This window comes from Ammospiza caudacuta, chromosome 4, assembly GCF_027887145.1.
Source record: "Ammospiza caudacuta isolate bAmmCau1 chromosome 4, bAmmCau1.pri, whole genome shotgun sequence".
Lineage (NCBI taxonomy): Eukaryota > Metazoa > Chordata > Aves > Passeriformes > Passerellidae > Ammospiza > Ammospiza caudacuta.
In genome coordinates, this window is record NC_080596.1 from 7,579,125 (window position 1) to 7,723,303 (window position 144,179).

General features: G+C 40.6%; 1 protein-coding gene across 5 annotated transcripts; it reads right to left on the reverse strand.

The window, feature by feature from the left end:
* Positions 1–4,299: 4,299 nt before the first annotated feature.
* On the reverse strand, positions 4,300–91,806 carry TRIM2 (tripartite motif containing 2). 5 transcript variants are annotated; one of them, XM_058803448.1, is made up of 13 exons: positions 46,840–46,880; positions 43,061–43,118; positions 42,072–42,250; positions 39,696–39,933; positions 33,339–33,490; positions 32,481–32,661; positions 28,732–29,455; positions 22,160–22,263; positions 20,851–21,018; positions 13,931–14,111; positions 12,218–12,288; positions 9,665–9,805; positions 4,300–8,658 (listed from the first exon to the last, which is right to left on the reverse strand). In XM_058803448.1, exons 3-13 carry the CDS (start codon positions 42,203–42,205, stop codon positions 8,506–8,508), a joined length of 2,247 nt encoding a protein of 748 aa, XP_058659431.1. In that variant the 5' UTR covers positions 42,206–42,250; positions 43,061–43,118; positions 46,840–46,880; the 3' UTR covers positions 4,300–8,505. The 5 variants fall into 5 exon arrangements, with proteins under 5 accessions (XP_058659431.1, XP_058659429.1, XP_058659430.1 ...); XM_058803446.1 differs by lacking the exons at positions 43,061–43,118; positions 46,840–46,880 and adding an exon at positions 91,651–91,806 and having other exon boundaries at positions 42,072–42,253; XM_058803447.1 differs by lacking the exon at positions 43,061–43,118 and having other exon boundaries at positions 46,840–47,174.
* Between the last annotated feature and the right edge of the window lie 52,373 nt (positions 91,807–144,179).

A 144,179-nucleotide genomic window follows, 5' to 3' on the forward strand; every position in this document is an offset into this window, starting at 1 on the left:
GAGAGCAGCCTGGGAGGATGGGACTTCATAACCTGAAGCTGTAATTGGACAATTAACCCCAATATGTGAATGGACCAAAACTTATAAAAGTGTGAAAACTCGTGAGTTGGTGTTCACCTTGGGAGGAGCCATGGCCGGGCTCTTGTAGTGCCCAAGGTGTATCCTTTGAAGGCCTTTTAATAAATATCTACTTTATTCCTTTAACACTGTCTAGCCTCTGCTCTAGGTATCCTCTCTAGGCATCATGGGGACAGCCAGGCTCAGCTGCCCCAAGTGCCCTGGCAGCCCTGAAGCCTTTAAAAGTATCAGGAAAATCCATAAACACCAGAGGTTTATGTCCAAAAAGGAGACAGAGAAGTCCTGCAACTTCATTCAAATAAAGGGAGAGAGTCCCCTGGGGCACACACCTGCAGGGTTTTCTCTCTGGAGGTTTCAGAGGGCACAGCCTCCTTTTATCCCCAACTCCCGGCCTCATGTTGCCTCTTCCTTTCCCCACTGGCTGATGTACTTGGAAGGTAGAGCCTTCCTGAACTGCCTATCACATATTCCCCCTCGTACCTACTATTTTACGCCAAAGCTCAGAAACTCTGGCTTGGGCAGACCCGCTTGTTTGTTTCAGGAGCCAAGCTGTCTGGGCTCTGCAACAAACCTGCTGCCCGAAGTTAGTACAGACATTAAGACCCATTTCAAACATGTTAACCCCATACCTTCACCCAGCAAATTTGTTGTAAAGACATGAGCTTTCCTCTCAATGGCCACATCACCAGGTTCAATTGGCTCTGTAATAGGAGGTTCCCTAAAACCTCCCACATTTTGTAGCACCTGGTCAAAACTAGTTGAAAGACCACTGGGTGGGTGAAAGAGGTCCCAAACAAAAGTGTGTATCTCAATGCTTTGTCATTTGAGGGGTGGTTTTCCTTTACTGCAACAAGTGGAATGAATTACTCCTAAAATACATAAAGGCCTGGCATTTTTAATGGGCTTCAGAATGTCTAAAGGTGGTATTTCACAAAACTGCTAGTCTTATGATTCTAGAAACAAGACAATGGATGGAAATACAGTGTAATGGAGACTTATAACTGTGTCTTTCTGTTAGAATATTGTTCTTGTTTTCCTGTGATTTTCTTAAGCTTTAACAATCTGGGCTACATTTTCTATTCTAGGAGTCTGACTGAGATCTTTAAGTACTGGTCAAAATAGTTTTCCACTGTTCCTGAGTTAGAGAAAATACAGTGCTTTGCCACTGTAATTATGCTTGGATGAGACAAAATTTCTACTCTCCTTAATTTTGCTCTTACAATTGACTGTAGCTGAATTACAATCAGAAATTCTGTTTTGAAGGGACAATAAAGCAACGATGGCAGAAAGCTTAGCCAATAGAGAATGAAAATTGTCCTGGTTTAATTTTGTTCCTTTCATACATATGTGCCATAGCACAGTCTTAATTACATGAGCTATTTTTTCAGATGGGAAGAGGTCAAGTTGAATATGTCAGGAAATGTAATCCACAAATACCTGAGGTTTAAGACCAAAAAGGAGACAGAGGAGTCCTGCAACTTAATTCAAATAAAGGGAGAGGCCATGGGACATTTCTCATGGGTTCTCTCAAATTCTTAGGGGATGCAGCCTTCTTTTTATCCTAATTTCCCAGACATGTTTCCCTCTCTCTTTCCCCACTGGCTGAGGAACTTGAGAGGTACAGACTCCCTGAAACACCTAATACCTAATACCCCTTCTAATGTATAACCCCCCTCCCATTTTTCTTTTTCGTTGTGTCTCTGTTTTTTTTTTCTCTAAATCCAGAGATATAGCAGAGTCTTGAGTGAGTAACAGTTTGTGTCAATTAGTGGAATTCCTATGGAATTTATGGTTTTTCCCATTGCTTCTTTCACCTTGCTGTATCTGGCCTTATTTATGTATCAGGCCCACAGTTTGTCAGGACACCTTCTTCTCATTCCTTTCCAATAGCAGATCAGTTTATTTCTAGAAGGGTAAGAGCAAGCCTTTTGAGTCCTGTGGCTGCCTTCCACAGCACCTGTATGGCTGAGAGCAGTAGAGCTTGCAGGACAAGGAGATGCTCACCCCTGGGGGGTGATACCAACCTCTCTGGGGTCCAAGCAGTCTGTCATGGGCCATGGCCACACATCCGGAAGCAATATGATCCATGAGTATCCCATACCGGCCAGTCTGCAGCATCTGCTGCCTCATTTCATCCTTGAATGAGCTTTTGGACTGTAAGCAGATGTTCTCCCTACAAACATTTAACCCTTGAGTGAAAAACCCTTGGTGAGAAATGCTAGCTGGCCCTCCCCCAAAAGTTCCTGCTCCCACAACTTTGCCAGGCAGAAGTGAGCGTTACGGATATCCTCGAGGCGAGTAGCTCAAACAATAGGATTTTGGTCACGAGGCATTTCTCTGAAGGAACAAGGCATTCATGTGCCTAGCTCAGAACAAACCTGAGGGCAGCAGCCTTCAACTGCATGTAGCAATGAGCAGCAAGTGCTGGGTATCTCCTCTACCAGCACATCCTCCCTAGGGTCTGCCTAGGGAGAACATCTGTCCACAGAAATGACATTGACTGTTCCACTCCACTGAGATAGTTCACTTTGGTCCAAATTAGGGAGCATTCACATGAACTATCAGTAAAACTGTGGGGAGAGTTAAATGCAGAGCAGCACAGCTGGAGGTGAGAGAATGTCAGGCTAAGGAACAAGGAAACGTTTTTGAATGTGCAGTGGTATGTTAAGGGGTACCACTCTAAAGAGAGAAAGCCTGACTTAGGGTGGCTGCCCAAAGTACCTGCTCCTTTAGCTACTTTGGCCCTGTTCTCCCTGACATTGTTACTCGTTGGTGAGACTGGATTCTCTAGTCCTATTTACAGAACTCCTGAAAGATTCTCCTGCCTCATGTAGGTATTTTAATAAGTACCACAAGAGGGTCAAAGAGGAAGTTGGTCATTTACTGCAGATATTTTCTGGTAAACAAAAGTGTTCTCTGGTATTAGTGTTCAACCTGTCTGTCTGATTTTGCTCAGTGATGAAGAGCCTCTGCTTAGTAATCCAGGGAACAGAAAACATTTCTAGCCTATCAATAAGAAAAGATTTGGAATGTAACAAGCATCTTACCTACTAAGCCCACTGGTTTCAGGAAATCCTGTGCTATTGCTTCTCTTCTTCATAGTATTTTTTTACATGGGAAGGAACAAGTGCTCTGCAACTCTGAATGTCAATCCAACACTGCTCGGCTTCAAGATGTGATGTTCTTTTAGCTGGCAAACAAATAAAGCCTTTGGTAATCATCTGAATTTCAGGGCAGATAGACAAGTACATTCAGCACCAAGAGTCTATGAGCGTGTTTTCATCTGGAGACTGACAGAAAACCAAAACTGATCCATTACATTGTACTAAGTTTGTCTTTAGGAGAAAAATGAGGCCTCGAAACATGGCTGCTGACACTCCCTGTGACTTGCAAGAAAATAAAACACATATTCCTCTAGAGGGTTTGGGGGAAAGAGCCACAAAAATGGACAGCTGCTCAGTATTTCAGCTGTCTCATTTCTGACTGTCCTGCCACTGAGCAAACACTCATCACTGGGGGTTTCACCGACCCTGCTAGTCCCCTCCATTGAGGCTGCATCCAAGCCAAATGATGAATCTGAAGATTCTGTCTTACTTCGTGAGCAAGTTCCCAGTCACACTGAGTTCTCAAATTATTCCAGTTTGGAGAGTTCACCAGTGACCAAGAAGACATAGGTATTATGTGAAATTGAAGTTAATACAAGCTGGAAATTTGTTCTTACAGGAACAGAGTAAAACTGAACTCCTAAGGCAAATTTTCTGTTCTCCACAATAATTTATTTTGGTTTTCTGCAACAGACTGTTGAAAGATTATATCACACCTCAGCTAAAAGATACTGTGTACTTCTGTGATGCAAGCAGAAAAGCTTACAGCTCTTAATCTTACTGCCACCAATGAAAATCTTAATTTTTATTTCTGTAGTGAGGAAGGAAGAGAGGAACAAGGAAGTTCCAACTCTGCACCTTCTTCTCAAGAACAATTCAAGTCCGTCTTTCCTCTGTGTCATAAAAAATTTAACACCCATGAAAAAATCAGTTTCCTTAGTTTGTGACCTGTGGTGTCAGGGAAGAAAACTGGAAAAAATTACCTGTCTTCCTGCATTATGGGGTTACTTTTAGGGACAAGTGAGCATGAGACATATGAAAAATAAATCCTCAACCATGAAAATAACAGAGGAAACAAGCTTTATTTTTATTATTTGAAATTTTTGTGCGTGGTAAAGGTACACATTTGACTCTGGTTTTCCTACATTTTCAAGACAGAGTAATTTTTTTTGTCAGCTAAAGCATTATGAATACCATGGCACACAGGAAGCTAAAACTACACACACACACACACACACACACACACACACGCACGCACGCACACACAAACACTTTGATGTGCATCTTTCGTCCTTGACCTTAAGGAGAAAAAGTCTGTATTTAGCGTCATAGGGATTAAAAAAAAAAAAAACACAAACAAAAACATCATCATTGACAACAAAAAAACATGTGAGAAGAATATTTCATTATGAGTGTCAAGAGAGTACAAGGCTTATATATACACAAAACATATATTACAAAGATGGAAGGTACAAAAACGTTTTAAAAAAACATGGAAAAAAGAACTGGAAAAACTCCTAGAACTGGAAAGCTGCAGCATATCAGCTGGTAGACATTTCTATCAGGGGCTGCTGCCACACACCACACAACTTAGGGAACATTCCCGTGTCATAAAGCCAAAGAAAAAGTGTCAGGGTTAAGGCTGTGTTGCTCACAAACATCGACTGAAGTGCTGTACATTCGTCAGAAATACAATGACCTGTTAGGAACCTTGCCACTCCATAGTACAAATGCCTTTTGTACACTTTCTACAAACAGGTCAGACAATCGCGGCTTGAATTCTTGAAGAAAAGTTTGACTTTACATCATGATTTCATAACAAGCTGTCTCCCACAACTGAAGGTCATTTCTTTATAACAAACACAACTTATTGGGCACTTATAGTTCTCATTATGGCAACACTAGATCCTTATTATAAAAAATATTGACATAAAATCAAAAACCCTCTAGCTTTTACAGAACAGATGAGCATTTACTAATAAGTAGCACTCCATCTTCATGAGGCAATTGCTTGCCTAAACCATTTTCCTTTTATTTTTCAGTACATTGGTGCTGGTTTAGCCTATGCAAAACTCTCCTATTGTTTATGTTGGATTTATCTGAACAGATCTTTTTATTCTATTCACTGAACAATGAAAATACAGTTGGCTAGTTTGTCCTAAAATGCTCTATATGACACAAAATCTAATAACCTTTTGAGATTACTTTTGAGTTGAAGATTTATTAAATGAAGCACATACTTTCACCATTCATGCTGTGCTGCTACTTAATTAGCATTCCAGGGAAGTCAAGGGGACATTTGGTTATACCTGAAATCTGGCAGCAGCATGCCTGTAAAGCCTTTAATAAATGCTAACAACTCAGCAAATCACGTAGTGCAATTCTGACCTTCCCTTAATTGGATAAGAAAAAAAGTCTGCCAGCTTTTAAGTGCAGAATTTCTGCATTGGTTGGTCTTTGTAAGCTTTGTAAGTCAAGCATTGTAGCGAAATTGGCTTAGAAGCACCGTAAAAGCAATGTGTTTCTCAGTTTCCCAGTGCCAGGCAGATAAGGTCAGACCTTGGAAGGGAATGTCCTATGCCACTAAATTTGAAGTTGACAGCATTTGCTATCAGAAATAACTTCAAATTCATGACATTCTTTAGGTGCTGCTCTGCTAAAAATGTCTGAAAATCCAAAAAACTACTCAATTTTAAGAAAAAATCCACAAAACTCCTAATAGCTTTGAGCTGGGTTGTGAGGAGGGTTATGTGCAGAATTCACTTATTTCATCAGGATGCACTGGGTTCACAAGGGTTATCTAAAATCCTGCTTAGCAATGCTGGACCAAAGGACTGAAAAGCTTTTGAAGGAAAGTGTATACATGAAATAGCACAGTCTTAAGTATCTATTTTGCTATATGGGTTAGGATCTGATTGTCATGCTTCTCAAAGTACCTGACAACAGAGGATTTGGCAATGTTTTCTGAGGGGTAAACATGTAAGCTTAGTAAAATTGTATTCTAAAAATCCATGTGCGGAACTAAGTGTGATAACTGACAACCACAGCACATTTTTAAAAGTTTTTACCTCAATCTCTTTATCGCAACCCCTTCTCTTTATTACTAAATACAGTACAAATGCCTTTTCTTCACTGATGTGCTATTTAAGGGTCTTCCAATGTCAGAAAGTGTTATAAGGACACTTAGAATAAAATTTTGATCTACAGCTTTGTTAAATTTTGATAGGACAGTTTATTTGTAATGACCGAGATACCATCTTCAGAATTTTAGGACAAACTCAGTTCAAGCAGAGGATATTTTGTTCTCTTAGTAATAACAAATGTGAGTTTTAATATTCATAAATGTTACCACCAGTTTCTTAGCTTCGTTATACAGTCCTTAAGCTTCATGCACAAAATATTTATTCCAATGAAATAAAGAAACTTGTATTTGCACGAGAAATTTTAAATTGATTCTATGTGCAAAAAAAAAAACAAAGGAAAGAAGAGGAAATATCTTCAGGAAACAGTAATTAAAAACCAGACAAACCCCCCATTTAAGAACCTTGGGGTCTGCATTTTTACAAGTCAAATGCATGTTTATAAAAAAAACCATTTGTTTTTCTCAAATTTATCGAAACAACCACCTTACGTTTTAGAAATAAGACAAATACTTATAACAAGAAATTTTATCAAAGATTTCTTTCCATTTTGCAAACATGCTTAAAATACTCCCTTGTTTCTGACCCAATGCTCTTTTGTTTCAAGGCCCTAAAAAAGAGAAAGGAAAGACAGCACTTCCCAGGCTATTGTAGGCATTGGCAGCAAGCTCACAGCTCCTCAGGCAACACCTGAAAGGGAGCACCACTCTATCTATATCAGGCTACAGTAGCAATTCAACCTTTGACCACTGGATATAGAAATAAGAATAAAGCCAATGCTACTTTAGAAAGGACAAGGTCATACTTTAAAAACCCCCAACAAACCAAACATTAAAAACAGAACCATGCCTGTAAGCATTTCCAGTTAAATTAATACTTCAACAAAGAACACAGTAGAGAGATCTGGCAGAGGAAGAAAGGTCATTTTTCGGAGTACTGCCATTGTCAAATATCATACATACGTTCCAGTTTGCTGAAATAACCCACATTTACTTTTTTTTAATTTTTACGTCAATCAGTCATACATACATACATACATACAAACAAATTGGAACATATCTCACAGTCCTTGTTTTGTCCTCTAACAAAATTCCCTTTGATGAAGGACTTCAGGAATTGGTTCAAATTCATTTTTATTTGTAACGTATTTTTTCTCACATAAAAACAAATAACTTTGGTAACCCTTGGCTTTCCTATACAACCTCTGTTTACCACAGTTCCTTTGGTTGTATAACGTAGGTCCTCCACAGGGTACTTCTCTGGCTTTCTGTCCTGTGTGAAGCTGCATCTTATTTTAGAGCTTAATACAATGACTTGCCGTAAGGAAACATGGCAATGAACACGTACGAAAGAGTGGCACACATTAGGTTAATTGACTTGACATTGTAATAACCCTGATCCTAATGAACTAGTTTGGTGTCAGAAGGTCTGTGGCTATACAGAAAATTCCTCTCCCACTAATGTATCGCTACAATTAAGTTTTTCCAGAGCTTTAGAAATGTCAGGTCTCTGCAAAGTCCTTCCTGCACATTGAGCAAGAGGAAGAGTGAACAACGGCTGCACGAAACAATCCTTCATTAATTCCACATGAGTAGGGAATTTGCATTGATTCTCATAGTGCTAAACACTGAGCTGTGTTGACGGTTAGAGCTAGACGGATTTTGTGAGACTTAACCTTATACTAAAAGGACCTACTTGTTCTACACAGTAAGAATGAAGAATGTTAGAAGTGTAATACCTACCATGATAATGAGATCTAGAAGATTCCCAGAGTCACCCCCGGGTTAAATAACGTGTAAGAATGATACTTTAAATTTGGAAGCTCTGAGCAGGAGCTATCCTTCGCAGTCATCAAAAAGCTTTGGGGACTTTTCCCAGACTTCTCATTTTTGCCTTATTAGTTAATTCCAGTTTCATAGGATGCAGTTTGTGTTTAATTTCACATTGTCTTTATGAATTCAGTTACAGAGGATTTTTTTTATTAACACAAGAAAAAGTTCAATGAGAAACGTAAGAGGTGCAAGTCCTATGTAAACAAGGTAAGATTGGAAATAATCACAAGAAGTCCGTAAGAGACTCCTTTGTTATTAAAAATAAACACAAAATAGGAGATATCCGGCACTGGATCTCTAGGACAAGTCTTTTCTTAAGGGTGGGTGATTATCCAGCTCCAGAGCTCGTTGCTACTGTAAGTATCGGTAGACCTTGAAGCAGTGATTTCCAGAGTCTGCAACTACAACGTGACCATCCGAAGTAAGAGCCAGACCTTGGGGACCATAAAGGGGGTCAGCAGAGGTGTTAATGTAGGATAAAAATGATCCACTTCCATCAAAAACCTTTGAGGGTGAGAAAGCACAGAATAAATGTTATGAATAAAAAAGGAAAGTAGCGGACACAAAGTAGTCTGCTCTCTTTTAAGTCTCTCTTATACTGTTATACTTCTAATTTCTGAAACAGTGGACATACAATAGAATAAACAAGGGCAAAATCTGTTCTGTTATCTCATAATATGCAAGTTTATATACAAATGTATGTTCTTATTAAAAAGAACTAATTATAGCCATCAGGATCTTTGGCAAGATTTAACACACAATAAAAGAATAGTAATAAAAAATAAGAACCTCAGCTGTTCCTGTTCTAAAAATAGTCAACTACAATAAATCAAACTTAATTGGGAACTCAACCAACACCTTGTTTTCCTAACATATATCACTATTGCGGCTAGCCTGGTTCTTAGGTTCCCACACAGAGAAAACCAGGAATTTGTTTACCCTGTTGACAGTGCTTCCTGAGAACAACTCATAAGCAGCTCCCTCAGTTTTATATTCAGTGGAAATAATATATACACTCATTTATTGGGTATTCTTTGGCAAACAGGAAGACCTTATGATTAGCACTTAAAAGATAAAAAGACTGCAACTCTCATAACTTGAAAGCAGAATAATTTCTCAGTGTTTAAAAAAGATGATAAAGATCTGCTGCATTCAGCTCATTTGCTTTTTCATATTTTCCACTATGTCTCTGATCTTCTGTTATAGTGATTATAAATTACTATAATCTCAGCAATGCTTGCAAGTCTCCTAAGTCATCAAGAAACTTTTGGGGAACTACTTGGCACCAAAATCCTTGGTCACCATGGCCATCAGAGCTGCCAGCAACCACACTGAAAAGCTCACAATGTAACACCACCAGGTCTGAAAGTGGAGAATGAGGCATATAAAGGATGGTGTGAGAAACCACACCACTTCTAATGCTGATGGTGTTTCTTGGGCAGTCTGAAGGCCAGAGTTAGCAACCCATTAGTTTTTTTAATCAAGCACCTTTGAAATACAGAAATTTTACCTGTATTCGGCTGTTTCCCCAATCTGCTACGATAATATTGCCATTAGAATCTACTGCTACTCCAGTTGGTGCATTAAATTGCCCATTTCCTTCTCCATTTGATCCAAACTTCAGCATGAACTCTCCCTCCTGGTTAAAGACCTGTATGGGTTAAAACAACAACCTAAATATGGCACGGTATCAAGAATTATAAGATCTGATTCATCTCAGACATGGAGGCAAAGGGCCCCAGAATTCTTCTGCAGCTTGTGCATCTTGAACTGAAAAGAGCTGAATGCAGATGCAGCACTGGGTGCTTTGTTTCTTTGGAACTAAAACACAATGGAGCAGATGCTCTCTTCTCTGCTTCCATAATCTAACACACATTGCAAATGATGGCATGCTGCTCTCTGCAGACAGGTCAGCAACTGAATTCTCTGTGATGGTAACAGGTTTAGACAGCAGAAAGATGGAGCTGATCAATGACTATTCTGTCAGTGACCTGGATGCACCAATGGGACCAAACAAGATACAAAATGTGTCATTTATACCATCCACAGCCATCTCTAAAATATTTTCATCCATTTTGGATCCAGGCCCAGCTACAGCACAAGGCCCAGCTGAGTTCTCAGAGACTGACTGTGGCTTGCACAAGAAAATGCAAAGACCTGACAAGTGCCAAGCGCACACTGAAGTGCTGATAAGGTGGAAGATGTCAGGGAATTATTGTGTTCTCAAACACCCACAGTGAACAGAGAAAAAAACATTTTGGGGGAGGAAATTAATGAAGTACCAAGTTAGTGCCTCAGAGGATTAAAGAAAATAATAATAATAAAAAGCCAACTAATGAAAAAATAGACAAAGATATATTGCTCTCTCTCTGGGCTAAAGTGACCAAATGAGAGAGAAGCCTACATTGCACAGGATTTTCCATAAAAGATGCCTGAGGGAAGGAACATCCTTGAAGGTTAATGGGGACAAGAGAAAAATGTTGCTGAGTGAGCTTGTTTAATTCAATACACTGGTGGCAGAAAGCAGCTTTTGGGACTCATAAGAGTGAAATTAATTTATTTAGTTATTTATAATTTATTATTTAAAAGAAGATGTACTCTCTGCTCTCAGCTTATAAACTCTCCAGAGTGTCAACAGTTATATGTACCAATTTAGAGAACACTACAGAAATAAGAATCTTTTCTGGTTAGTACCAAATTGTAACAAGTAACATTTGTATCCCATTGAGTCACACCAGAGACAGATGGGACACTCTGTTCTCATTAGAAATGTAATAATTATAAATCCTCTAGGATGCCACACTTCTTACATTTCTTCACTTTCTTTTTTTCATTTCAGTTTTTCCCTTGCTGTTAAGCCTCTCCAGGCATTCTTGTTACCAGGCAAACCTTGCTTGTGGAGAGGTAATTTATGAAGTCACAGGCCTCCTGCTGCTTTAGGGCTCCTGCAGCAGTCTTGGTTTTTGTGTTGTAATCCAAACCACGAGCTGCTGCTTCCTCACCAATTGCAAAAGGATGCGCAAACAAAGCTGCTCTTCCAGACCTCGGTGATTCAGCACTGCTCAGGACACAAAGGTGTCTATGCTCAGGCAGCAACCTCCAATTTCAGGTGAATACATAACATTTATTTTTTCAATTAGAAATAGTGAAGAACTAGACTGAGGGTTCAACTTTATGTTCAGTCAAAATAGGCATTAGATGAAATGCGAGGGACTTTATTTTGTTGGTGTGTGGGACTGACACACATGTCCTGAGAGCCCAGGTAGAACAGCATCCTGCCTCTGTCCTCCTGCTGCTCTCTCCTGTCGAGGGAGGGCACAAGAGCACACGCAGGAAGTGAGGGAAAGGGAATGCCTGAGAACAATCACACACAGGTGAGGCATTTCTGAAGTGGCCTGTCTCCCCTTCATAGACATTTGCCAACACAACTCAGCATGTTTCCTTGGTCTGGTTTACTACTTGGACAAACAAATAAACTTCCTATCATACCATGACTTCAACAGGCTGAGAGTCAGGCATTGCCATGGGTGTACAGACTAGTGGCCAGTATTGCCCAGTGCAGGAGGCACTGAATGAAGACCAATAGGAACATGGGTTTTAAGAGAATCAGGTTGTAAAATGGGCCCAGTAATCTTAAAGCTTGTAGGTATGAAATTTAAAGACTGTAATGTATCTTTACTTTGCTATAATTTTACAACTAGAACTGTGGAAAGCTTTTACTGGGAAATTCAAAAGCCAGACTTTCAAAAGACAGAACACAGGGTCATTAACACGTTTGGCAGAGGGCTACTAAAATTAAGTTAAAATTATTCATTTCAGATACAACCTATGTTTAAGCAATTGTGTTAGACACCATTATAGTGACACCAAAGGCAATGGACTACATCTTCACTAAGTGATGCACTGCATGCAGAGTTCTCTGAAAATGCTGTCCCTGTAGCAGAGCTATATCACACTCCTTATATGGAATGTGATCTCTTTGGTTTTAACAATACGTTCTTTCCCCCAAAAAATATCATAATAAAATTAAAGTGGCAACTTTCCAAGTTGCCATTGACAGTACCTTGACAGAATGGTTATGAAAATCTGTAATGATAATTTCATTGTTGCTGTTTACAGCTGCAAAATGAGGACCTGCAATGCAGAAAAAGAAGAAAAAAATAGTAATACCATTAAAATAAAAAGTATGGGCAAATTAAAAAAAAAATCAGCCTGCCAGCATATTATGTTTGGCCTCTGAGCAACAGTAGTACAAGTGGGAATACCAATTTCAAATTAAGAGTAATTTTACTTCATGGTTTCTTTAAAAGCTCAGCATGCTTTTTGTAAACAGAAATAATTTCTTTTTCAACCAGTTGTCAGTTGTTATTGTTCCCAATAAGCATTGTTGATTTCTCCCTCTCTTGTATACATATGACTATGCAGAGATTTATGGGCTTATTAACAAGACAAAACATGAAGTGCTTAAGCGTAAAGTTGTGCATACACTGAAAATTGTTATCAGAAACGTTCCTTTAAATTCTTAATTGAAGTATTTTATGCTCTGTGTGCTCACATCTTACAAGCATTTGAGCTAACAAGTTTTAGGATAAATAAAAAAGTTACTTAGAAGACCACTGTCAGGGAAAAAGGGGCATTTTTTGCTTTAGATTGTGTATTGAAATATGTGTGCAAATTTGAGTAAAAAACAAATGGTAGTTTGAAAACAGGCAAGTACCCAAATTAAAACACTTGTCACTATTTTGAGTTATTAAAGAGAACAAAACTCAGTTTCAGTTTTCACAGTATATCAGGGTAAACTATAACAAAAGTGAAAAATTTTGCAATGAAAACATTAAATTATTGACAACTTACCTGTTTTCTGTAGCCTATCAGCAAGAAGAGGTGATATATTTCTCAAATGCACTGTTAGAAAGTATTTGCCTACTTATTTTCAGGACATGTTTTTGCAAATTTTCGAATGAAAAGAAATTGAGATACCCAGAAAATTTAGCTGTGTTAGAGCACAAGCTCTCATAAATTATACATATTATGCCATAACACATTGCAAGAGATCTTAGGATAAAAACACATTGATGTTATTCCTGCCTTTCACTGTGAACCAGTCAAAACATCAGACCAATGAACCTACATACTAAAAATGACCCAACACCTGTAAAACGACCTGCATACTTAATTTGGCACCTTCATTTCAAATTTTGAAAGAATGCCTATTCACTTAAAATATATCAATGGGGTTGTTCTGTTTTTTAAACTTAAATGCATGTTCTACTTGAAAGACAGCATGTGCAAGCAGTCAGTTGAGTATAAATGGCAATTTCCCCAAACTTAAACTGGCTGTTCCATAACTCTGCCTTCCTGATCTCAATCTTAACACTACCCCATTACACTCATTTTCTAAGAGATACCACTTAGGGCATTGGGGTTTGTGTGTCTGATGATTGGAAACACAAAGCACAGCATCTGAGTTGATTGTGCTGAACAGCTTAGTGTGGCAATTACAAAGCACTTATAAAATGCTAGTTAAGATCAGTCTTTCTTGGGTCACTGATCTGAAATGTTTCCAGGCAGAGGGAGGTAGATGAAACAATCTGGTTACAGTTGCATTAGCAGAACAGATGTTGCAGTCTGCCTGAGCAATCAAGCAAATAGGAGCTGTATGTCTAGCAGAACCTCTCCCCTGGAGGATAAAGGGGTAGGATACAGCATCTTCAACATGCTCAAACATCATGCAAATGTGAGCAGAAGAGGCAAGAAAAGGGGATTTACATATTACCATCAAGTGTACCTGCAAACTGCTTGTCACCATTTCCTCGACTTCCAAACCTGGTGACTATTTTGCCATTTGGCTGGAAGATGAAGACACAGCATGCTTTATTGTCCACTACAATGATGTGTCCATTACGATCCACCGAAACACCTTTGGGGCCCATGAGCTTTCCAGACCCAATTTTGGCCTAAATGGGAAAACACAAAACAGGAAAATATGTTGGCACAATAGAAATTAGTTAGTACTGTTTAAAGCTTGTATTACAGGCACAGAGCAGAACAGAGAGGCTTTTCTTCATCAGAAGTTGGAAGCAATAGTTATTATCAGCTCTTACCATGTACTTCATGATTTTTTTCTTCAGTTGAAAATAGTGTGCTTTCTGTATGTCTTTTCTGGACTGAAAAATCTGCCACCTCAGCAACTGAGTCCAAATATATAACTCATAAGAAATACAGTCATCAGATTTGTGTGACTTGATAAACCTGTCAGAAATGTCTGTATATCCAGCATTAGAGTAGCAGCAGGATAGGCAGACAAGCAGAAAGGACTTCTGTCTCCCATTGTGCGCTGTTTCTGAGTCCAACAACCGCCTTGATGGACAGGAGACATCTTTATCACTGCCTGCATCAAAGAAGTCAGAGTTCTTGGAGCATCAGGGCTGGGTTGGATGTAGGCTATGATGTCCTCTGTTGCCTTTCTTGGGTTAGTAAGACAACAGCACCTTATGAGTGCTCTCAGAAAGAATCTGAGCAGAGCTAAAGCTCAGGCTAACCTCTCTATCTTCCACCAGATTCCACATGAGATTGCTTCACATGCTGCTTAGACTCATGAAGTGTCAGCTGAAAACTGCAAAGGGGAGAGGATCATGTTGCCAAACAGCAAATGAAGCAATCTTTGAAACACTAAACAAATCAAAGCTTATTCCTGTCCTGTCTTAGGTAAATAAAATGATTTCCATAATTTTAAATAGGCCTTGTGACTACCAAAACCATCTGCCGGCATAATCAGCAACAGGAGGGGAATTGTATACAGTATTTCACTGGAAAAACGTTCAGTGGAGATGAGATGGATCTCATAACAGTAAATTACTTGGAAAGGCTAGAGAGCTGTCAAATCCAAAAATGCCAGAAGCATGCTTTGGTAGGTTTAAAATGAAGGGATTCTTAAAACAGGATCTAAGCAACAGAGCAAGCAGAAATTGAGACCAAGCCTTCAAAGAATCCATGAACTACCTGGGCATATACAAGAAGACTTAGGATTACCTCACAATCCATTCTGCATTCTTCACCATTCAGCTTTTTCTTAGGCTGGGATTCTAGAAACTGTTTTAATTTACATAAAATCAGTTGGGTTTTGACCTTTCAGTTTAAAAAGGTTGTAAATACTCAATTGTTTGTGTTGGAATGGAGAAACTTGCATCCTGCTTATACACTTTTTTTTAATTGATGGACAGATTTGAAAGCACTTATTCAGGCTGGTTTCAAAAGTCTGTACTGGACAGAGAGTCCACCAGAGAGGCTTTGTTGAAATGATGAGTTCCAGAACTTTCAGATTCTATAGTAATTTGTGACAGACACATCCTGCAAACTGAAATTCATATATTGGTGAAGAACATACTTTTCTGTTTGCATTGGAATTTAAATGAAATATATACTAAGATGTTCATCTTATTTATGAAACAAGGCCATCTTTCACCTCACTGCCTTTGCAGAGTAAGACAGATCATCCCCTAGAACCAGCAATGCTGGGAGTCATAGAATCATTTCGGTTGGAAAAGACTTCTAGGCTTGAGTCCAAGCATTAACCTAACACTGTCATATTTACCATTAAACCATGTTCACAACTACCACATCTACTTCTGACTTCTCTGCTGCTCTCCCCTCCCTCCTGCAATTGGTGAGTAGCTGTGGGACAGATCACAAGGCATTGAGAAAATCCATTGCCTAACTCATTTTTCTCATGTCCCTGATGTTTTCAAAGCAAACAGAAGGAGCTCTCCTATCCTTAGTAAGTCTCATGCTCCTATTGCATGGTACATTCTTAGGTAGGATTGGGGTTGCAGGTAAAAAATAGGAATGATCCTAAAATAAAGCCACCTGGGGACCCTGAGGATGGCTGCTACTAAGCCACTACACAATTTTTTTCAGTCTCCAGTGAAGAAAATTCCAGGGAGCAAATCTTGCAGCTGCAAGACTATGCTTAGCCAACATGCAATAATCTTGTGTCAGTTTTATGTTCATGTACATATACTGTTAGAAACTGCAAAATATTTAGGCAAAATCTATCTAATTGAATCATGCTAAAATATCCCCAGGAAAAACTATTAAAATTTATTTTGTGTTCACCAGGGGAAAGATATCAGCAGACCTACAAATTGTATTTAGTTTGCATAACAACAAAGCAGCAAAATCATAAATCAAATGCAAATGTGTAGAAGTATTTCCTTTGGGGTGATTAAATCATATTCCCCTCCCTCCTTTGGGATGGCCATGTGGTTGTCCGCTTGAGCATTGCACCACTCCTTACCATCTTTCCAGGATTCCTAGGAAAATGACTCAGACTCATAAGTACAGTGTCCTAATGCCCATATAAACACATATGGAAAAAATATAACAAACAAATCACATACTACATTAATGGGCACTCAGTGCTGAGAAGAGTAATAAAAATCACTACTCTTGGGCCTGGTTTAAAATATAATTTGCAAGCAGCAATAAAGTATGCCCAGCTAGAGTTTGCAATGCTTTTTACTAAAAATCTGTTCCCAGTTTAGATCAAAATATGCTGATGACACATTATTGGATCTGGCTGAACATATTCTTTGCATATTTTTATTTCAGAAAATTTCTTAGAATTATAGGTTTGATTATTTAGAGCAGAACATTATGAAACTCAGTCACTCTCATTAAGTGTATGAATGGAAATACTTTCAGGCTTTTTTTTCATTAGAAATGAATACAGTATAATGAATCATGTAAACCCTTAATACAAATAATGTGTTTAATTTAATTCAGTCAGGGACATTATGTCCCTTATTTTATAGGCTCTAAGGAATTAAGGAATTTAGACTGGTTTTCAAACATGTGTTTATAAAGTCACCCGACCAGGTTGGAAAATATTCTACTGGGGGATATTCCTAGAGGTAAAAAAAAAAACAAACCAAAAAACCAAACCCAAAAAAACCTGATTAGCCTACATAAAACTTTATGAATACTTTTCCACTGTAGAAGTAAGCGTGTTAGGGCTAAGTTTAACTTTACCATGCTTGTTGCTGTCTGAAAGGTTCAAGATTGTCAGGGATTAATTAAAAACTTTCAACAAACCATCTTTTGCTGTTTGAGAACTTCTCTATTAAGGAGATACAACTTTGTCACACTTTGCAATATCACACAATAAGTGGATTTATCATTCATCTGACTGTCAAAATTCAACTGTGACCATTTAACCATACTACCCATTCCCATCAGTACATGGAACCAGCTTCAGACAGCTCTTTCCTTAATTCTACTGGTGAGACAAGGAAGAAGTCTGACATATCAAATACTTCCTATAATATTTTCCCATTTATCTAAACTTGATCTTAACTTGACTTGCAGAGCCCTGTTTGGTTGATAACAAGCTTGTCATCATATATACAGCTCTTCAAGACTAGAAAGAAAACAATCCTCAGAGGAACAGGAATCATTGTCTTGGCTCTGTTGTCCAGTTCCTTCATTAGGTTTGAACATCACTTGGGGAGGAGCTGGTACAGCTGCTTCACCATGCTTTTTCTCCTCAGCCTAGTGCTGTATCTGCTGCAACAGCTTTCTTAGCAATTTGAGAGTACTTGACAGAGGAAGCCAGCACTGTTATCCACCTCTTACAGATGAAGAAAATAAAGCACTGGGAAGTGAAATGGCAGATCACTAGTCACCCATGAGATCTGTGGCATAGCCGGAAATAGAAACCCCAAATCCTAAGACCCGGTCTGAGTCTTTATCACATCCAGGATAGTACAGTTCTTCATGTGAAGAAGCTCATATTTTGGTGCAACCTTAGATTAGAGTTTGCCCACCTCTGCATTTATGTAAGTTACAGCCTTGAGAAAACAGAACTCTGTCTTTGTTGCTGCCAGAACTAAGGAAGGTGACACTTTTCTGCCTGGCAGTGGAGGTTGCCAAGGGGAGTCAGTCCAGTGCTGTAATCAGGGACATGCCTGGGCCTGGCTCCAGGGAAATTTGCCTTATGGCTCACATGACTATTAAAATTCTGCTAAGGGAGAGTGAGGGCAAGTAAACACAGAAGGAAGGGGACAACATCAAAAATAGTTATATTAAGCTCAAAACAGCCCCCTGAGAGTGCTGAGTTAACAGCTAGCAGGCCACCTGCATCAGAGGAATTACACAATGACTTGCAGGCACAGTCCTTTGAAGGCAAATGCTGTTATCCCTTTCTCTCTCTCTGTTATTTTAGCAAGTGCTGCCCAATTTAATCTGACAAGGCCCCTGTAAGAATTACCACTGCCAACACACAAAAAATTACAAGGCTTTGCCCAGATTCCCACAGGCTAGATCTGTTACATCTATGTTCTGTGCTTCCATTATATTTTATTTTTCTGTGCTTCCGTTATATTTTATTTAACCCCATCACAGAATAATATCCAGAGTTGGAAGGATCATCAAGTCCAACTCCCAGTCCTACACCATCATGCCCAATACAAGTTCCATCCCTTCATGGCACTGACCGTCCCCATATCACAGCCTCACCCTCGGTGGGCATGACCTCCCAACCCCGTGTGTGTCCCCCCACAGTTCCCCCAGGCCCTGTGCTCACCCCACCTGCACTCCTCCTCCCAGCCCAGCTCTCCAGCTACACTGTGCAGTACAGGATCCCCTGAAGCAGTGCTGCACCAATACAGGACCCCCTACTCCCATTAGAGCTCCTCAGTGTGGCCCTGTGCCCAGTGCCCATCCATGTCTCCATCCCAGTGTTCCCACTGCCTCGCTCCTGCTGTCCCCATGCACGTGCTCTGCCACCTGCCCTCCACCCAGTTCCTGCACTTATGTGCTTATGCCTACCCTCTGTATAAAAAAATACTTCTACAAACATTTATTTTTCCTCTCATAAATATGGCTTATTGCATTCAATCTAAAAATAGTATTTTATACAATTGATGTTGCATCTCTCATTTAATCATTCTAGCCCCAAGAGCTATGCATCTGATGCATTAATTTGTATTAACCACACAAACACTGCCAACATCACACAGTTTTTGCATTTTTTGCAATCCAATGAAAACATTGACAGAAAACAAATCTAGGCTTTGCATCAGAGGAACTACATTAATAATTATTTTTTTCCAATACCTGCCTCCCTGCTGGTAGTATATCACATAGAGCATTCTGGCATCTCCAGAGCTTTTTCCTCCAGAGCTGGCACCATCCAAAATGCTGGACTTACATAATATCTTAAGAAGGCAGGAAAACAAGCCCTCCATGTTCTTTGTCCAGTTCACATTAAGGATATTAATAATTATTTAAAACATACCTAGGATGATCAGAATATTTGGATTCTTAACTAAATTACATTTTTCTTTGGCTTTGTTTTGGTGCTTTCATTTAATTTAAGAACTTCAGCCAAAAGTAAGGTTTTCCTGTGTAGCTATACATTTTCAAAATTACTTGACAACTAAAATCACATCCTCTCTGCAAGTGCAAACAATTTGTATTTTTTTTTTAACACTTGCATTATATTTTAGTATTGTTTTACTTTAGCTTGAAGTCTATACATGATCTGGATACTTCTAGAAGCATACACACTGGTTTCTCAGATGGAGGTCACTGAGGACTATGCAAGTACAATTACCTATTTGCATTTGCCACTTTGCAAAGACTATTTGGAGGAAGGCCATTTCTTGCTGCACACATGAGCGGCTCAGAACCTAAGCTTTTTGGCCACTAGGCTGCCAGAAGATTAGCCAAACAGGCCATATCTACCCAGTGCAGGACTCCAGAACTAAGTAAGTATGGTAGAAATTTCCCTCCAGGTCTATTATCCCTATGACCAGTGAGTACAGCTAACCTCTGCCAGAGGTGGCTCTCTCTAATGCATCACCAGACTTGGTATCATGCATTCAGAGAACAGCACCAAATCAAGGAAATCTTTAATTCTCTCTAGAACTGCTCCTGAACCCAAGTGAAATAAATGTTGTAGGTTGGAAATCATCAATGTAGCGTAGTAGCTGCTGTCTTATTTTATTCCCATTAAAGGGATCAGAGTTGCTATGAAAATATGAAGTTGTTTCCTTAGAATTTCTGATTTCTGAAACCTACAACATCATTACTATCTTTCAGTTTTTTCAGTACACAACACACCAGGTAGAACACTCCTGTTTATGCTGTAGCACTGAAACAACATCCTGGGTTACTCTTCCTTGCTTATATTACCAACAGGATCAAATATAAATTATACACTATATTTGCTGATAAGTATGGAATAAAAGAGAAAGTCATCATCAGTCTGCTACCTTCTTTTTCTCCTCCATATGTCACTGAAGAGCTTCATGTACTCCTTGTAAGATTTTGTGTTTGTCTGTGTGCACACATGTATCTGCACACACCCTTCTGTACAATCAGAGTACTAATGATATGAAGGTTGTTGAGCTAGTCCAACTAGCCGTGCTGGCACTTGCTGTGCTCGACCATAAGTTACAGAAAGACATCTAGGCACGCAGTATGGAACATGCTGTCTCTGCTTGGTCTAACATTAGCATTGCTGCTGTGATCTCCTCCTATTAATTATACCATGCGGCTGGGTCAGGTCACATCACAACAATGGAATTTAGACTAAGCTACAGCCAAACTATGTAGTTTCTTGAAAAATAATGTTACTTTGCATTCCTTTGAAAGACAGAGAAAGCTCAGGAGAGTTCACATAGTAACTCGTACCTTAAATTTTCCATCTGATGAGAATATGCTAACCCATTTGTTATCATAGTCTGCAATAATGATGTCACCACTGGGATGCACAGCCACTCCTGTTGGCCGCTGCAGCTGGCCAGGAGACCTTCCTCGTATGCCAAAACGGCTTTTGAACTGACCATCATTGGAAAATATCTGTAATAGAAAACAGGGATTTTAAAATTATGTCCACATATGACCATCACCTATTTCTTGGAGCTTAGATTTTAGCAAGTCACTAATCAACACTATAATCAGGAAGAGAGCTGGGAACGTGAACCACTTTTACACAGTCCATATTTGAAAGTAATATATCTAATTTTAGAAGACCCTAATTTCAAAAAAAAGAAATTCTCATTGCACTGTTTTTTCAGTGAACTCAAAGTACTTCACAAACATTAATTAGCTTCACAATATCTCTCTCAGAAGGGAGGGAATGGTATTATTTCCTTACTAGAAATGAGGAAACTGAGGCACCGAGTGCTAAGTCTGTAGAAAACATAGGAATATGTCCTTGTGTCCCCAAGCCAGGTAACTAAACACTGAAGTTCCTCTGAAGAGGCTGCATATTACAAAGCATGAGGGTGCTGATGAATATTTGATTCTGTCTCTTTGAAAAAGCCTGGAAATGAGTTCTTATGGCATGTGGCTTGCTGGTGCTCCCACACAAGAACAAGCGACACACTGCTGCTGCTGCTGCCGTGTTCATTGCTACCACATGGGCAGCCTGGGGAGTGATGACAAATTGGTAATGGTAAAAAGGACACATGGCAAGCAAAAGAAAAAATATAGCTTGATTTTCGCAATTCTTTACAGAACGATGGGCATCAGGGTGCTACCACAGAAAAGATTTGATTATATCAGAAAGAGAAATCAGTTAAATAGACTAAAAGCCACTTGAAAATGATATCTATATGCTCTTTTTCTATTTGTACTTCCTAAAAATTATATTTGTGGCACCATGCTCTAGATTTACATTTGAAAACATGAGAGTGATAAAATTTACAATGTAAAGTTATATTTACAGAAGGGCATTTTTCCAGATTATTGCACAACCTTTTTTTTCATTCATTGCCAAACATCATAAGGAAGGGAAATAAACTCTGATGATATACTAGATATAGTATAGATCTGAAAAAGATAGCTGCAGGTCAAGAAGATGGAAAGTAAATGGATAATAAATTACATTTCCCTTGTATTTTCTACATCAACTGAATTGTACAAAATGTGTCTTTCTGAGGCTACAAAATAGGGAGAGGTGTGGGGCAAGGAGAAAAACACTGAAATATTCTCATACCTGCACACACTGGTTGTTACTGTCTGCTATTAATATTTTTCCATTTGTAGATGCAGCTACACCTTGAAGATTTGTAAATTCCCCTTTGTTTCTTCCTTTGGTGCCTAAAATTGAACACAAAGCACATAAGAAATCAGGTTAGACAGGACTAATCAGTTAGGACCCAAATGTCAACACATGCAATTATTACATTTCTGATCAAAGGATTTCTATTTTGAAGAGTTCTTCTCACTTCTACAACTTCAAAGAACCCTCTCAGTAACAGACAGACAATTCTACTGACAAGACAAGATTGTTTAAGGGACTGTTCTCACTCTTCATCATGTGTCACCCAAGCCCCCATCAACATTAATTGCCTCTTCAGCCTTCCTAAATCAGTGCTCACAAATTGCCTCTTGCATGAGGGAAGCAGTAAAAGGTTTTTATACAAGTAATGGACTTTTTTAAACTGCAGATTTTTATTCTACTGAAAGGGTGAGTACGTGGGAACACAGAGAGAGGGGCTAAGAAAAGAACCTGGACAGATGACATGGTTTTAGTTAAGTCTCCTCAGTGATATCATGAAGGTGGGATAGAACATATCACTTTGGATGGAGCTGTTTCAAGACAGGGAAGTTTCCTATTCCCTTATATATAGTTTGTAGTCATAGGCTTCAAAGATTCCCTTAGCAGGGAGATTCAGATGAAGAACTAGCTTTGAATGAATTGGACTTGTGAGCCAATGAAGACCAACACCTGGAGACTGAATGCTTCTGGAAAGACCTTGGATTGTTCTAATAAAGCAGTGTCCTCACACACACAAGTCTCATTTTAACCCATAAATGCACTTGTGTGTTACATAGAACTGTAAGTCTTTTGCCCAGTGGCTTAAGGAGATAAGGAGTTGTAAAATGTCAATTTTTCCACTAAAGTTCATTAAGTTTAGGTGGTTCATTAGATGTTTGTTCTGAGACATTCCAAGGGGAATCACAGAGCAAATTGTGATTTCTGACACCTACAACATCATTACTGTCTTTCAGTAAAGATCAGCTCCAAAGTGGCTGGTCCAAATTACACCTGGAACACAGGAACAGGAAGCAAATTCCTGATTTGTTTGTAAAGGAGGCTCAGGGGTCCTTAGAAAATACTTCAGCTATGATCTTGGACTCCAAGGTTATTAATAATAAAAGAAGCAAAAAAAAAAAAAAAAAGCCCAGCAAACAACTACCAACTCTATAAGCTGTCCTTTCCAAGACATGGATGCAGTGCTCTTTTTCCTGGTGAAATACTTTTACAAGCATTCACTGGCTGTGTATCTGGCATTAATTGGTTCCAATATATGGTTTTAACTGAAAAACTTGTATTTAATTTTAGTCAGTCCAAAATATTCTGGAGCACAGTGATTAAACTGTTCTGACTGTGACGCTTAATTTAAGACATATATATCAGCTCTAATTTGTATTTAGCTTTCATCAGGGATGTGAATGCTTGTAACAACCCTTCTTTCTTCTGTGGTGATGGCTGTGGGATGCATATTTCCTGTCACTAGCTAACAAGTAACATTTAATTTCTCGGCACTCAGTGCTGCAGGAATGTTCCTTTGTTTCAAGACTTATTTTCTTCAACTCCACCCGCTTCATCCTCTAAACAAGGCAAATGCTTCTCAGTTTTTGTACTGCAAGGGAAAAGTACATACTCAGGGAATAGTGAGTTACATACCAATTACATTACCCATACTTCAGCCATTTCTGTTTATTCTTTTAATAAGCAGTGCCTGAGGGATGCATGCAGCAATTTTTTTCCACCATATGCTAATGATAAGTTTCCTTCTTGCTTTTTAGCCAAAGAGAATGGATGAAAAGAGAGAAACATTCCCTTTACTACTGAGAGTAAAGGGAAAACATTTGTTAGAAAAGAGGAGGCATAAGCTAGAACATCTGGAACTAACTAACATGAACTTTATGGAATGTATGCTCTTTAGCCATAGAAAAATGTTCTTGAAAGTTGAGGAATTTTGTTTTTAAAGAGAAGAGACACCTATATAAAAAGTTATTCAGAGTGTTCTTCAGTGGAACTTTGTAAATATACATCAAAGGAAAAACTGAAAAAATTACCCAGGAATGTCATAGTCACGTTTCACAGTAAGTATAAGAAATAGCAATGTATTAGCATGCAGCTCCATGCAATGTCCTTGTAACTAGCACTTTGCAGCTATTAAACCTATTACCTAGCTCCTAATCTGCATACAGGCCCTTAGACAGTCCCCTCTGCAATGGCAGAAATTCCCCTGCAGAAGAAAGCTTACTTCCTCATATATGTTCAAGAGGAAATCAGATAGCTTTGAACTTTCCATTTTGAATAATTCACTATGCCAGCAGAGATCTGACGCCAAGCACAAGCATTTCAGATGATGAGAGGAAAGCCTGTAGGAAAGCATGTCAGCCTCTGGAAAAGCAGGCTTTTGCTACTGACTCTGCAATACCAAAGGATGATAGCTCCCCTCTGTAAGCAGAAATTCCTTCCTTATGAACGGACCTGCCTAAGAGAGAGTCTTCAGCAAATCTCTTACTGCAAGATACCACCCTGAGATTTTACTGCAAGCTGCTGGGGACTGGGAAAAACAGGAGAGCTTTCAAAAGGAGACAACCCAGTTATTGGGAAGGAGATCTGTGGCCTGTGCAATATCTCCTGTTATACCATTTTTGTATACAGGTAATGATCAGATTTGTTTTAACCCTATCTAATTCCTTCTGGAATTACTGAGCATAGACTGCACAAACCAATTAATTTAGCTTTCAACAAAGAAAGTGTGCATTTTCTGCTCAAGATGATTCTAGTACACATAAAATGCTTCATAACTCCAATCTTTTACTCTTGAGCAATACATGTTATACTGAGTCTCACCAAAAAGAAGAAAAAAATAATCTAAAAGCCCATCAACACTGACAGGAGATGTTAAAATAACATCATGTAACTGTAATAAGAATCTGCTCTTTAAGTCCTGGGAATCTGAACAAACTTGTATAATGTATATTTTTGATGCTCATAGTAAGAGAAGGAGTGTTTTTTGCTTTCCAAGTTTTACTAATATGAACAACAACCTCCCTGCTTGCTAACCTAGATTCCCCAGCTTCCTAAAACACAAAGAAAAACATGTCAGTGCCTCCAGCAGGAAGGGAACAGATTCAGAGAGACAAAATCAAACTGCAGAAATATTACAGATTATTGGGAAGACTTAAGAGGTTGTGAGTGGCCATAACCTGTTGTGTAGGTACCATTTCTTTCCTGCCTACAGCACTTCAAGTAATTCTTCTGGTATTCCTTCCTATGTGGTACAGGAAAAAAAAGGGGCAAAACTAAACTGCATGGAAAGGTCTACATACATACTGCATAGACAAGTATCAAGGAGCTTTCTTTTTTCCCAGCTTCCTTTCTTTTTTTCCTCAGAGTGCCAAAAGAAATTTAGTCAAATCTTACACATTATGAGGCTGTGATGTCTCCTCTCATAATAGATGCAGCTGAAGCACAAAAGTCTCTGTAGTAAAACTGCACTGAATTGTTAACCCTATGTGTTTGCTGTACAATGAATGTCAGTCTTTCTAATTCAAGTTCCCAAATAACCTTAAGGTTTAAAATCAGTCAGTCTGTTGTTGAAGGCACATTGTTTATAACCTTTAAAGAGGAATGAGTAATTCAGTAGGAACTCTGGCAGATACGCCCACACGCTGTTGGTAGTGAAGATGGACTGGTTTGTGTTAATTTGCTTTACACAGCATCTGCCCTAAAAGCTTGGCCAAGACCCCCTCCAAGCCCTGCTCAGGCAGCAGAGACTCTGTCACCACAGACAGGTGTGCACAAACCTAGGGGTAAGCACAAATCAGAAATTCTTTGCTGCCAGAGCAGCCAAACCTCAAATAACAAGAGCCAAATCCAGGCCAGGTGTCTGTTGTCAGCACATCAGAACTACACTGGGGGCTTTGCCAGCAATGTGGTACCGAGAGCTCTGCCCTCCCTGTCCAGTACAGGTATGACTGCAGTGCAATGCAATGGAGGCCTGGCAAAATTCCACACTGACCATCACACCCCCATAGAGCTCACAATGAGCATCAGAGGGATTGAAGCTAATAAATGGGAAAAGGAAAGTCTACTTTCCCATTACTAGGTATTCCTATTTCTACAGCAGGAAGGCTGGACCAGGTGACCCAATGTGGGCCCTTCCAACCTTATTTCTTTGGTGATTCTGTGAAATGCCCGATCAAGAATCCCTTTGCTACCTCTAAGCCTGCTTTTAAACTGCACTAAAGCTATGATTACATAGAGCTTGTTTGTGATTTTTTTAATGTGGAATAAATTCACAGTAAGGCTTCTATTTGCTTTCAGCATTTATAACAGACCAGAAGATGACATTCACACCTAGTAAGGATGCTGACAGAAGTTCTGTTAAAGGAAATTTTTTTACACGCTAATGTACCAGCTAAACTTAGATGCTCAGTTACATGACTGAACAGACAACTAAACAGTCTGAGGATAAGGAAAATTGGAAAATTGAACTTTCTAGCAGAGGGCCAACTCTCCATCTGGCTGTATCTGATGCCAATTCCAAATATAAGTAAATGAAGAGGAAAAAGCAGTTAAAGTGGGAAATAGCACCATTACTGCTAAATGGTGTCAAAGAACCCAATCATGAAAAGTGCCAGAAGGGAAAAAATACTAAGGCACACAGCACAGCATGGCAGAGCTAGAACACAAGATGGGGTCCTGGACAGAGCAGCTGATGACAACCATGCCTCTCAACCCTTCTTTGAAGGACATGGAAGAGATTTACCAGGGAAGGTGGAAGTGGCACTGGTGGAATGACACTGTGAACATCCCTCACCTCTGCTCAGCATGAGTGTAAGGCACAAAAGCAGGGTAATGAAAGAAAGACTTCCCTCTCACTTTAGTGCTTCCTACCAGTTGTAGTTGTAGAGGTAGCAAAACCATTGGGCAGCAATTATTTTCTAGATTATCATAAGAACATCATTCTTGTTTGCATTTGTATAGACTAAGGACATCCTATGCAGATCTGCATGGACACACTCTTAGAGATTACACCTGTTTAAAAAGAATAGTAAGTTCAGGATATAAATTATTGAGAGAGAAAAAGAGAATGCAGAAAATACTCTGCTCTTGTAAATAATAAATTACATGAATGTATGAATGTGTAGTCAGTAATTTGACCTTGGAAAGTCTGAAGAGATCCACATGCCATTTTAAAAGCCACAACTAACACAGCATTGGCAGATGATACAGTGCACACATCCCCACGAACAAAATGCACTAATGTTGCATTAATGCTGTCTCTTGTTAGTACTAGCAGGAGAACAATCCCCTGCTAGAAGCTGATCAATTTACTTGTGCATAAAAGCCCGCACATCAGCATACATACAACAGCACACTGCACAGACCTGGATGCCCAGAGGAATATTACAGTGTGATTCTCCAACACAGCTGTACGAGCTTCTGGCAGGCCAAACAGAAGATTTATCTTAGCCAGCTAGAAATTCAGATCCAGATTTGGCAAGAGCCATTGGAGGAATTCAACAATGGGTTCAAAACAGAGATACACAGTAGTGTTGGAGAACAGTGATAAGCTCTTTACATTACCTCATCAACAAATGAACCAAACCTTAACTTTTTAAAGTGAGCTGAAACTGGAAGTAAATTAACTCCATGAAAGCAATCCTTGTGAAAACATCAGAAGTTTTACCTGTCTCAATAATTTTGCATAACTTGGAAGAATGTAAAACCCTAGAGCATTACACCTGTGACCTTTCGACAAAGCATACAGGAGCCTAGAGGAACATATCTATGTAGGGTCATTCTGTGAAATGAGTGGCTGAAAACTGAACACAAAATATTACTCTCAGCTCTGTTTTGTCTATAAAATAGTGATCCATATATCCCAAATGTGGACATTCCAAGAGATTTCATGGAAAAAAAGCCATGCATAGCTGAGCCATGCATAGCTCTTGTTCTAATGAAATACATCTTCCTGTTTTGAGTGGTGAAGAAGGGGAGAAGGTAGAATTCAAAAATAAAGCACATGGTCATGGTTGCATCACAACAGAACTAAAAGGCTCTGCACTTCTGGGAAAACATTTAAGACTTCTAGAGTTTATGGTGTGTTAGAGAGAGTAGTTTAAAAAAAAGCAAAAAGCACCTAACAAACAGCACCACTACCAACAAAACTATACCACTATTTGGTAGTCAAGCCAGAAATGCTCACTAGAAGCAAGGGATACAGAAGCTGAAATTACAAGCTGAAATTACTTTATTCCATACGAAAAGCTTTGCAATATGAATATTAACAATTTTTAAAATATCCCAAATCAAATGTATGCATTTCTCAACTGATAACCCAATTAAATATTTCCTGCAAACTATTTTTGGAAGTGTGTACTTCCAAAATGTACATATAAACAAAAGTCAGGAGGTCTAATGGTATTATCAGGTTGCTCTACTCACAGCTTTAGTTTTACAATAACTAAACTTTTTCATTCAGTTTCCCTGAACTATTTTTAAGTATGTCAACAGGCAGCCGAGTCACCTACCTATTCTGAAGATCAAATCATCTTCAATGGGATTCTCTTTTCTTTTGCCAGTGCTGTACATGCTCGCAGGTCTTTTCACAGCTTTCTGCTTCACATGACCACTGCCTGGAGATTTAACACGTCTCTTAACCCCTTCAGTGGTAGGAGACACATCTGCTGACCTGACCACTTTAAGTTTGAACGGGCTGCCCTTGATATGTTGATCGTAAAGTCTCAGTGACAAAGTGAAGTCCCCTTCCTTCTGAACAGTATACAAAAATTCATAAGTGCCGTTTTTGTTGTCAAGTATTTCTCCATCGGCTACGCTCCCATCAGGTGTGCTCAGTTCAGCAGTGAGGTAAGCATTCCCAGATTTACAGAGCTCCCCATCCTTGTCCTTGGTTGTGATGGTAACGGACATGGGCTGTCCGATCACTGTCTGCCTCAGTCCCTCACCAGTGGCAACTGTTTCAGAGGCAACAGCGTTGGTGGTTAAAATAGTGCCCAGGTTGTGAATGGACTTCTTCAGGCCTTCTGTTTCCACTATGAAGTCCAACTGATCGTTTTCTCGGGGCTGCAGTGGGAAGTCCCTCTCGGCCAGTTCGTTCAGCTTGTCACTCATCTGCTTCTTCACCAACAGGACTTCGGTTTCAGTGCCATGGTTGAGGGCTTGGGCTGTAAAGTTGCTGCAGCTTTTAATGCTTTCCTGTCCTTCTAGTAAGGTATCCAGCTGTGCCTGGAGGACCTGTGTGCATTACCAAACACCAGATTAGCATCATGTTACTAGCTATCCCAGGAAGAGCTATCCCAGGAAGATGTAGCATCTAAAGGTCATTGTAGACACCAAATTTATAATGTCTTATTTTACAGTTTAATTTAAACATTCATTTTAGAAGAAGTAGCACACTGATTGCCAACCTGTATTTGGAATACAATGCTGCAACACAAAACAATACCCTGGTTTGGGGATTCAAGACTTTACAGACCCACTCTCACACTAGATTGAATTATTGCCCCACATATCTTGTCTTGTTTGGTTTTGGGTTTTTTGGTTTTGTTCAGTTTTTTTTTTTTTTTTTCTGTCTTGTTTTGGGTTTTTTGTTGTTGTTGTTCAGTTTTGGTATTTTTTGAGCAAAAACCCAGCAACAAATGTAGAAGTTTGAACCCTGCCCCATCTAACTCTCAGCAGTCACAGTTAATGAGATAATTACTGGAACTGAGTTATGTTCACAGAAGCAGAGATATTTTGGAGTCATGAGGTCCATTAATAAGAGAGGCTGCAAGAAACTTCTTGATACTGTTTCTTCAGAGACAAGGGAATTTGGGGGTTAATTCTCTATGGAGATGGACAAGAAGGCCTCAAGACCTGGATGCTCATCCATCCTGAGGAAAAGTGGGATTCCTGAACTAAATGAGTGAGGAAAGGAAAAATCTCCCCAGCAGAAGGTAAATTGATTCCTCACTTTCAGCAGGCAGGAAAGCAAAATCAACAGAATGGGTTGCGGATAGTGGAAAGAGTTGGATTGAGTAGCCAGAAATATTGGTGGGCAGCAAGTGGCCACTCAGTATTTAAGACTATGAAAGAGCTTCTATTATAGGGTCAGTTCTGGCCCTCAGCCTAAAATCCTTAAAACAGTATTGGCCTCAAAATTGCTAGGTGTGGGCTGGGAACAGGGCTAACAATTAAAAAAAAAAAACAATTTTGCAATTAATTGGAAATGGATCCCTGAATTATGACAACCTAGCAGAGACATTCATGATAGTTAAGATAACATTGCAGCTGCCCATCACAATCTACACTGATAAAATCCCTAAATGAAGGTATCCAGTCACACAGTTGCTATGTTTTTCCTACATAGAAGAACTATGGCACAGACATGACTGTGAATTAGAGAAGTTATTTTGTTGACCATCATTGTAAAGTAAATATTTTTGAAACATTTCAATTGATGTAAAGTAAACTTTAAGACCGGATGCTACGAAATAGTCTTCCCTTGCTGAGACATTCTATGTAATGACACTGAATTCTAAAGGTATTTTTTTCTGAATTTTCCAAAGCTTTGAACTTTGGAAAGTTCACTGGAGAAAATCCAGGTTCATGTGTTACTGATATAGGAAAGTAATAGCAACACAAAATCTTTTAGAATGAACAAATTTCAAGACTACTCTGAAATTTCAAGTCATCTGCTTTTCTAGGCACATAGAAACTTCTCAGGATGCAATACAAGGCATTTCTAATCTGTTTGGTCTTCATTCAAAGACATAAGAAGTTAAAAGAGAGCATAGCCAACAAGGTCCCAGGATGACGAAACCCCATGTCCTTCAGCTAACAGATCACAAACTAAAAGAAAGACCATTTCCAGCTATTTTTTAAAATACTTTCTCAAGACAGTTTTCTTTCATTACAAAAATGAAAGATATTAAATCCTAACATAAATACTATTTTAAACGCACATAGAGTATTTTACATTTTACACTCTTTCAGTCCATTGGACAACAAACTGAACTGCCAACTTTTTCTTTGTAAAATGTAGCCACTGCATTTTTTTCATTTTTTAAAAGTATATGATCAGAATGGTTGTATTTTGCAGGACTACTAGTCATTCAAAAGTAAAATCCAATTTCAGTTGGGTTTTTTTATACAAACAGGGTAGATGCCTCTTTTACTGCTTATGTACAATTTCATAAAAATTTGATTATCTAATGCTCACAGTTATTAAATTATTTTAAATCTCTTTGAACAATAATAAGATAATTTAACATAATATTCTGTTTTGTGTAGACTCTGTACACATACAGAATATATTTGCTTGCCATGGAAGTAAGTGTGACATCTTGAATACATTTAGATGAACCTGGGATCTAAGTTAACATTAGTGATGCTCAAACTTCTGTGAGCTGCTGCTTAGCTCTGGAGATGACTAAAGTCTGTGCCCCAATGGTTTTGGGCTCCCCATGTTTCTAAAAGTATGTATCTTGTGCATATGTTAGCAGTCCTCCATTTCTACAGGCTCAGCAGTTTGGCACCTTTCTAATGATGTTTTCAAGCCAATTCTACATTCAGAAACACAGCATTCCTCCACTTCAGACATCTGGAGATGCTCAAGCTGCTCATTAATGGCACTCTTGAAACTCCAGTTATTGATGATATTTTCTCTTAACAGTAATTTTCAGGGAGAAATCTTTCTTTATAAAGCAGAGAACTGATGCACAGGAAAATAAGGACTAAATTCTTTAATTATCCTGATTCAGACCTAATAATCCTCAACAAAATCTCTACCCACCATGTTACAGGCTTTGCTTTGTAAAAGTACAGTTTTCTGTTTTCTTCCTCTGAAGCTTGGTCTACAATATAGGGGGAAAACCCCCAGAATCAATCATCCAGATAGGAAGTAAAAGAATGAATGCAGCTCTGCAACCTGTTACTCTCCTCATTCCCCTAAGAAAGTGAGATGTTGCTCTAATCTTTTTGCATTCCAACAGGTGGTATCTGACATGAAATAGGTTACCAAGCACTGGAAAGGAAAACAGTGCTTTGAGGCAATACAGGCAGCCTTAATCAGTTCTTCAGAATAAATTGTTTGGCCTGTATCTTCATGGTCATCTTATAAGGCTGAGCACCCTCAAGCAAGGCTCTGCAGCATCTGATTTTGGGAAAACAAAGTTCTCTGGATCTCAGACACAATTTGTCAAACTGGCATCCTGCATAATTTGTAAAAACTGGCTGATTAAAGTAACAGCTTTTCACTGAAACAAAAAATACCTCTTACTTTGTGTTTAAGGCCATAATTCACTTCCAGCTCCATGAGCAGCACGCTCTTTCGCACATTTAAAGTCTTCTGGAGTTCATCAAAAGTGGAATGAATGTCATCTACGATGCTAGCCTTTTGGTTGGTTAACTGGTGTATGATTTCAGATATAAAATGAAGTGCTGAGTCAATCTCCGGAAGCCTGAGGGAAAAATTAAATTACAAAGATTGCTGTTTCAAAAGTCATTAAACATTGGCCCTTGCCCTGGTATCTTTTGATTAAACCCTCTCATCAGCAGGCTGTCTTTAAATTTGGTCATTTCCCAGAATTAAGTTCATTCCTTTTATAACCACACAGTAGGTCTGGTCTGATAAAATAAGGCTAAGCCACAGTCGTCCCCTGTGCAAATCCATTAGACTTTAAGCATTGCCAACAATGAGGCCTTGGATCCTGTCCTTTATGCTGTATATCTACTCAAGAAGATATAACTAGATTTATCCCACTTTTTTTTTTTTAAGCCATTTTGCCACCGTAGTGTTTGTACCTGTCTTTTTAACAACCAGCATTATTTACTTAGCTATCATTAAATTCATGACTGGACAGCAGTTTCCTCCTTAGCATTTTATGCCCCTTCTTTGCACGACACTTGCATTTCTAATGGCCTCTGTTATGTAAAAGACAAACAGGAATCTTTTGCTCTTTTTGCTAACCCCTCAGTACATCCCACTCAATGGATTTTTTGTCCTTATGCTAGACTCACTATCCCCATTTCCTAGGTAAATACCCATGGAACCAGCACATTAAGACATCTACTTCAGTCAGCACAGGAAGCCAATGATAAAACTGAAAATGGAAAACAGTCAGTGGAGTCTCCATACCTTTTGTTGACAGCATCCAACTGGACCTGGAGGGAAGCCTTGTGTTGCTCCACCACATCCTTGAGTGGTACCGTGGGATGCTCTGCATGCTCTCCCTCGGTGCACTCCCGGCACATGGCTGTCTCACAGGACTGGCAGTAAAACTCCATCACCTGGAAAAGTGCACAACTCTGCACTCAAACATGGCAGCAGGAACATAACTCAAAGCACATCTTACTGAGTCTTGAACTTGTTTATTAGCCAAGCTCTGAGACAAAGCTTCTGTTTTCTTATGCACAAATAATTTACTGCCTAAAAGATGGCTGTTATTCTTACATATTTTATATCAAAATGCTAATTTAAAACCACTTAATTCTATCATAAAGTGTCAGAACAGCAGCCTGTGAACAACACTGAACATCATTGCTGGTCCTAACATCATCTTTGTACTATGTAACAGTAAGTTTTGGGGTTTCTCTTACGGACTCCATGAAACAACTCAAAAAAAAAACAGGCATTCAACCGCCCTCATTAACTCAATCCTTAGTCTTCTCATAGGGTTTGCTAAAGAAAGTGCAAACTTAGGCTGTTTTTCATAACAGGGTCACCCTTGAAACACAAACTCAGTGGAAATCACCAAACAACAAGTTTATTTGCTGGAGGAAAGCACCCTAAATGAATCTACATGCTGCAAGGAAAAATCTCCATATCCCATTACTAATCCCTTAAAACCATTAAAACCTCATATCTGAGATTGTAATTGGAATGCTGATCTACACTTGAAAGAGGAGGAGATTGTTTCAACCTCTTAAGTACCCAGCAAGATGCTCTTTAGAGATAAAAATAGATCTTTACATGTAATAGATAACCCAAATTCTGAATATATTCATGAAGGAAAAGAAACAGAGAAGTCCTGTGCCCAAAATCACATGTTAGTCAAAATAATGCACATATATGCAAATTTGGCATGAGACTTTCTTTCACAGCTAGTAAGTCCTTGGGCACAAAGCCTTTTAGGCTTATTAAAAAGGATATGAGGAAGTTTGTAGTATATGCTTCAAAGCAAGACATTGGCAGCTCCTTTGCATTCAGAGCATATCATCAGAATCTTGAATAATTCAGCTGATGCTTCTGGCACTCACACATCTTGCACAAAAATGGTTGTGCTAGATTTGTTGGTTGATGAGATGGTTGTGTAGAACCAGCTGTTTTCAGGTGAGCAGAGGGATTTGTAACAGCACCGTGCAAAATACCAGGCTGCTCCAAGGCATCTTGAGAATTAAGGAGGGGGATGCAATGACCATGTTTTGCATGTGGCTGTTAGCATTAACAGGATTTTCCTCTGATAAGCTCCTTTCTGTCCTATTCCCATTCTTCCCTCTTATCTCAATTCACAAGATATGGGATTCACATGCAGTGAGGGTTTAGTCATTTGTCAGCCACTCATGTAAGCTCAGAAAATTTAAAAGTTGATCCAAATAACCTGTGTAACATCAAATAGATCAGCAACAGGAAAAAAAAGTAGACCTTCAAAACAATGTCAACCCCCATGAATAATACTCCAGTCACTGTGAATTTAGCAGTCTCATTGTAGTAGATCTCCGAGGCCTGATAGTTACTTTGGTAGGCACTGTGATGTGATGCATTCTTACAGTGCATAGAGGAAATCAGTTAAACAGAGTTTAGGATTTAAGTTCTTTTCAAAGGCTTCAAAAGTCTGCAATCAGAAGCAGTCAAAAGGAATAATATTTTACTAGGAAACTCTGAAATCTTCTTATATGGCCAAAAAAATTAATTCATTTCTTTTGCATGAGTGTCCTAAATTCAACTTTCTGCCTCTCAAAAATTTAATGCTTAGGTTCAAGATATTTCAACACGTCCTTTATTTATTCAGTATTTTAATCTTTGGGTACAGTGATTAGAATAATTTAGTATTTCTGTTTTCTACTAACCACCCCATAATAAACATCATTATATTTGCAGCCACATATAGAAGAAAGGAAGCATCTCATTGGCATTAAGGTTGTTCAGCCTAAACAACTTTCCTCCTCTTTATTTAAGCATCAGGGAAACACAGAAGTTCAAATAACAAACAAATCACAAAGACCTAATGTGTATCTCTATATAGAAGAAGGTGTCTTTGACTCAAATTCAAAATGTCTCGAGAGAAGCAGCTTTCATTTCCCACTATAATTTTTGTATTGTGCATAGATGAAGGAGAAGGAAAACCTCATAATACAATTCAACCTTCAACTGTCTAGATAAGCTAATTTCCTAATTTTTTCTTAGCATCTCTTAATCAGGCAAGACTGAATTCTAACTACAGACAGACAAGTATCACTGAGTTTTCATTTCTCCCCTCCATGCCCAATGTGAGCATCACATTTTGTGAATCTCCAAAAAAAAATTTTCATTATGACAGGTTTGCCCTACAAAATATCTCAGAAAAGGACATTTGCCTCTACTTTCCAAATTCTAGAGAACTCTAGGACAGGATATACTGTAGCATGCAGCACTGGCTTCAGCTGTATTTCCACAAATTCAATGAGAACATTCCCATTAGCTGTAATGAAATGTGAATTAATACCCACCAGTTCTGAAATCCCATCCAGTAATTCCTACCTTAAACCAGACCAGCATATTTCAGCACAATGATGTAACTAGAGACCCATGCACATCTTCACTACTATACTTCAACTGAATTTACAGAAACTTAAAATTGCATAATCAAGGATCCAAGTACTGAACTAGATTTCACAAAGCCAAGACACACTAATTCCAGCCCTTCAAAGGTCAGGTCTTGAGGAAAAAGCTCTCACCAATCACAAGCCCCTCTTCTCTAAAATCACATTTGTAAAATCACATTGCTCAGCCTCTGCTTTCTATATGTTTGAATTAAAAGAGCAGTCTACAGCAAAAGGATGAGTCAGCTCTTTGCCACCCACCTTCCTCATGTCACACACACATGCTTAATTCCTCTGTCCCAAGGCTAAAGTGCACCTTAGCTTTGTGTGCTTTGGCTTTCTAAAGAATGTAAGTTTGAATTACCTGAGGGCACCTCTGAGCTAGCTGATAAAATTTAGAATGTGTGTTTCTCTCCCTCTCTAGTCACAGCTTTTGCCCTACCCACAGATTACACTTTAATGGGATACATGAGTGAGTGACATGGTGGGAAGTACAGAGGTGAGGAGAAAAAGCAAGGGTTTAAAAGGTAAGATATGAAGTCACTTCATCAGAATATCAAGGATAGGTGATTTTTTATTTTTCTAAGAGAAGCATACAGGCAGTAAGCAACAGCTCCACAAGTTCAGGAAGTGTTTTTGAAGGAAAGATCTTATGCCTGTCAAGTTGCCAAGCTATGCTATGATCTTTTGAGAAAAAGCTAGTCAGAGATAAGGCATTCTCTCTTGTTAAAAGTGTTTAATTTAATACTGTGTATTCTCTCTTGTTACACTCTAGAGGCAGAAAATACATTGCCCCACCTTCTACATTGTAAAAACATGGATCCTTCACTCTGAGCTGGTTTTCAGTTCAAATTCAAACAAAACCCAAGTATAGACATTTCAGAGGCTACATAACTCATTACATACAATGGAGTTAGAATTTCACAGCTTGCCCGGCCCTGGCTTTTCTACTGCCCCTAAATGATTGTAGATCAAGGTTTCAAATCCAGAATGCTTTCATACACAAGAGCTGCAGGTGTTTCACACCTGAGAATAAAGCCAATCTTATTTCAATGTGTAGGCAGAAGATAAGAATCTTCTACTGGTTCAAAAGTTCCATATGTGCCCTATAACCTTGATTTAACAGGAACATACACTTGTGCTCCATGGTGGGTCAAAATGAGGAAGCGTTTTTTATAGTTCAGGCACAGGTAATACAAAAGATCTTAATACAAAAGTTGATTAAGATACTACAAACTAAGTTTCATTCTTCATAAGAAGACAGAGAACAAAGCTGCCACAAGAGAGGATGGGAGAATGTGCGCAGAAGGTATAAAGTAAACATACACATATGGAAAATATGAGTGATGGGAATAGGGGACCAACTGGGAAGGGAAAGTATCTAATCTGCATGGCCTGAGGAAGGCTAAGTTCCAAGCAGACAGGCAAGCAAATGAGAAAGTATCTCTGCATCAGTTTCTATCTTAATCAGAGAGGTTTAAGTCCAGGATGGCTGAAATGATAGAAAAAAAAAAACTTGTTTAATCAGAAACTTATTTCCAAGCTAATATGAAGAAAAACTGGTAATATTTAAAAAAAAATATATTTGATGCAAATAGTAAAAATACAATGGGTCTGACCCTACCCGAAACAATATGTAAAAATTAATGGTGACTGGATTTAGTGCAGAATGACTGCTGGTTCTGTAAAGGCATTCTCCTCCAGCTGCCAGTTCAATCTTTTTTCACTTCCTGAAGCCGCCAGTAAAGTTACTAGCAGCCAGGCACTTAGAATCATAGAATACCCCGAGCTGGAAGGGACCTACAAGGGTCACCGAAATCAAACTCCTGGCCCTGCCAAGGACCACCCCAAGAGTCATACCACGGGCCTGAGAGCATTGTCCAAATGCTTCTTGAACTCTGGCAGGCTTGGTGCTGTGACCACTGCCCAGGAATCACATTCCAGGGAAGACATTCTGGATGAAGACGTTTTACATATTTCCTAATATCTAACCTATTTGCCACACAGTGCTCTTGTGTCCTGAACCTACAAAGCCAGCAGAATCCCATTTCCTCAGTGAGGCTTAAGGTGCCCAGCACCTTGCCCTGTGCACCCTTGCAGCCCAACCCACATGGCCAGCCTCAAGCAGCTCTCCCCATCTCAAGGACTAATGCGTGCACTTAGCTTTTCATTTCTTAGCTTCACAAAGCTTTAAATTGGAGTCACCCTCAGGCTATCCCCAACCCTCCCAGATGCCTACTGAAGTGAGAGGATGTTCCCATCACACACTACTCAGCATCCTAAATGGCATGCTGTGTTTCAAGGCAAGCCAAGTTGGTTTAGAGGACTTACAAATGCACCTTTCCTTATAAAGGAGTTCTCAGAGAGGTATAAGGTGGCATGTTTTTGATTGTAGACAAGCCAGGCTTTTTTAAACTTACCCAAAGAATAATCAGCTGATAATTTAAAACACAAAACAAATAATACCTTAATTTTGACCTTTTTCTGCATTTCTCAATCAAATGGCTCCTATCAAAATGGCTATGTCAGAAAACAGCTATGATTCATTCTAAAGAGGGCAAATAAAATGCAAACAGAAACTAGGAATATATTAATCAGTAACCACTACACACACATTAGTATAATACACATTTTAAAAAGTTTCACCAGTTATTCATTAATCAGAGAGTCCAACATCAGTTCTACAAGTCCACCTAATTCCAAGAGAGAAGGAACTGAGCTATTCCTCTATTACAGTAATCATTACCTATCAGCTGAATTACTCCTACACAACCAATGTACCTACACTGAGTATCAAATAAAACAGCCCCCAGAAAGTTGTCTTAAACTACTGGCATGTTTCTTAGCTTGCATAGAAGCACAACATTCAGTTTACAATACAGCATTGCTGAGTTTTGCAGTCTCTATTTACATATTTGCATAAGTTCACCTATGAGTCAGGAGCTCATATGCCTATCATGAAGTTACACAGGTTAACACTGAAAATTGTGAAGTAAGCAGAGTTAACTCAGTTGAGGGCACTTGCTAATGAATATACTGATGTGATTTGAGGATGTGGGTGAGGACATGCTAGGTAAAAAGAGTAGGCAAAGGGAAAAAACAAAGCAGTGTCCAAGAACTGATATGAGAGATCCACAAAACACTGCAGATAAACAGAAGTGCTCTGTTTCTAGCCTGTGCTGATGCAAAGCATCCTAAGCTAGGAATCGCTTTTATTTGAGCTAGGAATCACTTTTATTTGGTTCTATGTTAACATGTTCACATATCTTTTGGTACTGCCCTAGCGTGCAGATCAGTAAAACTCATAAGGTCCTTGTCACATATTGCCAGACAAACACACAGCTACCCACAGCAACAGCTGATGCTACAAGGGCTAAGGAAAGCCAGCCCAAAGAAGTAAAGGCACAAGGTTCAGTACTTGCAGGACAATAATTCTGACCAAATGTGCCAAAAGACATCATCATCCCAGATGATTGGCAAGATAAAATAACATCCTGACTACTTCAAGATGCTCCACTGAAAACATTTGAGTTAATTTGAAGAATCAATTGTGTTTTGCTGATATATTATAAAATCAAAGAAATAGTATGATTCCACTTCCCCTGCTTTCTCTTTAGAAAAAGACACCCATGAAACCCAGACAAGTCAGCACATATCAATACCTGCACACAGCACAGGTGGCTGTCTCACTTACATTTCCATCATGATTGGGGCAGGAGAGTGGTTTGCCTGCAGCAACAGCAGTGACAGTCTCCAAGATGGAGGACTCCTCAATGCTGTTGTCCGGCGTTCGCTGCAGGACATCCATCAGGTTGGTGATAAAGAAGTTGTTCTGGAGTGCAGAAACCCCTTTCTCTGGCAGAATGGACGTCTGGCGGCACACGGGGCAGGAAAGGGTTAAGCTATGGGCTGGAATGTAATTCTGTAAACACCTATGGGGAAGGAAGGTGGAAGGAGAAAGAAAGGGAAAGTATCATCAAAGAAGGAAAAAAGCCCTTTCATCAGTTAAAGAGCTGGTTTGAAATAGTGCTACCCCTACTTATAAAAGTACATCAAACAGGCTTCTGAAGCAAAAGTGATTATGGGGAATAATTTTTCATTTAAACCTTTTTTTACTCTGCCACATGAAAAAAAAAGGTTCAATAAGCAGACATCATTAAAAGAGCTACATGCCTTTTTTGGGATATTCATGCAGTTGATCATGCTTTCAGATGCCTACTGCATGCTGCTCACAGGATGTTTTATGCAGTAAAAATTTTGAATTTATCTGATAAAGTCTCACAGACATGAAGTTGCACCAAGTATTTGAGCCTGTGCCTTTAACTGACTAATTGGTGCTTGACCCTTGTCTTTCCAACAGAATCTCCTTTAATAACTTGTGTTTGTGGGTTTAGTGTTTCAGAGGTAAAACATGGTCCCAATAAAATCAAAGGAAATTTTTTCATGTATTTCAATTTGGAAAGTTATTTGGCAGCTACCCAAAATCAACAGAGCTTTCTTTATGACATGGGGAACTACCTGCTATGTTATCACAGTTTATGTTAAGGGGCGTTTTGGAGGAAATTTTTGTGTTTGATTGGGAGGGCAGTGTTGGTGTTTTTCAGAAAAAATAAATTTCACAGAGTATAAACCTGACACAAAAGTTCAGCAATCAACAATATGCACAATATGCACCAGGCTGACCCAGGTGAGACTTAAGGCCACTTTTGGCCTTGGAAATGAAGTTAACACCTGCCTGGGCATGCAATATACAGTTGCATGCAATATCCTATATTCAGTATGGTCCTGTAAGCAGAAGAAGCTTTGCAGAAAGCAGTTCTTAAGGGGAGCAGTGCTACACCAAATTTCTCATGGGATGCCAACTGAGAAAGTGTGACCTCACACAGCTCCACAAGCCTTTTACAAGGGTTTTGGTTGCACCACTCTTCATTTTCCCCTGGCAGCCCTCCTCCTGACCCTCCAGTAAGGGCTCCATGAAAGGAGAGCTTAGACTTTGCACATCAGCACTTCACTGGAAGAGTTCTTCCAGCATCTCTCCATAGCCAGATCAGCCTAAGAGGATTACAGTGAAAACCAGAAGCTAACCTTGGGTTTTACACATGAACAGAAGTCAGGAAACTTAACACATGATGGTGAAAATCTTGTCTCAGTGACTTCAATAAGAGTTTCAGTGCAGCCTTTTTTAATGCTGGGATTTCCTATTGTTCTACAAAAGATCGGTTCATCTGACACAGGCAGAGATCCACAATTTTTCTTTCACCCTGTGCAAAATTAGGGATTCACACCACAATTCTTCCTAAAAGGTGGAAATCTCCTAAATTAAATATGTTCACACCGCTATATACCGTTTATAAACATTCTACTGCCATTCAATATACAATCCAGAGTTGCATCTCATCATCAGATTAAGAACTAACCATTAATTCTTCACCTAACTTTTCTGCAGGCCTGTATTTTTCACAATTTGATGGATAATGCAACATTAAAGTATCATTATGCATATGCAGTTTATTCAGCCAAAGACAGTAAAAGGCAGGTTGGTTTATCACATCTCTTCCCAGAGAGTTTTCCCACTTCAGTCAACCAAACTGCAGAATAATGAAGACATTTATTCTCAGGTTATTAATAATGTATATATCATGTAAAACTCTTGGACATTAAAAGGATGGGATAATTACTTATTGACTTAGTAAATCAACAAATATTTTTTTCTTGCTTCTAATTACACGATAATCACAATAAATTTGAGACCATTAACTTGAGGTCCAAATTCTGGCTATCATCACCTTTCACACTGTAGTAACCATATTCATTAGTTTAATTGGATTTACTTTTTGTTTACTCTTGCATAAAGGGAATGCATTCCAAATATGCCACTGCTGTCTCTTCTTCCTGCATGACACAAATATGTTTTCCTACATCTCTGCCTCTCCAGCCTTCCCAGACTTTATCATGCCTTAACAGGACATTTACAAGTAAAGGGGAAAGTCCCGTTCCACTAAAGGATGCCTTGTCCTGTGCTTGCAGCATGACACAAATCCTGAGTTACCAGCCTGAGGAAAGGACTTACCTCTCACAGAAAGTGTGCAGGCAGGGAAGTACTTTGGGGTTCTTGTAACGGTCCAGGCATATGCTGCAAATCAGAAACTGCTTGTCAATCTGACGGACCACAGGACTTGGGATGTTGGAGCCTTCACTGGCCATCCTAGACCACTGACATATGGGTCCTGTTCCCTTCTACCCTGCACACTGCTGGAGCAGGGTGGGAAAAAGAAGAAAAGAAAAAAAAGAAGAAAAATGGCTTATAAACTAAATGAAATAAAATCATTGACAATTCCACTCATGTTTTATCCTTATGCAGGAATTCATACTTCCAAAACCAAAACAAGAAAGAATTAAACTTCTAAAATGGTTTATCACTGATGACAGCCAGGGAAACAGTCAGCAACATCTACAACACCTCTGCCTCAGCATTCTGGAAAGGCATGCTGCCTCTGGACTGAAAGAGTTACAGGGCTGTCTGGTTTTAAAGAAAACCCATGATGAAAACATTCTTGTGCCAATAGGTTCAGCCAGTGCTAACAAACATCAGATTTCTTACATCTACAGTACTGCTGGCAAAATGCTCAAACTGGAACTGCACCAGCCAGTCAAATGGCTGCATCACAGACAGAGTTTGAAAATTGTTCACCTAACAATTTTTTTCCCCTGTCGGTGCTGGTATTGCCAAAAATATCGTAGATTTTGACTTCAGGAAGCCCCCGAACCAGACAGCCCCTGGGAAGGAATGCTCAAATTCTGCATCACCAGTAGGGATGAGGTAGACACAATGAAAATCCTCATGATAAAAGAAACAGAGCAAAGAAGAGGCAACTGATAGCCACTGAGAATCAGCAATGGCAGGGTGAAGGATATGTGAAGCACATTCAAATAATAAATGCAATAAAAATGTAATTCTAGGCAGAACTAGTAGTAAGAATCATGTTTCTAGGACTGAGGATTCTTCATAATCTGGCACACAAAGCATGAAATAAAAGGCTAAGAAAAAAGTCTACTAACTGTTAGAATTAAAATCGCAGGTTAAAGAGATGAGAGCAGGCTTGGAACGCCTCCTGTCCTGGAACAAGGCACAGGGAGAGAAAAACGTAGGTTCTTTTCAGCTGGAGATACAGATTATAGCCAATAATAGAATAAATTGTGAAAACAGAAGACAGGAGGAAAAGGATGGAAGCAACCACAGAAAAAAGTAAACTGCCTGCTAAAATAGTTTAGGGAAACCTGGCAAGCAGCGTCCCTGGCAGGGTGGCCCAGCAGGAACTCCTGTCCATCAGCATTTCTAGCAGGCTGAAGTGCCAGGAGGTGCAGGCGCGAGTGCCGCAGCACCGAGCTCTGCCAGACCTCCCGCACCCACAGCGGAACTGGCTCCTCTTCTCTCTGAGCTGCAGCCCAGCCGGCCTTCTTCTCTGCAGGTACACTCCTGAGGGGTCTAACTGCTTCCTGAACAATTTCTACCCCTTTTTACTCACCCATTTCAGACAATTTGAGATCTAGCTTGAGGGCAGTTCAGGCTTTCCAAGACAGAAACAACAAGCCCTCTGCTGATCATGCTCAAAGGTCATGCAAAGCAGAATGCTTTGCATGACCTGTGTAGCATTTTATTGTTAGTGTTACATTAGGTCTTCTTCCTGTGCTTGAACGAACAGCACACTAGACTGTCAGTTGAACCCATGCTGCTCTTCCTGAGCTGTGTACTTAGCCATACTGCTGTGTTTTACTTACTACACTGAGCAAGGGGCTATTTCTAGGATAATGACAATGATTATGGATCATAAGTCAGCTCTGCTGGCTTCCCTGATAACAGGTTCCTGGGGCATCGCCTCGGTGTTAGCAAATTCAGCAGCATAAAGTTATTCACAGTTCAAATACCCAACAGCAGTAACTGACATTTCATTCGATGGAAAACACTTATGGCAAGTCCTTTTGTTTCCTTTTATACCGGGGAAGGGGAAACTGCAATTATAAAAATTGCTCTAGTACTCATAAAATATCATGTTTGCTCATGACCCAAAAATGCATGATTTCAGGATTGATAATATTTGCATGTCTTTTTCATATTTTTTAATATTAAAAAAAATTCTTTCCCCATAGTAAGATAAAATGTATTACGTAAACACAAATTATTTTTTCCTATTTAAATGCCAAAAATCACAGAGAATTAACCTTAGGAGACCAATTAGCAAACCACATTACTTTTAAAAAGCTTGAGTTAAAGGTGGCTTTACAAGAAATGGAACCAAAATATCTGGCTTTTACAAAACAGAGTAGAAAGACCAGACAATCAAATTCCCATTAATGTATTCATACATTTGGCAGCTTAACATGCAGAACATCAGCAACATGTTTCAAAAGGAAAATTCATTCTACCACTCACACAGCTGTGTTTGCCTCCCACCCTCCCTCCCCAAATGTTAGAGGCAGGGACTCAAATAAAACAGGCAAGATAACAAGAAGCAGGAGGATTTCTTATCAAAATCATGGTTTCCAAATTGGAAACACCAACAGTATAATTTTTTTGTTATAGACTGAACATAAACTACTGGAAAAAGCTGTACTTAAGATATGAAAGAATAGGTCTCCAGTGAATGCTGCCTGTCATTTAACAGAAGAAAGTTCTCTAGCAGCCAGGTATTTTCTGTACTTCATCTTTCCCTTATCAAGTAAAGCTACAACAGCACATAGTGGTTACACAAGAAAATCTGCTGCTGGCTGAAAAAAAATAATATTGATTTAGCCTGTTTTTCATCTTAGTTTTTCACATTCCTCCAATGTCACCACAAAATCAAGTAATTCTTAGCATTTCATAGACAAATCTCATGCTAGCTACTTTATTTTTCAAATGCTCATCCTTTAAGCTTTGTCAACGAAAGAAACCATGATTCAGAAATAAGTGCTTTTAATACTCTGTATTTTATCTGAAATGCAGCAGGCTATGACTGTCATTTATCCCCTGTGTTCACATAAATCAGATTTAAAACATGCACCTGGAAATAGAATTTCACCTGTACATTTCAAGCTTCAGCCACTACCTGGTACAACTTCTCACACTAATAGTCCCTTTAAAAATGAGTATGGCATTTGAGTATGGCATTTGCAGGATTCTGCAAATGAGTATGGCATTTGCAGGATTCTGCAGCCTCTCTAAGGCAATTCCACCTTTGATGTAATCTTGATGAATGTGATGTAGCTATGAGAAGGATGATTTTGCTCATTCACTCAATGAAAGCAACTGTACAATCAAAGAGTCTTTGAAGAAAATCTGAAGATTTTAGACAACGTTTTTGAATTTCACCCAACAGTATTTTTTCTGATTTACTGCTATGCTTGCAGCAATGTAAGCTTTCAATGTATTAGCAGTGTGAGATTTTGCAAAGTAACCCTACTTTTACATGAAAAATGTTATTTTTTTAAAGTAGCATCTTCTGAGCTCAAAAAATGCCAGAGTGCTTTTCAGAGGTTCATTATGTCTTACAATCAAAACAGAGCAGCTAAAGCATGAGCTTCGAAAATGGGGCTCTTACTTCTCCATGTAGTTACACTTCGTAATTTAAATATGCAAAGCTAAAGCACTAGGAAACATTGCACCAAACAAGACATAAGCCCCCACCCATTTATCTGTCACACACACACACGCAAAACCAAATTCAGGTTCGCTAAACCAAGTGCAGTAAAGGGTTCTGAAATTTACTCCCTTTGTCGCCCTTTTGAGGCTCAAGGATCGCTATCTTCCCAGCACCCCCCAAAAACAGCATCACTCTTTTTCCTTCTGCTTGGAGATACGATTTTCATTTAAAATGTACTGAACAGCAAAGAAAGGAGAAAACAATGGCTCTCTAAGCTAGCAGAAAGCTTTGCCCCGCTATGCATGCATGCCTTCAGGAAAGCCAGGGTGCGGCCCCACCCATATAAAAGGAACTTCCTATAGCACTGGAAAAGGAGGAAAAGAAAAAAAAAATCACGGTCGGTATAGCAAATGACAGTTCCAGAAGAGTTGTTTCAGATAAATAGAGACATGTAACAGAAAAATGCATCCTTTCTACAGGTATCCTCAAATGAGCTCTGGAACTCCTGAAAATTCTCTATTAGTTTCCCAACCGAGAAAAGACATTGAGGAATCAAGTAACTGTTCACTTCACAGGATTTTATTCCTAAAAGAGCAGAATTTTGTGTTACAATACACTGCTGTCTCTGAAATCCACCCAGCCAGAGCTGCAACTAGCTTGAAAGTACAGCCTGAGGAGAACAAATTGGTTACAGCTTATTCATCCTCTTCTTATCAATGGTATTCACAACCTACAGGGTCTATTCATGTACTATGAATGAATAGGTTTCCAATGGCAACGTTTCCAAAGGAACAGTTAGGCCTCCAGAGCCATAAGAAAGGGTGGGGAACCTCAATAATGTTGCTTCAAGGACTGGGAGAGCGGAGGCTTTAAAGTCCTTAAAACAGATAGATCACCTGTCCACAGTCTGTAGGAATAAAGAAGAGATTCAAGCCATTTCTAGCAGCAGCCCCCAGATTAGCCAATACAGAACACACTGAGCAAATTAATAATCAGAACCGCCATACAGTCCACTTGTGTAAAAGTCTTGATAAGCTAAATTTGCATTCCTTTCTCTCCCACTCTTGCAATCAGCTTAGTGCCTTGTTTAAAACACAGCAACTCTCTTCATTCTTACAGCATGCAGAAATGTAATGAACAATCAGGGGCTAAAACAGGAGCAACCCAGCAGCAGCCACCAGGAATAACACTGAGCAAACTTGAGCATTTCAGACCTACCCATCTTTGTAGAAAAATAGCTTAATCAGTGCAGTGCTGAGGATAAAATCCTTGCAGGGACGGAGCTGCAGTTCCGCAGTAATCCAAACGAACAAACCATCATCTGTTAATATTTCAAGCCTCACGCTTAAGACTGCTAAGGAGTCCCTATCACAGCACAATCATTATTAGATGCACAAGAGATTTTGTGCTCTAAGGAATGACGCTCCATTCCATGAAGAGGACAGGTGGAAAGAAAAATGGAAGAATAAGAGGAGGCCCACTGAAGTCGTCATGAATTTTTTTTTCTCCCTGGGTCATTTACAAGTGGGAGACCCCTTCAGGATTCAAACCAATCAATCTTTATTTAGCACATCTTTTTCTCACTCAGCCTGTGTAGAAAGACTGCAGCAAATGGTGCAAGGCATTGTGGGATGGGGATGCAGCAGAGAGCTGCAACCAGATTCGCTGGGCTCTTTTTTTTCCTCCCTACTCAGCAATCAGCTGTTCCGAGGCTCCGCGCACGGCCATTGAATTTGGTCACCAGAATGTTATTACAGGATTAGCAGGCGGAGACAGCTACCACTGTGCATCTGGCATGTCAATGCAGCTAAGAAATACATATGCAAATACTACTCACAAATCGGAAAAAGGATTTAACTCCGAAGGAGAGAGCAAGTATTACATAACACCCATTACCAGGACAGCTGCCAGAGATAAAACGAAAGCACTTTCGTTTATAAAGAAGATAAAGTTTAACATTTAATGATTCCACTCAGATTTTTCCAGGATTCTGGGTATTTCTTGGAACGTAATTCTTCCCTGCTCCAACTTTAAGAAGCAACAAAAGACCCCAAAAACGCTCTTAGTCTCTCTCCAGATGTTTAAAGCAGAAGCAAAGAGCCTCTCCGGAAAACTGTGCTACTGACACACAAACCAGCAGCAGCTTCTATTACAGAGCCATATATTTGACCTGACTCAGTCTCAAGTCAAATATTCAAGGCAGCAAGTAGTAAACTCATATTCAAGGAATTTGAGAATCAAAGCTAACAGACTGTTCAACTTTTCTATAAACATTAATGAAAATGTATATTATTATTATTATCATACTTAATCTATTTACTTGCTTACATTTTTTAAAATTTCACAGATCAACTCTGATTTTACTAGGCTGTTACCAAAGAAATAAAAAAAAAAAAATTGGTGCCTGCCATTTTTCAGCTAAGCAGAGAAGGTTGTTAAAAAGCTGCTTGTGAATATGCAGACACTACTGAAGTAAAGCAACATAGAATTAGCTTTGTCTTCCAGTATAACAGCTGGTGGGTTTTGCAGACAAGGTAGTATTAGCATCTCTAAATACAGTGTATCTTTTCTTTTGAAAAAAACAAATCATATGCAAGTATTTCAGCTAACTGAGGCTAACAAAGCTTCCCACAAATAAAAGAACACAAAGCACCATTTGCATCAATAAGAAAACACGTGGGGCTTAAATACTCTCTCTGCCACCCCGACTTAATTAGGACAGATACAGCTATTTTACAAGTTTAAAATGTTGTCCCAAGCTCTTTAAGCACGGTTTCCATTTTATTCCACTCTTGAATTGATGAGTTAAGTAGTATTAAAAATCATTTAGTGTGACTGAAATGTAATCTAAATTCCTGTTGAAAATACAAATTCTGCACACATTCTTTACTTTCCACTTAATGATCATTTAGCCAGATCATTTTATGCATCAGACAGATCCAGCCTGGTTTCCCTGGACAATATGCCCACAGGGTGAAGGCATGTTGTAATCCAGTTTATAACCTGAAATGAAACATCAGGCAGCATGTGTGCATGTATCATGGTTTGGGGTGCCTGTGCCAAAATACTGCCCCTCTAACTCCCTTAACATGTGCTGAACTCAATCAAAGAGAGAGCACAAGGTATGTTTCATTTTAGCTCCAACATTTAAGAGCAGCAGGCATCTGGACAGCAGGATTCACAGTTTAAAAAAAGGCCAGAGATTTCAGGCATGTTTTTGGAGACATAGTTTTTTTATTCTTTGGTTCAGGGAGGTTTTTGTTTTTCTTTTTAAACTGTCTGAGGAATCTGTATAGCAAAGAACAAGCAAAAGGTTTCACTCCCACAACAAGAAGATACAAGGCCTTTTTTATTTCTGCCAGTGGAACAAGACACTTATAACAAAAATCAAGTGATAAAGTTCAGGAGCGGCACCCCCAGAACTGAAGACTGTCGGACAGAAGCGTGCAGGCACAATTTAGTTGCTTGCTCATTTCTAACACTGCATTTACATATGCTAAAACAGAATGACCAATATCACTCAAATTACTATTTCCATTGATGGTCAGCAGTAAGGACTACATACCCCTCTGAACAGATCCCATAACATACCTCATGGCCAAAGGAGACTGCTGGAGCCACAGCTGCAGCCACTCTGATAGGGAAATACACTTCCAAAAGAGAGATTCCTTCAAAGTGCTGTTCTCTTAAAATTAACTCTGAAAAGTTGCCTGCTGACAATGAGCTGATACTCCACAAATTATCCTGCTTCTTCAACAGAACAAAAACGTGCTACTGTGGCAAGGAAGTTGAGACAAAAGGCATAGCATTTCTCTGAGATTTTTCTTGTTATGTGTTGATACGTGGGTTCCTTCTCCTTAGTGAAGAGGAAATTGATTCAATCTTGCACTTTACCCCCATAGCAGTTACAACCAGACTCATTCAAATAGGTTTATTGTATGTGCATGTCTTTTGTGCTGGGAGATGGGGGTGGGGGTGGTCATTATATGCTTTGTTTTGTTTGTTGTTTTTCTGTTTTTATTTTAAAAAGAATAGGCTACTTTTCCTCAGAAAATTGCTGCATTTCATTGTTGCTGTTGACTTATCTGTGTCACTGCTGACCACTGAAGAAAGTTCTGGAGAAGAAAATACATAGTACATGCCATCTTTGTAGTGCCGTGGAAGAGTGATCTAGCTTCTCTTGTCATCCCCTGTAAATGTCCTGGGTTTTGAATAACTTATTGTTTCTCCTGTTACAAACACAACCTGAATTCATATTCTTAGGGAGGCCATGATTATTAAGCTACAAAAAAACCCCTCAAAGTTAACTTACAGGTCATAGGTAGATACTGATAATATTAAATAAGTCATCCAAACACTCCAAGTTAAGACTAATGGTCTGCACTGAAGCCTATACTATAAACTGACTGAATGAGAGTAGTCTAGCTCACCCTGCTGTACAAGAGATTTTAAGGTCAGCAGAAAAAAAAAATATTGGGTTAGTTCAAACTAAATGACCAGCTAATACAGTCCTGGCAATTAAGGCTGACTGAAAAGTAAGAGATGTGAGAGACCAGAAATCAATTACCCAAAGCCAACATGCTGGAAATGAGGATTAGATTAGGAACACAAATATAGCATAGGATGTGCTGTTACAGCCATCACACAGTTCCACGCATCCCTAATTTGACCCTGGTGCCAGGAGAGCAAGTGGGGTGAAACAGCTAAGTTTTGCCATTGTGGAGCCATGCCCGCAACCAGGAATCAAGGGGCCTAAGCCTTCCTTATGAGCCGGTGGCCTTTACCTTTCACTGCTGCAGTTGTGAACCCATGCAGAACCAGCAGCTTCCACAGAGCAAGAGCAACTTCCAGTCCTCAATCCACATCCTCCAGCAGTCCAGGCTGTAGCTCACACCCTCTGAGAACAGCAAGAGCTTCCTCCCACTGTGGGTTTGTAGCCAGAGAGCATGTCTGCCCCAAAAGAAGCTCTGCTACGTCCTGGTTCCTCCCCACCAACCACAGCCGTGAGCCATGGTCACTCCCTCATCTTATGATCCAGCAGAGCAGATGCTTTTTCCCAAAGCTTGTGATACAACACAAGGGATTTGTCAAAGCCTGGGAGGCAAACAACTTGAAAGGTTTGCCTGGGATGTAATGCTGGAAACTTTCCCAGCAGCCCAGCAGCCATCCTCCTATGACTTTGCCACCTTCTTTTATTTCCTTCTACCTTCTGCTTATGCCTGGTTCAGCTTGCCAAGGTTGCGGCTTTTGCAGCACAGCTGCAGCACGGCTGGGACAGCCTGGCCTCCCTGCTCAGCCAGCCTGAGCCTTCCTGGCAGCCAGCCTGCACTTCCTGCCTCTCTCCACCACCGAAGTTGCAAGTCAGGCAGCACCAGACACAATCTGCTTTTCTCCCCTCCGAATTATTCTTTCTTTTCCTCCTATTGCCATTGAGGTGGCACTGCAGTCACCAGAAACAATCTCTGTATTCTGGCATTCCTTCTGCACAGCAATGGGCTGACCTTCAGTATCACTGTCAGATGCAGATGTCATGAATTAGATTTTTTTAAAATAGTTTTCAGCTGCTGAAGGCACAGGAATAACAGGAATAGAACCCACTGCTACAAATTAAAGCCTTGCTTAATAGTGTTACATGTTTAATGATTTATACTTTTTTCTTCCTCCTTTCCCCATCCTGTAATCAAAGCTCACAAAAGGGTGAGCCCCTGAAATGTGGGTGGACCTCTTAAGACATCACCATACTAATGCTTTACACTCCAGTTTGTGCAGGGAAGGTAAGGGCTGGCATCTAATACCCACATTTATTCTCTCCTCATCCCCACAACTTGTGCCTCTGCAGTAGCCCTTCTCCACCCCACTTGGGAGGTGAATAGTCCTGCTTCCATCCCCAGAGACCCTATCTCCCAGCTCTCCTGTCTTTGGACGGAGAGGGCACCTACTGGTGGCTGCACGGCACACACCAAGGGACAAGTCTGGCAGGTTAGAGCTTGTGTGATCACACAGTCATCACCAACTGAGAGGTTATTTGTCTGAGGTGTTCATTAACTCTTCTTGAGTCAGGGTCTTGCACAATAAATTCCAAAACAGCTGGAACACACTAAATTTACTGCACATGAGACAACAACGCATGGATGGGCATCCATGAATCCTCAACCAAATACCCCAAATTCTCAAAAAGGAGATTTCAAAGAGAAGGGGTAGGAAATTAATAGGAAGGACACATCAAGGGAAAGAAAAGGATAAAAGTATCACATTAAATTATAGCATCAGAATTGTAACTTAGGGCCCTTTCCATGTTTAACAGAATGTCATACTCTCAGGTGAGCTCTAAAAAAATCTGCAGTAAGGTATGTCAAAGTAATTATTTCAGGAACTAGATGTTATACAGTCATAAGTAAAAGAATTTTAAATTTTATACTTGCCATCCAAAGCAGTAAGAGCATCTCTACTGAAAAAAACTCTTCCCTGACTACCAGTACTGTTACCATCACCCTTATATTTAGACATTTTTTACTCTCTAGGTCTACCTATTCTCTGAACACTGACAGGTCTCTGTTCAGCCTTTATAGGTACACAGGCACAAATAAAACCAAGCTGAACTGACAAATAATTAAAAGTGCACCTGAAAACACTGCTGCTTCCATAAACATCTGCTGGGAAATGTTACTTGAAATAAAAGTGCTCCATGAAGACTCCACACTAATTACTGTTAACACTTCCAGGAGCAGGAAAACACGCAATAGAGCAAAAAGAAGGAAGCTGATCAGGAATCTATTTGAAAAGAGGTCCTTGGTCTTTTCTACATACTATTAGATATAAGATATGTTGAAAAATGCTCTAGGCATTTTCTTCAGAGTTGCTGAGCAACAAGAAAAAACAATAAATGCAAGCAGAAAATGTTCAATGCTTTTAGTACTGAGCTGTATGGTGAAAATTGTAGAGACCATCCCCTCCACTCGCTCCTGAGACGGCATCTGTGCCACACTGCATGTCCACTGCAGCTCTCACTTTAGGGGAGATGACACACTTCAGGTGCTGGAGTATAGTCACATATTCTCTGATGACCACCAAAAAGTTACTCTGTTGTTTCCATTTAATTCAGTAGGATTTTGGTGAACTACCATGAAGTTCAAATCAGCAAGGGAGAAGGCTGCACTCAGCAATCATTACAAGCCATGTAACCTCTTCACAAAATTAACTTAAGAGAGTACCAATCCTTTAGATTGTTTTTCTTGCAGCCTTCAAAACTCCCACTTCCCATCAAATATAACACATGAAACACAACCTAGGAGGTAAAGGAACCCAAACCACCTTAGGTGTCTTACAGCAAGAAACAGGAGATAGAATCTAAGTATTAAAAACAGCAAAAATGGAGGCAGAAAGGGAAGGAATTATCATCTTAGCACAAAAGCACATATTGAAATAAGGACTAAGAAGGAGGGAGAAAAAAGAGCTCCTCTCCAGCATGTGAGCAGCCTGAAATCAGGTTCACATGCTCTGTAACATTTATACTGTTTAAACATAAAATATTGGTTGCTGCACCTCCATATTTACCTTAGCTGTTGAACAGTACCCACCTCATTTTCTTGTCCACAGCCCAGCAACAATGTTAACTTTTATATCTGCCAAGTCTTCTTCTGAACCAAAATATCTTTCAAAAACACAGCAATAAGTCTAAACATGTAGGTGGCCGTTGGGTTCAGAGAAAACCTTGCTCAAGCGTTAGGTGGCAGGCAGAAGTTTACCCAGGCAGGCTCTTTATGTTGGCAAAAGTGCAATGCTGAGCTTTCACAGCAAGTAGGTAAACACATAGCTATGTGCAGCAGGTAGTATGGCAACACAGGCAGTAGTGAGAAACAATGTCAGGACAACCTTGGCAAAAGTAGCTCTGTGGGTTTGAACAATGGTTGTGGGCACAGGAGCTGAACAGCCCAAACAACCGTAGCAAAAAGCCATCTACAGCTCGGTGGGAGCTCAAAGTGCTCAGAGCTCGAGTGTGCCAGCTCTGACGCTGTGTCCTCCACCTCCACACTCACAGGGACACTCTATTTGACTTTCCAGCAGTCAGTTCCAGCAGTTCAAAACCTGGAAACACCCAATGGCTGAACTTCACCCAGTAAACATGTCCTTCCAGTCCTCAGCAAGGACACTCATTTGCTGATTGCCCGCCAGCACTCCTATTTAAAGAACTGTTGTTATTGGAAATAGCTGAAACCTTTCCACAGCAGGGATTAAGTGCTCCCTGCACCTTGTGCCTTGCCTGCAGGAATGCATCAATTCCCAGCATGTGCTTCCACAGCAGAGTTCTACCACAGCCACAGTAACACGTGTTATCTGCCTGCAAAGTCCGTCAAACCGCTGGGTGGGCAGGATCCCCAGACAGTCCGACCAAGCAGCCACTCTGGCTCAGCCCAGGCTTTCCCCAAGCCTCCTCCCTGAAGTGAAAGGTTTTATACATGACACGAAGCTGTCTACCTTTACCCTTCATCTCCAAAAACAACTCTCCTAAGCTTCCTCTTAGACATCTCTTGCAGGTTCAGGCCAGATGCCCAAAGGCCCTTATGGGGCATTGCCAGGCTGCTCATAAGCAAAGGCTCAGCATTGATGTAGGTTAGATTTCTGCAAAAATGACATTCTCAGGAGACCTTGTACATACACTCCTGCATGAATGTCAGTCTTTTCAACTGGCATCACAACTTAAGAAGCAACAACTAATGAAAGAGAAATAAAGGAGAACCACTCATATGCACAATTTTAAGACTCTCCCAAGTTGAACTGGGAAATACAGGACATTCATTTCTACACGAAAAGACATCCATTTTACGTTATAGGAAGCCAACTACATTTTTGTGTATGCAAAAAGCAAATTAGGAAACAGTATCAGAAACTATAATATAATAACCATGTGAATGCATCTGTCTGTTAAACAAAAAAAAAGCCCTTGGAAAAAAATCTGGCATCAGAGAGATAAGAACAATATTGTCTTAAATCAACCACATTATCACTTGGATTGTGATAGTCCCTGGAATCTCTTTCAAGTACCAGAATCCTGCTGTGATAGGCACCTGCTACACAGCATACAAGCTCCCTTGCAAACATAGGTAACCCGTATCTTAAGGCCAAACACAGTTAGACTGTTGCTATGTGACTGTATCTGTGACACTAAGCACTTTCTAAACTAGGATGTAAGTTTGCATAGCCAGCCATCAATTTAGATTTAGATAAGGAGTGTCTTTGAAAAGAAAGAGGTGCAAGACAGTGGCTCATATAGTATGAAACTCTTGCAGTCAGGAACAGCGGCAGATCTTAGCATCCTCTTTCCTTTGCAAACTCTATAAGTGGATATAAGAACTGGCTGAGATTTTAGAAATAGTCCTTGTGATAACTGTGACAAGATGCACCATGTTGTTACTGAAACAGATTATACACCTAAGTGATAAAACCCATGAGAGGTGTATGCAGACTAACCAGATGTAAGCACTGATAGTACAAGGAATTGAGAAATCCTAGTGGAAAGCCAGTTACAAACAGGACATGGAGACAGCCCTGCCTCAGGTACATAACTTCTCTAACTCAGATTCCACAGTATGCAGCTCTTAGGACGTATTCCAAATAACTTAAATGCTTTTGGAAGGTTGATGAAACAGTAGTCATTAGGTTTTTGGCAGGTGGAGTCCACTTGAGTTAAATTTTATTCACAATGTATTGTTTTTTCATTATTTGTATCTATTGCTTCTTACTATTCCTTTTACAGTCCACAGAAGAGAAGCTTCTTTTGCAGATACCAGTAATGTGCTGGATAATTCACCCTGTGAGCTGTGAAACCCATTGTCCAGGGTGCTACAGTTGTTAATATTTTACAGGCATTCCAGGAGAGTGGGACAAATTCCTGGTGAATAAATTTATTAAAGACACCACCTCTACCAGGAGCAGAACTGGAAGCACAAATTATTGAATGCAGAAGATCATTTTAAAGAGTACCAGGATATCTCTGATCCATTCTTGTGCTCTTCTGTAGGCATCTACTGTCAGTACCCATCCAAATTATAAGGCTAGGCTAGATTTACTTTTGATTTGACCCAGACAAACCTTCAAATTACTCAGAGCAGACATCACAGAAGCCTCATAGTAGCCACTCCTTTTTGGCATAGTTAATTGCCACGAATGGCTTTACAGGGCTGCTTCTTTGCAAAAAGAGGGCCACTTTGCAAAGCTGGGCCATTTAGGGATGTCAGGTGAAAAGAATCCCTCAGACATCTGCCTTATTACACCACTGTTGCATGAGAAATGCCACTCAGGGCCTTTAGCATTTCATTTACCCATTACAAGTCACACAGACAAGACTCCCAACAATGGTGAATGACTAAGCATCACCCCAAGCAGAGAACCTTTTATAGTGAATACAATAATAACCTAGCACTCCTTTTCCCTCTTCCTCTTACCTTTTCAAATTTACTTCATCCTTAAGAAAAAAAAAAAAAAAAAAAAAGAGACTTCCAGTGATATTTCCTTTTTCTGGTTTCTCTGCATAGGTACTCTGTATTATTAATGTGTTAAGCAATGTCATAGAGCTTGGGGAAATGATGCCTTGATCACTGTCCTGGTTCTTCTCATTTAAAAGCTGCACACCTTCATCATCAGAGGTCCCTTCAGACTGTGCACATCTTCAGAGCAGGCTGTTCAGAGGATAAAGGCCACCATTCAGGAGCACAGATAAAAACCCATCCCAAAAGTTAAATATGGGAAGAAATCTTCCTGCTTTTACAATTAACTGTATTCAAGACTGTGTAATATGTCAGCTTCTGATAAGACAAACAAAAATTTTAAACTGTGCCAACAGAGGAAATGGAACTACTCTTTTTTCTTTTTTTTGCAAATTCATCTTGCTATACAAACATTTTTACATGCTCTAATCTAATTTGGTTTTTACTAAGTTTTATAGGATGGAATAGTAAAACCTAATTAAAATGAGGAAGCTAAGGGATGAGGGGATTCTCTGCCTACACAGAACATATAGTGCAATTCTTATAGAACGATCCTCCAATACTTAATGTCTTCCTTCTCTGGGTAATAAAGGGCTGCATTTATCTCCACTGAGAGATTTTAAGTAAAGAATTACTTTTGTAAACTTATGAAAAATTATTTGTCTTTAATTAGGAACTAAGCATCTCAGAACATGTCTGTATTTTACAATCAAAATTTATTTCCAGCTGTTTTAGATGCAAGACAAAAAGTTATCACTGCTTACTTGATAAAGAGAATGTAATATTCATGGTGCAACACTTAATTTTATCTTTCTTATATTTTCTGAGCTGAGATGCACAAAGATCTGCTGCTCCCAAAACTACTCAGAGCAGACTCAGAATTATGTAATAAGAGAAGAACCAGTTCTTTGAAAAGGATCCAGTAAAACTTAGAAGCACTTTGGAAAGACCACATATTAACCCATATTGTAGTACTGTGTCAGAGTAACACTCAGGAGAAAAAACCACCATCAGAGGCTATGAAATAATCTGTGGCTCTACTTGATATGTTGGCCCTAGGTTTCCTAACTTCAGCACAGTGCAATTACTTGAGTTCTAGATATCAAATTAAATCTGCTTTCAAGATAAAAACAAAAACAACAAAGCAACCAAAAAAAAAAAAAAAACCACCAAAAAAAAAAAAAAAAAACCCCAACAAAATAACCTAGAAACAGTACAAACCAGCACCTGCAGAGGTTTATCTTGTGGGAGTTAATCCCTGAAGGTTTACATTAACACTTCCACCAATAGAGGGATTACAGGAGAGAAAGTTGCAGAAGGGAATTTCATGAATACTGTTTGCTTACTGGAAAAGGAACAGAAAAAGCAAAACCAAACCAAAAAACCCGTGTGAATGCAGAGGAATATGGCAGCTTTTCCTCTTCATGAGTTTATGTATGTTGTAAATGGCTTGCTCCTCAGTCCTGCATTTTCATTCCTGGGGGTCATTGTAGTTCCTGAAGAATTTTTAAGTAGAGGGATTTACAGTATTTGCAACTTACAGCTGTTCACAGAAGAACCAGGGGGCCCCGAAGACATCATTGAAACTGCTGACACCTGCTATTTTGGAAGTCCCATTTCTCACAAAATATGCAATTTCTCAAATAGTACAGATCATGGGCCTAATATGGTTGGGGCTAAATATGGGACACTTACTGTCTCTCCAAGGACCACTACAGAGATTAATGCATTCAGAGGCACACAAAACCCATAATTGTTGGGATCTTTTCAAGAACATTTCCAAGTTCAGCACAATCTTTTGATGCAATCTGTTGTTGTTCTGTAAGTAATTGTAAGAAAAGCATATTTTCTCAAGATTCCATCACTACTTCAGAGGGCTTTTGCTCTGCAAAAGGTGCAGGAGCATTTTGCACTTTCATGTTTTCATACTATTCAGAGTTATGTAGTTCAAAATAACATGGGCACTGTTCTTCCCTTGCTAAATTAACTCCTGAGCACTTCACAAAACACAATGGTAGATATCACACACCTTCAGGCTCACAAACAACCAGGTTCTGCTGAACTTTGATGTAGAATGAGGCAGTATACATCATCATAGGGACTATAGCTCTTTTTAAGCCATCAGTCCAGACATGACAAATTTCCAAATTACACATTTGCTGAAGCAGGATCCTCAAAACTAGCATTCCAAACACATTTTATTAAAAAAAAGAAAAAGAAAAAGAAAAAGAAAAAGAAAAAGAAAAAGAAAAAGAAAAAGAAAAAGAAAAAGAAAAAGAAAAAGAAAAAAAAAGAAAAGAAAATAGAAAAAAAAAAGAAAAAGAAAAAAGAAAAAAAGAAAAAAAAAAGAAGTGGGATTGTCATTCAAGAAAAAAAAATCAAGAATAGAAGCTCATGGCAGCACAAAACAAATAGCTTTCCATGACAAAAGAACAGAAAGTCACCCATAAATAAACTGATCATACACATGTTTAGGCAGACTAATAACACTTAGACAAATAAATCCATACTGGATTAGGAGCAAGCAAATTGCTGAACAGTCATCTCAAGCATTTAAAATCTGATCAAATGTAATTGCATCTACTTCAATCCTTATGTCTCTTTCACAAAGAGCATCCACCTTGGCATAAGGACTGAAAATCACCATCCATGCAATTAACCACTCCTACAATGTATGTAAAATTGATAATATTCAGATGGTTTTAAAGTGAGACAGAATGAATAATACTTTTACACATGAGCAAAAGCACTGACCACAAAAAGCAGAGTTGTTTGGAGTTCTTCCAGGGAAATATTAAGTATATACATGATTACAGTAAATTTTTTAAGTCATTTCTCTTCTCCTAGTGGCAGGGCATATTCTTATGTTATTACCACCTAGGTTTACTATTTAGCAATAAACCATCACAGCCATTTCAGCATGAGTTTCTTTTGATGCTTGTGTTAGCAGGGTCACTGCGTAATGTAAGAAGTGCCAGAATACAAGCTGCTAACATTTTTCACGTGTCTATGATTAGTCTCTTCTTAATTTAGCTGTGCCTCTTTTAATCCTACTGCAACTAGACAGATGGATAGAGCCAGCCAACATCTACCTGCTGCATCTACCGGTTCAGTACCTCAAGAACTATATGTCATTTGCATTTCCAATTTCAATTTTTCCTTTTGAATGGGATTTGCCTTGGAGTTTTTGCCCTAAAGTCCAGCTAGCAAGTAGGAAGGCTGCCTGGTTGCCAGCAGACTTCTCAGCTGACTAAGATCCTTGGCAGTCCCCACACAGAACATTAGTGACATGTTACATCATTTGTTTCATGGTATGGTATTCCAATTATAAACTGTTATCAAGCTAAATTACTGACTTCCAGCTAAAATTACCTTCAAAATAAGTGATGCCCAATCCAAATATAACCAGGCAACCCAATTATTAGAAGGAATGACATGCAATATGTCTACAGATTGTGGACAGAAAATGTTTAGACAGCCTGTGGTAGAAAACCAAGGCAAATACCTTTAACGTTACAATTCATACAATAAATATTTATCTATTTAAACCACAGAAATAAAATGTGGTCTTGACAGAAATAAAACCATTCAGAAAGTTTGACATGAAATGCCATTTTCATTTCTCCAGAGGTCAGCCTGAGCTTTGTTTAGTGGAAGGCATTCTTTATTTCAGTTGATCAAAAAAAAAAAGGAAGAAAAAAGATCTAGTGCACAAAACAGGAATTCTTCCAAATTTCATTTGTTAAGTGTTTGCAACCAAGCAGCTCTTTCCTTTACAGACCCGTTAACACAAACCTTACAGCACACCAAGGGACTGCCTGCAATCCATTCATGTCACATACCAAACAGAAAAGCAAGTCCAACTCAAACAGAAGGATCATATCTTAAAAACTAACTTAACAAAAATTGAGATATAGAGAGGTGAAGTACATTTATGTGACTGCTAAGCCCTGCTTGTGTCACTTCAGTATTTTAAAAACCTCTAAATAGTCATTATTTTCTTTCCTATATTGATTTCTTCCAACAAATATTGATTCTTGTTTTCAGTCTAGTTTTTTTTAACAGCCCATGCCACGCATTTCACATGGCTAGCTCTCCCCACCTTTTGTTATTTTTACCAGGAAACATTACAGAAAACAAAAGAAACCCCTGCAGTCTCTGGAAATAGCATATAATTATAGAGAATTATAATTTTGGTTGAAGGTGTCAGCCAAGTGTAGCATTTGCTACAGTGGATTGCAATGTGGCAGTCACTGGAGTTCTTTAATAACTGAAAAAGGAGCATTTATATATGTTACCCTGCCAAATATGGATGGGCAGAATTCCAGGAGAAATTTTTTAGGGCTTTGGAATTAGTGGCATTTTATAATACAGAATACTGCATTGTCTGTAAACAACTGATTAAATCTAAAGTGTTATTCCCTTATATAATGCCATTGTGTTATGAACATTATAAACTGAATTTACTATTTGCAGTAATATATGCTTGTTGCTGTGTATAAAAAAACAGTACAAACTAGCTACACTTGTATCTTCAGACACATTTAATTCTGATGAGACAATATGCTTGCCAGCAGATCAAATCAAATGCTTTTACATGTGGCTCAAGGATTTATCCCAACCTACTACCAAGGATTTATCCTAACCTACTATACATTGTGCCTTTGTTTTTATAAAAATAGTTCATATGTCTAGACACAGTGATACATGTTTCTGCAGAACTGTGTATGTTTAATACTTCATGCAAATGATTAAATTTCAGCTTCAGTATAGTAATGTACAACACTTTGTTCTCTGGATTAGAACACCCAGTACCTTTCCAGTTAATTGAATTCCTCAGTTTTCCTCAAAGGAATCAGGAGCATCACTGTGTTTGCATAAGCTGTCCAAATTCTAGTTTTGTTATGAATTAATGAAATTCCATTATCAGGCAAAGACAGGCCCAGAATGCTTTCATGATGGCTTCAAGCACCAATTATCTGGGATTTTCCAGTAAACAACTTGAGCTTCAAGCTAAAACCAGGACTGTCAGAGAAAGAATAGTATCATGGGCTGGGGAAATCCCCCAGTAGAATTACCATCTTGGTCCAGGTATGGTCTAATGTTCCAAACATTGTGCATGCTGCTGGACATAGCAGAATTCAGACAGCACTTGCATGTGCCACCAGACCGTGGACACTGCTTGTCTCAAATCTAGCCACAAACACAAAGTTTCATCAAATATCAATGCCATGAAAAGGATGAACTTTTAAGACACACATACCTCCACCACTTCTCCAAAGCCTTAAATGTATACATACTTCTAATTTTTATTCTGTGTCGAGAAGGATGCATTCCCTGTCTCCCTTTGCAAATTACATAAAGAAATCAAAAGATATTTCCCTGAAATATCTTGACTGAAATAATTGTTTGTATGGTTTTAATCCTTCCCTCTTCCCAGAAATCCTATAATCAAATCTAGAATTGGTTCTGTCATAAAACCTAATTAAAATTTCCTTCCTCAAGCAGTGTTACAGATGCTCCTTGAACCAAAGCTCTCTTTACCCTTCTCCCTGAAGAAAGATGTAATTATTAAAGGCCTATCAAAGCCATTTCTCATGAAAAAGGATGAATCTCAAGAACTGAAATGAACCCTCCACGAAGAAAACACAAACCTGTTCTTTATAACCAAATTGTGGGCACTGCAGGTCCAGGTCAGACATGGGAGTGTCTTCACCACTCAAGTTTGTAAAATGTTTTGCTGAGATGTTTGAGGAAACCTTTGGTTTATGGTAAGCAGTTCTGGATGAGGGTCAAAGCACAGAAGCCTTATTTCATTTTGTTAGCAGCTAACAGACTGATTCCTCCCCCAAACTCTCTGGAAACAGGGAACAACCTCCTCTTTCTGCTGCCTGTATTTTTGAGCAGGATGATGCAATCCCAAAACCAGGTACAGCAGCTTTCCAGTACCTTCTCTCTAGAACCACGCTTTAGATATCATCCATAAAATTACGGGACTAACTTGAAAATAAACATATTCATACAGATTTTAACAAAACAAACCTTTTAATATGCTTTTCAAACCCTACAGTTTATATTTCCAATTTTATTAAAATATTCACATTGTCTAGAAGCTCTCATTAGTATTTCTAGTCAATGTCATTTGTTTTCACACAAGCAGCAATGTGGAATTTTGAGGAAAAAAACTTCTGACTATTAGATCACAATAGTTGGCCATAGACTATTATCTAGATAATAAATTCTTTGCCCACAAAAACAAAAAATCCAAGGCTGGAACAGAAAGCAACTTTTCTTAAGCTACCTCCTTATCTAAGTAATATTTATTTAGTCATTGCACTTTCACAACAATTTTCTTATTTGTCCCCCTGTAAATTAACATTTATGTCATTGCTTTGGCCTGATAAATATTTGAGTTCAGGATGATTTTCTTGGTCTGTTTCTTGCTTCATTCTTAGTATACTACCTAGTATATTATCTATAATTATACCCCTTTTTTTTTTTACTTAAACCTATCAATCTGCCTGACAGTCTGCCTAGACTGCATTTTGAAAATAGCAAAATGAACTAAGGGGAGAGTAATCAACCTACATCACTAACCTATGGAGAGCTATGAATCAGGTAATGGCTCAAGTTACACTTCACAAAAGCACCACAGAATATGGCAACATAAATGCCAACTTCCAGCTTCAAAAAATGAACTACTGGGAAAAGTAAACTGTCTCTCCTAATTAGACCTTGGCATTGTCCTCTCAGATTTACAGAGTCATTATTTTGCTTTGAATAAACATCACTATTTCTCTCCTAGGCAAACTCCTTGGCTCTGTTTCAATTATTTCTTTTAAATATTAAAGAACAGGAAACATTTGTTTTCCATTGTCACATCCTGTCTTCTTTACATAGCATCACACAGTCCCCTTTGAAACGCCTGCTCTTACGGCAAGCCTGACATGCACAGTTCAATCAAAACATTTGCTATTGTCTTTTGCCAGCTACAAACAAATTTCTGCACAAACACTGAAAAGGTTTAAAGGTTCCGACAGCCGAGCTAAAGCCGAGTTAACACGACTGTCAAAGAAAGGCGGTGTCAAACTGCTCGGCTTCCCCGCTACCACCCTGACTTAAGAAAGAAAAAGAAAGACAAAACAATTCACTCACTCACACAGCAGAGCTCCTGGCAAGAGCTCACTGGCTGTAAAACCACTGCTCTCACAAAATACTCCAAAGCAGAAACAGCACACAAACATTTAGAGATGAGCGTGAAAGGGTAACTTACATTATTTAGAAAGACAGTGGGAAAGTGCTGCTGCAGTTTCTTCGTTATTTTACACTGCTCTCGGCAGAGCAGACAACCGAAAAAGTTCATCTAAAGAAATCCCTCCTTTTAATTCTCTCTCTCCCAGTTCATTTACTCTGGAGTCCCTCAGCCTGAAGAGATCCGACAGTCAAAAGTTTATCCCCTTGTATTTCCGAATGATATGGCCGACTTTCCTTGGACACATACCAATGATGCAGTAAAAATAGACAAAACTGGGGGGGGGGGGAGGGAAGAAGCAATCTAGCTTGAGCCTGAATCTTCTTAACTCAATGTTTTCTGTAAAAGCTGCTCTTATGTCAGAAGTTCCCATTCCTACCCTAACTCGCGGAGCGCTCAGTCATCCATCTGGTTCTCATAAACTGCAAATTACAGGCAAACCAGGGAACGTACACGGTCCAGCTTAGCAGAACTCCCCAAGCACCGGCCTTAAAGTAACCTGAGGTACAAAGGCTTTGAAAGCAAACAGCCGGCCCCGTGCCGGGATGGGGTCCCGTCCGCAGACGCCTGAGGGCTCCCCCGGCAGCCCGGAGCGCCACCCACGCTCGGGGCACGGCACCGGGCCCCGCGCTCCCCGCGGTGGAGACACAGCGGCCCTGCAGCCCTCCCCGGCTCCCGGCGCAAACAGCCTGCTGGAAAGGGCAGGGAAATCCAGTGCGGCGCATGAAACCGGCAACAGTTCAGCAAGTCATTTACAACAACCTGGTTTTTATAGCAGATACGCGAAGCCTCACCCCCCTTACATCCTCTAAATGCTTCCAGGTGGGAAGCAAATCTAATGTGTTGCAAAGTTTTGGTTTTCTTGTTTGTTTGTTTTGGGGGGTTTTTTTGTGTTTTTTTTTTTTTTTTTTTTCCTACTGAGGCAACTCAGAGCCAGTGCACAGTAGCTGAACAGGGACCTTCTAGGGTGGCTCAAGCCATTCCTTACCAGAATGAACATTTTACCAAAAGTAACAGAAGCAAAGTTTTGATATGCACCCCATGAAAGTCCATGCCTCAAAGCCCCCAAGTCACCTCCAGCCCCTATTTTCATCTATTTAAAGGTCTAGTGTCCTGATTTCATTCAAGTACCAAAGGCTTGAGGAGTCACCTATATATTTGGATACTTCATGGCTTTTGCGTCAGGACAGAATAAGATTCTTTTCCCAATAAAAAAAATCAAGCAAAAAAATGGTGGATAAAAAAAGTTTTGCTATTGCTTAAAATTAAAGTTTTATCCGTATGTTCTTAAAAATAACAAGTTTTATTTAGTTGTTAGTTTAAGCAGAGGACTTTTTCAAGCTTTTCTACTGGGAACAATTTACTCTGCTTGAACAATGAGACTCTGAACAAGGCAGCTTTCACTAAAGCATCGGTGAATCAGTACAGTGAGTCATTAACAAAATAAAAACACCATTGTAAACGCTCTGACTAAAAGTCCTGAGCCTTGTCACTTGCTCAGTTTTTCGTCTCAGCACAATCAGGACTGTGCTGATTGTCTACTCATTTGTACCTGGATCCAGGACTGACACAACTGGACTGTTAAAGCCAAAAGCAGGTGAATGATTAAAATAAATCCTCAAAACAAACAAGCAAACAACAACACCACCAAACCCAAAAAACAAGGCTGTGTAATCAGTAGAAGCAAAGGAGGAAATTATGAATTAATTTTTTGTGTTTTGCCTGTGCTGTCACAATTCCTTCCAGTAGTTGTGTAACTCATTGAATAATTTCAGTCACATCAGGTAGAGATCCCAAAGGTATTATATTCCTACAGCTTTTGTGAAAAAAAAAAAAAAAAAGGCAGCTGTCCAGATGAGTGAAATACAATCCAGTGATCCAAGAGGCCACACATGAACTCAGCTGTACTATTAGACACCAAGGCACCCCACACAAACAAGAAGCCTATGAGAATAGATTTCACGTGCCCTACGGCTCTGCTGCTACCAAAGTTGGACAACTTTGCCTATATTCTAGCATTTTTCCTCTCTTCTGTTCTCTTGTCAAGGTAGAAAGCAGCAAAACACACAAAATGCACAGATGTCAGCTGAAGCAAAATATAGTATTTTTTGAAACAGCAATAAGCAGGGTTTGGTATCAGTTGACTTTAGTAATAAACAAGTGGGGTGAACTGACTACCTCATGTTCTTACTGATATTTCCCATGATACCAAAGAACCTGATCCTTGTAGAGCAGACACAGGTTTGGGGACAGAAATTATTTCATGGGCCACAGCAGAGTAGTCTTTGTGTGGTTTTCTGAGCACGTAGGTCTCTCCCCACTGTACAAGGACAAGCTGAATGACTGTTATCTTTGGAGTAAGAACACTTTTTTCTGGTGAGACATGGTAATAAAGAGAAGAGTAAGTGGAAATAACCACTTTCAGTTTGTGGTGCTTTTGCTGACTGAATGCTTTTTATCCCAAAGGAGCAAATGTATTAATTCACACTGATCTCTCAGGTGGTCTTCAAGATATCTGTTCTCTCAAAAAACCAGTTCATTTGCATCAAAGGTAGCTTTCACAAATAGCAATTCCTCAAGAAAACCTCAAGAAAATTCAAGATTCAAAAACAGTAGATCAATTTTAAATTGATCTTCATTTTTCAGGCTCTGAGGATCATCCTTACTCACTAACTTTATCTCCTTTTTTTTTGCATTTTTCATTTCGTCTTTTACCTCATCCTTATGAGGTACCAGTATCCTACTGTCCATACACAGCTCCTGCCTCCAGGCAGGCCAGCTGTATGTCCCTCCACTATTGCCTGGATCTAAGCCATTGTTTGATGCTCACATTTTCATCTCTCACTCTTTGTCTCTGTGAATTTTGGGGCAGTCAAGCCCCATGTTCCTACTGAGCACAGGGATCTTGGCTTTCTGGAGAAATGGAGATGGAAAATATTCATCACTTTGATGGTGAGAAAATTTTCTCTAGAAAGCTTCATATAGGAAAGACTGCAACAAAGAACAGATCAGATAGGAAAAACAACTTTCTAGGAGCAATTTGTCTTCTCAGAAAAATGGCAGCTTTCATTTAGGATATTTTCAAATGCCTATACAAAACTACCCTGTTATTTTCACCAAGATCAACTATGTTACCAATATTAGTAGGACAAGAGTGGAATAGGATGCAGCTTAGATACTGATTATGCTGATTATGTAGATGCTTGAAAGGTTTTTTCAAACCCTTAAAGCAAGGGAAAAGTGTCCCTCCTAAGTGAGTGACAGACAGGTTGTGACACACAGGAGATGGCAGAATATGTATCTCTCTTGATCTGAACTCTGCTCCCATCTAGTCTAATGTGGATATATTGGAAACACTGCATTGCAAAGGTATAGTTGAAACCAATCTGGTTTCCAACTAGTTTTTTCCAGCTTAAATATTGAGAAAGTGACAAGTGAAAGGTCTTGGTTTGGTAGAGGATGCACTTTCCATTTAATTTGAATGAATCTGTGAAATTATCTAAATGATAGAAGCTCAGAATGGTAGATTAACAAGCCTGGGTCTCACCAAAGGTATATGTCCACCTTTGGTTTTAACACTAGACCACTTGGTGTAGGACCTCAAATATATTTATGCAGATTTCTAGTCAGTCACAACTGAAGTTCTAGATGAGTCTTCTGATGCAAACAAGCTGGCAGGCATTGTACTGACTGAAAAACCACAGGTCTGATAAACTGAAACAAAACTATCCCTGGAAGTTCAAGGTGAAGTTTCAGTTCACTTAATGAAATAAAATAACATAGATTTTGGGACTGACAGTAACTAATTTTTAAAAGACAAATTAGCTGTGACATTATAAATCATTTATCGCCAGCATTTTAAAGCCAGCACATGGAACAGCTGCCTTGGGTCTGGGTTCAAATGCTAAACTTCTATTCAGTAGGTCTGGCCTCATGTATTTTATCATAGTACTCCAGCTTGGTGGCCAGTGACTTGAGTTTGGCAAAAGCCTGTCTCCCTCCAGAAAGAGACATAATTGTTAGCTGGTCTTCCAAACAGATACCATGTGATAATCCTTTGCTGCCTGCTACAACTCTTAGATGAGAATGGGGCTGTTTCAGTGCTTTTGGTATTGTTTTCATGATGTATGTGTTTTGCTTTATAATGTATCACTTCTCTTCCACAGAAAGAAAAATGCAGCTCAGCCAAACCCCAATGCATGATAACCTTGATGTCATCATTGGAGAAGCCCCATGGCTGCTTCTGTTTTCACTACTGCCTGCAGTAGCCCCTGACTGTCCCCAGGAAAGAAAAAGGGAGAATAAGCACAACTAAGCCACTTTTCCCATCAAGTCTCACATCTGTCACTGCAGGAATCTGGGCTTGCCTGGGGCACATGAACTTACTCGGAGCACATCGGTTATGGAGACATACACAGCCTGTTCCCTTCTAAGTGAGATGAAATGATGATTCCTTTTTCCCACCTGGAAATCCACAAAACAGGAGTTAATGGCTGGATACTTCATACTCTTTAAACAACTATGCAGTGCATATGCTCCAGTTGTTTTCATCAGTTGTTTCAATCAAATATTAGAAGAACATAATTTCAAAAGACAAACATTAGACTGTTTCCAAAGGCCCCTGTTCGCCTCTGAGTGCACCCTCACACTTTTTACCTCACACTGAGGCACTTGCTGAACTCCCAGTGAACAGACACAGTTCACTGCCTGACTCAAAGCTGCCCTGTGAAAAAATGCATCTATTTGCTGCAACCCGAGAGAGGTGAATTAACTCCTCAGTGTCCACTGAGTGCTGCAGACATTATGGACTGGAGCAGGGGAAGAAAGACAACTACAAGCAAATGCTCAAGGCTTCTTATAAAAATACACCATGGAAACAGCAGGTAAGCCCCACACTCCTCCTGACTGTAGTCCTACTTCAAGGTCTTCAGCCACACTTTTGTGGCAATTACATCCCTTAAATATGGGCATACACTCAGTTTGTGCCCAGTTCACGCTTCTGCTCTGCACCATAGTTTGCTACTCTGAGGCTCCTGTAAAATTGTACTGTCTCAGTATTACTGTTTTTCACAAACTTCCATTCATGTAAACTTCCTTTCAAAAGTGAGTATCCTGGAAACACTGGTGTAAAACATTTTCATATGTCTGCATTCATGAAAAGTTCTGAACCAAAAGTAATGTGCCCAAATCCCTCTTTTTGTTTGAAAACATCATTCATCCAAGAATCAGAAATGTTACCATGTGACTGGTAACACAAAGAAATGAGCACATGAAGAATCACAGCAAACAGTTCAAAAGCAGCTCTGGGCCTGAAGTTGGTTCACAAGATATTTGTTGAACACTGGACACTTTGTTTGCCAAGAAAAACAGAAAAGGCTGTTTTTTCTAAAAAATACCCCCATGCTTATATATTTCTTGGCTTAGTCTTTCTCTGACCTTGCCTGGAGCTATCCCCCTTCACAGCACACAAAAACTAGTTATGTGCCTGGTTCACCCCTGGACCTGTCCTACTTTCCTGCCTTCAAGTACAATAAAGAGAAAAAAGAAAGCATGTTGAGACCTTTGCACTGAAGAACCTGAGACTCCAGGGGAGAACAAAGAGCCCCCTGTCTCTCAGACAGCAAGCACTGGGCTGTAGTGAGAAACACAGAGAGTAGGAAGAGAATACAGCAGGAGCAAAGAGCTCTGGGGAAGCTCTTAAGGACTGAGAGGCAGGGAGAACAAGCATCTTAAATGGCATGGAACACAGAGGTTCAGGAGGATGGGACATGACAGGCCAGGAAAAGTGGTGCCTCTAGGATAGGAAAAGAGTTGTGGCAGAAATATGATGAGCCTGTGAATTTTGTGAGTGAGGCAAGGGGCACAGACAACAGGGAAAAGCTACATGCCCTCCCTACACAGGCATGAGCTGGACACTTGGACTAAGGATGAGGGGCCAGAAGACACTACAAGCCAGAGTGAAAGGCTGACAGGCTTGAAGCTGAGCAGAGCTTTGGGCAGGTAGGGAACAAGACTTTCTCCACTGAAACTACCCTTATCTACATACCTGCATGCGTATAAAAGATGCTGTCCCTGCTCCATCCACATGAACACCTCTTCCCACTCCTGCATCCTCTCTTTTGCAGCCAGAGCCACATCAGTCCTGGCCCACATTTTCCCATGTATGTATTGGAGTGTGACAGTGTAACATTTTCTATAGCCAGTATGATCCAAGGACATGTTTTGCTGTAGGTCTGGATCCCAAATTGTATATGAGTGTTAATCATAGATTTCAAAGTGAAAGAGAGGAATGGGTATCAGGAGAAAATTACAGGGAAAATAGAGAGGAAGAGACATCTCTTCAGACAGACGGTCTCAAGAAGACAATGTCTGAAAAGTGCTGAAGGTTCAGTCACTGCAATACTGGAGTTGACATTAACCTCATCAAATACTTATCAACTTTCTCTTACACATTTGAAAACTAATTGAAAAGAAGGCCAAAGGTATCATGCTAAAGTTAAACATCCCAGTCAGAAACAGAAATTAAATCACACATATGGGAAAAGATTGTAATTCTCACAGTCCCATTTCAGTCTTTAAGTAACCAGCCTCTCTATCACCTTCAGCAAGAGTTTTGCCAGAATAAGACCTGCAGAATTCCATGCCAGGATATCAGTATAAAAAAATGTTAACTTTTGACAGCACATTAAGGGATTACATTAGGGAGCATTAGGTAAAGTGTCAACTGAAGATGCTGCATAAGATGAAAGATGTCAAGAAGAAAACAAGCCACAGTATGATTTCATTTAGTGAGAGAAACTGCAGTGCACTCCCTGAATTTTAACGGATACAATACTTCTCAGTTTCACATGCTGTGAACGAGCCGTGATAAGAGGAAAAGGCTGATGACAGCCGTGATAATTTCTTTAGACAGAAGCAACGAAGAAGAACACAGCAAGTTACCCCCTTAATTAGGAACATTTTATGCTACAAACTAAAATTGCTGCTTTATTAGACCTTTGGGCAACTACACAGGCTGAAAGAAGGAAACTGAAATACTTAAAAGCTTCTTCATGGTAGAAGAAACCATGGCGTCTATTATATTTCCTGTCTACTTGAGCACATACAGGGATACAATTTGCTTTCTGGGCCAGAGAGAGGTGAGCTAGAGAGAGAAATGAGATATCTGGAGGCTACAATTAATATACCAGTCCTGTATGTACCCTAAAAGAAGGTAGTTTGCACAAATGTGCCTTTTACACACTATCAAAGCAAAGCAGCAATGCAGAGAGCCTGTTCTGTAAGCCAGTAATTCCAGTAAGAAGAAAGTTTAGGGCTTGCCAATGGAATCCAAGGAAACATCTTCCCAGCATGAGAGCAGAGCATAGCCAGTGCAAGGGCTGGAATGCCACTGAAGATTGTTTCTTTCAGCATTGCTGGCTAGCACAGAGGCCAGATATGTCAGACAGGAGGGAGAGGAGTCAAAGAACCAGTGGAAACTGGCACATACTGATGATTTAAAGGCAGCACAGCCTTTCACTGCCATTCACTCTCTGTCACAGGCAAAGAAGGTAGGAACTAATCCCTTTTTTCTCTCTTGACCCAAATTTTCCATTATATTTCAGGCAGGCCACCCTACAGAATGAGATCTGTTGCAAATACCTGGCTGAGAGACTTCCTCTATTCTCCTGGGGTGAATTTTGCACATGAACTTGCCTAGCAATCCTTTTCTTTCCTAAGAGCAGGTAACTTCTCCAGGTAACACCACCAAATTAAAATGCACACACTAGAGGAAGATCCTCTCCTCCTAATGCATGAGTGAGATCTGGGTACTACAGCCCTGCTGCTTTTATAACAGAAAAGGCTGCATGCTTAGAGTCTTTTTTCATTTTTTCAGAACCAACCAGTATGTTCCATTTTAGTGGCAACAACATCCCTTACCTAGCATCCAATACCTAGCAAAAGGGATCTGGGGATAAAAAAAGGCCACAATGAAAGATTTCAAGAGCTTTTATAGGCACAGGTAAAATCTGAGGATATTAGTCAGATGGTTCAGATTTAAGAGAGAAGGCAACTTACGCAAGGAGGCTAAGGAGGCAAATTTCAGCATTTATCCGCATGGAGACCTGAGTTCTGATAGCGAGTGATTTTACAAGGAAATCTATCCAAACCTGACAGAAGGCTGCCATTGCTTCTTTCACGTCCTCAGACTGTTTCCTATTACCTGGCAGTTCAGTTTCCTGGTCAGACTCAAACAGCTGAGGGGAGGGAGACATGCAATATTTCACTTACAGGCTGTTTCTTATCATAACCTTAATTGATGTGTGTCAAGCATATAAGGCAAATTAGCAGAGCACCTGCTAATAAAAAAACCTGAGGCAAAAAGTACCCTTAAACTCTTCTGTTTTCACTAAAAATTCAAATGCCCAGTGTCATGAATTAGAGCTCCAATAACTGAAAATCCTTCGTAATTTAGAGAGTTGTTCCTTCCCAAGATATTGATCCATTCTGGGAGCTGGTCTGACATTCCCAAGGGCAGTGTAGGGGAAATAAAGTGGATCTAATAATCCGGTTACCATGAGTATATTCGGGAAATACTGGTAAGAAGTCAGGGTTTCAGTCAACCCCAAATGAACACCTTTCATTAAGTTCTGAACAATTGAACAATAGCTATATTACAAGTGTGCCTGCAGACCAAATACTCAGCCACAGGAAATTGCTGGCAAATGCACCTACAGAAGCAGAGGAAGAAAATGAGCCACAGTAAGCAGTTCTATTTCCAGCTTCCTTGCAGATTTTATCTCCTTTTGTAGATTGAGCATGATATGCTTCTCTGCTTGCCAGGCCATCTGAAAGCTTTGTTAATGAGTATTAGTAAATAACTCTGTTTTCACAAACTGCCTACTAGCTCAGAATCAAAAAGTGCAATTATAGCTTATTCAGTTCAGAGCAGTTCTTTTATGAAGGATGTTGATTCAGCACCTTGTTTTAGCAAGCCCTGTAAATACATCTTCAAAATTATCTCTCTGGGAGGAAAAAAAATCAATTTTAATTTTCTGCCTGTTTACCCCAATGCAAATCAAACAGGCACAGTCTGCCCCTTCAGAGCCAGCCATGTTGTGCTGAGCTCGTGATGCACAAGGGATTTCTTTCTTTAGTCAAGAGACAGCCAATGTGGTGAGCATATTGATTCCTCCTAATTATGTACTGCAAGGGCACAGCAACAATTCCTAGGTGTGTGGTCTATCTCATGGCTGTCATTTAAGTCCTGAGATCCTGCTTTCTTAATCTATAGACAAAAACCATCTTTACTAATCAAGGCTTAGTATCTATCTGCTGCTTAGTGTAACTGACTGAAACACTCAGGCTTGTATTCACAGCCTGGCACAGAAGCAGCTTATTTCAGTAATTAGCTTTAATTCATACACTACCACACATGCACTGTACTGCTGCAGAGAAGGCTCAGACTCAGAGCTGAACAACCATCAGCATCAAGACCCACCTAAAAGTACTAAGTACAACAGCTGCCTATCATTTGATCTGTGTTATTAGAAAGTTTCTGTCCACCTGTCTCTTAGCCACTGCTTCCTAAACATAATATTGCTTGAGTGGCACTCTGCAATCCACAGCTCACTGAATGATGCAATCATTAAGATCCTATAGGTGAGTAAGATTGTTGAGCCAAAAGTTTCCAGGCTGCACCAGGGCTGTCTGTGGAAGCTGTGCACTGCCTAAAACACAAGCAGCACAGCAGAGACCAAGGCACAGCCCCAGAGATTCCCCTACTGAGTACATCCACAGGTGGCAAGCTAAACAAGCTGAAAGGAACATGGCATCAGGCCTTGCTTTGGACTTGCTTTTAATTTTTCTTTTTTTGGCATGAGCCAAAGCTAATGAAGATCTGATTGCAACTTATTTCCTGTGATTTTAAACATAGGAATAATGAACATGCTTATTTACAATGACAGGCACCTTTCTCCCCCTGAGGTATCTTGAACTCACTGAGCCCCAGTTATCACATGAAACCTACACACAGACTTGCCTAAACTTCAGCAGCAGACTACTTCTGAGATTCTGTATGGTGGCCAGCTCTGACACAGACATTAAAACTTAATTTGCTGGTGTAAATGGTAAAAGAGAAAGTCTAAAAAGTCCATAAATATATGCAGCGCAGGTATAAGTTGAAGAATACTGCCAAAAAGACAATATTTGAGTTCAAATTCTGAAAATTAGAAAGGGTATACTAAATATGCAAGAAGTCATGCTCATTCCATCTCTACAATCTTTTGCTCTGTGGAGCTGTGAACAATTCCCAATAACAATTCCCAGTAAACAAAGAGGACTGAAATCTCTGACCATGACTTTCTTTTTCTACTGCTAGGTATATATCTTCAAACATGACAGCACCTATCAGCATTTTGGGAAGCATTCATTTTATAGTATCTCATTTCCAGCCATTTCACACTTTTCCAAACCACACTACTCATGACCTTGCAAAAATTGCTGGTGTTTAAAGTGAGACTGGATGATGAAATATTGTAAATGCATCTAAAAATATGAACCAGATGCAGATTAATTTAAGTTGTGTGTATATATATGTGTGTGTACAAAAAAAACCTCAACAACTTAGTAAGTTTAAATGGATTATGTCCTTATTAACTTCTTCCCTTTTGTCTTCCAGGAAGGTCTCATTTGGCATTGAAATCGTGTGGTCCTTGCAGTCATGACACAGCATACAAAGTAGCTGCTCTTTTACTTCAGACAGAGGAAAATGCTTTAATAGCTGCCTCTCTGAATGACAGCACCTACCTGCCTTGCTAAAACATGCCCTTAGTCTTACGAGAAAAGCCCCAACAAGACAGAAGGCTACTTACTAATGTTCCATAGAGTCCAGGCGGGAGAGTCGGAGGCTGAAATTCACTGTGCCTCTGATGAGAAGATTTAGCTGCCTGCAGCATTCAGACAGTTTGTCCCATTAGGACCATCGGGCGGCTGAGTTAAAGGGTGGCCGTGCACAAACATAAACAGCTTGTCAGCACAAGCCAAAGAGGCGGGCCAGCCCTGCCAGCCACAATGCGAGCCAATGATTAGCTCCTTCTTCGCATTCTGGGTGTTCAAGATATTGGGTTTCATTCTTAAGCAGGGGAACAAGAGGGACTGACTGGGAAGGGCTAAGGCTTGACGGTTTACTGCTAGGCATTAAAATGGTTAAGGTAGGAGGAAAAACAAAAATCAATAGATCACTTTGGGAAAAGCACATATTTGCTGTGTATTCATATAAACACTTCTAGGGAGCCTGCAGGCATCTCCAAGGCACACTTTCTTTTAGGTCAATCAAACATACAAGCAAACAAAAGACCTCTAAATTAAATTTAGTTCATATTCGCTGTATAGAAGTTTCACTTGCAAAGTCTCTAATTTTAATTCTCTCCATTCTTTTTCTTATTCTCATGCTTCCTAACATGCTTTATCTGCTTTATTTGCTGACAGTGGCATTTCTCACTTCTCTGTCACAAATGTCTTACCCTGACCTTCTTGACCTGACCCCCCAACCTTTATTGATCCCCCTATGATTGCTTCTCTTCACCTCCATCTTAACTGCTTGTTCTTTGGGTCCTGATCTCCCGGAAAGAGCAGGGTCACAACAGAGGCACCTTACAGTAAGGTTCTGTGAGACAACCAAATTGATCTAGCAAATTATTGCTATCAAAAGGGGAGGTGCTACGTCTGCCTTCTCTTCAGCACCACACTGTGCCCTTCTTGTCTGTCCCCCCATCATTCAAGAAAGGCAGTGTGGCACAGAAGCAAATGCTTCTCAGTCAGTTTACTAATCTTAACACAGAGACAAAAGAGGTATTGCATGGAGTAAATATTCCCTGAAATATAAGCTCCTTCTGATCTTGTCTGAGTCATCTATGTTCCCACCTGTCTGCCCAGGTTCCTCTCTCCCTTTGTTGTTTGAATTGAATTGTTCCTAGTTAATTGAATACCCTGCTTACAGCTGCTGATCCCATTTCATCCCAGCTCTGTCCTACTTTCTTATGCCTCTAGTTTGGCTGTGAGGCCTGTCTGCCACCAAAATCTGTCTCATTAAGTGTTCTATAATGACTCCCTGCATAAATATCATGCTTTGTGCTTCAAGCCTCAGGCTCCTTGAGCTCTTTTTTGCTATCCTCCTCAAAAACCATGCCATCTTTTTGGCTTTCACTGTTTTTTTCTCTGACTTTTCTGATTAATTCTTCTCTCAGCATCTACTCCTCCCTCTCTCACACTCCCAAAGGCACCCTACTTCTTGTTATATTCTATCCAGCTTTTACTATTTCCTTGTGCAGGCTCCTGTACCACTGACTCATGTCAGTGATTTACGAGCATCCATTTGTATTGTTTAGCTTTATGCTTTTCTCCAGTCTTATATTTCACCCTGTGTTTTAGGCATATTGTATTAAATGCCCTGACAGCTTTTAATTTTAAGATCCTTTTTCTGGGGTCGAATTAAAGCGGTGCAATCACACTACATTCCTGCAGTCTTGGCACAAGTCATTTCTCTCCCTCCCTGCTTTGCTAAAGGAGCTGAACTCGCTGCAGCAGCAGATGCTGGAGTTAGCACCTCGCTCAGACAGGCGGGGTATCGTAGCTGAGCTCTCTGGCTTCTGCTGACAGGCTGCACGAGAGCTCTGGCACAAAGCTCTGCATCACAATGTGCTCAGGTCATGTTTGCAAGTTTTTCTTCACAGTGAGACATACTAGACACGTTCTTCAATGACATCTCAGATTCTGACACAATTGCACAGCTCCCTCAGCTGCCACCCAGGGACATAACATACATTGCCTCTACTCTTGCTGGATTTCTCACTCAGTCTGTGCTATCCACACCAATATCATTATTTTACCATAGCTCTTTTCCAGTATTTTTAACCTGTAAATCTCTGCCCAGGTCCACCATGTGATCACAGTATATGATTCATTATTTTGATTCTTGAGCCTAGAACTTATTCCCAATGCACCTGCATTGCTTTCCACAAAAAATTCAGCAGCTGAGGTAATCTTTTGTTCCATACCACAGCCACATTGCCTGCACCTCCATGAAAGCCGTGCTTTCATGTCCTGAGCTTCAAGGCCTTTTCAGAATTTCTTCTTTCTTACGGATCCACTCCCACATCTCTCTTCATCACAAAGCCTGGCTTTTCAGCTTTCTCTCTTCCTTACAAAGCTCTCTTTTCTTACCTTTTCTTCTATGCAGAGAATGCCCTGCTTCATCAAATCAAATTACCTACTTTTCTTTCTCTTCTACAATCTACGTCACAAAATATAGAAATAATGTATCAGAGTGAGAGTAGGTGAAAAGTCACTCCAGAAAGAGAGATGTTTCATCAGAGTATATAAAATATATGTGCTATAAATCTTCTACCATCAACTATATACTGCATGTTACTGCGCCTTACACTGTTAGATTTTTTTATGGAACAGGATAGGCATGAAAAGCTCTTGATGGATATCGATCAAGTGCCCAAACACTGTACATGAGATTGTGAAAAGACTGCTATGAAAAGACTGTTTGTAGATGCACAAGAGAAAGCAACCTAACTATTGCATCTCTGATTCCCATGGAAATTTATTTAAGATGCTAATTCAGTGTAGCCACAAATAAAGAAACAAAAAAAAGAGCAAGAATGAGCTGATTTAGTGGACTTTGTTGAAAAGGCACACTTTAGACAAAGTCATCCTGGGTACAACTCCTGTGACTTCAATCATAGCATTATGCCAAGGATGAAGCTGCCTCTTTGTCCTTAAGCCTGGCATGACACAGGAAAAGTGTTACCAGCACTGCCAACAATACTAACCCGGCACCAGCTAATAGTGATGGCCAAGCTGATTTAATAATTTACTTTTATCAAACGGGTTATCCCTCTCTCTTTACTGCCATTCCCAGATGCACAGGCCTGTATCTCTCTCACACACTGTTGCAGGAACAGTGTGAAAGCTCACAGCCCAAATTTGTCTTGCTGGATATGTCTTTCAGACAGGTTAATGGTCTGACTCAATACCCCTGCCATGTTAGGCACCCGAAGTGCCAGTGGAGGGAAACAGTAATCATGCTTTAGATAGAGAGGGCAAAAGGTGGAGACCAGAATCACCATCTTATTTTTCATATGCAAAAGATGGCTGTCATCCCCAAGAAGCTACCATCTATCCTGGGGTGAAACTTAAAACCATGACCCCCAAACCCATACCATTCACCAAACACAAGATCCCAAAAGCTGATGAGTTCCTTCCAGCTCAGCATATTCTATGATTCTATGATATGATTCAGCAGAACTTTGCCCACTCCCTCAGCTGCAGACTCCATGGGTGACATTTTGATTCTGTCCCTTTCATTTTACCATCCATGCATCTGGCTCCTATCGTTCATTGTTTGCTTTCCAAAACTGGGGTTTTTTTTACTATTTTGCAGCCTCAGCCCACCCTCACTCTGCCCTTTCTTCTCAAAACATGCTCAGCTGGATGCTATTTTGCCTGTTCTTTGCATCTCCCTTTGGGGCCAACAAGGAACCTCAGGCCCCCTGAGGCTCAGGCTGTCCAGTTTCTGTCTACATTGCTGCTGGGAGGAGACCTGCCCTGATTCTCCAGCAGAAGCCACAGATGCTGCAGAATGGAGTGATGTTTTTGTCATGTTTTACTGGCCTACTTTCAGTTATAAAAGGAGTTACAAGTTATTCCCAGAAAACACACCAGCTTAAGCAATGGAAGACTTCAGATAGTGACAAAAGAAGTGAAACTGTGTAGCTGAAATGTCTCTTTCCTGTTAAAAACGAAAGCAAAAGGCAGAAATGGGAAGGGGAAGAGATCATGCCCAGATGCACCACACTAACATATGAATCTGCAATCAGTGGGAACTTGGGTTTAGTCCCAGCTCAGACCATGTGCATTTTGAACTTTGAGCTCTTGGACCACTTTCTAATTAGAGAGCAAGTGACACACTGTGGAACGATTTAACCCTTTGGTAGTGCCTCCTGAGGTGTAGCAAAAGCCCAAAGAGACTCTGGGGATGTGTCTAACCCCTGGAAGCCACAAAGACTACAGGATCTATGCCTATGCTCCAAATAGACTAAGTGAAATAACTGCTGTCAGCACCTCTTTTCATGGCTCCCTACACAGAAAGGTCAGGCTTACAACTACTCCTTCCTGTGCTGCTGAATGATTGCTGGAATCTCCCCCTAATGTGCCAGCTTTCCATCCAGAATCTGCCTGTCTTCAAGACAGAATAGTTCCTTCAACCTCATCAGTAATGCCACACCAAGGATCAGATCAAACAGATACCTGCAGCAACTTAATAGTGTAAATAACACCACACTGAACCAAGAGACCTCTTCTCTGCTTAACAGGAGTGGGAAAGCAGCAGAGTAACTGTAACTAAAAACACAATTCTAGCATTAGGAGCTGTGTGGAAAGAAACTAAGGTTATACAGCTGATGTACATCAACAGCTGTCATGATTATCACTGGTGTTCTAGTTAGATCTGCACCTGTGATTTCATTTTTTTATATCCCCTTGTAATGTGGTAATAGTATGTCTTACCTATTTCACAGAAGTTCTGTGTGCATACAGTTACAGTTCTTTGAGGCTCTCACTGAAGACATTTCAGACATAGAAACTTTTTATTTTCACAGCTGACTTAAGAAATATATCCTTTGAAAGCAAATAAACAGGATAACTACTTTGGCAAGATAAGTGTTTTTTAAAATTTCCTACCACCTCAAAGGTCACTCATTCAAAACACAACACAAATGCACTAATAAAAGGAGATATACCTCCAAAAATCCATGCACTATGGGTAAAGATTAACTTTGGCACTGTAGAGCACAGTAAACCTACAAGTTTAAAGTCCATCTAAGCAAGTTTTCTGCCTAGCTTCTTTGTGTCCCATTTCCTGGTGAGAGATGTTTCACAGGCCTCAGTTGTCACAGAGTTCAGAGGAGGCCTTTCAAGTACAAACTACTCTTTGCACACGCCCTCTGTTTCGCATTCAGTTGTGCTCTACCTTATTTGCAGACCAATGGCCTCAGTTCTCATCTCACCTGGAATTTGGGTAGTCAGAGTTTTTGAGCCTTAAGGTTTTTATAGGCAGATCTGTGACAGCAAGGTAGCAAGAAGTGTCAAAGCTACTTCTGAAATATCTGTCTAATGTACATGCTGGTAAAGCAGCAGAAAACTCAATCAAGAAGCAAAGCAAATTAGCCTGTCTTGGGCACCATGCTGCCATCACTGGCTTATATATTCAAGCTGGCTATTAGCTACCTTAAGCCTTGCTATACTACACTGCAGACATTTCTCAGTTAAATTCTGTGAATTAATCTAGACTCAACATTTAAATTTCACTGTTGTTATGGGGCGATTCATGCACTTCTAGAAGGGTTTTGCAAATCATGCTGAAACATTCCTTATCTCTGATTAGGTTTAGAGTAAAAAAAAATATTTCAGAAGGACAGATGCTTTGGCTTTGGAACAGATCTTTGTTCAGAGTGTCAGGTATGCTGACAAAGAGCCAAAAAATAGGCACAGACCCAGCAGCACACACATCCATCCTAATTTCAAATTACAAGATAACTTGTCTCCAAGGAATGCTTTCCTATATAACAGTATAAACATTTCCAGTGGTATTTTTGGAACTGACAAATTCCTTATTTTGTATGGCCTTTGTCACAAGAAAAATATCACCTCTCCAGTTTCTCACCCCTCTGTGGGCTGTGTTCTTGCTCAGACAGAAGAACACAAGGGAAATTTCCAAAAGAACTCTTTTGTGAAGACCTTGCTGTTATACAACAAACAGCATTAATTAGAAGACTGCCTTCAAGATAGCTGTGGTTCCTGCTCCCATAAGAAACCCTATTCATCGTGAACTCAGCAGTAAATATTCCACTTGCTTCTTTGGCACAGAACCAAATTCCTGCATCAACTAGAGCAAAGGATGCTCAGAGACCAAGAGGGATTTGCCCATCACAGGAAAAATGCTCAGATTAGCGATGCAGTGACCTTGGTTCAAAGAAAGCACTTTAATACATGCCTTTCTGTCAAGCATATGAGAACTCCTGCTGATTTCACTGTCACATCAATGAGGTCAGCCACGGATTTATTCAGGAACTAAAAGGAATTAACTCCCTTCACACATACACACCCCCTGAATAATGGCCAGAGTGGTCTGTGCCCAGTGGTGCAGATGTGACTTGTCCCTCCCCTCTCCCAGTGTGGATCAGGAGTTTACCTCTCCTTGAATGACACTACTGATGCATTTTATGCCTTCTTGCTGAATAAGAGTGACTGGGGTACCAAAAAACTGCTATACCTAACTTACTCCTATTTCCCTTTCTACCCAGCAAGCCTAGATGAAGCGTGCCAGTTACCAAGCAGGTGGAAACACTGAAATAATTTAACTGCTTGAAACTGCAGAGGCACAACAAAGGTCAGAATCATTCATTTGGACACAGAAATCCAGAGAGAAAGTGGTGTGTCCTATATAAGCCTGCAAGCAAACACAACAGGCCAAGTTTTCAGTATTCTCATATAACAAGCTAGTAAGAGGAATTTTAATGAATTCCAGGTGCTCTCAAGTCAAGTTCCTTGTGACAACCCATCCCCTCCAAAAACCAGGGACATACTAGATCTCAAGCAAAGCTCTGTCATAAAGGTATTCTGAGCAGCAGGAGAGGAAAAGAATACTTTAATTTTAAAGATACTACAAACGTCAGCCATGCAGGAGAACTCAATTAAAAGCTAAAACTTTTATCTTTTACCCCTTGATCCAAGTAGTAAAAAGGCTAAAACTGTCATGTAATCAGAACCAAACCCTACCCACGTCTGGATTTAATTATGCCGTGCCATTTTACAGCAGCCTAAGAAAATGGAACTGGGGGTCAAATAATCCTAGAATAATTCTTCAGTCAGTCACACATATAAGAACCTGGGTAAGAATGGATAACAGACAACATCAGCAGACTGAGCATACAAAGATTCTAATTAAAGGTAATAACAACTACCAAGAAGTTCATAGACAAATGGCTCACTTCAGAGTGACAGCACCTACCAAAAAAATTCTGTATGGTCTACAAAATTCAAGCAAACTTACAAAACTAATGCATACTGAAAGGATGGAGCTCTGGTCAATAGCTGCTCACTGATTTGAAAAGAAATTGAATTAATAGAATTCTAAAACTCTTCAGAAATACATATTTTTGTATGAGTTCTACACGTATTTAAAACAGATTCTCCATAAGAAAGTATTTATATGAGATTGTATGCTTATATAGCAACTGTAAATTACAGGGAGAAATCTACATAAGAATATGCTTTTAATTAATTAATATGAAAGTATAAAGGACATATCATTTAATTATTTAGTATTATGAGTATACAATTTGAGTATAAAATCAACCAAAATACATAATTTTTAATTGAAAGCAAAACATTCTAGATACGTTACTTGCAAATGTTAACTGGGGAGAACAAAGTCTTTTGAAATATTACCTAGCCAGCAAAGAAGCTTGGAGATACTGTATATTCTAGCTCAAGCAAATAAATAAAAGTGTATATGCAAAAGCAATGCAAATGCTACCCAAATTAGTAAGGGTTTCCTGAAGATACATAGCATGAAATTAAATTACAATTTCTATAACCTGCATCCAGTATCACTATGGTATTTTTTTAGTATTATGAAATCAGTTCCATGTCAGTCTGGGTTTTTTTTTCCTATTTAACAGAGCTTTTTATGAAAAAAAAAAGGTGCCACTTCTTCCAGCATGTATTCTTCTTATTGCTCTATTCTGCCTCATTCCTTTAGCAAGGATCCCCTGATCCTGTTAAAACAGCCAGAGCTGCCCAACTGCACCACAGTGCTCCACCAGGGCCTCTGTGTTCATCCAGGCTGCAACATGGATTAAATTATAGCTCACACACTGTGATTCGATTTTGCATGCAAGGAACAAAATCTGTGTGAGGTAATACTGCACAGGACCCAGGGTCTGGATGAACAGCAGGCCTTGAAACTTTGTGTGCATTCACTTGTGCTTTTCTGCCTGCTTGTCAAGGTCAGCAACATGGCACATTTAAAGGAGGCTTCTTGCATTGAAAGGATTTTGTTTGCTCTTGGTTGGTTTCCGACTCAAGCTCAAGCTGAGAGACCTCACAGAAGGAGGCAATGATTATTGCATTGTAATTGCTAAAATTCAGCAATTGCTCACATTCATGCAGTTATTTTAAAGCTATATTTCTTGGTCATTTTAAGGTCAGGTCAAAGACATAAAAAACTACAAGTCAGCCAGAATCTTATCTTGAATTCATCCCACTGGCATCCATAGATATGATGACATCTAAAACCCCTTGATATTCCAGAGGATTCAAGAACACTGGTGTCTACAATACAGGTCACATGCATTCTGAAAAGCAAATATTCTGCAGAGTCAAAACTCTGTTTAACTTGTGAATGAGGAAAAAAGTTAAACCTTCTCAGCAGCATTTCAACTGAAGATGGTCCAGTCTTTTTTCCTTTCCCTTCTTTCCTCCTCCATAGCAATTTCAGACTCCACAATAAGTTCCAATGTCACTTTTGAGAAGGGGAAGAACCCACAGAGATATTTAATATCATCCTCAACAGAACAAATTACCATTTGGGGTGTTTTTCTAAGAAGTCTTCCTACAGCTATACTTAGGAACTTCCTTGTTACACAGAGGTACTGAATACCATGATGTTTGCCCAGAGCAGAATTTTTTGTTGATTGTGCATTTTAATACTATAATCTATAAACATGGTAATTTTATATTTCTCCATTAAGTGACCCTATTTCAGCTTTTAAGAGACTGACAGCCTTCACTGGCTAGCATGAAATTTTTCATGCTAGACGTCTGCCTCATTAAAAAAAGAAAAATCAGCCAAAATTGAATTGTTTCTGAGAACAAGAGTAAGAAAAATCAGGTCACTTTGTGTGACAAAAATTCAGGTGTCTTTGAGAACTATGAAAATCCTCAGCTTTTCAGTAGGATACTAAACAATAGGGAGAGGCTTTAACCCAGACAATGAATTTTTTAACATCACATGAATATGCACATTAACCTCACTGTGACCCAATGCATACTCACTTGGGAGATGAATTTTTTGGTGATACTGGCAGCCTGCTTTCTGTCCTTTCCTAGTGCTTGTGTAGCATCTCTTAAATACAAACCTTGCAATAGAGGACGATATTAAACCACATACATCCAATCCACTTCAATGAAAGACTAAATTCACAAGGCACTGAAGGGAACTCTGGTAGGAGAAGTATTCCCATGGGCAGCATTCTCAGAAGACATACTGTTTTACAGAAACTCCCCAGTATGAAATCCTGCTGATTTTATTGCATACTGTACTATTTCCTCACTGTTCCTTCCTAATTTCAACTATGGTAGCCAGCTCAAGATCTCACTGTGGTCAAGCAGCATGCTTTGCAGGTGAGCAATAGTAGAAGGTCTTGGTCCAGATAAAGCCAGTGGAATCTATTCAGTGAATGATGCCAAGTGAACAGAACAAAGAGACTGCCCTGTCACTGTACTTCCCCAAGCTGGCTCTTAGTGGAATCATACTTTGGCTATAGCAAATAAAAATGACCAACAATTGTTAGCAGCAACAATTAAGCCATTCATTGTGACTCTTGGGGAATGATGGATAGAGTTTCTTGTACCATCCTCACCCCAGCTGCACTCTTGTCAATTCCTCCTTCATGGAAGTTGTGTGATTTGAGCATCTGTTCTGAATCAGATAAACAAAGTGCTATGGACTATGGTATTACACATACCCACTGACAAACAGTCCTGTGAAGAGACAGTGACCCACTGGCCTAAGGAATTGCCCTGACAGTGACAGGCAGCCCTATACCTACTTTTAATCCCCATATCTGATAAAAGCAATCAGCTGAAGGGATCTCTTTATAAAGGCACTATATTAACACCTTTATTTAGATAGTTCATCAAAATCCCAAATTACATTGTGATGTTGTACCACTTGTTGCTCTGAAAACACTCAAACTTTCCTCAGTGACAGGGGGGAAGAATATTTACAGGAAAATGCTTTCTATATGATAGGATCAGAGTGGGGGGGGGGGGGTCTCTCTTGCTCAAGGATCTAAGCTATTTTTTCCCAGCTCCATAAATCATAACATCAGCTCTGGTTTCTGCTAGAGTTAGCTGGCTGAGCATCAAGGAACATCAAATAGAGATTTTTGCTTTCTGCTCTCCATAGCGCTTGCACTCAGATGTGTCTATCTGCCCTCACATCTTCAAGAATAAAGCAAAAAAAAAAAACTTTCAGAAAACATTTCAAGCACAGAACCATTTTAAAAAGCATTTCTGTAAGCCAATGGTGAGGCCTTTTGTTTTCCCAAAAGGACAAACTCATACTTCCCAAAAACCAGAAGTGTTTTACATGGTGGTCCTCCCCTACCTACACTCTCTGATGCTGAACAAGCTATGAACATTTCTGGAAAAGAAGTAATTAACTGCAAATATGATTTCAGTGCATGAACAATCAAGGCCAGAACCAAAGCAAATCATCACATGTCTCCTGATAATTACAGTGAAAATAATTACTTATTTCCTCATCAATAATTATTGATTCCTAGAAGACCTCTGATGTCATAGCATGTTATTCATTATAAGCATTATACAATGGCATCTATGTTACAAGCTTCACTATGTTTACTCTCAACATGTTCTCGAAAACAAAAGAAAAGCTGAACAAATTCTTGATTTCTCATTTTAAAGCATACACTATTAATTTCATAGAGAAAAAGAGTACTTTGGCCAATCCACCTAGTAGGGACACTGATGGCTGGAAGCCCATTTGGGGTAAAATTTTGCCATGGGAATATGCAGTATGAGTTGCATTCACTTTTAGGATGGCTATATCTTGGCCCAAGGTTAGTAAGCATATTGTCCTGGGAACTGCAAACATACTAAAATAATTTGGCTGTTAGTTATCTAACTCTTTAATCAATTTTCAACCTCATTGCTTTACTTTTACATAGCAATTACTACTGACTAATTAAAAATCTGAGGGCCACACATACTGTAACAAAGCTATGGCAACCTATGGATTTCAGGTATGTCAGTAGGGCAACACTCAGAATGCCAAGGGAGTTGATGTCAACTTCCTCTTTCAGAAATGTAGCCATGACATCCCGCAGGATCTACTCTGCATTCTGCTAAAATCACTTATTTCAGTGAACCTATTTCCAAATAACAACAGAAGCTGGTTGATTACAAAGTATTCAACAGAGGTGGCTCAAGATCAGTCTGCAAACTCCCTACTTTCTTAAAAAGGGCCCTTCAATTCCCACTGAATTGAAGAGTGGGGGTAAACAGAATAGCAAAAAACAGGAAAAACCCATTTTTCAATTGCTCCTCTAGATAGGTAAAGGAGACTCAAAAGTACTGAAGCTTTTAAATTAAGACAACCCATGTTTCAAAAAGACAAACAAGCTTTAGTGTTTTGGTTATTTCTGATTTACTATCTTTAAAATTAGGTCATTACTTTTAGGAATGCTTTGAAATAAATGAATGGCAGGAGAGGATTTCAGAACGTTCTTAAGAGTAATCCATACCATTCCTGGGGTTAAACTGTTTTGTCTTTGACCTTCCAGTTTATCCCTTTGGGAATCACGTTATTGTCTCATAAGAAAAGAGGTACCCATCTTAATATTCCTAGCCTAATGACTTCTGCAAAATCCTTTTAAAATACTAACCAGATTGAAATACTACTGTTTTATCCATCCAGATCAAGCTGGATTTATGATTAATTGCATGCTTGCAAATAATCTTTCAGACTTTTATTCATCATTCCCTGTATGAAAAAAGAAAAAGTCATTTGAGGAGTACAACATCCCTTCATGTTTGTTAGCTTGCATTTGTGTAAATCCTTTCAACTGCTTTATGGAAGGAACAACAGTGACACTGTCAGAATAAATTTAAATTTCATTTTTAATATGTCACTAAAGTGGTACAAATTGTGGTGTCAATGCAAAAAGAGATATCATGAATTATAATTTCAAAATGAAATATAAAAATCCTAGGAAATTCAAAGTAGAATATATTTTCAACTGTGATTTGGCCCTCTGGGATCCTTCAGATTTTTTATTCCTGCATATACAACTAGATTTATCACCTCAAAATAAAAATGGCTCTTAGAAATCATAGTGGTTTATGTGATGCACATTTCCAGGGAGAATAAATTTGCCTTTGGGCTCAGATATGTTGATTACATTACTCAGTTAAGTTACAGTTTGTATTCACATGCTACAGTCTTGCTTTGTGAAAGATGATCTGAAGAGTGTAAAAATTGAACACATAAAGTACCTTCAGCATGAAATAGTGTGTTTTAATGGGGCTTTGTGAACTACAGAGTTGTCCTGACTGACTTCAGATGGCAGTTTAGTCCTAGTTTATGAGTATCAAAACTAGTGTGTACCTTACACCATATCATCCAAACAAAAGGTAGTAGAAAAGGTGATGTTAACAGATGTGTGACTGCTCCTGAAATCTACTTGTAAGATGGATAAGGAGCAGAGTGATGGGGAGAATTGGTCTTACAGAAAATGCAAATGAATATTCTCATCTGTGAGACTCTCATCTCACCCATATTGTGAACCTTACTGTCCACCCCAAATCACAGTACATCTTCCATGAGTCAATTAGTGTGTGATGGTCATGTGTCATGCTGCTGCTATTTCATGTGAATAATCAACATTGAAATTTAGATTCTGTAAATAATCAAAAGTAAACATACTTCATTAAACTTAATAATGAATATTATTACCTTAGTAATTAAGTTTATAATGAATCTTATTAACTTAGTAATTGGCAATAGCATGTTAATTTTAAGGAAAATCTTTGTTGGTGGTCCAGAAATATTTTGTAATTATAACCATGTTTTGGTCAGTTGAGTTAATTTCAATTAATATAATTCATTAACTTAATACCTAAATACTAACAGCCTAAAGGGAGATACTTTCAGTGAACCAGTATGACAGCTTTAAAATAAGGTCACAGTAAGTGTATGTCATTCCCTAATTTTAATTACTTGTAATTTCAAGCCTATGTCTAAGCAAATTCTGGTATCCTAAAGACCAGTTCAGATAACACAGTACCAACATCTGTGTTCTGAATGAAGATAAAGACAAGAAAGGTAGTAAGTGAGTGCAAAGAAGGTTTCAATTTATTTGTAATAGAGCTTGTAAGCAGTCTGGGGGCAAGGATTACCTTCTGTTTTTGTACAATACCTAGCTCAGTAACAAAAACCAGTATCCCTAGATGCTGCAGAAATAGCAAAGAGCAATAATAAAATAAATGCAGAATGAAATGATAATGCCATTGATGCAAGTCAGAATTTCATATGAGGTATACTGACAGATGTTTAATGAACTGCACTGAATCAATCTGACACTGCACAGTTCTTGGGAAACAACCAAGTCCTGAATAATTTGATTTAAAAGAAATTATGGCTGCTGCAGTTATTTTTCTCAGATTTTTTTCTTCAAGCAAAGCTCACAGAAAATAGCAGCATCCCTATTTATTTTTTTCTTCAACATTATCAGATGATTAAATAGATTGGGCTTATGTGTGGCTTCTCATTTGAAAATCAAAATCCAAAACTCAGCCTAGGTATCTGAGCTATGTTAAGTTACATTAACTGATGCCTTAGCTTCTTTTTTATTCCTCAACTAAATGAGCATAATGTTGTTCTTCCTAACAGATTTTTATATCTTAGTAATTCTCAAATAACAGCAATGTTTGTATGAAAGCAGGTAAAATTTGGAAGAAAAGGGAAAGGAGAAAGGAAGGGAAGGAGGAGTTAACTACTGTAAGATGTTTATGGAAATTTGTCCTTACCTAGTTCATTTGCCTCAGAATTCTTCTTGTAGGGAATTAGGAGAAAGGAGAAGGGATCACAGAATACTAACTGGAAAGAAAAGACCAACACAGATACATAGCCTTTCCTATACTACAGTAGAGAGAAGGTGATCATGGAATGCAGTGTTCCCAGTTTTAAAGAGCAGAGGGGGGAGGAAACACTTCCTCTATGAATAGAAGGGAAGAACACTAAAACAAAATTTTAAAAAGCTGCTTGCTTGTAGTAAGACAAAAAACTTGGAGTGACATAGAACTCCTACCTTGAAACAGGAGGAAAAAAGGAAAGAAATACTGGAAAAAACTATTTTCCTTTTCGGTGTCTTGGTAAGTAGCAATGGATTTGGCACTATTAAATCTAAATATTTAATGCTTTGCAGGGGTTATCCGTGTTGGCAGCTCACCCTGTGCTTTGCAAGGAGAATATTGAAAATTCTCTTGAACTGTGGCCAGTTGCAAACCGGCTGGACAAGACTGGCCTGGAGCAGTTACTGGTGTTCACCTTCCTACTCTCCAAGAGAGGTCAAGCACAAGGTGAACAGGTTTGTTCCCTGATCAGCCATGCACTCTGCCTGCCTTTCCTACAAGCCAAGGTTTCACACCTCCCAGAAATATTTATGCAGCAGGGCTGAAACCACTGAGGTACCCTATCAGTGTCACTGATCTGTTACCAGGGGTAAAGGTATCTGAGAATCTGACACACCAGTGAGCACGGGAGCGCTCACACCTCAGTGTCTTCAGAGAAAGTTACAAAGCATTGATGCATGTAGTAGCAAATGAGATTTCAGCTCAGGGCTGCAGCACCAAAAACTGCAGGGGATTGCTTAATATTCGGTGAACATATGCCTAAAAAGTCAGTGCACGTGCTATCAGAATTTCAGCATCCTGTGCACATCAATGAACTTTGCTTAAGCTTCATCAGGATCCATTTACATTCTGGATAAGAGATTGGGGAGCAAAACTGGTGTATGATGTAAACAGCAAAGTTAAAGGCCAAAACCTTTTCAGGATATCTGTCAGGAAGATGCCTGAATAGATTTTAAATAAAACAGCTCTGAAATTTTCCATCCATGTCCCAAATCTTCCCAGAAGGACTTCTGAAATTATTCAGGACACATATGAATAATTTCTCTATATTTGAGAGACTTAGGCAGGGGCTTTCAATGTATAATCCAAACAAGCAGTGGATTAACTGTCTTCAGCTGAAAGCCTGCCAGATGACTGCCCTTCTCCACACACATGGCATTTGATGTCTGCCACTTTAATATTTTGACATTTTTGTGAGAGACATTGTCCTGAAAGGTCACCACTTGTCTCAGCAGCTGGCTGGCTGCCACTGAGGCTCGGGAAGCTGAGCTCCGCAGCTGTCGTTAAAAATTACCATCTTCACAACTAAGTTTCAGGGAAGCTACGAATTTATGTCTATGAGGGAAAAAAGGAGACAAGAGGAAGGAAAAGGAAGCTTCAAAATCAGCTTTTACTTGCTACAGTGAAGACAGGCATTTATACATATACATCTGTAAGATGAGGCAGAAATATTTCAAAAGCAGCTAATAAACACAACAGTCACCAAATACCTGTGTTACAGCATCATTATGGGTTATACCATGAATATGTTTAGTCCTCTATTGCAGCAAACTACACACATATTCTCTCCCTATTCACTTAATGGCAGTCACCTGTTAACTGTGCAAGTGGCATTCTCACATGGCTCATGAAAAACTGACAGTACCACTGGTCCCCAGGAAATAACAAAAACTGTAAATAAAGCAAGAAACATGACAAAGCAATTGAAACAAATTTGCTACAGCCTGCATTTCTTTTGTAGTTATCTGACTACTATTTATAATTGGTAATGATCACAGGCTGTTTTCAAGAAGCAGATTTCGTGCACAGCACAGTAAGAATTCATTAGCCATATACTCGATAGGACAATGGCAATACAGAAACTTTGAATTAGAAAGGAGAATAAAAACCAACATACTACTTCTTCAGCGCTATGAGACCAAAAATAAACTGACAAGTATCAATTTTCTTCCTTACAATATCACCACAACACTGAGAAACCTTCAGCTCCACTGATTCCCAACCACCTTACTATCCTGTCTTGATGCCACTGTGGCAGATAAAGATCGTTTCCTGTACAGACAGAATGAGATGGGTGAAAAACATGCATTGCTCACTGTGCTATGTTCATTGTTCTTATCAGGTCAGATGCAGACTTGCTGGTGCCCCTTATGATGACTATTTGTTTGTGCTTCTGAAAATAAGGTACTGTCAAGTTCCTTAATGAGAAGTCCGGGTCTGCATTTATGGATTTTTTTAAAAAAGATTCCAGGTGAAAAATACCGTGGAAAATTTTTCTTCTATGTACTCCCAAACTATCTATTCCTGCTGTATATCTAATCTAAGCAGAAAAACATCTCTCTGTAAGTACCAGCATTTGCTGGACTTCTCCCCTTGCAGAAAAAATAGCAAGGAGACATCCCCAAAATCAACAAACACAACTGCAAACTATTTGTTCTGGAAAGCTTTCAAGCATCCCTTTCCCTCAGCAGCTCTTCCACTGAAAGCCAGAACAATACTGCAGAGAAGCTTCCCCTGTCAGGATGTTTTCAGCTTTCATCTCTCTGCTTTTTCAAGAAGAAGACTAAGGTAGAAACCTTAATTAGCAATCTGAAAGCACCACACAGGCAAGGAATACTTACATTTGCAACTGTATTTGTGATATTTGCGCACTGATCCAGCGACTGGTGATTACAAAGAAGAGAAAGAGCTTTTTAGGCTGCCTTTCAAGTCTTGCAGCAGTGAAATGAAGGCTGCTATCTGAAAGCTACTCATTTTCTATATGCTGTGCTCTACTTGCTTCCCATGTGCATACAACACAGCTGCCAGATTTAATAACCATGTCAGCCTGCTTTCCCCAGAAAGCAGCAGAGAGATGACAGGATGAAGTAGCCAGAGCGTTAATCTGTAGTTATGGCTGCACTAAGCCTTGAATGAATGTCACAGTTTTATTGCCTTTGAAGAAAAAAAGCCAAAACAAATCAACGCTGTTCATGAAAAGAATAAGAGCAAAATGATTTCAGAAATGTTAATCCATACTTGCCCCAGTGATATTAAAGTACATTAAAGACATTTTACCATTTTTTTTCCCTATCAGTTAACAAATCCTAGGACTTGAGTTTTTTTATTCCTTTCAGAATACATTTTTCCTAGCAGTGTATGCTTGTACCCCAAAAGAACAAAACCATTAACTGACAAATTAGTTGAGCTTCCCTTCTCTCCTGTTTCTCTCTAGAAGGAAGCATTTCCATACCTGTTTGTCTTAGCTGACTTCTTTCAGGCAAAAAAAAAAGTTAATAAAAAAGAGGGGAAATTCTCTTTTACCATTTAAATTCTCCCATGCACAGTGGTTCCTAGAGCACTGGACTTTAGTATCTGCTGTGGTCAGTTCACTGCCAAGGTGGAGCATCGCCGTACCTCCAGCTGTAAAACCAGTTCCACGCCAGGGAAGGGCAGCCAGACTTTACATGACAAGAGAAGGTGCCACTCATGCAGTCAAAAACAACAAACTGAAAACAAACCCAGAAACGCTGGGTTGGATCTGCAACAGTGCAGGGATGCCGCAGAGGTCATATGACATCTGTGCGCGTCTTTTTCTCTCTCTCTCATTTATATTCCTTTCACTTCCCTTGGAGGCACCTTCTCAGCAGGGAGTGGTTTCTGTGGAAACTACGGACAGTCGGTTTTCCCCTCGGAGAAACTGTTACTATGGTAACCTTACATAATGTATATGGCCTAGATTCTTTTAAAAAATATTCTAACCCTGAAATTCTCATTATAAAATTAGAGCTGATTTGTCTGGGGGGCAGGAAATACAGTTATTTAAAAATTGCATTAGAAATGTAGGATAAAAAAAATCCAAATGGTGTTACAAATTAAATGAGAATATAGGGGGCATGTCATTGCATCATTCAAAAAGGCAAAATAATTTGCAAATGCCAGTAAACAAGTCTATTATTTAGCACTTGTGGGAAGCAAGGAGGAAGGGAAGCATAGACTTGACATCATGGCTCACTGCAGCAATCAATATTGCATCTTGCAGAGTCAAATTTTTCTCTCTATGTTTATTCTTCCAGCAACCAGGACCTCATTTAATGATGTAAGCCCAAATACTGCTTACATCCACCCCACTCAAAACTGAAATATCAGCTTCAAAGTCACTTACCCTGCACTATGAAATCATACTACGTCAAAACTCGAGGAAGTGCCTGAAAGGAGCTGTGTGAGTCAGTGAGTCAGTGTAGCGAGCAGTACAGCAGAAAAGAGAAGGCACACTGCTGTTTATATGACTCTCTTCTCAGCTCAGAGACGCACAGCCCTGGTGGGGAGGGCAGGGCAGGTCTGTCAGATGATGTTAGGGACAGGGGGATGTTAGGGTCCCAGCAATGGGCCTGGGCAGGGTGAGCCTCCTAAGTCAGCAAGTAAAGATCTGCCTGGTTGGGGGGCACATCAATGTTTTGTGACCCTGGTGAAACAGGTAGGTAGGTGCCTCCCATCCCTCCTCTACCTGCAGCAACCCTTGCAGATAACCCTTATCCTGGTTACACTAATCAAAAGTCAAATTGTTAAGAAGGCAAAGCTACCAGATCAATATGACATAAAACTGGTGATTTCAGCTTGAACAACACTGTTGGGGAAACTTTGCTAGAATCCTACCTTGGCAATATCTGTGTAGTGACTCAGTGGATTGGTATCTCTCCTGACCTGTCAGCCTAGCATGTTATTAGCATGAACCACATTAATATACACAGAAGATTGATTTTTCTTCCCTCCTTCTATTAAGAAGATGAACAAGAGAGAGCACCTGGCCTACAGAACATTTTTCCAAAACTTAAGCAAGGTCCTCCTTCCTGCATTCTGCAGTGCAAAGGAGACTCTCCAGGTGGGACAAAGCAGCCATGAAGCATTGCTTCAAAGCCCACAGCCTTTATCTTTCTTGTGTGGTGGACATACTTTTACAAAAGAGACTCATACTGCCTGAAGGTGAAGTGTTGTTTGGGATGTGGCTTCTCCAAACAGGTGTTCAAGGCCAGGATTTCACAAAAAACTTGCTGGTGCCACAAGTGATCAGACATATTGTAATATAAAATCCCTCAAAGAGGTTTCACTGCAATGGGCAAAAGACACTAGACTTTTAAATTAAAGAAGAAAACTATTCCAAAAATTGCACTGAACACCCAAATTGACCTATACAGCAGATTTACTCTGACAATCACACAGAGCAGTATTTTACCAGAGGCTGTGCACACAAACACATTTTTGTCTGTGAAACTCAAGGGTTGTATGAAGATGCAAAACCATTAAACATTCTCTCTCCTTTACACAGAAAAATGAAGATTTGATGCATTGTGTTAACTTCAATTGTGTTTGAGGAAGTTCAGCATCAGCAGGATACAGTCTAAAACTTACATGACTGAAAATTTTATGGTTTATCAAGTATCACATTCCTAGACAAACATAACACAGGAGTCAGGTCTCTCTGGCATTTCACTTTTAAACCCCAGGGCTCTCATGTTCTATCCACAGGACATACAACCACAAAGCATTACAATCAATCTCTTCCTTTTTAAAATTAAAAAAAAAAAAAAAATGAAAATATTTGCAACAAAAGTCTGCATCAATTTCTGAATTAATCTTATATACAAAATTAAAGAATAATTAGACAAATGTCAAGTGAAACATATATTTAGTGGCTCTAGGAAAGTCAATATATTCAAAAAGAAAAGCAACAAAATGAAAAGATTCCTTAAGCAGATTAGAAAGAGCTGAGCTGTCACTTGTCACTTAAACTCATGTAGTTCTGACATTTTGCTATATAAAACCTTGAACTTCAAAGAGTACATTGCACAAAGACAGCAACAGGGACAAATTGAGAAATTAATATTACAACAAGGTAAAGCAATGAACCTAATAGCTTATTTTTTAAAAAGCAGAAAACATCTGACATAGAATGAGAAGGCTCAACTGTGTTTTATAGCTGTGCCAAGTCTTCCAACACAAAAAACCACAGCACAGCGCCAACATGGTTACATGACTTCTGGATTGAGCTAAGCAACATCTACCCAGCTTCCAGTGTGGAAGCAACATGAACTTAGAGTCCTCTCCTTTGTCTATGTAGACAGTCTGAGTATCCAATTCGTGGACACCTGTGGCTTCCTCAGGCAAAGGACAGGACACACAGCTCAGAAGTGGACATTTCACTAGTGCCACTGTGCTTCCAGTAAGTTAACATACAGCACTTACACTTCTTAGCTCAAACTCCAATCATGCTGTAAGGCTGAGATACTGCTGAGAAGGCAGTTAGACTAAAAAAAAAAGAAAGATCTGCATTCATAGCAGGACTCAGGCACACAAAGATGCAGCTGTAACCTGTGAACTTGCTGTTAGTTTCCTTCCATCAGGGAGTTAGATAACTCTAGGAGCTCAAGCTTCTCTTGACAGTCTAAGATCTGCAAAAATGGCCTCTCAGCAAATAGAATCAGAAAAAAAAAACTGTAATTGAGCTGTTATGATCTGCACATTGTTTGGCACACCTCATGGAACATGATAGCAGCTCTACAGTTTACCATAGAGCTGAGAAAGGCAGACTTTCAGTGGTTATTTAAAATGTTATTTTAAATGTCTTTCGTCAATTCCATCAGTATTTATTATGTTTTCCACATCTTTGCCCACACCATTACATCAGGTCTATGGAAAAATATATTAACAACACAATATTATATATGACTTTGGTCAGAGATAGAAGTGTCAATAGAAACCCTTTGTACAATATTACATCACTCATTCCAAAGGAAATCTCTTGTTGTCACACCACCTCAGTTAACTCCATACCAGGCTTTTACACAGACAGGTTACTTCTATTTCTAGGGCACTGACTGCTCATCAGATTTGCGCTGCTTTTCATACTACAGTCTCCTCTCTCTCATGGTCCTATTATAGTGAAAAAGTCCCACTCCCCATCTACTCCAATTGACATGCTTTGGATGAAGAAAAGAAATCTTAGCAGTAAACAAAGGAAGAGACAGATTCACAAAGAGGCACGGGCAGGGGTGTCAGCTCCTAACCACAAGGTGCCTTGCAGTCTGCAGATCCTCCTGCCAAGATTTCTGTGCTTAAGCAATCCACAGGAATGACACCCACAAAAGCCAGCACATTAGCACAGAGCTGTCTAACTTGGCTACTGTGAATGGCAAGATATTAAATTCTCTCCATGAACTTGGTATCCTCATCTGGACTGCAGGAAAATGCCCATCTCCAACTGGGATTCATACATTCATACTCATTCTCTTAAGTTCCCTTTCTTAAAAAAGCTGACTGGGGAAGAGATTAGAGCCAGTTCCTGAACTCAAGGGATGACAGATTTGGGCTCAAATCTCCTAGCAGCCAGATAAAAGCATAACCAACATTCCCTTATTTAATTGTATCTTTTTAGGTTATTGTAACTTCGGATTCCTCCTAAAGCTGCTGTCTTGCTATTAGCAAATAGCAAAGGGAATGTGGGAGGGAACAAAGACCACTGCATAGCCTGTAGTCAGGCTGTTGTTTAAGGCACTAACCTGGAAAGTCCAATCTCTGCCTCGGTAATTGGCTGCTCATTAGGCGTAGAATCAGGTTTCTGTGTCCCCGACGGCAGGAGCTGTTTTGCTGGGGTTCAACAGGTGCTTTCTGAGCTCTGTCAGACTAAATGCTTCAGAGAGGACAGGCACAGTGTCTGTCCACAGTATGATGGAGATGCCCAGCTGCTCAGCCCTTGCTGCTGCTTAGCATCTCCAGACACCTGGGTTACGTGGCAGGTTTTGAAGGCTGACATTCCTGCCTGAAGTATTTAAGATGGCCATTAGGCATTTAAGGCCATGTCTATAAATGTGGGTGCAGGGCCACCTGAGCTGGCAGGGATCTGCATAGTGACTCATAAAACAGAAATGCCAGGGAGCTCAGTGCACAAACACACAATCTGGCTCTGTGCATGGCCACTAACAAACCTTTGTGCTGTGCACAAGCCTTCACTCCATTGTAACTGTTCCAGATTGAGGGTTCCTGAACTCTAGTCTACCCCAGAGAGTAAGCAGGCCATACATCTGGCCTCAGTCCCTGCATGGATCTTGCCTAAATTCAGCCAAGGAATACTCATCATGGGGATTAAAACCAAACTGATTTCATCTAGCCTAGAACACATAGGAAACACATCAAAGGTGGATTTCTGCCAGGGTTTCTCATGGATTTCAATTTTAGTTAACGCTTACAACTGCAAGCCTTCCTATTTCTTTTCTGGTTTTAGAGGCACAAATCATTGCCAAGGCTTTGGCAGCCAGACCAGAAAATAGTGACAAATAGTGTAAGCTGATCTGGCAGGCTTCATTAAGGGCAGATTAAACATTGACAGTCCCCAAGGTTTTTGTGATATGATTGCATGACATGGCCAATGAACTAGTCACTCCCTAGGGTGAGAAGCAGAGATGATGTTCAACTGCCTGGAGAGTGGAACAGAGACTACTCTGTGAAATTACATGGTACAACAGTGTAAGATACAAAGCACCATCTCTGAACAAGGTGCTTCACCTCAAGTAAACCTTGTGACTAGCTAAATAAAAGCCTGTCTATTGCAAAGATGGCTAAGCAATGTAGAAAAAGAATCAACAGAGCTGCAAAAGGCCAACACAGGAATTTAACAGTCTATCCCAGTCAGGATATCTTGCCTTTTTTCCTATGCAAACACCACAGCTCTCATAATTTAAGATTTTATTTTTTTCAAGAAATATTTGAGAATGATCCCTCATTTACTGGATCAAACATTATTATATCAGAATGTCAAGAAGTCTCTGAGTTGTCTGTGCTTATGGCAAGGTTGTCTTGAATCTAAAATAGTCTCCTAGTTCTACTGTCTTCTAGTAACCTCATGATTTTTCTTGCTCTACCAGGATGGTGGGTTTGGAAGCTTCTAATGACAAAATTGCATTACTGCATTTCCCTTTTCAATCCATAATATTCCAAACATTTTCAGATTTTTTTTTTTTTTGCATCACCAAATAAATTGTTCCTACTAGAAAAGTTACCACTTAACATCAAAATGATGTTATCCATTAATCTTTCTTTGTAGGTGCAGAGTAGGTAGAGTAGAAAGAAGATTCACTGGTTCTATACACAGAACAGGAGGCTGCATTAAGATAATGATACCCAGAAGAGTCAAATTTGTCACTGAGCATCTGAAATTAGAATTCTAGCAGTATAGAAATCATAGAATCATAAAGGCTGGAAAAGATCTTCAAGGCCCCAAGTCCAACCTTTGACCAAATAGCACCATGACCACTAAACCAATAGCACTAAGTCTACCTGTTTTTTAATTATTTCTAGAGATAGTGACTCTACCACTTCCCTGGGGAGCCTGTTCCAATGCTTAAACCCTTTCAGTGAAGAAATTTTTTCTAATACCCAACCAAACCTCTCGTGGCAAAACTTGAGGCTATTTCCTCTTTTCCTGTCACTGGTTGCCTGAGAGAAAAGGTCAACCCCCACCTCTCTACAGCCTCCTTTCAAGCAGTTGTAGAGACTGATATTTCCCCTTAAGTCTCCTTTTCTCCAGGCTAAACACCCTCACCTCCCCCAGCTGCTCCTCACAGGACCTGCGCACCAGACCCTTTATCAACCTCATTTCCCTTCTCTGGACACGCTCCAGCCCCTCAATGTCCTCCCTGCAGTGAGGGGCCCAGAACTGAACACAGGATTTGAGGTGCGGCCTCACCAGCGATGAGCACAGAGGGACAATCCCTGCCCTGGTCCTGTTGGCCACACCATTGCTGACACAGACCAGGATGTCACTGAACTTCTTAGCCACCTGGGAACACATCTGACCAGGGACCAACATCTCCAGGTCATTCACCATCAGGCAGCTTTCCAGCCACTCTGCCCATAACCTGTAGCACTGCCTCAGCTTGCTGTGACTGAAGAGCAGACTCAGCAGTTTGCACAACTGAAACTCATACAGATGGCCTTGACCCATTGAAATGAAAAGTAATAACCTCATCTGTGCCTCACTACTTTATCCAGGAAGGCAGGAAATTCAGATACATAATCACCAGCATTATAATCTAAAAGTTGAAACAATTCTGCAAGCTCCCGTAGAACAGACGGTTTCTAATTCCAGCAGAAAATTATATGAATTTCCATGTTTCTCTGCTAAGACCTGAATTGTATCTACTGACATAATTTTGGAAGAGTGAAAAATGTGTCTCATGGCCAGAGAGCACTGCAACTGAGAGGCACAGCATGGCTTCTAAGCTGTCTCATGGAAGACCTGTTTTTCAGCGCTGCAGGTTCTGCCTTTAATATCCATTAGTGACTTCAACCCCATCTGGAAAAGCCATTCTATCTAGCAAGAGCCTCTTCAACACAGTACATGCAATGTCCTGTTTGAAGTGGTCTATCCTGCCTTTATTATTAAATAAAATGGTTTTGTTTGCTACAGTTACAGCAGGACATAGTAAGACACAGCAGGTGAAACTGAGCTGCTGCTATACACAGGGAAATGTGGACCTGTACAAGGGAAGTCAGAGTTGTCCACTGTCCCCATCCTCCCTGCATTTACTTTATCACCATAACCAGCATTCACAACTTCTCCACTTAACCCTTTCAGACCAGGGAGCCCAAAAAAGAACAAGAAATAGTTACCTTTAGGTCTCCTGCTTCATCAACTCAGCATGGAGACAGCTTGTCACTTGCTCTGACACCATTTGTGCCCTAGAAGTTCTGAACTGAAATGGATGTCACCAGACTCCAGGGACACCCAGAGGGAACTCCTACAGCACTGCTTATTTGCAATATCTTTATAATTGTTAAATACAAGGAAACAAAACACACAACCCAAAACTATCTACCAAGACAATTATATTCCAATGCAAATGACACATCCAGCTAGTTACACTTTTTTTATGGCTTTACTTCCAATTTAGAATGAGTTGAGCAACTTTCTGGGCACGTAGGGGTTCCAAGGGTAATGGAATTTATAAAAGCACTCATTCAAAACACTCATCAGCAATCTTTTCCAGTAGTCCAGTCCAAATCAGTTATTTCAGTGGATTACTTATAATTTAGGAACCACACACTATGTCATGCCTAAAAAATAAATTCCTAGACATAACTAGAATGCTTCAGAAACCACTGAATTAAGACAAAAATTGCTGCAAGAGGGAGGAAAGAGCTGCAAGATGTATGTTAGCAGTATCTTTTATCTCTTTCAGGCTTTGCAGAAGTCATTCTCCATGCACCTTGATTTCTAGGGGCAAATGGGCTCTAGCTTGGTGGGAATGAACCAAAAATGTCAGTCTGCTTCTACAATAATTTCCTAGAGATAATACAGAGAATTGAGATAATTATTTAGACACATCTCAGATAACCCCAGTGCCTGAAACTAAAATTTCAATTCTTAAAAGTCACAAACTTCCTCCTGTTCCCAGGTTGAGCCTGAAATCAGGGAACAGAAAGTAAATCCTTGGTTTTGCAGCATAATGCTCTCATATCCACTCCAGAGATAGGATTCTGCCTCATCTGCAAGCTCTTTCTTTTTTTCTTTTTTTTTTTTTTCAATAAGTCCCATTGTATTCTTCAATCTGAAGCCAGAGAATTGAAAAGTACCAGTACTTGTTTTGCCTTCTCCAAATACAGTCCTACTGCAGTGGATGACATCCATAAGGGAGTCCTTGGTAGAAAAATGTGATGTGTGGCTTTCAACTGTACCTTGGTTCCTAAAAGCAAGAAAATTTTGACAAGCTCCTGTACTCACTGTTTTCTTTTGGCTTCTTCTATGTTGAGCCTGAAGACACTTCACTGACCCCATACAGTGCCTGATACTGGTGCCTGAACTTAACTTGTTAGGACCAAGCACAATTTTTACAGGCACTGGCAGAACTGGAATTCCTGAAACACACCTAAAAGCAGAGCACTTGTATTGATACTTGAGCACTTGTCTCAAATTATTAGTCTTACCTCTAAGCAGATTCACAGCAGCATTTCAGTGTATACAGAAACACTGTATATTTATATCCTTACTCAAGGATATAAATTTTCCATGTACAATCTTTGCACATGCCACATGCAGACATGTTTCTGCTTTTTCAGCTCAGATGTAGCACCATATGCATCTAAATATCCGTATCCTAGGAATATTAGATCCTTACTGATCCTACTTTGCTGAAGAACATCGTGTATCCTCTGTGTAAAATTAGTTTCCCTGATTCTACTACAATCAGCAGTCTGCCCAAGCAAACAACTGCTCTAACAGGATTCATTACAGACAAAATGAGATTGAAATTCCATTGTTGATTAGTGGAAAAAAACAAACTCCATTTTATTCAGCATGAGCATCTTATTTGCTTTGTATTCCTAGAAAATTAAATGTGCTGGGAAGAATACACATTTGTCAGGTAACAGCCCATCTTAAATCTCTGTTTTGAGCAGTTAGCAGCAACTTCTCTCCTTTTTAAATTAAGGAAACTCTAGTTCTATTTTCCAGAGAAGCATCATTTTCTTGCTATGAACTATCTGCACCTCAGCATAAAATACTTTGAGATTTACACTGAACTAATCAATAGTTAGGTCTAATTAAACTTTCTGCTTTAATTACATAAATTGTTGCTTTTAGAGACTATGAAAACATCAGAGATGATAAGGACACTTTCATTTCATGCTCTCTCAACCCTCTAAGCCTTTCAATAATCCCTTCAGTACAGATGTCCATTCTGGCACCAGGAGGGGCTTGATGGCTGTACTAGAGTCAATAAAACCTGGCCATCTTGGCCACATTCAGGATTACTGACTGCCAGAGAAAGTCATGGTCGTAACCAATGCCTGACAAACAACTGGCTGCTAGGATCTCATCTACAGAGCCCCACCTTTCTTTTCTTGCCCTATCTCTTCTTATAAGTGCAAACAATGCATACATAGCTATTACTCTGTATTGCTGGGCTGCTTGGAACAGAAATTGTACCACCATCTTTTGACTGTAAGGAGAACTACAGCTTTAGGAAACCTCTCTTCTGTATTAAGTCCCTGCAGGAAGTAATCTTTAATCCAGTGAATGAAACATCAAGATCCATTTAAACGTGAAGACACAAAATGAACAGTGTAGTGTGTGAGCAAAGTCCTTTACAAAAAGCAATCTGGTTTGAATACATTCTGAAGAAGGCCCCTAATTTTGGGCAATCTATGTATACCCAAGAAAAAATACGTTAACAGTCTTAAATGTGTCGGCTCTGGTCCATCTATGTCTATGTCGCGTGTCCTAGCAAACTGCTTGGAAGCAGCCCATTATGACAACTCCATGTTTCCTTTGGCACTTCCAGCCTGTGACTAAAATGTGCTCACTTCTTGGGCAGATCAGTACAGACTGAAGTTGGTATTAAATACAGACTCGATGATCATTGAGCGGTTTATATCTACAGCCATTCAGAAGTGACAGACAGTACCACTTATGGAAATGTACAGTGATCTATGCAAGATTATTACAGTTCCTAGGGAGGTTTCGTACCAAAACAGTTAACTGTCCTTACTGAAAGTCTTAGAACCAAGGATTCTTACATTTCTATGCCTAGACAAAGTTCTTCTGGAACAAATCAAAAACACTTTGGAGATGCTCATAAGAGGTATTCAGAGGTTGGTTATCCTACTCAGTGCTCGTACACAAAATTGGGATATTTTGAAGCAAAGTTAAAAGACAATACTGATATTTATGTGCAATTGCAGATGCATTTCATGTATTTATAAAAGGTAAATTCCAAAGCACTGCAAATAAGCAAACATATTTAAAATCCAAAGCAATAAGTTAAAAGGTACACCTTCCTTTTGACATTAAGAACAGTTTGGGGAGTGGAGTGTTTAATAACATTCCTCTGCATAGCAACAACGGTTCTGCTGGATATCTGACAACAGAAACACTGGTTTAATACCCTGTGATCTAACAACAGCATTTTTGCCAGTCTCTGAAAAGAAACCACTGGCATTTTGGGTGTGCATTATGGCATGTGTGGCTTAGTAGTGCTTAACCACTTTATAAATTCAGGAAAAATTTTGGTTTCAGAGAAGCCAATGGGATATTTGCTAAAGGGCTCCACGGATTTGGGCTTTCATACCTAATATTTAAGAAGAGGGGCTGTGGTCTGAGGAAGAGGAAAGGAGAAAGTAGAAAAGTTTGGGGTTTTTTTCCATTGCAAACAAAAAGGTCACAATTAACACTAATGGGTAAAATCCAAGGTTTTGGTAAGATTTTTTCCCCCCTATCAATTATGCCATACTATACACAGTTTTTAAGCAACTCTCAATCAATTTATCTATGTACATATGCAAAGAAATTGGAAAACAGTACATACATGTACATAGGCTAAAAAAGCCAAGAGAGGTGCTGTTTTTCATTCCCTTCTCTCACTAGCATAGATCCACTAATACTCATTCCCATGTGGGTTGCTAGAATTACATAGGGTAATAAAGAACAGAGTAGAGGTACTAATTCAAAGACCTCTTTTTGTTCTCACATGTAATATTATTGAACTTAGAAAATAGTGGTGAGGGGTCTCACAGTGACTTTTCATTCTGATCTTTGATCTGGACCCTCTGTAGGAGATCATATACCACAGTCCTGAAGTACCCAGCTCCCTCACACTGGAAAACCAGGGCACAGACTCAGCATTTATTCCTGCTGGATGGAGGGAATGCATCACTGCTAAATAATTCAACAACATCACCTTTTATCCAAAAGCATCTTGTATATTCCACACTCCTCAGTAGCAATGAAAGCATTCCTTCCCTCCCCCATGATTCCCTTAAATTACACAGAATCTACTTTTATCCTGTGTATTTATAAATAGAGCATGAAAAATAGTTTTTCTGTAAGTAGAAACAATGTTTCTTTAGTTGTACACAGCACCTAAAAAGTTGATCAATGTACTAAATCCTTTCCATCTGCTGGTCCAGAAAATAACTTGTCACTGGATCTCTCAAGGTCTGGGAACCCTTGATCTTAAATCTACTGTTTTACCAAAGATGCTGGTTATTGACATGATGAGCCTCAAGAATAGGAAATGCACCTAACTTTTGATCTTTCTTACATTCCTGTACCTGGCAGTACTGCTGGTGTAAGGATATGGCTTTGTGAAAAGCCACGTACTGACGTTTGTGCATCATCAGTCAGATGAAAGAATGCTTATCTTGTAATGGGATAATGATTTGTTAGAGCCCAGTGAAGGAACCAGCCTGAATGTCATCTGTAAAGGAGAACACTGTCTAGCTAAAATCTGAAATACATCAACATTTCTACAATAAGGTGAATGGTTACATGTCCTGTATGAGAATATTTAAACTGACCCCAAAGAAAGTGATGAATTACCGGAAAACATTAAGGAAAAGAGACAGAATGCTTGAATCTGAACAGAATTCCAAGAAAAGTTTGGCCACTTACCACATGCCTGTAACCCATAAATATAGGAGCTTTTCAGTGACATTGAAATGCAAAGTAGTGGGCTTTATCCAAGAATTAGATCCCAGCCATAAAGCACCAAAGTATTCTGACTGCTTGCTAGCTGAAGATGAGCTTAAGTAAAGGTGGATATTAAGAATTGCTTTTATTTCTTCTGGTTTGCTGATGCACCTACTAAGTTTGCTGTCCATATTTGGCTTATGTAAATATATTATCCTTTGATTTATCTTATGAGGGATTTAGGTTAACTGGCAATAAATACAACATTCTGCTCTGATGGATGTGGATGATCTTTAAGACATGGGTATTGGAGCCATTTTCAAAGTGCCCAGTCCCCACCACTATTAATCATACTGAGTCAAGAAAAAGTTAGGAGGATTTCCTTTTTCTAAGCTGTCTGCCTGCTGGGAAGCTGGCAATCCAGCGTTAGTGTGGAGAAAATGTCATCCCCAAAGATTAGCACTGGCTGGAGATATCCCAGCATGCAAGAGACCTGTAGGGAGAATGCCAGGACCATGAATCAAACCTCATCAATGATTCATGACAAATTACTCTATCTGGGCCAGGCAGCACTAAGCAAGAACCTGATATGTACATGTACACTTCTAAACTGCATCAGAAATGTTTGGCACATCCCCTGAGACTGAATGTTCCTGTTCCTTGCTCACCAATGACAAGAGATACTTCTCTCTCTGAAAGAGTAGTTAGCAATCCTAACTCCAAAGTAGGACAAGACTGCAAAGCAGGCAACAATTTCCCATGCATCACTTCTTTAGGGGCATTATTAGCTTGCTTATCATCACTGTTCTTTCCTAAGATTTTTTTCAATACAATACAAGCATTCAGACAAAAATAAAGTTTTGTAAAGTTATATGTTGTAGGCTTCATGAGTTGCAGCTGTATACTCTGTCTGATGTTTGATTAGAGAAGTCTTTTCTAACAGTTTTGGACTTTCCATTTACATTGCTCAGCAGAAATATTTGTGGTGACATTTGAAAGTGCTCAAAATGAGTATTCCTTCCTATTTCAATAAGAACTCTACATTAGACCCCTGTTGAAAAGACCAATACAAGCAAAATAAAAATCATTTGCATAGAAAAGTGATCCACAAAATACCAGTGTTCACCGCATGGACAGCAATATTTCATGATTTTTCATTTTCACAGAAACACTTTTTGCATGCTCCATTACCAGCTACAAGTGAATTCTGAGATTTCTCTACATGCCACAGCATGAAAGATGATCTACATTTGATCCTAGATGCCCGGCAGGTCTGCGCTCTGATATGCCTTTGTCTCTCATCCCATTTTTCTTCAAAAACTCAAACTTCTTTTTGAAATGTGCCCACCTTATGCATATGTTTTCAAGCTCTTATTCTATACCAAAAATACCTGGAAAACAAGATGACAGCATAAGGGAAGAAAGCTACAGTTATTTTAAAACATCAGGGTTGGCACCATATTCTGGAAAATGCCAAAGGGTTTGTGGAATAAATTCCATTTGGCAAGTTTAGAGAGAAAATAATCCAGCTGCTTTCAAACACCAAATGCACCACTAAAAAGTGGTCTCTGAAATTCCCGAAACATCTTAAATAAACAAAACATACCATCCTCCTACACAAAACAAAAACAACAGTAACAAAGAACCTCAAAACACTCCTATTTACATAGACTTCAATACTAGCTGAAGTATGTCTGTTCCAGGCAGTCTGTCAAAGAATACACTTATATGTAACAAAGGGTATAGAGCTGAGGGATTTTCTGATGCTTCAGGCTATTGCAAAGCTAGGCAAAAAGATGAAAGCAGCCATACTGATGAGGGACCCAGGATAAGAAGTCAGGCTGAGCCATGAGATGATCGGTATCCACTTGATTACAGTCCTGCAGTGGCCGTATCAGTGAACAGGAGTTACTGGCTCAGTGTTCACTGAAGTTGGCCATGACCTTCTACTACATTTAAAAGGTCTTTGAATCAGATGCTAGAAGAACAAGCACCATCGATTTATGCATCCTCTTCCAAATTTAAGTACAACCTGTTCAACTCCTTCAGGACACACAGGGCACATGGAACACACTCTTAGTAAAACTGGAACTTAGTCCCTTTTTTATGTAATTTTATCTCCTTTAATATAATCAGAGAAAAAACACACAGAGGACCCTCTGCAGAAATGGCAAGAATACTATCCTTTTAATTCTAAAGAGAATCTGTATTTCCAGGCAGTTGCCCCTTGTCATTGCTCCTTTAACAGAATATCCACTGGCACAGGTTCCTAGCTCTGCCTCTCACAGCCACATCCACATGGCAGAGGTTTATACCCTGCACAATCCAGCAACTCATGAAACTGCACTCCAAAATGGATTTGCAAAAAGGGTTGGCCCTAGTGGAGCGTGAACATATTTTATTTCATTTTTAAATTCAATGTTTCCCAGAAGGTTTCAAGTCAGCCACACAAGTGAAGGTAAGGTAGCTTCCAGTAAATATAAGACAAGTAAGCCACTGGAAATTACTGACAGAATACTACTCAGGGACAACAGTCTGGATGTCCAAAATGCTAGCATAGTGTCCTATAGAAAGAGTCCTCCTTGTAGGTAACTAATAATCAAAGGTAAGAAGCAAAATGAATAAACACTTGATTGAAAGTTCCTTTCATCTCTCCTTATCTCCTGATAACTCTCCAGTTTGTGAGTACCTTTGAAACTCACATTTCAAGGTGGTAATTTCCAGCTAGTCTCTAAAAAGATAAGTATCAAATCTAAGCAAAAGCAGTTCAGTAACTCTGCAGTATGAAAAATAAACACAATCTTTTCCATTACTAAACATACACACAAAGAACATTAAAGAGATTTGTGCTGAAGTGGCTGGAGATAGAAGGCACATATTTGGCCAGCAATGACTAAATAAGAATAAATGGCTCTACATTTTCCAATTAAAATGGGATTTACTTTGACTGATCTGCTGCAAACTAGTCTTTTTGTCCTTTATCAAGTGTTTTCTCTCAGCTCGAAAGGAAGCAGCTAGGGAAGATCATGCTGTGCTTGTGTACAATTAACTTAGCCAAGCAATGAAACATTCAAAGAAGAAACAGAACAGCCCTGTCTGGGATATGCAAATTTTTGTTCCATGCTTACACTGTTGTGAACATCTCGTATGGTGAAAGCACTCTAGCTTCCAATATCTGTGTATTTGTTATATCCTATTAACATGTCACTTCCACAGTCTCTATTAAAAAAACCTGAGTGAATTACAAAAACCATAACATCATGGAAAGTTCTATTTGGTCGTGAATATTGGCACTGGGGTTTCAATACCCAAAGTGATACCTATGAGTGCCTATGGATAAAGTTGTTTATAATTTAAGAAACATCCCACTATAAAGGGTCTGTGTAATTTCTTACACATTATCTCAGCCCTATTATTTCACATGTCTGGAGTGCTCCAGCATGCTCTATTGGATATTTCACCTTACACCTTCTCCCTTAACATGTCTTTTTCCCATACTCTACTCGGCTTTTAATTTGCCAGCAGCTGCATTGTTAGGAATTGAGCAAACAAGCAGAAATCATCTTACTTTTATCACTTTTCATGTCCAGAGAAGGGCAATGGAGATGGAGAAGGGTCTAGAGAATAAGTCCTATGAGCAGCTGAGGAAGCTGGGGTTGCTTAGTCTGGAGAAAAGGAGGCTCAAAGATGACCTTACTTCCCACTACAACTGCCTGAAAGGAGGTCACTACCAGTTTGAATTGACAGGGTTTATTTTCTTGCATGAGGGTAAGATACTCTAAGAAAGTTACTTTAAAAATTTGACACACCACTTAACATCCTCATGAAGGACTAAACTGGAGTTTTGCCTTTTTTACTTAAAACAATATTGTTATATTGCAAGTCTTGTTCTGAAAAGGTCTTTTTATAACCATTTATGCTAAGACGTATGAGTAAAAGAAATCTTTTGGTCTCAATGAAAACTTAGCTGAAAAAGCAACTCGTCTTCTAAAGAAATTTCATTTTTCAGCTAGAAACAGAGGAAGCCATTTCCAAAACCATTCTTTCTATGGCCTTCACTGTGCTGAAGAATAGGATTATCATCTAACTGTAACCTTGTTCCTGCCAGCAAAAATTAGAGCACCCATTTAAACTGAGTGAAGGCTTTCAGTAGCCAGCCCTGCTAAAATGACGTGTTTGCCTCTGGCATGTAATTTCTTAGCAGTAATCAGGACTAGTGAGACAGAAAGCTGTGTCAGTGGGCAGAAAAGTAGAAGCCAGTACATAGAACATTGAATGTTTTTCATTACTAATTAATGCATTTCTGTAAGCGTTGACATTGTTCTGACATCTCTGAGGTCCAATCCTGACATATCTGCACCACAGTTGTGCACCTGACTGCCGTGATGTATGCATGAAAGAAGAGCAATGACAACAGCAGAGGTTTCAGCTCTGACATTACTCAGGCACATGCAGAACAGAGTCTTGTGTTGCTTCAACCACTATACAACACCTACATTCAGCCTGCCTCAGGTTGTCTGGGGCATCTTTCCTTTATGATGCAGGCATATCCATATTGAGGAAAATACAAATCCTTGGGTGTCAGGCTCTCTGGATCATTCACCATACCATCCAGTAGTGATAATGAAAACATCAGACCTTTGTACAAAAAGCTATTAAAAAATTACAGCAAGCTTCTCCATGATTTTGCTTCCCAGGAGAATTAAATATAAGTATTTTAGTATAATATCTGATCAACCAACTTTCAATAGAATAACACTCGAAATTAACTCCAAATCTATGTCAGTTCTATTCTATTTGAAAATCTACTTTTTTCTTCTTCTAAAGAATTTCATTTCCCCCATTGCCAAAACTTGTGCTTTGCCTTAAGCTAGTGAAAATACCTAATTCTTTATAGTTTTGCATTCTTGTCCTCCAGGGACATTCTTCTGTCAGCTCAGCAAGGCCTTTTTCATTATATATTCTCTTTTTTTGCTTTCTTTTCCTCCCAAGCCCTCTTGCTTCTGTGCTTATATTTACTAGAGCAGTACAGATGTAAAATACAAGCGTATTTTACATCTCCTCACTATTACTTTCCTTGGGTTTCTTTAATCCCTTCTATCCCATTTCATAAGGAATATACTCATATTGCTTACTTCTCATCTCCATGCTGTCATCAACTTCCATCTCTTTCCATCACTCCATCTCTGTTTTTTTCCAGTCCTTTACCTCCTCAGCCTTATATCACCCGCCTCTGTTCCTAACACTATCAAACTGAAAAATTGTTTGTTGTGTCCACAGGTTGTAGACAGTTGGGCAGTACTCACTTCTTCAAAGTTAGCATCCATTCAGGAAATGGGGTATTTGTAACTCAAATTAAAGCCAAGAATTGCTGTCTCACAGCTGTTTGATGCCATTGTGCCAACAAGATGCCATTATGGATACAACCTGCTCTTAGAAGACTTAAAAAATTAAGGATTACAACATTTCATCAATATTAGCGCTGTACTGATCTTTAGAACAACTGCAGTTAAAATTTTGCATTCTGATTGACATAACTTAAGTGACTATGAATTACATTTGTTTCAAAAGCCTAACCTCAGTCCTGTGAGGAGTCATTGGCTATAGCAGTATGATAGTAGTCGTATCCATACTCATTTCTAGACAGGTAAGGGAGCAGCAGGTGTAAAATCCAATGGGATTCACTTGGCACAACAAAATTGAGTGGTCAGTAATCATAGGGAGAAAAACTGTGAAATCATCATCTTCACCTAGAGCTTGCTTAAGTATTCATGGAACATAAGATATCCATTAGTCCCACAACATTTCAAGAATTAGAAGGAACCATAAATAAATTGTAACAAGTAACCCTAATGAGAAGCATACATATGTTTTCCTCTACCTATGTTTATCCAACCAAACCAGCACAAAAGCACACATTAGATGGGAAATTATCTCAAGAGCATGAAAGAAGGTTTACAAATTCTGACCTCCCAGACCAGGACAGGTGCAGAGGGCAGAGTCACCATTAGGTGAAAGCTACTGGTCTCAGCTTGGCTGGGCAGGAGAGAGAAAAAAGATGCTATCAAGAACAGGCAGAGCAGTTTCAGACAACAGTAACCTGTAGAAGAGGTGGTTTTGAAAAGACAGTTTAGAATCTGGCTGTGGTCTTAACGAGCTGGACTGAACTTGCTCCAGCAGAGTTGTGCTTAAAGCTGCTTTTCTGGACAGAGGGCTGCTATGCTGGTCTAATTGAAATAATTCCCTGGCCTCCTGTAATTAACTTGGGTTTGGGGTTTTGCTGTGAAGACCGCTATTAAAAAGCAAACTGCTTAGTGGTAGCAGTACTGTTTGTATTACACCAGCACCTCTAAAACCTAGTCATGGCTCATGATTCCAGTGTCCTGAGGCTGTACTGACAATGAAGAAAAATCAAGCACACCACAAGATGGAAGCACTGTGTCTTTCTCCAGCTTGGCAATATGGCTCAGCATTTCAAGTTTGTCTCTTTGTGGACACATGATTTCCTGTTGCCTACTGAATACTTGCCTGGGAACCAACCCACAATGTTGAAATATTATTCATCATCTATCCAAATATGAAGCCACTTTCCTCAAGGTAGGGTCTGCTGCAGGGAGAGCAGGTGACTACTGTAGGTACTTACATGGTTCCCATGAGAGCAGCACTGAGGCAGCTCACTGTCCCTCATGTATTCATCATTACAATGCCTCCTCTGTAAAGAGGTTGTCTAGACAGACCTTACTGACAAAGCACATTGCCCAAGATGATTTTAAAAACCCAAAAAAGTAGGAACTAAATAAATTTTCCTGGTGGCCAATGAGCTCAGAGTCTACTATTCTCTGAATGACCTTTCCTTGCATCACGCTAGGTTTGCATACCATATCAAGTTTAGACACAAATGTTTTTACACAGCACATCTAATTTCTTTCTTTTAAACAAAAAAAGTGTAAGGTAGTGGTATGCTACCAAAAGACCCTGAACACTACAGGGTTTCATAGCTTTAAAGGACTAAAAATTATCTTAAGACCTACTTTGTTAATCATGTTTCATTTATAACAGTCACATCATTTCACAAACAGCTGCTGTATAGTCGTATTTGCACTTGCACTGCATTTCCTCCACATATTTTATACAGCAAGCAAAAATTTATTACCCTATTTGAGGAGATGCTGAAACACAAAGAGAATAAAACAAACAAAACAAAAAATAAAACAAATAATAAAATTTCACATAGTAAGTTAGTAAGTCTCCTGAGTCTGCAAGAAAGCAACCCAGCATTAGCGAAATGTCATGTGAGTCCTCTGGCTCCTTCATCATGTTTTGTGTGTGGCATGACAACAGTGGGGACCACATGCATGGTCTGCTGGGCTGGAGCTCCAACAGTCATAGACAGGCAGCAAGTCTGTCACTGAACACACCATGAAGCAGAGCTTTAAGCAGCCAGAAAAACATTTCTTAAATAGCAGAAAGGTAAGAGGGGGTTTGAAAGCCAGCAAAATACTCCAAGCACAATGATGAGCCCATAACCTGAATTTTCAATGCAATCTTGTGAGCTGAGACTGTCCACAGAGGAATAAGTAGTAGGTGAGGGTGGAGGACTAAATGGTAGCAAGTTGGTCCATTTAGGTCTTAATTTAAGGAAGTTCTTGGTAAGAACCAAAATTTGTTTTTAGTCTGGGTGCCTCCCAGCTTTTGTTTTCCACATGACTGCTCTCCCTACACATAGAAAAAATATTTGAGCTGACTTGAAAAGCTTTCTCTTACTTTTCAATTCAATGCTCAAACACTTAACTGCTCTTTCTTGTCCAGTTGCATTGGTCTTTGCTTTCTCACATTAATCCTCACCCACACTTCCTTGTCCACCAGTTTTTGTTTGTAGTTTCTAGAAAAGAAACACTATGAGCTAAAATTGAGGTGAATTGAGGAAATAACAGTTCTGAATTAAACAGTCTAACACGTTAAGTGTGAGACACAGTGAGCCCTGATCTGAATGCTAGCCCATTCCTTTATCTAACAATTCACCCCAGAAGATAACTATGCTGATTACATCAGAAAGCAGTGCTGCAAACATACTGTGGCTAGGTATTTACTGGGAGGCACTTTTAGTTACTTGCACAATCATGCATCATTGGGTTCAAGGTAGACTTTAAGCGCTGCTTATACCTTTCTGTTCATATCCTGTTATCTTTGTCTGCATACTAAGAAGATTTTAAATCTCCAGACCTTCCTTCATGTCTAGTAACAGGTTAGCAAAAAAACCTACAAGGCTGTGAGAAAAATATTTTACAGATACATTAACATCAATCTTCCATGCAGCAAAACATAACAAAACTGCAAGAATATTCATTACTATTCAAAATATTTTAGTACCTATATATTTCAGGTTTCAAACCCAAACATTTTAAAAATAACTGCACCTTAAAAATGAAGCACATGGTAACCTAAGTGTAATTTTACTTTTTGAAACTTTTTTGCATATAAAATACTCCAATGCTTCTGTAAATGAATCCCAGCAATAATGAAACAAATGCCACGAAAACAAACACAAAGTAAGTTATGAGGCAAAATAAGGAGTCACTGTTGAGTTAAGCCATTTCATTGGTGAGCATCTCAAAACATGCAAAAAAAGTCTTGTACTATTTGATATGTCCAACATGCAATTTTAAGTAACTCTCCTATGAAACTGTAGACAAGGAGAACTCAAAGACCATGAATTAATTCTCTCATCAATTTATGACCTGTCTCCAGTGCTGTTTCTCTGCTTTCATACCAAGAGGAAGAGGCAGGTTTACAGACCACACTCAGCTGCAGACAAGAGGTAAATAAGCTTAATTAATCAGAAAGAATTTGTTAAGTACCTACCTCCTCATAATTTTCTTCAGCTCCTCTGCAGTCTTCAGCCTTGCAAAACTCTCCCATTCTGTATGACCCCACAACAGACTCTTGAGTGATTCATTGTGGCAAACTTCCTTCTGCTCTGCTTCAGATTAGCTGAGGTGGAAAAAAAAATTTAACAAAGGAAAAAAAATAAAAAATGAAGGCACTGACAAGAGAATCTAAATTCTTAAGAATCAGTGGATCTGGTTAAGGCAGTCTGTTCTTCCACCATGACAAAGAGCTAGCTTAGTGATTATTGACTTTGGCTGTAGGTCACTAGGGTGCTAATGCCAGGAAGGCAAAAGGAATCTTGTCCCTTGATAGGATTTAAAGGTAATCTTCAGGAGAAAGAGTGAGAGCAGCTAGTACCGTTTGGGAGTGTGATTGCTAATCCAGTAATAATGCATGACTGATTTATTAACTATTTCACTTGCAGAAACAAATGGAAAAAGATTCTGCCAACAATCTGCCATTCTTTGGTGGAGACCACATGGTCTGAATCCCTTTCTTAGAGCAAAGCTGTGGCAAATGCTGAGCCTGTGCACTTCAAAATGAGGGATTAATTTCATCTTAATGCATAATCCTATATGCTTACAGAGTGAGAGCTGCAGAGAATTTTTTAAAAGCATGCAGAAATATATCTAGTGTGTTATATATGTTTATAGACAAAGAGGAAGAAATATTTCTTCATGCATTTTTTTCTCTTGTTTATCACACCAGCAGTAGCTAAAGCAGGTCACACATACAAAGTTAGCCATTGTTTCCCCTACTTCCTCTCCACCACCAAATCCTAGTTCCATGTGTGACATTGCCACAAAAGCAGCCAAACTGCATGTTGTAGGTGACACATTGTAGGCTACTCTTCAACTGGACTATGGGGCCTTCAAGAACACTGGAGCCTCTTATACAAGAAAACATTATTTGTTTCAAAAGGCTTACAGTCCAACCAGATACCCCAGTGAAAGAGCTGCATTAGCTCTTTCATTCATTCATTCATTCACAGCATTCTGTAAATTCCCATCCTATAGGCACCTATTTGTATGTTGCAATGATACATGCAGGGAAGAGACTTGCTGAGTTCCACAGTGGCCCAAGTACAAGTGTTAGAGGCAGAAATGTTCACCCTGAAGGGCCAGGTGTGCAACGCTCAGCTGTCACATACCCATTGAGCCTTTTAAATTGAATTCACGTCTCACTTTCAGGATTCTTCCCTAGTCAGGTATCCCAATCACATTTATTCCCTGTTATGGCTTTTTAAGAAAGCACTGCTTTCGAAAGAAAAGCTATTAACATTTGCATTATGTCTTCATGCCAGGAGAACTTCTCCGAGTTGTCAGTTTAATTGTCAATTACTTTATGTACCAGATACCTCATAAAATGAGTCAATATGCGGGTCTTGGTTCAAACAATCTGCATTCAGTATTACAAAGTAAGTGAGATTTGTAAATAAAAGAGACTAAAACAGAAAGAATGAGGTAGAACAGCCTATAAAAAAGCCAAAATTTCTCTAGGCCCTTACTCATACAGATCCATACAGCCAGAGCTCTTCGCCTGTATGAATTCTGCAGCAGCTCAAAAACATTGCTGGGCCTTCTGCCACATTTTTAGCTCTTCAACTTCTGCCTTCGTCACTCAATAAAACATGTTATTAACACTCAAATACAACCCACTGCTCTTCATAGAGCAAAACCCCCTCCATTCAGCAGTCCATTTCCTGGCTAATATGAACAAAGTTGGCTTGAAATTAGGTAGAGCAGCTGGCCTCAGGCCATCGGCTGCACAAGGTGTGCAGCCAGTGTGACACTATACGAGATGGTGCTTTCTCAGCAACTGCTCTCACTTGCACTGTGGGCAGTTTCACTGCTGATGTAAGAGCCCTGCCTAACTCTGCACCTTGCTGTGCTTTGGCTTGTATGGTGCAATATCATATTGTGCTTCATCTTCACAATCTCAATTACTTTTTCAGACATATTTGGACCCATCCTCTGGTAGTTTATGAATCCTGGAAGCTGATCTGGGTGTCAGAACATCTACTCAATTAATATAATTGCTTACCTTGGTTAAGTAGTGACCTTAAAAAGCAGTACAGAAATAACAAATTGTCTCAGGATGGTTGTGTGTCATTAAAAACTGGGACAATGGCATAACATCAGGAAGCTTTCCCTCCACTTCACAAGCCTGATTTTGTCTAAGGAAGGGAAAGGACTGCAAATAAATAGCCATGGGTTATCTTAGCAAAGGGAGGTACAAGAGCAGGGCACATTTCAGGTGGAACAAAGATTTCAAGTCAGTGAGACAGTCTGGTCTGTCACAGTCTAAAGACAGGAACCTCACATGGTAACAGGTTAAGTCAAGTTGAAAAATTATCCTAATAATCTGGTTTCCCACAAAGTATAGTGCCCCCAAACCCAATTACAATCCCACTATATTTTCTTTAATACAACATTATCTGTCAAGAATTGAAGTGATTTAGTAGGTATGTAACTATTTTGTAGAAATTGACTGAAGTCTAAATTTGATTAAATTTTAAATAAGGACTTGCTTACTTTTCTTCTCCAGTACAGATAATATCTTTTTCCTTACTTAGCTGGTACATATTCAGCATCAGATTAATTTAAAACACTGAGACTGTATCAACTGTGTCTCTGTCCAATATACTAAAAATACCACACTCTTCTTCCCTTTCACCCCCATGCTGATAGAAAGTAAAATAGCCTTTTATTGTACTACCTTTTACTTGCAGCCTCCACACAAATTGTTCCCTCAAGGCCTTTAATGTCTTCAGAGGAGCAAAGCCATAAATATCCCTTGGCTGTAGTGCCTGATATTTGACAGCTCATGCTGGCTATTCTAGGTCAGTACCAGAGTCCCTGGCAGTGCCACCAATCTCAAACACATAGACACAAAACATTAAATTAACCAACATAAACACTGTAATATCTCAACACCAAAATATTTAAATGTTCTATTCCAGGACTCTGTATATTATATTATATATATTCTATGTTTATAAAATATAGAATATATATTGTATTCTATTCCAGGACACTGTATATGTGTACATGGTAACTTGATCTTTCTGTATCAGTCCAGTCACAGACTTGGACATGTTATTTCTAACCAAAAAATCACACAGAAGAAAAAGCCTAGTCCATTGCAGTGAGTACTGTACCACCCAAGAACTGCAGGTGGGTAATTTGCAGTTCACTCTCACGTCTGAAGGATTACACTGGCAGGAAGAGAAACTGAAAAGGTTGTCTCTCATAGGCCTGTCAGTTTCTTCTTTACAGAAAACACTGCATCTTCAGGGTTGAACAGTCTTCACACATAAATCTTAACAGTTCTGTAAACATCTGCATGATGGCTCATCAATTACCCTGCCTTGCCTTCTGTCACCAGCAAAGTTTGGGAAGACCTTCTTTCTCTCACTGGAGAGTGACTTTTTCTGGAATAAAAGTCATGTCATCTCTTTGTTCCCCATCTAGAAAGAGAATGAAAGAAACATGGCTAATTGTTATTCTTATTAATTGCCTTACCAGAGACTTTTTAACCTCCTTTTTTGATGCACTTTGCTGAATTTCACTAGCTCCCTGAAGTCTTTCACATTTGTCATTGCTCAGTGCTTTGAAGCTGTAGCACAATGCAAGACAGGGCAGAGACACTGATGCCACCTCAGTTTGAACTGATTCCACAACCAGCCATCCCAGGATGGCTTTTTGAAGCAGCTGTGTATACATCATGCCCTAGGGACAAACCTTACTTTTTTTTCCAAAGGGCAGCTTTGAGTCTGATTGTCACCTTAAGACTGTCCATGTAAATGAGAAATTATTAGCACTGAAGAACAACTGGAGGCTGGGTTTAGTGAGATTCACACAAATCACTCATCACCCTTTTAGGCAGGACCTTTTTTATCCTTATTCTGTACAGCAGGTAAGCAGCTAGCTCACATCACCCTGACCTGCAGCAGGGGTTTCCAGGCATAAGAAAAGAGGTGGGGGAAGGAGGGAGAGAAACAGAATTATGCACAGAGAACCCTATCTGCTAGTCAGGAAGAAAAGACAAATCAAACTAAAAAGATCCATGACCCAGAGGAGGTTCTCACATTACCAATTACAAAATGCTACAGCTTTGATCTCTAATCCACATTCTCTTATTCCTCCTCCTCTTTTTACATCTCTGAGCAATTATTATGCCTTATCTTACTTGGAGCTAGAACTGTGAGTCTGGGGAGACCAGATCTTTTAAAAGTGCTTTATCCTTTTGTGGCAACATTAAAAAGACAGATTTCCATAGCTGCATTTTTCTCTGGGAGCAGGATTCCTTTCCTGATGCAGCAGGTAGTGCTAGCTCTCTAGCATAATGGAGCACTTGGAGACTCTGGACTGGAAACAAGTGCAGAGTATCAATACATATATTTTAAAACCCAAGAGAGCCTCTTCCCTTATTTTAATGTAACTGATAGAGTTTCCCAGGATCTTCAAGGATAATTCAAGAACCCAATCAGTCCTTTCTGCTTTAAACTCCCCAAAACTAAAAAAAAAAAAAAAAACCAAAACCTTAACCAATCAACCAACTAAACACAGTCCTCTCACATCTGCAACTGAAATGTCAACCAAAAATTAATCTCTTTTTCTTTAGGACTTACAGGGCCAAATTCTGCTCAACAAGGCAACCCAGGCAAACCCAAAGAATCAGTGAGTTTGACCCCTGGCATTTTATTCTCTGCAACAAACCAGCTAAAGGTCACACTTACAAAGATGTGCCTATTTAATCTGTGGTTGCACAAACAAGCATGGGAGAGAGAACAGGAAAATGTCAAGAGAAGAAAATTCTCTGAGAGTTGACAAAATTCAGGAAAAAAAATATAGTGAGGATAGAGGATAGATTTTATCTGAAGAGGAGCTAAACAGCCCTCATTTCAAATAAGAAGTTGTAAGATATTTGATTTTCCTGCTGATTCCTTAATGTTGTGACTTTGAAAGCAAGAGGAAGGGTGTACAATGGAAGGGGACAATGTTTCCTCTCCTATTACACAAGGAAGGAGAGAAAGTGAGCTCAAATCTATGCTTCACTGCTCACAGCATTTGCTGACTGGCAGAGCTGAAAAGGTTTAGGGGTATGACATCCATGGGCAAGGAGGCAGCTCATCATCTGCCTCCCTTGCAGCAGCTGATACTCAGCCAACACACTCCTGCTCTGATGTCAGTGGCCTAAATGAGGGCCATACTCTGATAGTTTAATCTCAGGAAATCTCTGCTGAATTATTAGCGAGGCTCTGGCTCCCACAGCAACTGCACACAGCTTCTCAAGCACAGAGGAGATTCACCAGCTTCTGATTCAGGCAGGGAAGAGTCTGCAGCTATTGAACACTGCTGCAAACTTATTTTCAAGACAGATCTGCTTACATCTGTTCTGCTTACCATGAACCCTCACTGAACAGAAGAATATTTTCCAGTCCCTCAAGAAATTTCAGCTGGGCTATGTCAGTAATAATTACTAAGTGAACAAAATGCCACACTGAATAAAAATACTCAGAATAAATGAAAATACTGTAACAGCATTTCATCTTCCCTTTTTCTGTCTGAAAAGCTTAAATCTCTTCAGCTTTCAGAGTCTCTTGTGCATATAATAATTTTATATATAACTGGAAGACTTGTTCATGACTCATTTGCCTGTATTACCAAGTGGATTTTTTAGTCCAAAAGCCAGACATCCATTATGTGGGCTGCTAAATGATTTACACTGATTGAGCATGCATGGTATGCAGCTCTTGCAAATTTTATATGCTGGCTGTATGGAGAATTAATGCTTGCTGATTATGCTCCAAATAGCAATGAACCCAATTACCTAAGCCACTAACTCCCAGCAAGGAAGCCAGAAATGCAGCTATTGCTTCAGTACCTTAAAGTGATATTTATTGTTTGGATCTTAACTACTGTAATTTGAAGTAAATGGGAGATTCACATTAGTGAAGAACATATCCGTTAGTTCAAAATCACCTCTTTTAATGACCATCGTTAATTCCTTATGCTCTAGAGTTTGTATTCCAGCCTAAGGCTTTAACCCACACCTGGGAAAGTAGACAAGAATCCAGCTACTCTGGGAATCTGTGCAACTTCCCAGGTGTAGCCACCAAGATAAGAAGCCTGAATAAAAGAGCAATTTTCAGAGAGAAATGTAAGGACACTTAATCATCTTGTGGTGAAAAAATTACTTCTATCATCCAGAGAGCCAGAATGAACTTTGGCATGAGGAACAGGTACTAATGACTGCAGAAGAATCACCCAAAAAGATAAAATCGTGGCTGAAAATAGCATGCAGAGGTTACCTAGACAAAATGTTTTTCACATAGAGCCAAGTCCATGGTAGATATTGAGATTCTGGGCCTTGTCCACTTGAGGGTCAATGGGGATTGAGCGATCACATCTCTGGCTCTGCCTCCCCCATGGGAATTACTTTTTTTCCCATGTCATAATGGAACTTTCGTCGTGGCAACATTTCAGTGTTGTCCATTATCCCCTCATTGTGCACAGCTGGGCGCAGCAGCTGTGTTACCCTGTGACAGAGCAGAGCCATCACCACAGGCACCCCATGCAGAGCAGTGACAGCAGTGGGCCTGGGGTATGGGTGCAGGACCAAAGGGACATCACCACCAGAGGAAGCAGCTGCAGTTCCACAGATCAGGAGCAGCTGCAAATTTAGCCAGGAGCTTCACTTAATAGCTCATATTGCATTTCAGAGCTCTGACGCACACGCAATTGACTGACGTCACCACACAGCCCTGCATCCAGCATGCTGCTGAGCTTCAGGGAAGGACTTACAGCTAGGACTGGAATAACAGGAAAATCAGGGGAGGATGCAGAACAAGCTTATCCTTTTAAGTTCATAAAGCACCTGTCACACAAAACACTTCTCTTTTTCATGAGCACAGAGGTCACACATTGTATCACAGAATTACATGAAAAAGCCAAAAATTACCAATGTGACTGAAATCACACCCTCCTCCTCTTGTTCAACAACCACATTATGAAGACCAATGGCTAAGTGACCTTCCATTTCAATCAATAATGAAATGCTGTCTACAGTCAGTAAGGTTTTGGCTCCTGTTCCAAACTTCTAGGTACACCCACAACTACAGTCACTACTGCAAACCATCCTGGTGCACACCTCAGGGGACTAAGCACCAATGTAACCTCCTAAATTTACCACTATAACTCCAAAATTTAAAAAAATAAAATTTAAAGAAAAGATTTTTTATAATTTAGATTAAAAAAAAAACTAATTAGAAACCAAACAACCCCAAACCCCCCTCTCTAATTAACACTCTATTCTGCATGTGTGAATCTTTGACCTTCCAAAACTCTCCAAATATTTTTATAGATATTAATGGATAGGGCTAAGCCATACTATGAAATCTAAGATGGCTGCCTGCATCTATCTGTAGGGTTTGGTAATGGCAAACAGTGTTCACCACTGAAACAGAAATTTCCCAGTTAGCAAAAGGTACAGCTCCAATTGCAGAGATTCAGGCAAAGCAGAAAGAAATTAATTATCAAACTCCTCTTTACAAATGTGATTTGAGGATTCATTTCATATCCCTTTCTCCTGGAAAGAAAGATAAGATTCTTTGGAGGATCATTCTGGAGACCAGTTTATCTGCCCATTCTCTTTCCTGCCCTACATCTTTCAGAGTACTTTGTGCAGTGGCTAAAAGGGAGGATATGAACAGATGGCTGTTTGCTCTGATAACTGTGTCTGTTCCTAGTCAGATTAATTGGTTGCAACCCAGTTAAAGATTAGAGTCTGGTAAAATGATACAGACAGTCCCTCAGTTACTCTTTATGTCCATATGAAGAAGATAAAATAACCCATAAGAATGAAAATGGAGTTTCAATACCTGCTAGGGATTATGCAAAACACATTGCCATAGAAAAAGTACACTATTTACCCTTCCAGACTACAGTTTCAAAGAGTATAAAATTTACAGGAACGTGAAGGTCAAATAGAGGTTTGAAGGCACAAGATGTTCTTGTGGATCAACAAATCAGAGCAGTATCAGTGTCATGATTACTTTTCATTTATCCAGGCCTTTGGCATCAAGCTGCTCATGAGACTTAGGGGCTGCAGCAGTATCTAATTTCATACCTCTTCTGATTACATTGAGAAGAGATTTCCCTTCAAACAACTGGGAACACGCCAGGAGACAGAAGCATTGCACTGATACTCACTGAAGAGGAGATTGGGTTGACATCGGTAATTATAACCCTCAGTGCATGGCAAGATAATGGCAAAACCCATGCAAGGCAATCAATAAAGAATGAAAGGATGAGAACATAAGTAGGGCTGGCCTGTCCGATTATAGAGGAAATAGAGACCAGCTCACAAACTTGATTGCACGCTCTGAGACTGTGGGATTGATTACCAATGGTTATCAGGGAAGTGCAACCACTTCCACAGAACACTCGACACAGAGCTGCAGGGCACTGCACTGTAAAAGGCAGCACTCACCCTGCAACAATGCAAGCACAACACATGCACTCAGAAATGGTTAACTTGGCAAGCTCACAAAGATGCTGGGGAAACATTTTCAGCTGAGCCGGTTTCTAGTGGGGGTTCTGCATGGTTTCATTCTGGGTACACAGCCCGTAAAACAATGTATTTTCTTCCCTGTTCTATGAAATAAAACCATACCTAGCATACACATGTATGTTTAACATCCTGAGACTGATAAAGAGTAAAATAACTTGATAATAAGTAAGTTCAGTTCAGTAATACATAGCACACAAGCAAATGCAATACAATAAATGTTAGAATAGCATGCATAAGCCTTGCAGGACAATGGTGTACTCTAGAAAGCACAGAACTTGAAAAGAATTTTAAAGACAAAATTAGGACACTACAGACATAGCTGAAGAAGCAAAATGAGTGTGCAGCACAGTCTTTCTTTTTGCACTGTGCTGCAGGGGAAGGCAGCTGTGGAAGAAGAGCTTGTTTCTCAGATCTTTGATTAAGAATTTGGGAGGAGTTATAAAGCACCACAAAGAAAAAATGAGAGCTCAAGAAAATACTTTGCAGGAGAGGCCTATTCGGCTCCAGCTGTTTGGGCTATCAAAAGGAAGACTAAAGAGATTAATCAGTTACAGTATATAAATCCTTCAAAAGGAGAAAACTAAATTAGAGAGATCTTTAACACAGTAAAGAAAGACACACACACACCAGAAAAATTCTGTAGTTCAAGCCAAGAAAACTAATTTGTGAAATCAGACAAAGGTGTAATCTACAAGGTGATTAACCAAAGAAGCAATGTACCCAGGGAGTTTTTTCATCTTTGCTTGGTGCTGCCAAATCAAGACTGGATCTCTTCGTGGAGAATAGAAGCTTGAGTCTGACTCTTCAGAATAAGGGGGGAAAAAAATCAAAATTCTGCCAAAAGCACCAGTTCTCAGCCTGTGGTGCTCACCTCTAGTTTACTTCAGAAGTTGCAGTCTTGGTCTCGCTCCCAGTGCTGAGATCCAGCTCTGGTATCACTCACCAAGAGGCCGCTAAGATTTATCCTCTCCCACCAGCAAGTCTCAGGTTTCTTTACTTTCCTCACTCCACGTACCTTTAAGCAAATTGGTGAGCAGGCATGACCATTTTTTAATGCACGTCACGAAAGCCAAAATTTCCTTTCCAAGCCGATACCCAAACCCAGAGGGAAAGGCTCATCACCCACGCGATGAATAGCCCTAACACAGACTTTAAACGTCTCTCAACCCCAGCCTCATCTCTTACTCTGCTACACTGCCTGTGCCATGCCCTACGTGTGCCTCGCACTCCCTTCCTGCCATGTAAAATTCGGGGATTTGCGGGAATTCACAGAGCACGGCCGCCGGCCAGCAGGGAACGGCCCTGGGCCGCGCTCCCGCCGCGAGGCCTCTGGCGCCACCCAGCGGCGGCCGGGGCGGGGCGGCCGGGCCGTGAGGGGCGGGCTCGGGGCCGCCAGCCTGCTGCCTCCATAAAACAACATTTCCCTAGGAGCACCTCCTCATAGATCCGGCAACATCCCTTTGGGGGCGTTTATACCCCAGGAGCAAATCCCCAGAGCCGCGCAGGGCCAGCTGGAACGGAGCTCGACTGCCACACCCCCTCCGCTAATTAACTCTTGGCCAGGCTCTCCTCTCTCCTTAATGAGCAGGAGGGAAAAAACTCCCAAGTGTTCCCTAAAGAGCTCCGTCACCGCCATCTGCTAGCGGGGCGGCCGCCTCTGCTGCCTTTTCGTCACCTTTCTCGTCGCCGAGGCTGCAGGCGCCCATCGGGGCTGGCCAGGGCAGGGCGCAAGCTGCAGAGTTTACATGTTGCTGAGCTTAAAGCAGCCAAAACGAGATTTCTCAGCTTTCCCCTCTGTCAGAAATCCATTGGGGGAAATTTCATCTGTTCATTCTGAACAAAAATTCATTGGGGAAAAATGTTTTCTTTTAGTCAACCCAAATCTGACCAGAAAAGTCTAAGGCAGCCCCTCCTCTGCCTCCAACTGTGAGAGCTAGGCCTGCAAATTTGATCTATAATTTTTAAAAATTAGATTTTTTTTTTCCCTAAGAATGGCTGCCAAAGCTTAGTGGTAGGACCACACTGAAGAGAGTGCAACAACTGAACTTACTTATTATCAACAAAAATTCATTGGGGAAAAATGTTTTCTTTTAGTCAACCCAAATCTGACCAGAAAAGTCTAAGGCAGCCCCTCCTCTGCCTCCAACTGTGAGAGCTAGGCCTGCAAATTTGATCTATAATTTTTAAAAATTAGATTTTTTTTTTCCCTAAGAATGGCTGCCAAAGCTTAGTGGTAGGACCACACTGAAGAGAGTGCAACAACTGAACTTACTTATTATCAACAAAAATTCATTGGGGAAAAATGTTTTCTTTTAGTCAACCCAAATCTGACCAGAAAAGTCTAAGGCAGCCCCTCCTCTGCCTCCAACTGTGAGAGCTAGGCCTGCAAATTTGATCTATAATTTTTAAAAATTAGATTTTTTTTTTCCCTAAGAATGGCTGCCAAAGCTTAGTGGTAGGACCACACTGAAGAGAGTGCAACAAAAAGATGTAATAATATCTTCAGATGTCCTTGGATGCATTGCCTCTTTAAACCACTTAAGTGATATAATGAGTTAAATAAAAGCATGTATGGGTTTTTTTGTATTACAGAGCTGCAGTAGGTGAACTACCTCAGTGTTTAATGTAATGTGTCAACCCCTTGACTCTCAACATCTGAAAGAACTAAGCTATAAGTTCTAATAATGACTAACCTGCAGACTTCAAACTTGGTCTGAATTGGCTCCTCTTCTCTGTCATCTCCACCCAAAAAGCACAGCCCTTGCTCCATCTCTTCCTGGAGTATACTAAGTCACTGTGTCGCTTCCCCACCCGCAGCACCTGTAAGCCAAACCATTCCTTCCTCCCCTTATCTCCCTCTACCTCTATATACTTCCATCATCTTATGCTACAATATCACTTTGGCATAGTTTTGTTTATGTCTTGTTTTGATAGCAATGAACTGATCATTATTCTCAGGAAAGACAGCATCTCAGCGTTTCACAGTTGCTGTGTTTTCTACATCCTGTAATTTTTATTACAGGGATTTTTTGGTTACTTGCAAAGTGATCTGATAATCTGATTGCATCGTTTTCCTCAGGCCTTCACAAAGCCTTTGGTTTTTTAGAATCCTCTCTCTAAATCCTGAAAATAACACTTTTTTCTTGGCATTTCTGTTCAATACTTGCCTTTTGAACTCTACAAGTATCTTCCTTCTGAAGAGGGAAACGCAATTACCTGCTCCGGAGCAGCCTGCCCTCATCCATCTGAAGGGACGACACCTGCCGTGGTATCTAAGGAGCATTTTTTGAAAAGCTATTTTTCTATTGGCTTACGGTGTCAATGACCCAACAACAACTGGCAAAGGAGCTGTTTATCAGGTCTCTCCCTTGCAAATTGCTGTTAATGGGCACACATACCTTGTACCCACATGAAACCTAGCTTGGTGGGCTGTGTGGGTGGACCTGAACCTGCATTCCTGCAAATACTTGAGGGCACAACCTGGTCACATCCTAACAGTTAAATGTTGTCTTGAGATACATTTGAGAAAAGTGTAGATTTCAGCTAATTTTTTGTCTCAGTTTTACACCCCTTAAAAAGTATTGCCCACCTTGTCATCTCGTTTATTCGGTTGCCACTTCAGTGTTGCAGTCTGATGGAAGATCTGCTGGATACTCTTTCAATACGCATTAAGCAAGAGTAAGTCATGAATTGAGTCATGGAAACCTCATTGGTAGGATGTCTCTGGAGGTAGGACGAAATATCCTATGTCCTACATCCATAAGAGAAGGGCTCAAAAAGGTGTTTTTTAATTATGATTACTTTAGGGAAAACAAAGATGGGTTTGGGTTTATACATGTCTGACTGTCAGAGTTGCTAAGCATGTAATAATACCCCCACTTCCATGCAGAGGAAGCTGAGATACCCTACATATCTGCAAACCCATGTGCAAGAGTAGTAGCACTGCATTCCAGCACTGAACTTGTTATTCCTGGTGCTGGTTTAGAGATGGAGATTGGGACCTTGATTTCACTTAATACATGACTGACAATGCCATTCTAACATCAAAATCCTCCATCCACATGCTTTTAAGGAATGAGGAGCCAGAGCCTGTCAGGTGGATTAGCCGTATGTCAACTCCCCAGTGCACTAACACAGAGCCATCGTTGATCTGAAAACTTGATCTCAAGCCAAAGAGAACAATTATATAACCTAGATATCTGAAAGGCGAATAGTACAAAAACAAACAAGAAGGAACAATTATCCTTACTTACACATGTGTACATTTTACTACAACTATTAGGCAATCAAGACTGTCATATAATTGGGGTTTTTTAAATTACAAAAATGATGGAAGGGTTGCAGTAATTAAAAAGTGCAGGCAATATGTTGAAAGGTGATAAATTACATAAAGGCAAAGTGAAGATGAAGCAAAACCTTTACAAGTATTTATTTATTTGCTGTTCCACAACTTAGATAATTTGTGTGTTTGCTGTTTGTCCGTTCCTGACTGCCATTATCAAACCAGTGTGAAATTGGTCAGAGGGGCAGAGAGCCGTCACAAGGCAGAGAGCTATCACAAGAACTTGAGTTACCAGTGTGGAATATTACTTTAAAAATTGGTGTCAAGTCCCAGAAAAGCCACAGGAATGAAGCTCCTCACCAAGATAGATTGCATGGGCAAGTTCTATGGCACATGCCTGAATTGTCATGAACATCCAAAGCAAACTTTGGAAAACTGACAACAGAAGATAAAGGTCCACTAACATTATTCCTCCCACATGGTTAAAGGAGACAAACGTGCAATTAATTCAGCTTATTTATTAGGACAGTGCCTAGGGCCCCTCAAGGTGGGGCCTTATTATGTTAGGCACATTAAAGCAGAACCAGCCTCTGCCCCAGAAAGGCATATACAAGTATATCTCCTTGTGCAGGGCAGGAGAGAGGAGGATGAAACATAAGCTGAATGAAATAGCTGTCAAAGGGATGTTAAGATGATACTCTAAAGCACACTGGAAATTATTCTAGAAGGAAAGTGTCTACCTAGGTAGTTTGAAAGGCCAGCCTTTCCACACTGCCCTCAAGCCATCTTCCAGAGATCTGCTACAGAGCTTGTAGCCACTGTCAAATCCCACAGGAAGGTCTTCAGTCCATAGTAAATTCTTAGGACCCACCTGATCCTCAGGGCTGATTTCCCACATAATTATTCTTGGGAAGCTGAGTTTCAAGGGTCCTGGCATCAAGTCTGCAAACCTACATGCAGTTAAATACTCAACATCTGGACACACACTCTTGTACCTATTGACTCCTGAGGCATTATTTGCAACATATTGCTTGCAACCATTTATTTGTATTTGCAGCTTCCTTGGATTTTCTTTTCTTTTTTTTCCTTTTTTCTTTCCCCCAGAGATGCCCCAGGTTGCACAGCCTTCTAGCACTTTACGTGCACATTTCTGAATTTACTTTGGATTCGTGGGACAGCTCCTCACTGGCATGGGCAAATTCTTTATGATAAGTACTGTTATTAATGATATTTACTATTTTTCTCTTCTTTCATAGTTTCAAAGTATTGAACAAATTAACGATCTGAGCTGCTAGAAAAGCTCTTCTAGCAGCATTTCAGATTTCACAAACCTATACATTTGTTCTGTGGCCAAACTATCAATACACTGCAGTGCAGGCACAATAGTAACCTCTAGCTGAGAAATGTCAGACTTGACATTGTCTCCACTTCAGCACGCATGTATGCATACACAACCCTGTAAGTTAGATGTGTAAGTTATCCAGCTGAGGTCACAAACAGTGGACACTCTCACTGGGGCAGGGGGCAGTTATATATGGTGTGTAAAGAGTGATTTCAGAAAGAATAAGGCTTGTTTTGGGTTAAGGGATAAGAAGGAAAGGACCCAAGCAAAAGACTAGTTGAGAGGGTGTCGTACACAATTTTGGCTGTAAAAGCCTGTTCAGATCTGGAGGTAAAATGGCTGTCAGGCCTTCTTGCCAACTTTGGCATTAACAGGAAGCATGGAAGCCAACGGATTGCGTGCTGGTCTCAAACTCGTAAAGTTCGTGGCCTGCGAGCTGCTGGCTGAGCGACACAAGGAGTACTTCACTTCCCAGTGCTTCTCTCTCCTTTCCCATCCATTGCTACTCTTTTAGATCGTGAGCTCATACACAGAGAAGCTGTTTTCTTATTCTGTCTATAAAGAGCAGAGCCCTGAGCTCAGTTGGGCCTCTAGGCACCAGGTTAATATATATAATAATAGCGTGGTACAAAAAAACAAAGGCATAACAGTTTCATGACAGAACGCATCTCAGATGAGTTAATGTGCGCAAAGCACTTTGAAGTCGAAAGGTTCTGCAGCGTGTAAAAGCTGAGCATTGCTTTCATATGGATTTGTTGATCTTGAGGACTCAGGAAGCCACTCCAAACGCACCTCTAGTCAGCAGAGTGTGAATCCCTGCTATTCACTCCAATGATCTCCAAATGGAGTAGTATGTCCAAGAAATTCCTATTTAAGGATGTCATTAAGAAAACCCATGTCATTATAAGCAAATACCTTAAGTTTTAGCACCTCTCTATATTAAAAACAAGCATCCCTGGGGGAAAATGCAAATAGTCTTTTCACAATCCTGCTGATTTTGGCATTACCCCTTCTCCACTGCATTGAGTCACTCTCACTTTCTTGTTCTCTTACATTAAGTTGCCATGGGAAATACAAAAAGAAAAAGTGTTACAACCTGCCAACAGATTGACATGAATCCTGTTCATTCTGGCTCCTGAAGCTGGATTGACTTTCCAAGGTTCCCTGAAGCCTAGTTGATCCCTTGCCAGTAATAAATGGCATTTTGTGACTCCATCCAGTCTTGCTTGGCCAAGCTTTTTCTGGGGCTGAAGCTGAGACCCAGCCCAAACATTCCCCAACAGATTTGAGATCCACACTGCTACTTTGGATCATGCTTGCCGTAGTTGCTGTCATACCTCACCACTCCTTTTAGAATATTATATACTGCATTTTAAGGGAGCAGTTTAGCTCAGGACTCAGGACCTGTCTCATGAAGTGACACGCAGGCACACCCAGCAGTGGTCCCAGAGCTCATCTTCTGACTGGATGCAGTAACTGAGCAAAATATCCCCTAAAGAAAGCAGAAGAGTGACAGGAAAACAAGGGACTACACAGAGCAGCTTTGACCCTAATTTTGGTGGTTCTGCATAATTTCAACTCTTCCACCCCTTTGGTGTACGTATTATGGTAGAGATTCACGGTGATATGCACGCTTATGCATGCATCGACCCAAAGGGAGAAGAGCTCTGATTAAACACACCTGACGGACACCCGCCGTCCCCACGGCCGTGTCCCCTCCCGGCCACCGCCGTCCTTCCGAAGCCGGTGCCACTAGATGGAGCTGAGAAACAAAATTCCTCCCAGGCCATGTGCGCGGCTGCATTGCCTAAGTCTCAAGTTGCGACTTGTTTCTTGCTTACTGGGCGCTAATGTTGTTTCCCTGGACAGTTGATACAGGGACAAGCTGTGGCGAATTGTCATTAAGAGATTGCAAAACCATACTCCCCAACCACGCTGATTCACCCTTAGCGGAGGATGATGTCAGTCTGGGTAGATTTAGCAGCCAAAAATGAGTTTGAGAAGTGAAAGGAGGGGCTTCTGCATGGCCCACAGTTTATGGGGTGGAAAAGCAGTCTCTGTCATAACTTATTCTGGTTAACTAGGGAGCAGGGAGGTTGGCAGCCTCTACCCATTTAGTGAAAACCCTTCTGCTCATCAACAGTCTACTGAGAGCCTGGGAGACTGGAGGAAAGCATCTTTGCTTTCCCTATGCTTGCCTTTCCAGACTTCCATATGATCTGGCGGCAACAAACAGGGCACAAAACTGCCTGTTGTCCTTGGAGGGATTCCCTAGGAAAAGCAATTGTAAAATAAAACCCTATCCTCATGGTCTGGATGGAGCAAAAATTTCGGGGGAGCAATCAAAATGCAAGCACACCAGATAGCAAAGCACCTGTCACACCCATCCTGCATGGGGAGTGGTGCTGAGAGGCTGAAAACTGGCTCAGTGGAAATACGCCGCCCTGGGACAGCCTACTTGAAAGATGTGGCACTGCCAGCTCTTGTTTACACAGGGCATTGGCTGCTGTACTCTGTCTCCATCTCTTTGGAGGCAGGCAGGCTGAAGTCTGCCCTGCTCTCCACAGTGGAAGGGTTATCCCACTGTAAAGATGTTAAAACCATCCCATTTATTTTGCAAACTACTTTACTCATCAATGCTACCATAACTAAACAATTGTGGTGGTGGAAAATCTGCTTTGTAATTTTTTTAGGATGTTATAAACAGAGGAGATAAATGAATGTGGAAACAAAAGGAGGAAAAGGTGAAAAAAAATATAAAAAAATATTAGCAAATTGGGTAATTGCAACATCTAAAAAAATTTAGGATGCAGATTGCCAGGCTAAATTTTAATTTTATCTGTTGACAAATATAATGGACTGTAGTGAGCTAGGAGCAGAATGCAAACACAACTACAGCTTGTAACATTAAACTTCATTTAGGTTGTGTGTTAAAATGGGAATAGGGATAAGCTAAATCTGCATTGTAGTGAGCCCAATATAAACCAGAGAAACCAATATGAAAACAGAACTAAATCTTAGAGCTTTGAAATACACTTATGAAAATTACATGGCCACGTGAGAAAAAAAAAATTATAGTAAACCACGGGATGAATCAGCAAGTGTAGTGTTTCTGTCCAAGCCTAACTGTATTATCCAAAATAAGCCTATTTTTGCCTTTACTTAATCAACTGCATCTAACTGCAAAGATAGAGTGTGTCATCTCTTATTTTCATTATTCCACATGTGTGCCATAAGTTCAGTTTAAGATTACTCTAAAATGAATGCTCTCTGCATCCCAGCTCTTTAGATGGCAAATGTCTGCAGGCAGACACCACTGAGATGTTTTAACCTTACATTATGCAGAGTGGGTCAGTACAGCAGTAGATTTCTACAATGGTAGCCAAGCAGCTAAGCGTTGGAAGACCACATGCTAAGGTGCTTTGCAGTCAAGGTGTGTTAAAACCTGCAGGAAAGGGTGTGGTACGCTCACAAAAGTGTGTCCCTGGCCAAGGTGTTCCCAGGAACGTGGGGTGAGTCACCAATGTCACATTGCTTAGCTGCCTGTGACAGGTGACATTTGGTAGCTGCGTTATTACTAAACAGAGGTATGAGTGAGCCTTGCTACATGCAGGCACTGAAGTGTGATGTGAGCACCTGATGCTTTACAGAAAAACTCAAAGAGCGCACAGGACTAAAGCTGTAGTGTCATAGCCTGACAGAAAAAAATGGGCCCTCTGTGCCTGGTGAGCAGCTGTGATGAGATTAATAAATTTGAAGAGTGTAGCTATATATTACCCCACTGTAAGGAACAGAAATAGCTTTTAAATAATTTTGAAGCTAATTTGATATTTAATTTCAGAAAGCAAATCAGTGTCTGCTATAGTTGCAATTTGATGTTGGGAAGCTGTAAAAATAAAACTTTTTTTTTCTTACCTTATTGGGCTTTAGACAAACTTAGATGTTATCCTTAGTGAAGGGTAATTCATCCTTTGACTTCAGCTGTGCTTTGCTGACACACCAATGGGAGCTGTGGTGTTTCACTGTCACATTAAAGCCTCTTTGGCTGTACAGAGGTGCTCCCTTTCCCAGGTCCCTGGGACATTGCACCATTCCCTGTGCCACCAAGGAGGCTTCCCTCCAGACCTGCCAAGGCTCGTCAGCCACCCAGCACGCCCGCACACCGGCCTCCGATCAGGACTTCCAGTTCTGCTGCAGCACCTTTTGGAGAGGGAAAACTCAGGGACCTGTGCAAGCCCAGCCCATCACACCTGTGGTGCTGGGGGAGCTGGACACAGCTCAGGAGCTGGTTCTGAGCCCCTGCACCCTGGCTGGACAGTGATTCTGCAAGAGCAGGTGGGTGACAGGGCTAAGCATGCCAACGCCCGCCCCAAGCACTGCTGTGGCCTGAGAGAGTTTGCAAGATTTGCCTCTGCCCTGTAAGAAACATGTGGTCACCTTGCACTTTTGGGGGTCCTCTCTGGCTCCTGAACTCCCCAGTTTTATGGGGCCTTGGAGCAGCTAACACATGGAAGCTCACTGCCCAAAAGCCCAGTCCAACCGTGGCTTCTGGTGCATATGGAGAAGACACCCCTTCATCCTCACAGGCACAAGGGGATGGTGGCAGCATGGCACTCACCCAGAGGTAGAGGCATGTGAGTGTCTCATCTGAGCATCCCCAGCTCCTATCCCTCCTATCCTGCACATCCTGGCTGCTGAGGTGACAACAAGCACTTTCAGCCACTGCTGGCCTGCTTGCTTTCCAGTACCATGGACCCCGTGTGACTGACATAAATCCAAGCTGAACACAGCCTCAGGCTTCAAGTCACATTAATCCTACTACAAGTTCATACAGTGTGGTGCAGCCAAGGAGCTCCATGCAAGAAATGGAAGAAAGTGGAGAGAGAAATAAAAAGGAAGTGTGGGAGGTTGGCATCTGTGCTAGCAACATGGCAGAGACCAGTTGGAGGGTTCCTGACTGCAAGTTTCAAATCACCTTTAGTTTCTAATGCAATCCTCTCCATGAGCTGCAGCACCTTACCCTGAGATGTTGCATAAAAAAAATCATTAATTAGTTTTGCTGTTCAGGGATCTTGCATCCCTGATGGAGAATGAAAGAGGAGACATGGTGAGCCACAGCATGCAGGGAGAGGTGCAAGAGAACCTAGTGTGTGTTTCCACCCAGAGCCCCTCACAGCACAGCACAGCTGAGTACAAACCTTACTGATAGAGTAAGCTGAATGGAAGGTGCTTTTTTCTCTGAAAGGCAGTGGTTTTTGCTAGGAGCAGAAGGAAGAGGGCCTCTTTCAGCTGGGGAAAAACTTAACACCACCAAATCCCTGTCATATGGCCATAGTTCACAGCACCTTCCAGTTAGTTATGGAATTGGGAAATGAACAGGCTGAACTTGCCCACTAGCTGATGTGAGGAGAAAAAAAACTAACAAAATCCCTTGTCCTCTGACAGGTTTGCACTGGTCCAAACTGATGCCTGGGCTCAGGTAGCACCTCTTGAGTCCACCCACTGATGGGGATAACTGGGGCACAGTGACCCTATAAGCACTGCCTATGCACAGGCAGCTGGGACAGGGAGATGGAAAAGCAGTCTCTGCCCCATGGTAGACACTGGCCGAAACTATGAGCCCAGCCAGGCACAGGGCTAGCTGTGTGCCAGTGTGCTGCCATGCCAGTCCTCTTGGATACCAGAGTTCAGCTGGGAAAAGCACTGCTCCCTGGCTGGGAGACAGGAAAATTTGGCAGAAAACTGCTGGCACATGAGAAGGCTCAGCAGGATGAAATGGCAAAGCTTTGCTTTGACTCTGCTGCTGAGCTTACAGGTGACACTGAGGAGAGTTGAACAATCTGGAGACAGAATGACTTTTTAGGTCTGTCAGAAACAACAGTTTTTGTCTCAGTTTTCCTCTTTTTCTGCCAAACTCCAAAATCAATTCTTTGGCCAGGAAACATCCAGCCAGGAAACATGGTGGGTTGTTTCATCCCTGTCTCTTCTACTCTGCTTTATAATCCCCACAACCAGTTCCTGCACTTACCAAGGAGGTGTGTGTCCTCCTAGGACAGACAAGAGATTGGTTTTAAGTACAGCATCTGTTAGTTATTGTTTACAGTGAAAGCTTCAGCTTTGACCTCAGACCAATGCAATGGCTCTGAGTGCTGGAGAACGATGAATTAACATAAATCTCTCAGTCATTTCCTTGTGTTCATCTGCTGTACATGCAGGCTCCAGGCCACAAGCTCCAGTAAAGCCTTCAGAGACAGACAGCAAAGGGAGACACGAATGACACACACACCCAGTTATGCCAAGCTGCTAAAATTAAAGCTGGTAAGAGCAGTGTGAGATGCCCTGCAGGTAGCAGGATGGTGTCTTTTTCCAAGGACCCTTTCACTGGGTAACAATGAAAGGACAACAACTGTCAGGGAGGCCTCTTGCTGCCCTGCTTTTACACGTGAAAGCCTCATTTGCTTTGCCAAAACAAAGCTGGTGCCTCTCAACAGCAGAAATCCTCATGTCTACAAGAGGCCTGCCTGTCCCAGCACAAGGTATCTGTTGTGTTCAAATCCAAAGACCCCACATCAAGATTGGAGTGGGGCTGTGGTATATGCTGCAAAGCAAAACACTGGTGCAGGAAGCCCCACGCCCTGCCACAATTTCCAGGCTGGTGTGGAACAGGACAGGGATACCAATAACTGGCTGCATGTATGGTCACCACTAATGGCAACTCAATTAACCTGGAAAGCACGTTCTAGGAACAATTCAAAATCACTCATAAAGGAAACCAAACAAACCCTTGTACAACAAATGAAGCCAGTAAGCTTTAAAGCTATCCCAGTCAGCTCTCACTGTCCCTCATGGGCTGACACAGACTGTCACAGCCTTTGTGGCCCCACTCTGTGTAGTCAGAGTGGCACAGACTGCTCTGAGCAGCCAGGAGGGCTGTGAGAGCAGGGCAGGTGACACTGCAGAGCTGCCCCATCCTCTGCCACAGAGCACATGCCTGCTGGTACCTCACACAGGGCTCCTTATGCCTTCAGTAACTCTGCCCCCGCCAAAAATCGGGTGGAGGGAGCCTAACCCCTCACAGCTGCAAGGCACTTACAATGGGAATGCAAATTAAAACCACCCATTTATGTAAACTACCTCAAAGTACTGAATACAAAAGCAGATGCATGGAAACAGAATTGCAATACCAGTTTCAGGCAGGATCCACTGGAGCACAAGATGAATTATATACATATAGGATTTCAAAGGAGAGCATTAGGACAGACTGAGTTCTGCCCATGTCTTAATGACCTGAATAGATTAGCCTCTCCCTCCTCACTACCTTATGCTATCCAGCTGAGGATTGACACTGCAGAGGTTTTCGCCTTCACTTCAGGCCTTAAAGCAGAGCTTTGGGGAGAGGGCAGGGGACAATGATGTCTTGCTGCATCCCAACAAGCTCCCACCGTCTTGATGTGTGGCTTGTTTGCAGAGACAAACCCTGGGGACAGTCTCAAAGTAGGAAACAGGCAAAGTGAAAGGAGGGAGAGCCTAGCTGAGTGCACTTGGGGTGGGCAAGCAAGGACAAGGGTGAATAGTGTCTAAAATAAACCTTTCTCTGGTATTTCTCAGGCATCAGTAGAGAAAAGTGAGAGAAAAGAGAACGAACAAAGGAAAGAAACAATAAAGGAAGAAGTTAAATGTTAAATGGATGGAGAGTTCAAACCAAAAGAACACCAAACCATCCAAGGGATTAATGAAGAGCATAGAAGCTGCCTCTGCACCTTGCAGTTTCTTCCTTACAAGCTTCTCCCAGTCCTGTGAAAGAAGTGCCTGCTGTCAGGTGGGGGAAAGGCTGAGCAGGGCTCCCCACAGCCTGTGCAGGGTTTCCCTGCAGGCACACTGCCCATCCCTGTGCCGAGCAACTCTGCCCTTCCGGAGCGCAGGTAAATAATCCCACGCGCGCACGCCTTGGGGCCAGTACATTTCTCCTGGGTGAATACAGTTTTTCCAAGTGATTAAGATAGGATAACCAGGAGTAAGGGACCAGATTATACAGTAGAGCTCACAAATTTTCATGGAAGGCCAGGAATGTTGTGCCACAGGTAACCACTGCTGTCACCTCTGTTGTTTTTCAAGACCGGTTTCCAAAGGCAACTTTTGGTTTGTGATAAACAGCCTTGGAGTCACTCCAGATTTGTTCTTGGCAGATCACATCCATTGACTGTCCCCTTGTCAGGGTGGTAGGTGTCCTTATTGCCCCAAGCCTGTAGCCCCTGAGGGAGCCCTCCTGCAGCTACAGCAAACACCCCATCAGGTCTCCTATGTCCTGCAAGCAGCACAGAGGGTCTGGATGGCTGCATACAAGGGCCCACACCAAACCTCCTTGCAAAGCAGCAGAGACTTTTGGGTAGGGCAGACCTAGGGCAATGTTAGCATCACTTAACACAAGCAGGCAGGTTCAGATGAGGCAACCTGACACAATCTGTGTTTTACTTCTCTCTATGCCAAGAAAAAAGTGCAGCTGTTTGGGTTCCCATGGCATTTATTTTATACCCTTTTATCCTAAGCTCTGTGTTCTTTCATGTAATAAAAAAATCACAAGTCTTGTTTTACATATCTTCGCACATGAAATCTCTTTCTAATTCTTCATATGCTTGTCTGAAAAGTGCCTGGCAAACAGCTGCATTAAACAAAAATTAAGTCAAGGTTGGAGCTCCTGTACCTAGAGCCCTGAGGTTTTATAGAGCTTTCTTTGTGCAGCTTCTATTTCTGTCTGATTAAGCTAATTCTCAGAGGTTAAGCTATCTAAACTGACTGGGTACTGAAGCATTTAAAGTGCAAATGCACTGATCTTTAATCACAGTCTGCAGACTACACCTCTTTCTCCATCTGTATGTATTTGGGAGCTGTTTCCCTGCAATATCTTCATGTTACACCTGCATCTAGTAGCATCTCACATGCCACAATTAACCAGAGTGTGCTGGAGTGAAGGACAATGTGTCCAGGTGTATGGAAGTGAAGCTCAATGTGCAGCTACAGCAGCTAAGTTGACCCCGTCTTCTCTCAGTGTCCTGCTCCCCTCACAGCATCTTCTGTGTTGGTACCTACACTGCTGGCTTGGTAAGGAAACACTGCTGCCAGCATGAGAGTCAGGGAGGGGGACAAAGGCAAAGACACAGCTCCCACAGTAATGCATTTCAGACAAGTGAGAGCTGCCAAGCTCTCCTCCCTCCCTCCCAGTATCCCACTGTGATATTCAGAAGTCCTTTGATTTTTACATTTGAGAAAAATCCTTACAGAGGGAGTATTTCCAGTCTGGCATGGTGTGCCTGGGAAAAGAAGACACACTAGAGCTGTTCTGCAGCTCTGGCCCATAGGGGTTGTCAGGGAAGAGTGCAGTGAGCCTGATGCAATTCTCCAAATCCCAGCACTAGGCAGTCCCGGGACTTCCCAGGCCACAGGCAGCATCTGCAGCAGCAGCAGCAGCCGCTCTAACAGGCCTCCATAGCCTGCTTTCCCATTAATTTGCCTAATTGCTTTTTGAACCAATGTATAGTTTCAGCACCTGAAGCATCCTATGGCAACGAGTTCCACCAATTAATTATGGTTGAGTGAAAAAAGACTTCCTTCACCATGCCTTAAAAAAATATTTTATGCTTGATGATTTCATTTAGCATCCCTTGGTTCTTGCCTTACAAGCGACTGCAGCCATTCCTCCTGCTGTTCGTCACATTGCAGACCTGTCACAGCCCTGAGTCCTCCCTTTTCTAGGCTAAATCTGACATTCAGTCTCTTTTCATACAGATAGCATTGTGCATCTCTGATCATCCCTGTCAGACATCTCTCTGCCTTTTCCCATTCAAGTACAGCCTGATTTTCAAGAGTGCCACACGCCCACAATCCCAAGGTTGCTCAATAGGAACTAAAGGCACTGCGCCCTGTATCCTTTAAAAAAATCATATTTGCTGCTGTGGGTTGTGCTTCAAATCTGACTGCAGCCCTCTCAGCAGATGTCCTGGAGGCATTAATCACTGACCCTGTGTTTGGTGAAAAGGTGGTAGCACCATGCCTGGCTTCCAGGGCTTCTGCAGAGATCAGCTCCAAAGTACCAGCCACGGCCAGCTCTGGCATTTGCTTCTTGGTGCCTCTGTCACTAAGTCTGCAAACAAGAGGTGACTGCCACAACATTTGTATTTGTGATCACAGGGACAATAGAGGTAATATGTCCATTGAGCAATTGTGTCACCTCAATGAAATGTTTATGGGCGCTTACAATAGAAATATTGCAGATAGGATGAAGAAATTACCTCAGACAGGATCAAATATGCAAAGCTAACTGTAGCTGTGGACTTCTCCCACAAGATAAACAAGTGGCTAAGGCCTCAAGGAAAATAGCAGGAAGGGGAATCCCAGCAAGCTATTCTTGTGCCAGGTATTTTTTTGCAGGGCTTTAGTAGGAACTGTGTCTGGGAGTCTCAGGATGGCCTTGCCCCTGCCTGCCTGCAGGAGCTCTTCCTGAGGACGATGCTGCTGGATCCCCACTTCCCCAGAGCCCCTCTCCCCAAGCCCTGCACGCCACAGGCAGAACAGGCTTGCACTTTGTGTCAGCAGTTGTTGGAAACTGGACAGGACACAAATATAGGCACGGGTTTTGAAAGGAGAGGGGGAATGTTTGCAAGAGCCTGACACTTAAGATGACTTCCTCTTGCTCCTGAGATGCAGAGGTGATTCCAGTGTTCCATCCCCTCCAAGACATCCATGAGGAAGAAAGACAAAATGTGGGGCAGAGAAAAAGCTATGATTCAAAGCACTCTGCACACTTCTTTGCATCTCTTGGGATAACAACCCACCAACCACTTCTCCAGGCACTACAACTCCCAGGGGGCTGCAGTGGGCCAGCTCAGAGATTATCTTTGCCATCTCTTGGCATTTTACTAGGTCAGTGTATAATCCATTTTTCTTTTCTTTAAGTACTCTGTTTTTCTTAAACAGCGTTGCTATTCCCTTCAAAACATAACTCTGTTTATCCAAAACAAACAAGGGCTGGTATCACACCCTGCCAATGGCAACCGTGTTGCTGCTGGGTGGCACTTGACAGCGCTGAGCTACAGGTGACAACTCCTTTTTCCACTCACTGAAACAGGCAAGGATATGCCCATAATAAACCACCACTTATCTGTTGAGGCAGAGATTTTTTCCCTCTGGTTGCCAACATTGATTACAGTCCGAATCTTCCTTTCCTTTATCAAAAAGCATTTACAGACATTTCCACCATTCCTTCTCTGAAGTTATTCTGCAAAAGATGAGTGAAACAATTAAATCGTTGGCTTAACAGGAGTAAGACAGCTCTTTTAAACAGGGGATTTTGATTGCACCCTGTTACTTCATCTCTTTAGAATATTCACTAGACAGAGTAATTTTCCTGTCTCTGAACAGTGCTAAGCTGTCAGACTCCTTTTCTCTGAGCAAAAGATAGTGCAGCATCTTCTCCCCACATGAGTGCTTTTTTTGGAGAATAGAAAAGAAAAAGAGAAAGAAAAGCACCCCTACTTCCCCAGTGGTCACTTTGAGGCAAGAAAAAAACTCTGTCTGATCATGCAAAGCCCCAGCATCCAGGAATCCCTCCTAGTGGGATCACCAGCCCCACCTGTGAGAATAGTATCAGGAGGTTCATTTAGCAACTAAAATAACTCACCCTGCAAATGTTCTTCCATTTAGTCTTAGACAGCAGTGGGGGCTGAAATTCAGCCTCAAACAGGATGGGGGCATGTGGAGGGTGAGGGATTGGGGCAGGGCAAAAAGAGATTACCCAGAGCCCTCTCTTGCAACCAGCACAGACACTGGCCATGTTGTTTGGTCAATTGGGGAAACAATGTCCTCTTTCAGGGGCTGCAGGTGGCTCGGGGCATTGCAGAAAAGGGACATTATAGCTTTCTATGATAGCGTGGTTGAAAGGTTTGGAGCCTATGCACAAAAAAGCCTTTGCTGAGGGTATTGCTGCTGCATCAACTATCAATGAAAGCTGCATCTCTGCTGCTATGAATCCAATCACCACAGCAAATGAATGGGAAGCATTACAAGTAGCAAAATAGTATTTCAAGCTGCAGTGAACAGCACCCAATTCATCAGTGAATAGCAGGCTTGGGTCAGTGAAAGAATAGCTCTGATTGAAAGAAATATGGAAGAGCCTTGAGCAGTCTGCAGGAGCAGATGTGTGAAAGAAGTACTAAACTACAGGCACTTGTGAGGTTTCATGTACAGCCAGCTCCGAGCCAGGCTGGGCTGCAACTCCCCACATGAACCAGTTTACAGGGCCTTTAGCATCACCACTCCCTTGTCTTTGGAAATAAGCTTCTCTAGAGAAGAAAAACAACCTGTATGGGCAACAGCATTTTATCCCTGCACTTTACATCCAAATGTCATGGTCAATCTTTCAGAAGCCAAACTGGCAAGAAAAACATGAAGGCATTATGAACATTTTCACAGTTAGGCAAAAGTAAGGGCATGTAGTAAAGCCAGAAGCAGAACTTGGATGTCTCGATTTCCCATCCCTAATCCTGACCATGCTGCTCCACCAGCCCTTGCTCATTTCTAGGATGTTGCAGTGATGAGGGCTGCAAAACCCAAAAGCAAGCCCTGCTTTTTCCCCACCACTGCAGCAAGACAGCCTGGCCTCAGGCTGTTATTGGTGGGTGCCAGGGACACCCTGTAGGACTGAACACCTGCTTGCCAGCAGCCTCAGCCCGACTTTCCCCCTTGCCAGGGCTCAGTAGGCCCTGTGCAGTCTTTTCCTAGGTGAGTGGCATGAACCTGATGCTGGTGAGACCCTGCTGATGGCATCCTGCCCACACCTACTGCAAACTAAAAGGATGCCTGAAAGGCCATGTTCTTGGCAGGGTTTTAACAGGAACTTGGGCTCCTGGCCCAATGGCTGCTAGTCCCTGACCTGCTGCCATGCCGTGGGGCTGAACTAATGCCAGGACATGTGCCTCCAGTTTTGTACTGCTTTGGTGTGCACACTGGACTTTTACACAGAGATTGCTCTGGCTGACCTCTCTGTGGCAGATGCTGTCTTCAAAGAGCAGTGACACAGGCAGAGCAAGACAGCTGATAAGGTTTGATGGCTCTTTATTTAGGGGAAATCCTCCTAATGATTGCCCAGGGCAAGTAAGGCTCAGAGGCTTGAATTCCCAGAGGAGGCATTGATGCACCAGATCAAAGCCTGCTTCCCAGCTGTCACCACAGAGGCATCACCTCCAGCCATAACAGGAGGTTATAAAAACAAGGTCTCTCCCTGACACATCCCAGGCTGCTCAAAGAAACCACCTCCAAAGAGAGGAAGGTGAGAGAGACCCATCTGCAAGTGCTCTGTGGACTTTGAGAGCAAGGGGCAGGCTCCCAGAAACGCTGTGATGGGGGTTCCAGCCCCAGGGAAGCACCAGGGCCATGCAGGAGCTGGGGCAGGGCAGTGTGTGTTGCTGGGCTCTGCCTGTTTCTTGCCTTACCTCCTGTAGGCAGGGATGGATCTGTTTGCTTTCATTGGTGCACTCTTACATAAGGGAACTTAAATCCAAAGCACTGGGAGGGTTTTTTTGAGTTTTTAGACGTGCCGGGAGATAGTTTTTAAACCCATGGGGGCATGGATTATTTCTCTCAGGTGGAGGCTTTCCAAAAAGCCTTGTCACTGCTGATACCTCATAAGGAGCCTGACTCCAAGTGGGCACAGGCTACATCAGCCCACTTGTTGTAACAGACTTCAGGGCACTGCGTGTTTTCAGGATGGTGGCTTCCTCTTGGGGATGGGCTGCCGGTGCTGCTGGCACAAATCATGCCAGCCTGGTGTCAGGAACAGCTGGCAGCCCTGTGGAAAAGTTGCCTAGTGCAGAAAAGGCCAAAGAGTTGTGTTAGTTGACATTGCTTTAACAATTTATATCACATTTTATAGCTGTTGAAGTTACAGCTCCTTCAAGGTACTTCAACATGAAAGACAGCAAGGTCCCTGCCTGGGAGACCTTACAGTCTAGTACAGACAGGTAAACATAACAAGTAGAAACATTAAACTTTAGGTAGGGAGTGGGGACAGGTTGAGGGAGTATGTACAGAAATTATCTTTGGCACATCAAAGAGCTGGAAGAAGTCCATCAGAGGAACCTTTAGGCTATTTATGTATTTCAGGTAGCAAGATAAAATCATGAATAATTAGTTCCTGCAACCTCTTTGCAGAACCAGGACTGAAGCAAGGCTTACAGAGACACTTCCCTGCAAATGTATGGCTTATGGAAGGGGAACACTGAATCCTCCCCAGATTTGTTTTACATTGCTCTCTTTTAACCAGTAACAAGAAAAGAAGTAACAGGCAGCACAAGCACACCAGCAACCTTCCAGGTGTTAGTCTGTCTGTGGCTATATGATCACAATGGTTATTAGCCCAGCAACATTCTTACCATCTTTCTTTTTTCCTTTCTTGTCACCACCAGCTGCATTTTCTGTACTTCCAAGCTACCTACCTCCCCAAAACACCGTTTTTCAATGCCAAAGTTTCCACTCTTTAATCCTGCCCTCCCTCACCATACCCAACCCAAGTTGTCTTCACTGAATCATTGCTGAAAGAAGGAAGTTACACATCAAAGAGTGCAACAACAGACCCAGCTTCAGCAGAGCTCACTGTCACTTCAGCTCCTGACAGTCAACACAGGGGCTGTGCCACCAGTGCCTCCCTGCTCAGCTTCTCTGGACAGGGCAAAGGACTCAGATCCTTCCCTTACAGGCTTTCAAAATTCAAAAATATTGCAGAAACCAGGTTTTTCTGTCTGGAACACAAAGGCAAATAACCCACTCATGCTACACTGTTGGACAATGGGAGACTCAGGCTTCCAAACACCAGAGACAGCTTGGGCACAGATCAGGAGCTGTTTCTAGATTTATTCTCACTTGTGTGGGCTCCCTTGAGCAGATACAGGACATGAACTCTTTCCATTTCAATGCAAAAACCCAAAACCCTACAAACACATGTAGCAGCACTGTAACTGTTCCACTGCCAAACAGTTATAGCCAAGACATTTGATCAAATCTGTGGGTCCAGAGCTCACCAGGCTGATGCAGGTCTGCCAGCCAAAGCCCCATAGCCGTGGTGTGGAGTGCAGCAACAGAAAAAAAGCAGCTCTTGCCCACCCTGCAGCTCCCAACTCCTGTGCTGTCTCTGTCTCCCTGCCAGCCCCAGCACTAGAGCAAAGAGCTGAGTGAAAAAAGTGTTCACTATTTTTTTTAGAAGTGTTTTTTTAAAAAGTGTTTAAAAAAGTGTTAATGAACTGAAAAGCACTGTTTCTCAGACAGATAAATCCAGTTCATCTCACAGCAACTCCTTTGAGCAACTTGTTGGGTTCCATTCTTAATCAGCCCCTGGGCAGCTAAGTTATGACTCTTCTATTTGGTGAAAATAGAAGAGTCCTAACTTTTGCGAATTTTCAATTTGCAAAAAATTGCAAGTGATTACCACTGTTTGGGGTTTTTTCTCTTCTTGTTGGTTTTCTCTTGCCCACTTTATTGGTAGCCATCTCAGTTGTGGTCGCCATGAGGCAAGGAGCTTGGTGGCATTATGGTGTTTTTGGCTGGAGAAGGCTCTTCCCAGATAACTCTGCTTCCCTGACCTCAGGGCCCACAGCAGGCAGAGTCACACAACCCAACAGAATCCAGCCACGACAGGGCTGGGCTGGTGAAGGGCCAGACAGGGCATTTGCCTTTGCATGGCTGGGGGCACACTGGGCTATTGGAAGCTGCCTCTGCCTTAGCTGCCTGATAAGCTCTGAGATAACTGTCAAATGTCTTTTCCCCTCCTTTCTCCACTTGTGCTCCCTCCAGTCAGGACTGCCAGAGACCTCCTCTCCTGAACCAGCTGGGCAGCACCTCCCTGTCCCTGCAGCTGTCCTGACACCTCTCCCCACCATGGTACCCCCCCTGGTTACACAAGCCAGGACACCTCTCCCCACCATTCCTTCCCCTCACCTACAGCAAACACCCCCTGTTTCCCTTCTGTTTTGACGACTTATCAGCTGCTGTGGCAAAGCAGAGGCAGATCTCCAACACCTCCTCCTCAAGCATGTGGATAACAGCGACAGCAGCAGGGATAGGGCACAGCCTCCTCAGCCCCTGGAGCAGATGCTGCTGTCTACAGGGTTATACAGATTGCCAGACACAAAGTACTCCACAGTATATCTCACAAGGAGTTACAAAAGGCTTTTAAGTTACCAAATGTTCTCTTTCCCACTTATTTGGCAGTGGACACTATAAATCCATGGTATACTGTAGACTGCAGCTCTCTGAAGATGGGGTCATCTGCTTGCCCTGCTGGGCACAGAGCCCAGTGGTTTATGCACAGCCATCCCCATCCCTTCCAGGCTCCTCTGATAATTAAAAAAAGAATTAAAAATCACCATATAAGTGAGGGGAATCACCAGCCTCTTAAAGGCAAAGTAAACAATCAGAGAGAGAAAAAAGTTTGTAAGCGGGTTGGCCAAGAGAAAAGGATGTTTGTTGCTCAAATAAAGTGAGTGGGAGCAAGACTTTCCAGCCTGACTGGTGAAAAGATCTGTAAATCAAGACTGGAGCTCCTAGCCATGTGTATGAATCAATTAAAGCACTCAATGAATCATTTCTTTTTGACATAGGCAATCAGAAACAATGGTTTGATGTTCAATTGATTTCTCATTTGTCTCGCTCCCCTGAGTAATGATGAACGACTCACCACTTAGATGGTGCATGCCTCAACCCGACTGCTCCTGGAGCAGCTTCTTCTTCAAGGAATCACACTGGGCACCTGCTCCTACCTGCTGACATTTCACACCTCTTGGTCACTACCTGTTGATGCCTTTGGCTTCACCTCATCCGCTATGCTCTTCCCACCATGTTCCTCCTTCTTTCTCTCTTTAAAATATCGTTAAATAGCAAAACTTTGTTTCCAACATGTGGCAGTAGAGCCAGATTCTTCACTATGAAGCATCAGGATTCTACTCCTCAAAAACTGCCAGAAAAGCAGCATAGGTCTGTGATGTAAAACAGTCTAAAGAAAGGAGGGAGTCTTGATTGTATTTTCTATAACATACCATATCCACACATATTTCCTCCATCCAAAGTGCCTTTAGATAAAGTAGTTTGTGTATTCCTCTGCCTCGTACTGTGGACACCTCATGGTGCATTTCACTAATTAGATCCAGGTGCATCCCAAAAGGAAACCCTCAGTTCCCAACCTGGGCTATGCTGCAATCTCAAGCAATTAAGACATCATCTGGCAGCGAGGAGTCCTGCAGTGACACAGCTAACTGCAGGGT

Bases quoted from the DNA above. Each gene is read 5' to 3' on its own strand.
- TRIM2 (XM_058803446.1), bottom strand. From the start codon at position 42,205: ATGGCCAGTGAAGGCTCCAACATCCCAAGTCCTGTGGTCCGTCAGATT. The intron at 12,289-13,930 runs GTAATATGTAAA...TCTGCATTGCAG, and splicing joins GTTTGCAGGTACACTTGATG to GTCCTCATTTTGCAGCTGTA. The intron at 8,659-9,664 runs GTAAAATTTCTG...TCACCCTCAAAG, and splicing joins GGGGAAACAGCCGAATACAG to GTTTTTGATGGAAGTGGATC.